The sequence below is a fragment of the Rhinatrema bivittatum genome, chromosome 1 (genome assembly GCF_901001135.1).
Source record: "Rhinatrema bivittatum chromosome 1, aRhiBiv1.1, whole genome shotgun sequence".
Lineage (NCBI taxonomy): Eukaryota > Metazoa > Chordata > Amphibia > Gymnophiona > Rhinatrematidae > Rhinatrema > Rhinatrema bivittatum.
Genome location: NC_042615.1, coordinates 481,841,797 through 481,985,975, shown reverse-complemented (window position 1 = coordinate 481,985,975; position 144,179 = coordinate 481,841,797). Strand labels below are relative to the sequence as shown.

Genomic DNA, 144,179 nt, shown 5'->3' with positions numbered 1-144,179 from the left:
CTCCTTCCCTCGACTAAATTGGACATCGAGGAAGTATATCTGGTAGGAACGGTTAAAAATGTGCAGGTTAAGTTTAAGCATGAGCAGACAGTCTTCTCTTACTGTTCAACCATACCAACCCTAGCCAAGTGTGAGAACAATGTTGATTACCCTCACAAGTCTTATGTAATGGAGTATCTGATGCCTCCAAATGACACTGAGGACAAGAATAATGAAGAGAACAATGAAATGCCCTGAGTGACTGAAGAACACCTCCGCAGCATTAATTCTGCAGATGCCTAGATAATTCCAACCCAAACCCTACCCAAAGGTCTCCCCAAGGGACGACCCTTATTTGGCTTGCCCCTTTAGCCAAGCTGCTGGTGATGAGATGCCCGCAGTTGTGGCAGGCTAGAAATAAAGGCTGGGTACCCCCGATGCTGTCAGGAGTTGCTGGCTCCATCCCCCTCCCCCTGAGAGTTGAGTGCACCTCCTAGAGAGCCCTGGCAGTGCACACGCATGCCGGTGTTTTGCTGCGGAGGAGCTAAAACAGACAGGCAGTGAACTGTTCCTCCCTCGTATGTGACATTGTCTGGAGTACATTTAGAGGTACTTTGCCTACCAGAGCAGACTGAACTGACCACGTAGCTTCCGGAAGAGATTAAACTGAAGAGTCAAAGTCCCTTAATGTGGGCGCACATCGCAGCTTAAGACTGTGTGAATTTCAGCCCCTAGTGATTTCGTAACTTCAGCCTGTTTGCTGTGATGGTTCTTTCCTATACAGACTCTGGAGAAAAGAAGCCTTCCCTGACTGTGGCGGAGGAGCAGCAGAAGCTCGGCACTTTACTGGACAGCATCACCTTAAGCATCCAGCATAACGATGTTGTCAAACCCATCAGCCTCCTCCTGCAGAAAGTGCACCTGCGCGAAAAACGCCAGAGGTGAGCTGTAGAGGAGGAGGGTAGATTTGGGTTCTCGCTGACACTTTGAGGGGTAAGGGGTATGCTGTGATTAGATTTCCTGGCAGATCTGAAGGTGTGAACATTTTAAGTGAAACTTGGACAGATTTACTTTTGTGTGTGCTCTCCGCACTTATTTTAGAGTCCCCTCATCTACAGTTTTGGGTTGCATAGCGGTGCCGTATGGCTACAGGCTCAGCTTGGCCAGCTTTTGGCCACTTGGTTCTGTTTACAGGGCAGCATTTCATGGCTTAGTTTTGTAGTCAGTATGTCTGGGATATTGTGCTATGCTTTGCACGAGAGAACCCCCCTACAGCAGTTTTATCCAGACCTTGAGCCGACCTTGCCCCTTGCTAGAGTGCACTTTCCCTAAAGGTGGCTGTGTTTGGGAGTTGACTCAAGAAACAACCCATCATGGCTTCTCAATGGTAAGGAGGACAATAGGAAGGAAGAAAAACTAAGCAGTGTGTATTGAAATCTCTTCCAGGAGCTTGTACAGAGAGATTTTGTTCCTTTCGTTGGTGTCCTTGGGAAGAGAGAACATTGATATTGGTAAGTTGAAATGATGTTGGGTGGGCAGGGGAGAAAATGTAAATAAGAGCAGAAACAATGTGTGTTGCTGTAAATCAGGAGTAGCCAACTCCAGTCCTTGAGCCACAAACCGGCCTGTTTTTCAGGATATTCATAATGAATGTGTATGGGAGAGATTTAAATGCACTGCCTCCATTGTATGCAGATCTATCTCATGCATATTCATTATGGATATTCTGAAAATCAGGCCTGTTTGTGGCTCTTGAGGACCAGAGCTGGCCATTCCTGTAGTTTTATTTATATTTCACTTTTCGGCATTTCAAAGCAGATTACATTCAGGTACTGTAGGTATTTCCCTGTCCCCCAGCAGGGCTCACAATCTGTTTGTACCTGAGGCAATGGCGGGTAAAGTGACTTGCCCAAGGTCACAAGGAGCAGCAGTGGGGATTTGAACCCTGGTTTCCCTGGTTCATAGCATGCTGCTCTGATCACTAGGTTATTCCATTAGACTGCCTATACCATGGTCTCTGTGCATCTTGAGTTACCAAACTACCGGTAACTGTTTTGAGTTACAGCCAAACCTGGTTAGTCAATACTTTACTTACACTGGTACCTGGATATGCAGTATAATCTGGGTTAAAACGTACTATTTTGTGTGACTTAACCAGGTCAGGTGCTGGATAACATTTGGTGAGCTTTGCCCTTGTTCTTCCTGTTCTTAGAGGCCTTTGACAACGAGTACCGGGTTGCATATAAACAGCTCTCCGAGGGGCTGCTGGAGAAGATGCAGAAGATAGATGCCCCACCCAGCTGCAATGTGGAGTGGTGCAGGAAGGTCTTCGGGGCACCTCTTATTTAAATTGCTCCGGGATGGGATGGGGGCAGCGAGACACGGGGGGACGTGACTTCCATGAGGTGAATGAAGGTGGGGAAATGTGGTGAACACCACTGGGCTATGACTCCAAAAAACAAGCCAGAGATGTCGCTCTGTGGACAGTGCGTACTATGTTGTCTTTTCCACACACCCCTCCCCCTAGTCCTCAGAAATATCAGACAGTATCATATAAAAACCTGTGGATGATGAAACCCAGCACCCTCTCGGTTCTGGCCTTGGAAATGTTTTCTCCTCTCTCCCCCTGCAGCCAGAAGACACACATTCAGCCTCAGCTGGTTCTCATTGGAGAGGGAGGTACAAAATCAAGGACATCTTTAGAAGCACCTCCACTCATGTTTCTCATGGATCAGCATTGTTTGAAGGTTTTGTAAGGTGCATAGACTTGCTGGCCACCTGAAGACCCTGATAGCACTAGGACAAACCAATGGTTGTTTGAAAAGCTGTCATTAGAAAGAGGTTATTTTGATGCATGAGCTTGTGTGCCTTCATAAATAACCACACAAGCACATGCATCTGAACTACATATGTAAGTATGTAGAGAGATGGCAGCATATAGCTGAAGGTGTGTTGGGTCTTTAAAACTGGTTTATAGTAGATGTGCATTTGATTTGAATCTTTGGGTGGCTCACCTGTACAGCGTACTTTTGTAAGTTACAAAGGCAGTGCTAACATAATGCCTTTCAGGCCACATTACACTAATTTATGCTCTGGGTTTCTGCATTTCAAGGTTTCCAACTGCTGAAAGTAAAGTATGACCACTAGGCAAGGTTGCATTAGTATGGCAAGCTGAACTGCCCCTATTCGTGCAAGTCCCTACCCCCATTCCCAGGTGAATCCAGCATGTAAACCTCACACATTGCTGATAGAATTAGTTCCAAGAACAGATGCTGGTGCATGTGCCTTAATCTGGTCAGCTGATCTTTGCACATTTTTGTGACAGAAAAGTAAATATTTTTGCATTGTAAACTTCATATAATGCCACTTGTTTTCCTTAACATGTAAAAATCTCAGCATGGCAATCTATATAATGAAAGTTAAATTCTGATCTCTGTGATAGAAATGCCCTGTGTGCCTTTTGGTGTCTGTAAGAACAGCAGTGGATGCTGTAAAGTCCCACCTGCACTAAGGAGGAGAGGAGTTTTTTTCCTACCCTTTTGATGTTTTCTAGCTGTAGCTGTAGTCCAGCTTGGTAAGCAAGAAAAGTGTCATGATCCGTAGGACCAGTTTGCAGCCATCAATCTAATTTACACCACCTCCCTCTCAGGCTGCAGTTTCTGGTTTGCCACGGCTTTCTGTAGCAAGGGGTTGCAAGACCCATGCTGTAGAAAGTCAGTAGAGTTTGTCATGTTGTGCATTCATTGGACGTCACAGTGCTTCTGCATACTGGATGCAAGAGTTGATAAATCATGCTCTCTTGTCTCGTCAGCACACCAGTACCTTAACTCTGTAGGGAGCCCAGGCTAGCTGTGAGAAATGACCGAATCTACAGTAGCGACACCCAAGAGCTTGACATTGCCGATCGGTTGCACAGAATAGCGCTATACTAAACAAAGTCTCTCTCTACTTCTGTCTCTTCCAGTTTGCAAAAAACATTGGTCATGATTGTCTTGGCAGAATTATGTTGGGCTCCTCCTTCCCTCGTTCCCCAATTTAGTACAGTCTTGAGGGGGGAGTTTTGGCACCAGGCACATTGTCAACCAATGAATACCAAGTGTCTGGTTCACCAGTGGGTTTCCCCCCCATAGGCAAGGAATATCAGGCAGCCTTTTGATAAAGGACCCTCGTTTCTTGTGCCGCATGCTTGCTTTCATCACTATGTTCATGACAGGTTATGTGTGTGAACCTTTGCACTGCGCTGTCTGCAAAGAACGCTGCAGAAAGACAGCATTAAAAAAAAACCCTGAAAAAAATGAAAATCTTTTCAGCTGCTGCTCAGCAGATGCCCTGTGCATATGGTTTTTTTTTCATTTAAGCTATTGTTCTCTTGCACATGATAGTACATTTTTGCCCCAGCTGAGAGTGTCGGCTGACTAAAGGTAGACTGCTCAGGTCCCTTTCAAGTACCACAGACCATATAAATGTTCATGCTGGACCAGAAGTGCCTTAGGTTTGAGATGAAACCAGTAGAATTTGCATGTGTCTTAATCCGCTGGAGCATGGTGCTGCTTGAAACCTCTGAATGCCAGCAGCATGCAGGGCTTCCTTCCTCTGGTACCTCAGTGCATCCCCTGCAGGATGTTGTAGGGGGGCTCCAATAGAGAGATTTTGTTTTGCATTAAAGATGGTAAAATGTCATTTAAAAATGTGAAATGTTCATTTGAATAATTTTCAACACACTTTTCTTTACTTTTCCAGTTAGTAAGATATCTGTCGGTCCTTTTGAATGACTTGGGGGGGGGGGGGGGGGGGTTTCGTACTGTGCAGATCCTGGTAGAAATATCTTAGTGATGAGGCCTGCCTTTCTTTGGATATGACCAGCACATGCTGTCAGGAGGGCTTCGGCCTGATTTGATTCTCCTGTCTCTTCACATTTTGGGGGAAGAGAACATTTGTACTGTATTTTTTTTTTTTCCAGTTTTTGTGTGTGTTTTTTGAAAAGAGGATTTTCCACACTGATGGTTTCCTTAGTTTATTCTGTGACTGTACTATTCAGAAGTGCCAGTACAGTATGGCACTGCACATGGTGGGGTGGGTAGAAAACCAAGGGTGGCATTTAACACAAGAGTCCAAACAAAAGCCAAGGAGGATTGTTGGTTTTGATGGGGAGCTATAAACCATTCAAAGCAGGTTTCCTGTCCGCGTAAATTAACAGGGAGTACTCTGGAGAGATGTCAAAAGGCCTGAACTAAAACGTTGGACGGCCGAAAGGAGACTGAAGTGTCTTTGGTTTAAAGAGAACTCAATCAGCTGGGTTAGAAAGCCACTGTTTACATTGCAATTCTTTTTTTTTTTTTTACTTGTGTTTTTTTCCCCAAAAAATTGATGTAATTTAAAAACTTAAGACGCAATGCAATACAAAATGAGGGATTTAAGTCAGCCTTTCGTGATTTAAGAATTTGTTGTGTGTAATGCATTTAAATTGTACATATATATGAGTGACGGAGTCCCTGCCTGTTTGTGTTGCGTGAGCTGTATTGTAATTATTGTACATGAGACAATTGCTGTCTGACAATTCCAGATCCCTTACTAGCCTTACTGTTTACCATTGTCAATAGATTTGCAGTACGGGATGATTATTTTTCTTTTTTTTTGCAAAATTAGACCATAGTAAAATTTATATTTTTATAGCAACTTTGTTTAAAAAAAAAAAAGAAAAATTTTTAAAAGTTACAACTGTCTTTCTTAACGTTGAACTGTTTTCTTCCCTTTTCTAGACACATTCATTCAGTAATCTCTAACAAAATCAATCACGTTTTTTAAAACTGCCATCAAATGTGTTTTGTTTTGTTTTGTTTTTTTTAATTTAACTATGAATAGCATTAATAGTTCTAAGAGACTTTTCATTGATGAAATTGTTGAGGTGCCTTCTGGGATATCCCTTTTGGAGTTTCTTCTTTTTGCGTGTGCAGACCTCTAACAAAATCCTGCTAGAAAAAACAAACCAACCTGTGCTTACCTGTATTTTGTAGCTCTGCTGGTGTGAGAAGAAAAATGAAAGCAGTTTTATATTCTGCATTGATCAGTGGGTGCAACTAAAAGGGATTATTACATTTCTTGTTACTGTCAAGCACAGGTTAACATAAATCAGTGGGGAATAAAACAAGGATGTAGTGTGAATTAACTTATCCAATTTGTTGGGGAGGGGAGAGACGGAGTTGGAGAATAGTTCTATTACTAAATGCAATAAATTTTGCACTGTATCAAAAATGTACATGAATTTTTCAGAAGAAAACCGTATCTGATTCCTATACTCTTCAGGCTAACGTTTCTTTTGGTGGGGGAGGGGCGGGGGGTTGTACATTCAAAAGATGGTTCTTGAGTTTAAAAAGGGCACTTTGTCATCTGAATTTTGTATAGGAATATTAGAATATAAGGAACTGCTCATTTAATGTATTTTTCAAAATAAAATTGGGGAAAATGTTCCTGGATGTCCCTGGTTGGAATTTCTTGCAGCTGTGCTCAGACCCACAATGGAAGAGAACATATGGGCCCTGTCAGCATGTTTAGGCAGTACATGGGCAACTAGCAGCCCAGTGAGAAGACCACTTTGTTATGAGAGAATTTGATGTTTTGCTTAACTCATCAACTAGCCAAAATGCAAAAAGGCTTAGGGGTTGCCAACTGGCAACACATTTATTTTTTCCCTTTCAAGAGAGCCTGGTCCAGTCCTGGTTTATCCCCATTAATTACATGGGCTGCTTGTCCTGCTTTCCTGGGAGAAATCAGAACTGTGGAGCCACTTAGCAGCCCTACAGACAAAAGCCATCCAGTCAGTAGCTGGGATGATGCTGCCATTAGAGCCTTACCTTGCTCCTAGCAGCAGGGGGAAAAAACACAGAAGCTACCCCTCTGTCAGACGCTGAATGCTGGGACCATAGCCGGTACTTTGCTGCTCTGCCTCACTATGTTTGGCGCATGTGTGAAATATTTTCAGGGCACAGGAAACCTGCTTGCAACTGACTGGGTTGCTTTTGGCCCCACTGCCTGCAGGATGATGGGCAGGGCTGAGGAGGAATGGGCTGCTGTAGCATGGTAAACACACAACTGCATGCCCTCTGAAAGCTCAGTAAACACTATACCCAAAATCAGAGGTTACAAGGCAATTATCCATGCCAAATTATCTTTTATTTTCAACAATTTACCTCCAGTTTTTTACAAATATTTTACTGCATACAGGGACCCTTCCCTAAATGTCCTGTATTCATCATATCCAATTACTAAAATCACCCAAACATGCTTTACCCCTCAGTTACTCCACTCATACCATACATATATCACACTCATTCCTCAATCGTCCTTCACATAAAATATGTAAATGCTAAAACTTGCTTTACACCACTACAAATACAATTATTTAAACATTTACAACACATTCAGTGCTATCTTCATATAATGTTCAAAGGAGAGAAAGATGTATTATTAATTTGTCTTTGATTAATTTACAAATTAGTGGTTGTAGAAAAGCATTCATCATACAGTTGGCCGAGATTGTCATCTCACAATTTTATTTCCAATTTCAAAGCAAGTCATGCACGGTTGGCTCATTAGCTTAAGGTTATTTAAAAGCACGTAGGATATGTGCATAAGATGCAAATGAGGGGCTGCGGCCCAGCTAAGAAGACGCCGGAAAAGACTGTGGAAAATCCAAAAGAATAATTTGCCGAAAAATCGCGGCTACGAGTGATGTTGAAGTGACGTTTCTGATGCAGTGATAGACACAGTAAGTTTTGGGTTGTGATGGTATTTAAATGGATAATGGATAGTGTTGGGTGACGGTTCTTAAAAATTAGGGTATAGGTAGTGGGGAATGGTGTGGCAGTTGATAGTCTTTTTGGTTGTGATAATGGTGAATTTAACAATCTATTTGCAGATGTTAGAAGACAGCTGAGTACACAGTTGAGATATCTGAGTACAAGATTCAAGAAACAAACTTGATTCACTGGAAGCATTAAGTATGAGATTAGATGAATACAGTAAAGCTGGTATGAAGTTATGTGAAAGAATGAGAGGTGTGTCTGTGAATGCAAACAGTATGATTAAACTCTGTATTTGCTTATCTAGATACTGTGTGGATTTACGTATGATGTATTCGTGAGAAATTTATAGTATATAAAAAAGAATTTGAGGCACTCAGATTAGTTGTTATGATGTTTATTGTATTATAGATACATGAAATGAGACAACGGCATGCAGTGGACCAATTACATATGAACACATGTGCTAGATTCTATGAGTAAAATAATAAAACAGGAAGTCTAAAAGAATGATGTCCCTGAAGAAGCCCTAAGTGTTAGGGTGAAACGAGGCTTTCGTTGGACCAAAGACCTCTGGAATATATATATGGACAATATAACATATATTTTCAGGAGTAAATGAAAATGATTGATATGAGATTTGTATTTTCATTGTAAAAACAAAAAAAAGTTAAAAAAAATCTTTTTCTCCTTTTGAACGTTATATGAAGATAGCACTGAATGTGTTGTAAATGTTTAAATAATTGTATTTGTAGTGGTGTAAAGCAAGTTTTAGCATTTACATATTTTATGTGAAGGATGATTGAGGAATGAGTGTGATATATGTATGGTATGAGTGGAGTAATTGAGGGGTAAAGCATGTTTCCCTGTACGTACCAGGATCAGTCCAGGACACCTGGGTTGTGACTCCGCACCAGTAGATGGAGACAGACTAAAACTTGTGGGCGGAGCCATATATGCCCCTGTGCCAGTCACAGCCCCTCAGTCTTACTCTGTCTCCAGTAGATGGTGCAGGTCCAGTCACAGCCCTGCCTGACCTGATTTTGGTGGTTAGTCAGTTTTGGTTTTTAGGGGCTAATTTTGTTAGGCCTGACTGTTTTTGCGAGGTATTCGTGGCAAATTGGGTTTTGTTTTTAATTTTAGTCCCGGGTGCCCTGCCTCCCGGGGGGGTTGAGAGGTCCTGAGGGGACTACCCTCCCCCGGTTGAGGCCGCTGCCAGGGTTGAGGACCCGGCTGAGCTAGTGGCAGCGTCAGGGGTGACACCGGGGAGCCCGGTTCACTCACCCCTGCAGGAAAAGGGCTCCAGAACCAAGGACAGCTGCAAGCTTTGTTAAAAAAAAAAAAAAAAAAAAAAAAGGGTTTTTGTTTCGTTGTGCGGCTCTCCGTTCCCTCGCGTCTTCGCTCTGTTTTGAGGGGGGGGGGGCGCCGGTAGCAGGAGGGAGGTCGCCGGTTTTGAATTCTTAATTTTACTTCACATTTCGCCGCGTTTCCCGCCCGTTTTTTCGTCGCGCTCGCCGGCAGGCCACGAGGGTCGGCCTGCCGGGCCTGCGGCTCGGCTCGCGCACGCTTTTCGTGGCAGGGCCTCTGCAGCTACAGAGAGGGAGTGTCCGGAGCGCCTCGGGGGGCCCAGTCCAGAACCGCGCAATCGCCGCTGCGCGGGGGGGCTCGTCTGTTCGGCCTCAAGATGTTGGTTTTTCTGCTGCACTGTGCGCGCGCGGCGGCCATTTTAGTTCCGGCCGCGAAATCGCTCGGTTCACAACAGGGGATACAGCCCTGCCCCCCGCGCTTTCCCCGCAGCGGGATCCGGCGGGGGGGGGGGGTCCCCACGGAGGGGCCTCGTTCCCCGTTGGCTCCCGCGGATGGTTCTTCAGATTTTTATCTGGTTTTTTTTTGCGCTTCTGTTGTGCAGGGTTTTTTTAAATATAAGCGTATTTAGCGCTGCCGGAGGGGCGTCGCGCGCGCGGGGCCACCCGCAGATCTGTTCCGAAGGCTAGAACACTATGGATGTTGCGGGGGGCTCTCGGGAGCCCTCGCGGGGGAAGCGTCCGCCGCGTGGCGTACCTCAGGAGTCTGAGACGGATTCTTCATCGGCAGTTCACTCAGAGTCTCCAGAGGAGTCCCTGATGGGGGCCGGGGAGGCGGCTGCGGACGGTCCTCGGCTGTGGACGGTCCTGCCCAGCCCAGTGCGGGCAAAGGAGCACTCGCCATGGAAGGGGATGACCCCCAGGTGGTACGACTATTTTCGCAGGGAGGAACTGTACCTACTAACTCCAGCAATGCTTCAGGAACTGGCAATGGAGGCTCCGCTGGGGGGGGCCCGTTGAGAGACAAACATGGATCTGCCAAGAGGCAATCCTGGATCCGATGCTCTCCAAGGAAGAGGAGCATAGGTCTCTCAGGGCCGACAGTAGGATTTTCCTTTTCAATTTTCATCGACAGTTTTCCTGTTCAATGAATGGGATACGCCTTTAAGGTCGGTACGGCCATAGACAAGATTTACCTGCTACCGGAGGATGTGCTGGCACTCCTTCGCCGGCCCAAGGTGGATTCCGCAGTCTCTGCGGTGACGAAGAGGTCGGCCATTCCGGTTACGGGAGCCACGGCTCTCCGGGATATACAGGATAGGAAGCTGGACGTGTAACTCAAGAAGATTTTGAGGTGACTGCCCTGGGTGTGCGGGCTGCTTTCTGTACCAACTTCGCTATGTGAGCGAGTCTGCGCTGGGCCCATATTCTTCAGGCGAATGCAGGTCTGTCGGCGGAAGAGGCATCACAGGCAGATAGGTTGGAGGCAGCAATAGCGTATGGGGCAGATACTCTTCACGATTTGCTGCGTACGTCCGCTAGGTCCGGGGTGGCGGCTGTTTCGGCGCGTTGCCTGCTGTGGCTGCGCAACCTGGCTGCAGATGGTTCGTTCACAGCAGCTGCCCAAGGACAGATTCAGGGCGCGCTCCGTCTGCTCGCCCAGATCCCGGTTCTGAGGGCCCAGGAAGTCGCGTCATCACAGGTCTACCGGTTCTTCTTATAGGTCGGCTTCTTCCCGTAACCATCAATGGCAGCAGTCTTTTCGGGGTACACGCTCCGATAGACAGGGTGGAGCCCCGTCAGCGAGGGGGCCTGGATACCATCGGGCCAGGGGGTCCGCAACGTGATGAAGCACGGCTACGCATTAGATTTTGTTCGTTCCCCAGCACACTAATTCCTGGTCTCGCCGTGCAAGGCTCCCGAAGCGAAGGCAGCAGTGCTAATCACCATCCGGCGCATGGAACATTTGGGAGCCATTTCCTCCGTTCCGATCAGTCCGCACGGCGAAGGACGTCACTCTATTTGCTTCATTGTTCCAAAGAACGACGGCACTTCAAGACCAATCCTGGATCTAACAGGGGTGAATAGATGCCTGCGGGTGCCTCACTTCCAAATGGAGACTATTCGGTCGGTGATCGCCTCGGTGCGTCCAGGAGGGTTCCTGGCCTCACTAGGTTCCACGGAGGCGTACCTTCACGTAGGCATTCCACCTTCTCTTCAGCGATGCCTAAGGATCAATTCACGGCTCTCCCGTTTGGGGCTCGCAACGGCGCCTCGTACTTTCACAAAGGTGATGGTCGTGGTGGTGGCGCAACTTCGCCGGGAGGATTTCTGGTTCATCCTTACCTGGACGATTGGTTGATTCGGGCGAAGTCCGAGGATCAGTGTCGACTGTCAGTGGCCAGGGGCCTACAACTCTTGCAGTCTCTAGGCTGGCTAGTCGAGTTCAACAAGAAGTCCATTGGTACCCACGCCGGTATCCACGCAGACCCTGCAATGCCTTGGAGCCGTATTCGATGAAACAGGGCAGGGCGTTCCTATCGCAGGAAGGAAGGTGCAAACTACAGGCTCAAGTGAGGCGCTTGCTGTCGCTCCGGCTACCGCGGGTCGGCGATTACTTCATGGTCCTGGGTACTATGGCCTCCACTCTCGTGTTGGTCCACTGGCCGTTTGCTCATCTACGGCCATTGCGGGCGTCCTTACCATCCCGCTGGCAGCCGGTTTCGGAAGCATTCTACCGTCCATTTCCACTCGTAGGCCGGGCGAGATCCGGCCAGTCCTGGTGGCTCGATTCCAGTCTTTGACCTCTCCAGGGTCACTCCTATTGCCCAACCGGACAGTGGTGCCCACGGATGCCAGTCTCTCCGGATGGGGAGCAGTCTGCCTAGGGACGTCAGTTCAAGGCCTACGGTCAGCGTCTCAAGCCCGATGGGCTACCAACCGACTGGAGACCAGAGCGGTCCGTCTGGCGCTGCAATCGTTCCTACCTCTGCTGAGGGGACGGGCAGTCTGTGTTTTGTCGGACGACGCAACCGCAGTGGCCTACATCACTCGCCAAGGAGGGACGAGAAGTCCACAGGTAGCAGACGAGGCGCGGCTCTTGATGGCTTGGTCGGAGCAAAATCTCACGTCCATTGCAGCTTCACATACATTGCAGCCTCTCACATCATCGGGGTCGACAACGTCCAGGCGGATTTTCTGCCATCATCATCTGGATCCCGGGGCATGGGAGCTGGCGGTCGAAGTTTCGCCTCATCTGCAAGATGTGGAGTATTCCCCACATGGACTGGAGGGCCACAGGCCACGTGGACTGGTTGGCCACAGGCCATAATGCGAAGGCTCCACGATTCTTCAGTCGGCGGCGAGGAAGAGGAGCAGAAGGAGTCGACGCCTTGGTGCTTCCCTGACCGACGGATGTCCGGCTGTACGTCTTTCCTCCGTGGCCGATGTTCGGCACGATTATGCGCCGCATAGATTTGCACCCGTTCAACGTGTTCAACGTGATCATGGGGGCTCCGGCATGGTCTCACCGTCCGTGGTTCGCGGACCTTGTTCAGTTTGTCGGTGGCGGCTCCCATGCGTCCCATCCGTCTCCAGGGATTCGCGGGGCTCCTCCGTCAGGGCCCCGTCTGTTGGGAGGATGAGAATCCCTTCTGTCTCGCGGCCTGGCGTTTTGAGAGGACTCGGCTAAACGGGGAAGGTTACTCTGCCGCGCTGGTGGCTATGCTGCTGAGGTTCCGGGCAGCAGTCTCCATCCTTGGCGTACGTCCGGGCCTGGGTAGTCTTTGCGGTAAGGTGCGTGTAGCGGGGTGTGGATTCCACTGCCGCTTCGGTATCTGATGTTCTGGTTTCTCCAGGCTGGTCTGGCCAAAGGCTTGGCATGCAGTTCCCGGGGGGTCCGCGCTTGGTTGCTTGCGGGTCCGGATGTTTTCCCGTTTTCTCTGGGGGCTAAGCTTCTCCGTCCGCCATTGCGTTTTCCAATTCGGTTCTTTCCACCTGGTGCTCGGCACCGTTTGAACCCTTGAAGCGCACAACTCTTCCGGATCTCTCTTTGACGACGGTATTTTGGTGACGCTTGCCTCGGCGCGGCGCTTTTCTGAGTTGCAGGCTCTCTCCTGTAGAGTACCGTTTTGTGTCTTTCTGATTCGGGGGTATTCTTGTGTCCGATCCCTACCTTTCTCCTTCAGGTCGTTTCGTCTTTTCATCGGCATCAGTCAGTGGGGCTGCCCGCTTTGCGGACGGGAGCTCCTCTGATCCTCCAGCGAGGGACTTCAAGGGACTTGTTGTGCGGAGTTCCCTTCCACGCTACCGATGACAGATCTTTTGTTTTCCTTTTCGGGTCCAAAGAAAGGGGCCGCGGCATCCCGCAAGACGATTGTCTGTTGGCAAACAAGGAACCATTGGTTCGGCATACCTTGTGCGGGAGGAAAACCTATTCCTGGGGGCCTCAGGGCTCACTCGACACGGTCTCAAGCGGCGTCTTGGGCGGAATTTTCACAGGTGTCGCCTCAAGCGATTTGCAGGGCTGCTACCTGGAAGTCGTTACATACCTTCATTACACATTGCCGATCGGATGTTCGGGCTACTGATTGCGGGGGTTTTGGAGAGAGGGTACTCCAAGCGGGACTCTCTGCTTTCCACCCTCGGTAATTTAGCTCTGGTACATCCCAGGTGTCCTGGACTGATCCTGGTACGTACAGGGAAAGGAAAATTAGTTTCTTACCTGATAATTTTCGTTCCTGTAGTACCAAGGATCAGTCCAGGATCCCGCCCGCAGTGCTGCGCTGTTGTAACGGAGAGTCCGCTCATTGTTGTCTTCAGTACACTGACCCCTTGTACTTCGCTCTCTCGGTTTGGAGAGTCTGGTTCCTGTGGGGGTGTTGGAGTTATTTTCGTTTACCTGACGAGTTTGTATGGTTAGCTATGTTGTATTATGGCTTTTCTACTTTGACATTCGTATGACTGAGGGGCTGTGACTGGCACAGGGGCATATATGGCTCCGCCCACAAGTTTTAGTCTGTCTCCATCTACTGGTGCGGAGTCACAACCCAGGTGTCCTGGACTGATCCTTGGTACTACAGGAACGAAAATTATCAGGTAAGAAACTAATTTTCCTTTGGGTGATTTTAGTAATTGGATATGATGAATATAGGAAATTTAGGGAAGGGTCCCTGTATGCAGTAAAAAACTGGAGATAACATATTGTTGAAAATAAAAGATAATTTGGCATGGATAATTGCCTTAGAACCTCTGATTTTGGGTATAGTGTCTGCTGTAGCATGGGGCAGTTTTTAGTAGAAACAGATGGAGCCTGCTCGCCTCCCCTGCTCTCCTTAAGCCGTGGCATGGGAATATCCCCCACTATTTACAAGGGTCTGAAAACAAACCTGCTAGGCTTTTAAAGGTTTCTATTTTTATACAGGCATGTTAATGAAGTACCTGCTAGCGACATGTTTCTTTTCTGTTTTACAAGTAGAAGCTTAAAACAGCCCTTTAAAAATTTTTTTTTTTTTTTTTAAGAGCGCGCTCGGGTCTTTCTTTCTGTTGTTGCGTGCGTGTTCCCTATGTTATGAAAAGGAATTCCAACTAGAGCAAAAAGTAAAACACTAACTTTTTTTTTTTTTTCTAGCGCTTCAGCGCATACCACACCCAGAAAAGCCCAGGCTTTGGGTCTCTGTGGTGGCAGCTGAAAGGAGAGTGCTGTACGGGGGCTGCCTTTCCAGTCCACTTATCTTCCATCCCTCGGTAGCCTTCTGGTTAGAGTGTAGGAGTTTAACTGATGGATGCACATTCCTGCTTCTAACCCAAATAGGCTTCAGGAAACAGTGCGGCACTGTGCTGGCATGAGTAGCTGGAATGCACAGCAAAAAATGTTTCCTTTAAAAGGAGGAGAGGGAGGAAGGAAGTACTGTCATATTTTTAAGTACCTTGTTGACTTAATTGGAATCTGCTTTTTTTTTTAAGGCTTTCTTCATAACAGAGGGAACATAGTTGTTAGTTTCACATACACATGTCCAGGCATGTGACCATGCCAAATTTTTGGTACATTGCAGTTCCCCCAACTTGTTTTTAGAATGTTTCAAAAATGTGGAAAGTACTACAGTATTAATGTGGATGTGGCTCTTGGTCACGGGAGCTGTCCAGAGTATGAGGCTGAGCAGCCGCGAAACTTATTTTAGTATTCACATTTATAAAACTACATCTCCAACAAGGGCTCTGGGCAAGTACATGACTGCAAAAATCCCATTCAAACACTAAAACAGTTTTTAAAAAGAGCACAAACAAAATGTAAAACAAATTAGCTGGAACACCGTTGGAAAGCAGAGCAACAGCAGGCTAAACTAAAATCTCTAATGGCAACAAATACTTATTAGGACAGTAAAAGGAAAAAGACTAGCATGGTTTTGAAAGAAAGTGACTAAAAAGAGGCAGCCAAAAATTAGCATTCAAAAGGCAAAAAGGATCTTGGGAAGTGGGGGACAGAAAAGAATAGTTGCCAACATGGAAAGCAGGTATGAGTAGAATGAGAGAGGCACAAGCAGAAGAGATACCGAAAGCAAGGTGGCACTTATCATTAAAAAAAAAACCAACAATAAAACAACTCAGTGGCAGAAGGAGTTGCAGAGATGCTATAACGGAGTAATGTAGATTACCGTACAGAAAGACCTACTGATCCAGATGGTCTGCCCAATTCTGTCTACATCGATACATTCCAGTTGCAAGCCACAGATTCTGCTTGCAAGCTCTCTCCCCATGAGGATACTTTGCATTTCTTATTTGTACCTCACTGTCATGAGTACACAGGATGCTGTCTCACTTCCCCTCCAGTACCCCACTTTTCCTATGTCTAACTACAAGCGCCATAATCTCAATAGTAAACAATATTAGCGTAGCCATTGCTCAAATATCTGAGCACCTAGGACTCCACCATAGCCAGACTCAGACCAGGCTACATGAGTGCCTGTTTCTGCTTCGTCTTCTGGTTATTTCTATATTTGCAGCCTGCCAGACAGACCCAGCTGCTAATTTGATTCTGTCATCACATTATGATCTAGATAAGCTACCATTAGGTTTGTGCTTATCCCATGCCCTCTTAAACTCTTACTGTTTTTAGATGATGGCACATAAAGACCAATTGGCTCATTCAGTTTTCCCAGTTCTTCTGGTCTATCCTGCTCTAAGGATAGACCAGAAGCTACCATCTTTAATAGTTTGACCACTTGATATTGCTCCTTACCTAAGTCAGGTTTTATTGTCTTTCTTTTTGATTCTCTATCTTTCTGGGTAGATAATATAAATTCAATACCCCCCTCCCCCCCCCCCCCCCCCCCCCACACTTCCCATGTCATAACACCAAGTTCCCTGTACGTACCCAGATCAGTCCAGACTCCTGGGTTTTGCCTTTCCTCCAGCAGAAGGAGACAGAGAAAATTGTACTGACACTGCTACTTAACATGAGGTGCCACCTGCAGTCCCTCGGTATTTCTATGTCTCCAGCAGATGATGGAGGTGTAAAGCCTGTAGTCTACGTTTAAAAAAAAATGGAATTAGACTACAGGATTTAGGAGTGCTTGCCTCCCAGGGGGTTGTTAGGTCCTAGAGGGGCTGTTCCCCCCCCCCCCCCCCCCCCTGGGTTTGAGGCAGACAAGCAGGGGGTCGGAGATCCTTTGTTGCTTGCTCCTTCATTGTCAGACAGGGCTGAAAACTGGGGGTCCCAGTTCCCTCACACTGAAGGACAAACTGAGCCTGCAGCCATTTTTCTTTGAGGGCAAGTATGTTTTATTGCCTATTAAAGTTTTTGTTTAAAAAAAATAAAAAGAGAAAATTAAACAAGGGACCGAATAGGGGTTGCCATGGGACGGCACATCTTTCCCCCGGTTCTGCTGCTTAAGCGATCGAACAGCTCAGTTGTTGTTCCCTGTTCCTCCGGCAGCTTCGCTGTCACTGCCCAGTGCTGGATTTCACGCTGCATGGTGCGGCTTGTGGAGACACGCGACGGCAAATATTCCCGGTGCCTCTCTGGTGGGGAGGGCACTTCGGGGAGTGTGACAGTAAATAAACTGGCCAGGCACCTTGAGCCTGGGAGGCTCTCACCAACGTGGCAGCCCACTGGCAAACCCTTCCTGCTAAGTGCGGGAACAGCGGCCATCTTGTCTAACTTCAGGGCTGCTGCACGGGCTGCAGAGGGGAATTGCGATTTCCCTTCTACATTATTTCTGGTGGTGGAGACCTTCAGAGGAGGTCCAGACATCGAGGGGCTCACTTTAGGAAGTGAGGAGGACCCCCAGGAGGACTTGGATGCCTCTTCCACTTTCTCCTCAGATTTTGTTCTTTTATTACACAAAACTTATAAGACCAGGAAAGCTGTGCGGCACAGGGCTGAAAAGGAGGGCTTTGATAAGGCCAGCAAAGAGACCCAGGCCCTCTGGGGCTGCGGGGGCCATGAGAGTCAGACAAGTTCTATGGACCTTAGCACAGATGCCTGCCACAGAGAGCTCGGACGAAGCTTCAGAAGCGGATGATCAGCAAATGCAAGACCCTCCAGGGTCGGATCTGGCTTTGGTGGATCAGGACCCAGATTAGGTGCTGTCAAAGAACCCTGCCATTGACAGTGATGATCCCAAGGTGGTACTATTGTTCCACAAGGCGGTGCTGGGTCCCCTGATACCTGCTGTTCTGAAGGAACTGGGTATAGAGGTCCCACGAGAGGAATCGGAATTGGGAGCAATGGACCCTGTCATGGTTGACCTCTGGGGTCCAACAAGGTCTTTTCCATTTCACAAGTCTGTCAGCAAGTTGCTGTTTAGGGAGTAGGATACTCCAGAAACAGGCCTGAAGGTCAACAGGGCCATGGATAAGTTGTATCCTTTGCCAGAAGATACGCTTAAGCTTCTGAAGGTCCCGAAGATGTATGCATCTGTTTTGGCTATTACTAAGAAGACCATTCTGGTTGCTGGCTATACAGCTCTGAAGGACCTTCAGGATAGGAAGCTGGAAGTGCGCCTCAAGAAGATTTTTGAGGTGTCTGCCCTTGGTGTTCGAGCTGCTGTGTGTAGCAGTTTTATGTTGAGGGCCGGCTTACGCTGGGTGCAGCGGTTACAGGCTGACAGGTCTTTGTCTTAATTTGAGATGAAACAGGCGGAGCGGCTGGAAGCCGTAGTGGCATATAGTGCAGATGCCTTGTAAGATCTTGTCAGGACCTCCTTCTAGGACTATGATGTCAGCAGTTTCGGCCCTGAGACTCCTCTGGTTGAGGAATTGGTCAGACGACGTTTCATCCAAATCTCAGTTGGGAGCTTTGCCCTTTAAAGGGAAATTGCTCTTTGTTAAGGACTTGGAGGAGATGATCAAGTTTCCCAGTGAGAATAAGATCCATAAATTGCCTGAAGATAAGTCGAAAGGAAAAAGTTCCTTTCCTCCTCATTCCCACTTCAGAGGGAGTCGGCGATTTCGGCCACTCAGAACATTGGGAAGTACACAGAGGCAGTCCTCGAGCAGACAGCCATCCTGGAATCAGTCCTTTTGAGGGCGTATGTCGAGTAGAGATGGCTCTTCCCAAGGTAAAGATGGAGCCAAATCTGCCCAGTGATGCAAGGCTGGTACACTCCTCAGTTCCAGTGATAGTGGGCTGGCGGGCTCTGTTCTACGACCTGTGGACCAAGATCATATCAGACCAGTGGGTCCTAAGCATGATAAAACAAGGTTAGGTTTTAGAATTTGCTCGGCCGCTAAGAGATCAGTTTATGGTCGCTCCCCATATACTTACCACGAAAAGAAGCTGGCAGTGTAAGAGACCGTTTATCGCCTGTGCAGGATGGGAGCCATTGATCTGTCCTCCTGGAGGAGCAGGGGACAAGCTGCTATTCCATTTATTTCATAGTTCCCAAGAAGAAGGGTGCGTTTCGTACAATCTTCGATTTAAAAAAGATGACTGTGGCTCTGAAGGTCCCTCTGTTCTGAATGAAAACCGTGCATTTAGCGATTGCCTCGGTGCACAAGGGGAGTACCTAGCATCCCTGGATTTGACCAAAGCATAAAAACACATAGGAATCCGACCCGATCATCAAAGACATGTGAGATTCATGATTATGACAGAACATTTTCAATTTTGTGCCCTGCCGTTCGGTCTGGCGACGGCACCCAGGACCTTTACCAAGGTAATAGTCATGGTGGCTGCAACTCTCTGGAGAGACGGGGTCCTGGTCCACTCCTATCTGGATGACTGGCTGATTTGGGCGAAGTCGGAAAATCCTTTGTCAGAAGGCAATAGACTTAGTCCTCTGGCACCTGAGATCGTTGGGGTGGATAGTCACTGTCCAAGAGTCAACTTTCCCTTCCCAGATTTTGGAATTTCTGGGGGCGTGTTTCAATATAAGGATGGGGAAAGTATTCCTTACCGAAGAGTGGAATTCCAAGTTGCAAGCTCAAGTTCACAGTTTGAAGAAGCGAATGCCAAAGGTCTGGGATTACTTTCAAGTTCTCGGGTCTATGGCTTCTGCCTTGGAGTTGGTTCCATGGATGTCTGCTCATATGAGACCTCTACAGTCTGCTTTACTATCCCACTGGGATCTGTTGTCAGAGCAATTTCAGCTTCCTCCCCCACTTATGGAGTTTGCTAAGTCCGGTCTCTCATGGTGGCTCCTTCAGGACAAGTTAAGTCGAGGTGTGGACTTGGAAATCCAAGTCTGGACGATTGTCACGACCAATGCCAGTCTCTTTGTGTGGGAAGCGGTGTGTCAGAACCAGTCTGTGCAAGGGCAGTGGTTGGCAGAGGAAGCCTCATCGCCCATCAATCGTCTAGAGATGAGAGCTGTGCGCTTGGCTTTACTGGCATTTCTACCCATGATGAGGGGGAGGCCAGTGATGGTCTTGTCAGATAATGTGACAATGGTGCCTTACATCAACTGACGGGGGGCACCAAAAGTAGAGCAGTGGCTCAAGAAGCCTGGGATTTAATTGGTTGGGTAGAACAACATCTGGAGCGATTAGCCTCCCACATAGCGGGTACGGACAAAGTGCAAGCAGATTTTCTGAGCCGGCAGCAGCTGGACCTCTGAGAGTGGGAGCTGTCAGAGGAAGCGATGTGCCTCATCAGTCACAGGTTGGGGCACACCAAGCATGGATTTAATGGCGACCTTCCGCAATGCCAAAGTCTCGTGTTTCTTCAGCCAGCAAAGAGAAAGAGAAGCAAAGGGGGTAGATATCATAGTTCTGTCTTGGCCGATGGACGTCCTTCTGTATGTGTTTCTGTCTTGGCCGTAAGTGGGCAAGATCTTGCGATGCATAGAGGTCCATTCAGGTGACGTGATTCTCGTTGCGCCAGAGTGGCCGAGGCGTCCGTGGTTTGTGGACTTAGTCAACCTAACAGTGGATGGCCTGTTACAGCTAGCTCATCTGCTGAACCTTCTGCACCAAGGTCCCATTTGTTTAAATCAGTCAGATCGCTTTTGTCTAGTGGCTTGGCTTTTGAGAGGGAGTGTTTGAGGAATAAGGGTTATTTGGAATGGGTCATCTCTACACTCCTGCAGTCTAGGAAGACTTCCACGTCCCTGGCCTATGCAAGAGTATGGAGAGTTTTTGAATCCTGTTGTATGGGACAGAGGATGGATCCTATGCAAGCCTCTGTGGTGTATATTTTGGCCTTTCTGCAGTAGGGTTTGGTCAAAGGTTTATCCTTTAATTCCCTCAGGATTTAGGTGGCAGCTTTGGGATGTCTTCGAAGTAAGGTTTGAGGAGTATCTCTGGCAGTACATCTGGACGTTGTGCATTTTCTTCAAGGAGCGAAACATTTGCATCCTCTGGTTCGGAAGCTTTGCCCTTTTCTGGAGCCTTAAAATAGTCCTTAGGAGCATGTGTGCACCTCTGTTCGAACCTCTGAAATGAGCTACTATGAAGGATCTCACTTTGCCACCAGGAAGATCACTTTCAATCTGTTCGGCTTGCTGAATCTCGAAGCTTCAGGCCTTATCATGTAGGGAGCCTTTTTTTGAGAATTTCAGATGCGGGATTGTACTTGAGAGCAGTTCTGTCCTTTCTGTTGAAGGTGGTGTCTTCATTTCACTTAAATCAGTCAGTGGAGCTTCCAACCTTCCCAAGTTTGGATTCTATGGTGCCTCAAGCTAAAGAGTTGCGACGGTTAGATGTAAAGTGTGCTTTGCTGTAGTACCTAAAGGTCATGAACAGCTTCTGCTTGTCAGATCATCTCTTTGTGCTGTGGAGTGGTGCCAAAAAGGGTCCTAAAGCATCAGGAGCCACAATTGTGCAGTGGTTGAAAGAGGCTATTAGCTCTGTTTATATCTGTCAAGCTTGCCCTGTTCTGGAGGGGCTACAGGCACATTCTACCCATTCTCAGGTGGCCTCCTGGGCCGAGTGTCAGCAAGTTTCACCACATGAGATCTTTAGAGCAGCTACTTGGAAATCGTTGCACATTTTCACCCAGCGTACCATTTAGATGTCCAGGCCCCCAGAAGCCATGGGCTTTGCTGAAAATGTGCTTCAAGCGGGACTCTCACAGTCCTACCCTGTTTAGGGGAGCTGTGGTACATCCCAGGAGTCTGGACTGATCTGGGTACGTACAGGGAAAGGAAAATTGGTTCTTACCTGCTAATTTTCGTTCCTGTAGTACCACAGATCAGTCCCACTCGCTGAAGGAAAGGGAGAATTGGAGAGTCTGCTCGATCTGTTTTTGTGATCACTCTGAAAAATGGCACAAGGTTTTGTATCGGCATGATATTCAGTTCCAGGTTTCCTCTTCCCACTGCTCTTTCACGAAAGGTCAGTTATTCAAAGGGTTGGTTTTGTTTGTTTCATTTCTGGCTTGGGCACAGTTCAATACAGAGGGACTGCAGGTGCTATCTCGTGTTAAGTGTCAGTAAAACTTTCTCTGTCTCCATCTTCTGGAGAGGAGGCAAAACCCAGAAATCTGGACTGATCTGTAGTACTACAGGAATGAAAATTAACAGGTTAGAACCAATTTTCCAGTTATAATCTAAATGGCTACCAAACTAGTGAGGCTGTTGCCCTAACATCTTCTGTGCTCTTAGTGGACAGTACCTAGCCACCACCAACCTACTGCCATTGATCCAGTTTCTGGGGAGTTGCCGCCTGCTGGTTCTCACCTGGCTACCCCATGTCCTGTGCTGTCACAAGCTCCTGATTTCTTCTTATTACCTTTCCTGTCTCCCATTACCTCTGTTCTTGAGGGAGTGAAGGGTGGGTTGTTTGCAATACTGAACCCTCCTAAACTTGTACCTACAACTGTCTTTTGTATGTGTCTTGGGTATATTTGAATTCTTTCATGGTTTTGGTGATCACTACCTCTGCTGATAAGCATCCTTCACCCTCTTCCATCCTCCTCACCCCCCTCACCGAGCCAGCCCTAGTACACTATAATCCCTCTCCCCAAACTGACGTAGCCCTCCTTTCCCCTCTTCTCTCACCAGTACAGCTCCAGCACCTTCTGTGCACCCCCTTGCCCCAGCTCGACCCCAGAATTCTGACACCCCCCACTCCTCAACTCATCCCCAGCACAGTGACCCCCAGATTGACCATAGCACACTCTGCTCCCTCTCCAGCTGTTGCCAGCACTCCCTCACCCCTTCACTGACCCAGCCCTTCAACCCTAGCCTTTCCCAGCTTGATCACTGATCCCCACTTCCCAACTGGACCTCAGCACACTCTGATTGACGTTCACCAATTTGGACCCAGTACTGGCTGTCCCTCTCCACAGCTTCACCCCCCTGCACCCTTTTTTTTTTCTTTAAAATTATTTCTATCCCACACCCTCCAAAGTTCTGGGCAGGTACCATAAAAACATTCACGGAGATTGCGTAAACACAACAAAAATAAAGAATACAACTATCTGGAGCCAGTGGGAGGCTGTGGTTCCATCTTATTATCAGAACCTTAAGCAGTTGGACTGGATATTATTAGTTCATTATATGCATTGTTAAATAGAAATGTTTTAAGTGCCTTCCAGAACATTTTTGAATCATTGATGCAACTGATTTGAGGAGGCACAGAGTTCCACAGTGCTGGCCCAGCTATTGAGAAGGTTTGCTTTTTTGGTAGAGCAGAGGTGAGCCAAGGGAGGGGAGGAGATTTCAAACAGCTGTTGGTTAGTGGAACATAAAGTGCTGCTGGGGCAGATTACTTGTGTTGCTTTTGTCCAGAGGGAGGTGAGATTAGATTAGGTTGTGAATAATTGAAGCCAATTTGTACTGAATTCAATAGTGTACTGGAAGCCAAGCCAATGTAGGGATAAAAGAGAACTGGGGTCATGTGGTTGTGAATGTTGGTGCTGCTGCATTTTGAGTTACCTGATGGGTGTGGAAACTGATGTGGGGGAGACCTGTCAATAAAGAATTGCAGTAAGCTATAGATGAAAAGAATGACTAAAGAGTGGTTCTAAAATCAGTGGGCTTGAGGGAAGGGTTTGACCCTCCTCCCATTAGTTAACCAAAATAATAATTAAAAAAACAAACAAACCTGAAAAACAAAAAGTACCCATTTCAACAAAGGGCCCCCTCCTGAACTCCAAGTCACTATTCTAAGCCTCCCTCCCCTTGCAAAGTTGCTTCAATAAAGGACCGCCCCGCCCCCATCTTACTTCGTCGCAGGTCTGGGTCATTTGGAGGCAGGAGCGATTCCCAGGTCATTCCTGCCTTGCAACTCCATTTCACAATGGCTGCCAGAGGCTGACCCAACAGGGCCGCCATACAGTATAATGGTGCCAGCTTTGGGTTGCCCGGTGGCCATTTCTGCAATGATGGAGTAGCGAGGCAGGAGTAACTCTGAATCATTCCTGCTCCCGAAAGACCACAACCTGCAAAGAGGTAAGGGTGTCCGTGGCTCCTGGGAAGTAGTGGGGCCCTTGACTCTACCAAATTTTTGTTTATAAAAAAAAAACCAAAACTCAGTGGCTGGCGAGGTGTGCATGCATACCTCACCAGCTGTACTGAGCCGAAGGCTGACTGGTAGCCAAGTCTGTCTTTCAGGGACTGGTGGGTTGTTAATACGCACTCCCTCAGCCAGTGACCGACAGGCACCACAGATTCTGGTGTGGCAAATGTATGAGTGATTTGAGATAGATAAAATGACTACTGACCACATAGGGGATTGGGGAACAATGTGCAGACCAGGACTCAAATTAGTGGCATCATAAAAATAAATGGAAAATGAGCTATTTCTTTAAATTGTAATTGAGGTTAATCAGGTAAACATAGGCATTGGACAAGCATAGGCAATTGCTGCAGTAGTAGATCAGAGCTGCAAACAGCAAAAATATCAAATTAATATGAGACAAACTTATATTACTGAAACAAATAAAAATACAGCCATCATTCTTGTAATGAGAGGGGGGAATCACTCAGTCTTTTGCATCAGCTCTTACAGTATATATTTCAATACCTGCCTGTTCATGATACAAAGAGTTCCTTGCTCTCGGAGAACTCTCTGGCTGCTAGCATGGTAAACCTAAAGAAGCTGAGCCAGGCTGAACAATAAGCAGCTCAGAGATGATGTGGAAGGAGGATAATCGATGGGATGCTGTGATACCAGGTTGTAAATTATATAAATGGGGAAAATGAGGGAGTGGCATTATATGTAAAGGATGGCATAGAGCAGGATAAAAGTCCTGCAAGCAACAAAATGCACTGGGGAGTTATAGATAGAAATGCCGTGTTTGAAGGGTAACAGTATAGCAGTCAATGTATACTGTGATTCCCCAACCTCTGCAGGAGCTTAGTGTAGCTCTGCCAATCCTCTGACCAGCTGCTACATGTTTAACCCCTCCTTGTGCTTGAATGAGAACTGTTGTGATCCAATTGAGCAAGATATGGTGGAAGAGATGGGGGAGAGGTGATTGCTGACCATGTTGTTCTGTAAGGCAAACATAGCAATTAGAGCCTTGAGGAAGAACCTGTAAAGGAAGATGTTCATGAGCAGTAGAAGAGGTTGTAGATAGAGCCACTGCTCATGCAGCAGCATCCACTAGGACGTTCCCTTGAGCTTCAACTGTTTTTGCAGAAGTCCACGCACTCTTTACAACCGCCATCTGTGAAAGAAAAAAAAGAGCACGCAACATTTCTTAAGGGGCGCACTCAAAGAAGTAAAAAATCCTGCGGTTTCAGCAGAGGGTGTCAAAATCATGCACAATTCCAAAGGCATAATGGGAGTCAGTGTAAATAGCAACAGGTTGGTCTTCCACTACAAGGCAGACACAACTGAGAGAAAAGAGGGCTGCCATGGAGTAGGGAACAAAAAGATTGATAGGATTACCCGGGACAAAGCATTGAGAAACCTTAAGAAGGAAGATAGTAGCAGTAGCAGCAGCAGCAGCAGCAGCTTTCAAGCAGGCTTATAAGGCCTGAGCCGCAGGATCAAGTTGAAAAGAGAAATATGCAATTGGTCACTATCTATCTCCATGAATCTGAGTCAGAACTCATCTATAATGACAGGCCTAATATCTTCCAGGGCCTGTGGATGCAAGGGGTATCATTTCACGTCTGGCAACTTGCAAGTAGGAAAGCCAGGGATTTTGATTAGGATAACAGCAAGGAGACCCACAACTGTGCTGGACCCAGCCCAGAGACTGTCAGGCATGGCTGAGAGGTTAAGTTCAGGGGGACAGAACAATACAGGAGTGGCTGGAGGTTCTGATTCCTTGCAAGCTTGTATTGTGTGTGTCAGTGCATCACTCACATGAAAGATGATGTAATTAAGATTTTAAATCAAAGGAATGCCAAGTATTTAACTGTCCTGAGGGAGTCCTTAATTGGGATCAGAATCAGGAAGTTGAAGATAGACCCCCATCTGCTGTATAGAAAATAGTGTAGTTGAGCTTGCAAAGCAAGTCAAGGCTTAAGAGTTTGAGAGGAGGAGGAAGAATGGGAGGTCTTAAGGTGGCCTAACATCACTGGGAGTGGTTCAGTAAAAGGGAGGGTCTCTGCAATGTTTGCAATGCCCACAATATGAAGGTTCTCCAAGGAAAACAGAAGTGAGGGGACAGATTTCCTTTCCCTTCTTCTCTTTGGCTGAATGCCCAGACTTGGGTCACTCTCATTTCAAGAGAGAGAGAAAATCCTCAGTGGAGTTCAAATTGGAATGTGAATATCTGATAACTCAATATAGTTGATTCAATCTACAGAACTCTTTGCTCCACTCTTGGAGTGTAAAGACTTTTAAAACATATAATTCTCTAGCAGGCAATACCTTACAGACAGGTTTAACATCCATGTGTAACAGTTCAAAAGGTTGCTTCTGTTCTGCAACGCACCCCTAGATCTTAGCCAGCAGTGAGCATAAGTGTCCTATTTATACTTCAAGAGTTAAAACAGCCTTGTGCAAGGCTTCATGTTAACATGCATCCTGACAATTAGTTAAGTGATTTCTCAACTCAATTATCAACTAAATGTGCCTGATTAAACAGCCATGTGACAGTGATGCACTGCCAAAACTAGCTTAAGATGCTTTGCAAATGGCATCAAAATCCATGGTTAGTTTTCCAGATAGCAGAGCATGAAATGAAACTAATTTCAAACACCATCTTAGAAATCAAATATTCCAATTACAAAAGTAATTTCCTACTTCACAAAAAAGAAAGACACTTCACTAGCCAAGCGAGCAACATGCTTTCAGAAAGATATATAGCTGTGGGAAACCTGGCTTTTTTCCCTCTTTGTTTGAAACTACTACAGGGAAAATTCAACCTTGAAGTTTTCTCCAAACAAATTGTCTAAAAGACATAATTCAGGCAGTTTATCTATGGACACGGTATAAATCATTTAACAAAGTTATAGCTTTTTTTTTTTAATTTATACTTAAGTGCTCAATAATTTCAAACAAATATACCCATCATGATTAAACAAACAGTTGAAATATCCACACCCCAATTCAACAAAGCCCCATAGGTTACTTACCCCTCTGTTCCAACACCATTAATAAACCCCATAATAATACAATAAAATAGCAATACTTCCACATCCCCCAGATAAACCACTTGACTCAGAAAAATTGCTATGGCACGAGCGGAAATTGCCAGATGTAATGTCAAACCCTAATATTCCTCTCCCCTATTCCTGCCCATTCCCTTTCCCCCAACAGTAAACTGAACATATAACTACTACCAATATTTGAGATTAATTTATATATTTCAACATAGTTTCCCACAAGTTTGTTTTCATTCTGGCTTCCATTTCATCTTATTGGTTAAAACTTCCATTACCATCATCCAACTCACACTGGCTAACCACTCCTAAAAGGTGGGAGCAGCAAGCTGTTTTCATTTACTCAATATCACCCTCCTCACCACAAATAACTTCTTACCCAAATGACTTATTCCCCTCATTAAGATGTTAAGCAGAGACATTAAAATATATACCGTATTCTTGAATCATCAGCTATAGAAAGACTGATGACCTCCATAATCATTTTTATTTCTCTGCAGAAGGGGGCAAGTAGCAGACAAGCATAAAGAATGTGGGTTAAACATCCAACCTGACCCCAGCCCCTCCACCACTACTGCGAGTGAGCAGAGCTCATTGCATGTAACTGCACTGGAGTGAAGTAAGAATTCGATATTGTTGCTCTACAACAGGGGTCAGGAACCTTTTTGGCTGAGAGAGCCATAAACGCCACATATTTTAAAATGTAATTCCATGAGAGCCATACAATATGTTTAAAACTAAATACAAGTAAATGTGTGCATTTTATGTAAGATCACACTTTTAAAGTACAATAAGTCTCTGAAAATATTACACCAGGCCTTAAGACACCAATACATCTCCTATTAGGAAAACGGACCAAGTCAGGCTGCTATAGAGTCCTACACAGAAACTACACGCCAGCAGAAAACCTCACCTGAATCACGTGCTGTCCCTCACCTAACATAGAATAAAGAGACCAAAACGCATAACAAGAAGCATGCAGACAAAAACTGAATTGGAAACTGCAACAAGCCAGAGTCTCTGTATGCAGTGTAAAAAGGAAAAAAGAAACATCACACATCCTTATAAAACAAATCAAGAAATATAAAATCATCAGCAGTAAAACTGTACTAACAAAAAGAACATATTTCGAAACAGCTGATGAGTGGAATATCCAATAATTAAAAACTCATATAAAACATTTCCAGATACCAACAAAATATTTCAAAATAGCAGACACAAAGATCCAGTAATGAAAAATAATAAGGATACAAAAATTTTTTTGCTCTGCATACCTGGGAACGTTTGATATCCAGGTGTCCTGAGATTGTTCTGAATTAGCAGGAGGTGGGGTGGTTTGCTTGGAACTTTCTCCTCTCTCAGTCACATACCAGCGCTCTCTCTCACACTGGCTCTCAATGACACACCTATACACACATGCTCTCAGTCACTCACATATACAAATGTTTTTTCTCTCTCACTTATATAGGCTCTTAATTACACATTTACACACATGCTGTCTATCTTTTCACGCTTACACACACACAGGCTTTCAATCACATAAAATACATGCTGTCTTTTTCTCTCACACACAGACTCTCATTCACATGCTTACAAACATGTCCTCTCTTTCTCTCATTTACACACAGGCTCTCAATCACATACTCACATGCTCCCTCACCTAAATCAGCTCTCAATCACACACATACACACATGGTCTCTCTCTCTCATTTAAACACAGGCTCTCAATCACATACTCACATGCTCCCTCACCTAAATCAGCTCTCAATCACACAGACACACATGGTCTCTCTCTCTCATTTAAACACAGGCTCTCAATCACATACTCACATGCTCCATCACCTAAACCAGCTGTCAATCAGACACAGACACACATGCTGTCTCTTTCTCTTACTTTCACACAGGTTCTTAATCATACATACACATGATCTCTCTCACACACAAAGGATCTCAATCATACACACATACTCTTTCAAACAAACAGGTTTTCAATTACAAACTTACACATACAGGTTCCCAATGGTAAACTTACATTCATGCTCTCTCTCTCACAGGCAGGATCTCAATCACAGACATACTCTCTTTCACATATACAGGCTCTCAATCATTCACATACATGCAATCTCTCACTCACACACACAGGATCTCAAACACACATGCTTGCTCGCTCATTCATTCACTCTCTCTCTCTCCCTTCCCCCCCCCCCCCCCCCCCCCGGGAACTCGCAGCAGCAGCAGCCACCTCCCAACGCTAACCTCCTTCATTTTCAGCCCTCGCGGAGGCGAAGGCGGAGTCCCATCGGCCGCGGTTGAAGATTTTCATTTTCCTCCGAGCCGCGCTGCAGTCTTCTTCCCGTCGGACACTAGCGTGCCTGCGCGGGTCTTCCCGCGCAGGCACCCGATGCTCTCCACTTCCTCTTCCGGGCCGCGGGAAGAAGAGAGCACCGGCGTGCTCTCTTCTTCCCGCGGCCCGGAAGAGGAAGTGGAGAGCATCGGGTGCCTGCGCGGGAAGACCCGCGCAGGCACGCGATGACTCCAGCGCTGGCACCCGGCTGACACCCAATGACTCCCGCGCAGGCACCCGGATGACTCCAGTCGGCGTGCTCTCTTCTTCCCGCGGCCCGGAAGAGGAAGTGGAGAGCATCGGGTGCCTGCGCGGGAAGACCCGCGCAGGCACGCGATGACTCCAGCGCTGGCACCCGGCTGACACCCGATGACTCCCGCGCAGGCACCCGGATGACTCCAGTCGGCGTGCTCTCTTCTCCTCCCCCCCGCGGCCCGGAAGAGGAAGTGGTGAGCATCGGGTGCCTGCGCGGAAGAAGAGACCACGCGGGGGGAGAAGAGAGCACGCCGGTGCCGCTGACTCCAGCTGTCCTGCCGCGTTCCGCCCGGGCTGACAGCATTTTAAGCCCGGGCGGCGGAGGACCGGGGAGCAGCTGGGTCAGCGGGGAACCGCGAAGTATGGCGACACTTGTCTGCGAGCCAGATGCAGCCCTCAAAAGAGCCATATCTGGCTCGCGAGCCATGGGTTCCCGACCCCTGCTCTACAATGTCAGCAGAGATTGAGCATTTCTAAACATTTAGTATAATCTGATCCCACGCCTCCCAGTTACTGCCAATTTCTTTTTCCCCACTTCCCGATATCTGGGATATTGAAAAATTGCTACTTCCCTGATAATTTCCTCTTCTTTAGGACAGTCAGATGAATCCAGAACAAGTGGGTTATGCATTCCTACCAGCAGCTGGAGATGGAGCAAAGCTGACATCACAGTACATATACTCCTGCAGTTACATCAGCCTGCCAGTATTCTCTTCAAAGAGAAAGACACTTCGGCTTCTTAGGTACAGGCCGATAATGCGCTGAGCGGCAGCCAGAGGTGTGCATCTAGCTTTTTTTTTTTTTTTGATAGGTGCTTAACGAGGTGCCTAGAAATTATGTATCTAGCAGTTAGGCACATACCTAGGTGGCCAAAAGTTAAGCGCACGAAAAACTTGTGCATATATGTAAGCACGCAGCCACTATGCATCGCTTAGTGTGGGCACACAGACTATAAGGCCCCACTGTGCACCCAAAAACTGGGTGCACAACCTGAACGCACAGTGAGACACACTCGCTAGACCGACAATCCTGTAGAGGGCAGCCTTAGAAAGCGCGCAAAAAGCAGTTGCGGCCTACCACATGGTGCACGGTGAAAAGCCTCAGTGCAGGGCCTAGCCTAAGGAGGCTGCTCAACACACCAGGCTGCCCATGTCCCTTCACCTCCCACGGACCTGAACGAACACCAGACTGGTGTGCCGAGAACAGAGACTGGGGGAGGAGGAAACCTTGTACAACCAACAAAAAAAAAATATATATCTCCTGCTAAGTCTCTGTATCTATCTCTCTTTTTTTTTTTTTTTTTTTACACTTACCAGAGCTCAGCCATACCTGGCTGAGCACAGAGATAGTCTCCAGTTGTGGGGGGAAAGGGCATGTGCTGTCACCACCACGCTCAGTTTCCTACATCCGCTGCCTTTCAGCTGCTCAAGCAGCTAAGTCCACGCCGGCAAAACCAGCTACCGGACCAAGGCGCACATCTGAGGGACCATGGAAATCACCTCAGAAATCCTCAACTGGGGGAGGGACAATTTGGTATCACCACAGGAGCGTGGGGCAAATTTTATCCTTAATTCTCCTTTATTTTAAAATGAAGCAATCCCCAGTAGGGACATGCATGTCTACTATCTGCTGGAGACGGAGAATACTGGTAGGCTGATGTCACTGCAGGGGTGTTATATACTGTGACATCAGTTTACTCTGTCTCCATCTGCTGCTAGGACTGCATAACCCACTTGTTCTGGATTCATCTGACTGGATGCTAAGAAATTCCAGTTTTCTCCCTCCAACCTACTATCCTATAAATTTGGCTTACCTTCCCCTTAGGTCGTCCCCTCTCAAAAATTGCTTTCTCCAGCAGAAATGGCAGTCTCAGGATCTGAAGTCTAATATCTTTATTTAAAACCAGGTTCTGCAACTGCAAAAATATAAAGAGGGAAATCACAATCTTCCTGTCATAAATAATTGGGAACAATTCCTAAGCATAGAGCAGAAGAGCATATTACATATCTTATTAGAACATACACTTAAAGCATCACAAGCTAAAATTGGCATACACTCCGCAAATCTGTTTACTGGATCTACTCCAAAAAAGACCACCACTTCTTTGTACCAATGATGGGACCATAGGGGTTTGCCTATCCCCAGTACTCCATGGATACCAGAGTCTGATATATCTATCATCTATAACCTCAAATTCAGTCCAATGTTGAGAGATACCAGAGGTGAATGAGCTCATAAATGAAAAACTAAGAACATAAGAAAATGCCATACTGGGTCAGACCAAGGGTCCATCAAGCCCAGCATCCTGTTTCCAACAGTGGCCAATCCAGGCCATAAGAACCTGGCAAGTACCCGAAAACTAAGTCTATTCCATGTTACCATTGCTAATGGCAGTAGCTATTCTCTAAGTGAACTTAATAGCAGGTAATGCACTTCTCCTCCAAGAACTTATCCAATCCTTTTTTAAACACAGCTACACTAACTGCACTAACCACATCCTCTGGCAACAAATTCCAGAGTTTAATTGTGCGTTGAGTAAAAAAGAACTTTCTCCGATTAGTTTTAAATGTGTCCCATGCTAACTTCATGGAGTGCCCCCTAGTCTTTCTACTATCCGAAAGAGTAAATAACCGATTCACATCTACCCGTTCTAGACCTCTCATGATTTTAAACTCATCAAACCTGTCCCCCCCATCCCCCTTCTCTGAAGAGTTCATAAACTAATTCTTGCCTTCCTATTTCTCTAAATGAAACCCACTACCCTGTCCAATGAAGAGAAAAAGGAAGATGGTATATCCAAGGGGAACACCATGAACAAACAAAACAAATGCAGCAACCAATTCATGCAGACTGTATTTATTCTACCTAACCAACTACTATATAAATATTTTCAATCTGCAAGCATCTTCTTTAAAGGCCAATATCCTAGGAAGGAATTTTAAGTAGAATCAACGTTGGAGTCATGCAATCGGCAAAGGTTTTATAAAAAAAAAAACAATACTGAAACCATTTCTAGACCACTCACTTTTCCAGGGTTGAGATTTTTATAGCCTCTATAATGTACAGTTCCATGATTGGTGCATCTAATTGCGCACTATCCTCTACTGCTAAAGATGAAGGAGCAAATTTATTATAGCTTGTTTTAATGATTGTCTGAGGCTGGACTTAATAGACTGTTCCTTACATTGTTCAGCTTTCTGAGGAATTCCTTTCCTAAATGTTTAACACTCTAAGTCCCAAAAATATCCAGTGTGTAGAATCCCTTTGAGCTTTGGGTCCCAATCCCAATTTGCTCAGAATCTGAACCATTCACTGATGGTTTCAAATGTGCTCAACCTTGAAACTTGTGCCACTGGTGAATAAATATTCATGGGCTAGTGGATTTACTTCTATACGCCACCAGAAGAAACTGCTCCTGTACACCACCAGGAGTTTTAAAAAATGACTAGGGGAAAGACTGCAAGGCAACTGAGATTGCCTCCAAATCCCACCTTGCACTGATGAAGTGCAGGCAGAGCAGAAGACCATGGGAAAAGAATGAACTAAATGAAAGAAGAGACAGGGGAAGGAAAGAACAGGAAGGGATGAAGACAGTCATGAGAAGTGCAGAAGGGCAGAATCAGAGGTTTACCTCCGAAAAAAAGCATACTGCAGAGGGACAGCGGAAGGTAGGACATGGGAGAGGTTGGTCAATCAGGTGGCCATAAAAAAAAAAAAGAAGCAAAAACACCTGATTTCTGTTCACTTCCCCATGTGGCCAAATGCACAAAAACCTGTGGGGAAAACTCCCCAAACCCTGGGGGAGCTCTGCACATGTTATCAGACAATAAAACCACACTTAGTGAATCTGGTAACTTTATTAGAATAACTTGCAGGTGAGGGGAAAGCAAGCTCAGCCAGCTAATTCCACTATTGTTAGCAAGCACACATCATATAACTTCAGGTTACACATTAGTAATCCATATCTCATTATTTAGTATTCAACTAATAATTGGAGTTTACCACATCTGGGTGGTCTTATGTGATGTATTTCCATATAAGGCAAAACTCTGATCCTGTTCAATAAAGGCTCTGTTAGTTATTTATATTTCTAGCAGATTCTGTACCATATGAATAATAATATGCCTATGTGCAATCCTTACTTCTCTAAGAGTTCTACCGTTAGCTGAAAAGAAGATTTGTTATAGTCATTGACACTAACTACTGACTACACAAGGTCTAAATAAATATCAGTTCATATCATGAAACATCTTTTGGCTAATTTTGTATATCCTGTGCACTTCTGTTAGCTAGATGGGGAAAATCACAATACACATGCCAAATACTAAATTTCTACAATACTACTGTTCACCTGGCCAAAATGAAGAAATAGATTGTGAAATGCTAATGGTAGAAAGGAATATGTATTTTGGAATACAATAATGGAAATTTCAATTGCCCCAGTATTAATTGGGTTAATGTTTCATCAGGATATGCTAGAAAGTGTGTTTTATTGTTTCATGCAGCAGCTAGTCATAGAACTAATGAGAGGAGGAGCTATTTTAAATCTGGTCTTCAGTGGAACGTGCAACCTGGTGCCAGGGGTTACGATCGTGGGGCCACTTAGCAATAGTGATCATATCGCAATCAAATTTGATATAATCAGGAGAGGTAGGACATGAAGTAAAACTGCAGTAGCATATACAGTAACTAGAAAAAGGGAGATTATGATAGAATGAAGAAATTAGTTAGAAAAACAATGAAAAGGAGTGGATATAAAGATTAAAAAATTGCATGAGCCATGTTCATTGCTTAAAAAGTACCATCTTGGAAGCCCAGAAAAAAAAATGTATTCCATGTATTAAAAAAGGTTAAAGGAAGATCAAATGACTGCCAGCATGGTTTAATAGTGAGGTAGAATAGGCAGTTAAAGCCAAAAGACCATCGTTCAGAAAATGGAAAGCATATCCAAATGAAGAAAATAGGCAAGAACATAAGTACTAACTAGTAAGACAGACCAAGAGAGAATTTTAGAAGAGTCTTGCGATAGAGATAAAAAACAATCAAGTACAATTGATACAAAAAGTCTGAGTTAGTGGTGCTGCAAGATGACTGAGGGGTAAAAGGTTTGCTCAGGAAGGGCATGGGCATGGTGGAAAGACTGAATTCTTTGCTTTTGTCTTTACTGAGGAGAATGTTGAGAACATGGCCCACACCTAAAACATTCTTTGCTGGTGGTGATTCTAAGCCACTAAAACAAATCTCTATGATAATGGACAAACTAAAGAGTAACAAATCACCAGGACCAGTTAGCATCCATCCCAGAGTCCGGAAGCAACTTAAACATAAAATTGAAAACCTATTACTAGTAATCTGTAATCTATTGCTGTAAAACAGCCACATTAGCTGAAGTCTGGAAGGTGGCCAGTGTAATGCTGATTTTTTTTCTTTAAAAGTGCTCCAGAGGTGATCTGGGAAACTACAGACCAATGAACCTGATGTTGAGGCTGGGCAAAATGGTAGAAACTATTCTTAGAAACAAAATTACTGATGATATAGATAGACATAGCTTAACAGGGAAGAGGCAAAATGGTTTTAGCATAGGGAAGTCTCCTACAAATCTAATAGGTTTTTTTTTTTGAAGAGGACCAAGCAAGGAGACTGATCAGGGCAGCAACCAATATGCCAATAGCAACTTTAGAAGAGCTACAGGCTTCTATAGCCAATATTGGTCAAAGTATGCATGCGACAACAATATCCCAAGCACTCCACAAATCTGGCCTGTATGGTATGGTGGCAAGAAGGGACGTTATTACTCAAGAAAGTCCACCTTTGAATCACATTTTAAATAGGCAAAGGAACACTCAGGATACTATAGCAATGTGGTATGGTTTTAGCAAAAGGAAGTCTTGTGCTACCAATCTATTAGATTTTTTTTAAGGTGTAAATAAGCATGTAGAAGAAGGCACTGTTGTAACTCATATGTGGGGCTGCCAAAGTCTCAGATACAAGTTCTGTAGCTAATTCAAAATGCTTCTGCACTGTTAATCATTTTCTCGATTTGACCATATTTCATCTATTCTGAAGTAGTTGCATTGGTTGCCAGCTCATTATAAGATTATTTTTAAGGGCAAACCACAATATTTAAAGGATGTTCTTTGTCCCTATGTCCTAGAGCACTTATTGTGCTCTCAGACTCAAGAACTGCTCTTGGTCCCCTCGGTAAAAAATGAAAGACTTTAGTCTACTCAAAGATGGGCCTTTTTCAGGGTTGGATCCATTTTATGGGATTAATTCCCCTGAGAAATTTGAGCCAAATAGACATGAAGCTCTACCACAAAAAAATTGAAAAACCATCTTTTTAAATTGGCATTTGCATAATTTTGTTTTATTATTTTACTGTTTTTGTGTCTTTTACTAATGTTGATGTTTGTTACCCACCTAGAATTGGCTGGTGGTTGTGATGCGCAGGCTATAAGAAGTTTGAAATAAATCAATGCTCCCTGTTCTACACTCAGGACCCCAGAGGAAGGCTGTGCTCCAGAGCCTCAATTCATGATTGAGAAAATGGTTCAAGGAATCGGTGTGTTAGATTTTTAGGCACATTTTGGGAAAGGGGAGCCTGTTTCAATGAGAGAGGCTCCACCATAAACGGGCTGCTGGCCGCTAACATTCAAAAAGGAGGGAGTGCAGCTTTTAAGCTAAATCATGGGAGTCACTCAAGAACTTATGGTTTGGAGTGAGATATCTACTGTCTAAATAGGAAAGTTAGAGTAGCCCAATAGAGAGGTTGTGGAAAGAGCAGAAGCCGTGGCAATACAGTGGGCCAATGCCAAGGGACCATTGTGCTTCTATTTATGACCTTGCCATCCCCACTCCAATCTTTCAAGGAAAAATACTTAGTCATGGCAAATCCTAATAATACAAACTCAAAAGGGAACTTTAAGAGTATTCCACTTCTGGTCTTTCGAGGGGGGGAAATTTGTTTATCTGAATTTTTCATTTTTTCCCCCCAGGCCTTCACATGTCACTGTGGCTTCATTTCAACTCACTGCCAACCCGTGCACGTAGAGGGGATATGTTGATGTGTAGGGGGTCGTGCAACCTTATAGCACGTCTACTGCATGGCAGTAAGAATGGCCACATTGACAGTGAGAACCATTCAGGGGTGTAAGGTCTTTTTTGGCTAGCTGCTGAAGGGGGTGAGTTTCTGCATGAAAGGAACTCAAGAAAGGTGCAAGTGGGAGTTGCAATGCCAAGGAAGGGCTCAGCTGGGAAGCATCATAGAGTCTAGTCCAGGTCATTCTTAAAGGAGCTGTGTGTATGTGTGAGTTAACCAAACAAGATGGTTCTGAACCAAATAAGATGAACCCTGGCTGGAATGCATGAGACCAAGAATTGCTATGGTTTCGAAAATAGGACATTATAAAATAACTGATATGGCTAGCTGGACACAAACTTGTTGAGGCTGCAATGGCCTTCACAGATGATATATCCAGTTAAGCAGGACATATGGATCAACAAGCTATGTTCCCTAGCATATCCATGAACCTGCTTCTAGGAAGAAATTAGCTTTTAATCACCCATCAATGATATACCTATGGATGGTGATATATCCAACCAATGCACTCCTTTGGGAGATAGTGGGTATTTACATCTGACCCGGGAGCCATGACAGGCTAGGGAGAAAGGAACTAAGGAGAAAGAATAGGGAACCTAAAGGAATTAATTTTATTTTCCTGGTGGACTTTTCTTTAACCAAAAGAATAATGCGCGGCAAATAATTATACTGAGCAATAACAGTTTAACAAACAAAACAACTTTTTTATTATTTTACTGAACGACCCCGACACGGCCGTGTTTCACATCAGGCTGTGTCAGGGGGTCCAGGAATTTCCAGAATTTATATGTTAACAGTGTGGACAGATGTCTGCAGATAACTTGGTGGTAAACAAGCAGCTCAAGGCGAGGGGGTCTCCAATTCCGTAGCTGAAAGATTTGAGGATTTTCTCATGTTGTTGTGCACAATCGAAGGGATGTGACCACAGGAGCCAATCTGGGAAGAATTTACAGTAGGGCGATTTTAAACTTGTTTACCGTGATATCCCAGCTGGGATATCCCTTTCTTTACAGCATCCTCTCTTACAGATTCAGAGACCTCCTGGTCCGTTTAAAATCGCCCTACTGTAAATTCTTCCCAGATTGGCTCCTGTGGTCACATCCCTTCGGTTGTGCACAACAACATGAGAAAATCCTCAAATCTTTCAGCTACGGAATTGGAGATCCCCTCGGTCCGGTTGAAGTTTCTTTTTTACACTTTCTTTCCGCGATGGTCCCAGCGGATGTACTCTTCCGGTGGTGCAGAATTATTTAATTATTCAAACATGAGAAAGTCCTTGCGGACTTCATATTTCCAAGATTTGTTGAACGCTCTTGTGTCATATTCACTGCTGCATTTCTATCTCCTTGATCCCCTGCCTTGAGTTGCTTGTTTACCACCAATTTATCTGCAGACATCTGTCCAGTCCACACTGTTAATATATAAATTCCTGGTCCCCCTGACGCAGCCTGACGCGAAACACGGCCGTGTCGGGGTCGTTCAGTAAAATAATTTAAAAATTGTTTTGTTTGTTAAACTGTTATAGCTCAGTATAATTATTTGCCGGGCATTATTCTTTTGGTTATCTACCTAAATGTGTGTGCTTTCTACTCCGCACCCCCTTTATGCTTGGACTTTTCTTTAAACCATGGTCTGTACTATTACTAGGCTCCTGAATAGCCACATGAGTGCACTCCCTGTGTTCCATGCCTGTCTGGCCTGTAAAGTCTTATTGTTAACTTCAAAGCTCTGTCTGCCAGTCATTCCATGCAGAAAGCCCTCCGCCTATGATTGATAAGAAATGTTTTCTGTCTTTATGGACATTGTGAGAATGTTTTCAGCTAAGCCTGCATGTTTTTCCATCCACAGAGAGTGGACCTTGAACTGGACAGCCAGACTACTGCTGAGAGATTGCCAGATGCTGCACACTACTTCCTGGATGCATATGTAAAACCTGTGCTAGGATTACTTCTATGTTGGTAGTTAACTTTAAAATGTGAGAGTGAAAAGTGTGGGTTGGTCTTGATTCTGATGACATAGGCATTTTCAAATCCAAAATGATTGATAGCTGCTGCCTAACAAGTCTAAACCATGTTTCATGTAACTGTCATTCATTGTCAATTATAGCATATCACAATAAAAATCCATACAAGAAATGAAAAAAGATGTAATATAATTCTGTCCCTAGTGATTTTGGATTGTTTTGTTGGCTGGGATGCAAGTAGTCTCAGCTAAATATTTGTGGTTATAACCTATAGCGCCATCAGTTCACACAGGTGCCACTAAGGAGGGCATGGAGGAGGGGGAACAGTGTCTCTTAGGAACACATAGATCCACGGCCTCTAACTCCCTCTCTCTCTCTCTCACACACACACACACACACACAAACAGATGTGACACACACACAAACAGGTGTGACACACACATCGTCTCTCTTTCCCCTCCAACACCCCCCCCCCCCCCCCCCCCCCCGTTCCCAGCGCTCTTCCCCTGGCTAGGCATGGGTATACACAGGGCTAGTGCAAACAATGTCGCTCAATAGAGAACAACTATCTTCTTTCTTCTCCAGCCTCTATCCTTCCAGGTGGCACGCCGGGAACTGGAAGGGAGATAGTGGACGAAGGTTGGAGCAGACTGAACAGACAAGAGAAAAACTACTTTGCTCCCTAATCCAGCCTATCTCTTCCTATTACTCTCCCCCCCCCCCCCCCACACACCTCCCCTCTTGTCTTGCAGCAGCCAGGACTGAAGAAGGTGTTTGGAGTAAACAGAGCAGAACTCTGCTTCTTAATCCACTCTCCCCTCCTATTGTTTCCTCTCTATCCCACACACAACAGCCTGCAGGGAGCAGGAGGGAAGAGATCAGATTCCGAAGGCATTGTTTTCCAGCCAGTGTACCGTGGCACCCTGGTGTGCCTTCAGACCTGATCAGATCCAGGCAAGCAACTGGGCTCTGCTCTCATCAACTTGCAGCAACAAGAGAGGCTAGTGATGGCTCCTAAATGTGTAGGATCTCCTTTCTGAGAACATGTACCATCATGCATGCCTCTTCTTCCTAGTTACAACATGAGCCCTGGAGTGTGTTGGTTAATGGGCAGCGTACAGGGTATGGATAGCTGGGCCCCGCATTGTGCAGCACATAACGTTTTACACAGCATCTCCCTATTTTCCCCTTCCTGAGCCTCTTTCTTTGAGTCCTTCTAGCCTCTGTCCTATCCCCAGGTTGAGTGAGACAGGGACAGCATGCACTGAGCACCGGATGTGACTCACACGGAGTGTTAGGTAAGCAATGGAGGAGCTTTGGCAGCCACTTTCAGTAGCCAAGGCAACTAACCAAACCAGCTACCTGTACCACACTGACTTTTCCCTTCTTTCTGTATTTGTATATGCGGGAGGGGGGCGACAATGTGACAAGTTCATGTGTGTCCCCACCTCATCTCACCCTTTGTTTTAAAAAAACAGACTTGTGGGGCTTTCAATGCTTCCATATTTGGGGTATATGGGCCTTCTTCATGTCTGCACTGCCCCATCCATGGAGGTTGGTGTGCCATACAATATTTTTGGGCTTGAAAAGGTTGGGAAATGCTTGGGCTTGAAAAGGTTGGGAAACACTGTTCTAAGGTTATATGTACACTGTTGCAGTTTGATGCTGCTGGAAAGGATAGTGGACCCTTGGGCCGACCTACCTAGGGAGACAGGGTAGGCCGGGAGGCGGAGCCACAAGCTAGAAGGGTTCACCCAGGAACCAGGCACCCCCCCGGGAGGAGCCCGTAGGGTCCCAGGTCCTTGGGACTGGGAGCTGTTTGCAGAATGTCCAGAAGGCTGTGGTGGGGCGTAGGCCGGGACCGGAGCAGGCAGAGTGAATGGGAAGTCCAAGGTACCCAGAAGGCTGGGGGCCGGCTGCGCAGAGCTGAGGACCGGCTGAAGGCAGGGCAATGGGCGGCTGCGGAGTCTGTAGCAAACCGGAGTCAGAGGCAGGCAGTGGGCTGAAGCGGGGTCAGAAGCAAACCGGAGTCTGAAGCAGGCTGCAGGCTGAAGTGGGGTCAGAAGCAAACCGGAGTCGGAGGCAGGCTGCAGGCTGAAGCGGAGTCAGAAGCAAACCGGAGTCAGAGGCAGGCTGCAGGCTGAAGCGGAGTCAGAAGCAAACCGGAGTCAGAGGCAGGCTGCAGGCTGAAGTGGAGTCAGAAGAAAACCGGAGTCGGAGGCAGGCTGTAGGCTGAAGCGGAGGCAGGCAGCGAGCTGAAGCGGAGTCAGAAGCAAAACTGAGTCAGAGGCAGACAGCGAGCTGAAGCGGAGTCAGAAGCAAACCGGAGTCAGAGGCAGGCAGCGGGCTGAAGCGGAGTCAGAAGCAAACCGGAGTCAGAAGCAGGCAGCTGGAGGTCAACAGGAACGCAACTGGAAGCAACTAAGAAGTTGGGAACCTCGTTGCAAGGCGTTGAGAGAGTCTGAACGCCGGTTATATCGGGAATCGGGCGTGACGTCAGCCGCGAGGGCGGGGCCGGGCTTCCGGGAGCTGGGCGCTCAAGATGGACATCCTCGTGTGCGCGAGACCGGAGGGAAGCAGGTCCGTAATGGCGGCCGCCACGTGGAGTGAGAGAAGCCCCCGGGGTCCGGAGCGGGCGGAATGCGGCGACTACTGAAGCGGAGGTAGGCGGGCCTGAGCCCTAACAGAAGGGAAGCGGTCGGGACCGCAACATATACACCCTTAGAAGCAGGGGCATTGACCATTGGTGGTGACACCCAGGCCGATTATCTTTCTCCACAGATTGATGCACTGGGGCATCAGGCTGTGGAGAATACCACCCCCATTGGCACACCACTACTAGGCAGAAGTAGCTCAGGTGAATTATTTTTTTTAATTTTATTTTTAATTGAACTTATAGTAAACACAAGATATCTTGAACCAGTAATAGGAACTTTACAGCAATACAATTATAGATCATTTACATATAAGGAACAAATAAGAAACAGCAATTAACGTTCCTACAGTTATTAAAGAAAATTTGGGGAGACCAAGAGAAAATAATGGAGTGATACTTCCAATGAATAATCATAATCGTAAAAAGAAAACTGAGAGCAAGCCTATGTTACATCTTTACTGCCAAGACTGCATGAGTGGCCCTTAGGAGTGAGAGCCCAGAAAAACCCTAAGCTGCGATGGTTCAAAGAATACACAATTGACATCTAAATATTTCACTAAACATTTACATGGATAGCGTAATAGGTATTGCCCTCAACAAAAGAGAACCTCTGCTCTCATAGACAGGAACTTCTTTCGACGTTCTTGTGTTGTTCTTGTTACATCTGGATAAATCCAGATTTGCTTCCCATGAAAAGTTAGGTTTCTGTTTCGTAGAAGAAAACCTTAGGACTGTATTCCTTTCACTCAGAAAGGCAAAAGAAATCAACAGTCCCCCTTTTCGTAATCTCTGTTTCTTAGCTAGGTGAATTTAATTACAAAGCAGACAAATAGAGGTTATTTGCAACCATCAAAACTCTACAAAATAAGATTGGAGAACTGGAATATATGCCAGTAAATGAAGATATAGACATATTAGGCATCTCAGAGACTTCTAGGAAAGAGATTAATTAATGGGACACTAATTCCAGAGTACAAATGTTATCGAAGTGATAGAGCAGGCCAAACTGGTGGAGAGGTGGCACTATATGTTAAGGATGGCAAAGAGTCAAGCAGGATAAAAGTTCTGCAGGAAACAAACTGCAGTCTGGAATCTTGATGAGTAGAAATTCAGTGTGTGATGGGTAAGAGTATAACAGTGGGGACATCCTACCGCTTGCCTGGCCAGAATGAAAAGACAGACTGAAATGCTAATGCAGATTAGACAGGCTAGTAAAATTATCCACACAATAATAATGGGAGATTTAAATTATCCCAATATTGATTGGGAAAATGTCTCATAAGGGCATGCAAAGGAGGTAAAGTTCCTAGATACCATTAATGACTGCTTCATGGATGGAAACAAAGACAGGAGAACTACTGTAGATCTAATTCTCAGTGGCACACAGTACCTGTTACAAGTAGTACAGCTCCTTAGCAACCATGAACATAATGCATTCAAATTTTTCCAAGTACAAATCAAAAACACACTATCAGACAAAGTTAAACTACAAACAGGAGTCCCACAGGGTTCAGCCCTGTCCGCAACACTAACATTTATCTCCTCCCAGTATGCTGCCTACTCGCTGGACTTGGAATAATATACTACATATACACAGATGACATACAACTACTGTTACCCATCATAAACACGATCGAAGAAACAAAGAAACTGACTATTATGTATCTTGAAATAATCAAACAACTCCTAAACCAAATGGAACTGGTAATAAACATTGATACAACTGAATTCTTACACCTAGAATGAAAAAATATACACTCTACACAACCTACAATCACAATCAAAAATAATCAAACCGTAGAGTTAGCAATAAAAGTACGGAATCTAGGGGTAATAATTGACCCTGAGCTTAACATGAAACAACACATTTCACAGAAATTAAAAGAAGGTTATGCCAAACTAATAGTCCTTAGAAGACTGAAACCCCTGCTAACACTGAATAATTTTCGCACAATCCTACAGGCAATGATATTTGTGAGCACGGACTACTGTAACTCTCTGCTATTAGGGCTACCTCAAGTTACTATTAGACCACTCCAAATATTGCAAAATTTCGCTGCTAGAATTTTGACAGGCAAAAAGAAAAGAGACCACATCACAGGTACACTTGCTGAACTACACTGGCTTCCAATTGAACAAAGAATACAATACAAAGCATTGTCTATAATTCATAAACTAATCCATGATGAAAAGGCCGACTGGCTTAACACAGCACTGCACATACATGTACCACACAGAAACCTTAGATCTGCCAATAAAGCACTACTAACTATTCCTTCTGTTAAATCAGCATGCCTCACTCACGTAAGGGAGAGAGCACTGTTGCTGGCTGGACCTATTCTATGGAACTCCATGCCACTCGAAATAAGACTGCAGAGAAATTTGAAACTATTTAAAACTAGTCTGAAAACCTGGTTTTTTAAACAAGCTTTTTATAAAGACAAAGAGAAGGAGGAAAACAGTTGAAAGATAATGATGCACCAAGTAATCAGTTTTTTTTCCTCTAATATCTCCAATTGCATATTAACGCTAGATTTGAACCGCTCGACAGTTTTTCAACCGACATTTAAGCCTTAATTAACACATAGTCTTTTCTTATTAAACTATGTTACCGTTCTATGTTGGCACATGTATAATTTGTAATCTATACCAATTATAGTTTTTCCTTATTGTGCCTTTCTGTAAACCGTTGTGATGGTGAATTAACTTAATGACGGTATAGAAGAGTTTTAAAATAAATAAATAATAAACAAATTTGATATAATCTTTGGAAGGAGGATGTCACTGGTATTTCACTTTAAAAAGGAGACTATGATAATATATGAAGAAATTAGAAAAAACCTGGGCTCTGTCGGGTACTTCCTGATGACCTGATTGGTTTGAACCAACATAGTTCATCTTAGGTTCTTAAAAGGACTGGGAGGCCCATCTAGTCTGCCTAGTTTCCCTTCCTATTGTAATGCTGGGTAAGAACTTTTTTGTGTTCATATATTTTATAGCATTCACAAGAATTTTTTATACCATTTCCATTTAGTGAATCTAATATATTATATTCTTTACCAGGCTCTAGCCATTTCCTCTTTATTACTGAGTTGTTTTTATACTATTTTTTCTGGAGTATTATGTACAATGGTGACTGTATTTTTACAAACAATGAACAATAACAGAACATACAATCCAAAGCCTAGAATATTCTCAGAGACTAAAGATCTCACTGTAACCAGACACACTTCACAGGCAGATGAATTATTTTTATTTATTGAAGGTCTGGCCATCATGGAGTTTGTTCTGACCCATTCCTGCTTTTTCCATTAATTTTAGTTAAAATTAACTGTCATTCCTTCAGGGTTCAGTGCCCTGGCTCCTACAGCAGAGAGAATGAAGAGTGAACAAAGAAAGCTCAAGGAGTGGTTGAATGCTTAGCTACTAAATTTCAGTGCAAAAACGTACAAAGTTATGCATTTGGGGTGCAGAAATCCAAGGGAACCGTAAGTTATTGGGTTGAAATACTGATATGCACCAAGAAGAAGAGATCTCAGGGTAATAATCATACCTGATGATCGCAAGGTAGCAAAATTGACAAGGAGGTGACAGAGCCAGTGGCATAATTCCAGTAGGATCTTTATTCTTAATACTAGGGTTTGTATAGATTCAGGTATAGCAAGTAGAAAAGAAGGAGGTGACAATACCTCTGTAAAGGTCATTAGTGAGACTTCTTCTGGAGTATTGTGCCAAATTCTGGAGGCTGTGCCTTCAAGAGGATATGGATAGAGTACAGGTAATCCAGAAAAGGGCTACTAAAATGGTAGACTATCTGCACCCAAAGCTCTATGAGATGAAACTTAAGGAGCTAAGTATGTATGTCCTAGAGCAGTGATGGCGAACTCCAGTCCTCGAGTGCCATAAATGGGACAGGTTTTCAGGATATCCACAAGGAATATGCATGAGATAGATTTGCAAACAATGGAGGCAGAGCATGCGAATCTTTCTCATGCATATTCATTGTAGATATCCTGAAAACCGGGCCTGTTTGTGCCACTCAGGGACTTGAGCAAGGGTCACCAAGCATTTCAAGGGAAAAGGCACATACAGTAGGATGTTTCCAGAGAGAGGGCTGGGCGGTCCGCCCTTGAGTTTGATGACGCCCTCCTTCCCCTGCCTGCACCCCCCTCTGCCTCCCCACTTCCCGCACCAGCATACCTCTGTCCTCTGTCTTTATTCCCTTCTGCCTTCTCCCCTTCCCTCACTAGTATACCTATTTTGCCTGATTATGTTGGGATTTTTTTGGCCACTCCCAGGTTCCACCTGCTTCTCCTCGGCGGCAGTATCGTGCTGCCAAGATTTATTTATTTGTTTGTTTGGGGGGTTTTTTGGCCGTCCCAGGCTGCACTGTGGTGGAGGTGAATGGTGGTAGTGGCAGAAGAGGCAGTGGGACAGATTTTCTTTTCTGCTGAAATGGGTGCCTGTGCAGTACTAGTCCACACTCCCCCACCTTCTCTCATGCATGTGAAATTTGGCACATTTGTGACCCTTGGCCTGTCATCGTCAGAGGGGGGGGAGGGGGAGGAGTCCTAGGAAGGACAACAGCCTTTCTCCTTTGCTACCCTCTAGGGTGCATTTTTTTTAAACTAAAGTGAAACTTGATCCGCAGACTGTAGTTTAGGGACTCCTGCCCTTGAGGAGAGATGAAAGAGGTGAGATATGATAGACCCCAAATATACAAATAATAACAAGAGGTCATGACATGAGCCTGAAAAGGTATAGGCTTAGTGAGACGCAGCACCACTTCAGGCAAGGAACAGCATCCCTGTTCCTGACACAGTTTCCGGAGTGGCCTTCAGAAAAAGATGGAACTGTGGCTTTTCAAGCCTGAGGAGCAACAAGGAACAGGGGGAAAGACCTACTCCCTTTCCCACAATCCCGATTCCCAGCCCTGCGCCAGGTAACTGGGGCAGGGACTAATCCTGCCTGGCCACAACTTAGTTGGAATAAGAGGCTGAGATGGATGAAAAACGAATACAATCTTTATTTGTAATTTCTTCACACAAAAAAACTAGTCAATTGCATTTATAAAATCTTTTATCACAAATAAAAGATTTCAGTATCAACTTTTATGTACTCTTATTACTGAAATAACAGAAGAAAGATTTCTCAGACAAGAAACTTATCTAAATACCTTTCAGACCAATAAGCTATGGCCAGTCTGTACCAATTCAATGTTGTGCTTTAACTTTTAACCCAAAAACACTTTTCAGAGTTCTGAGTCGTCTTAGAGATTTCTCTTATTGTACCCTTTCAGAAATATCTGGTCTACTCTTGGCAGTGTGTTACTGTTAAGCTACCCTTACTACAATAAACCAACAAAGTAGAATAAATTGGGTATCCCACTGTATGTCTGGGTGCCAATGGTGAGCTCATGAATAGGTGGGGCCCTTCTGAGGAGGTTGCTGCAGCAAACATTATTCCTGGTTCTTCTGAATACAGATATGGTGCCCTCGCTGAAGCCGGCTCAGGACCTGTCTCCCTGACTTAACACAACTCAAAAGGAACAAAACATCAACTGCTCTCGATTCCGAAGACTTTCTTTTTACTATGTGGAAGTATTCTCTCACTTCAACTGGAACCTTAGGGGCAGATGATAAAAACTGCACGCAGTTCCCGGTCCGCATATGGACGCACAGATTTTATAACATTGGCGCGCCAGCGCATACATGTTATAAAATCCGTGGGCCCTGCACACATGTACAGGCGGCGCACGCGGGGGGGGGGGGGGGTGAATTTCACTAAATTACGCGCGGCGACGCAATCAGCCCTTCCCCAATTCCCTCCCAAGCCACTCCAGTTAAGGAGTGGACTGGGAGGGAACTTCCCTATCCCCCTACCTAAACTCCCTCCCTCTTCCCCTTTCCTCCCCACCTCCTAAACCCATCCCAGGAACTTACGGGATTTTTGTTTTACTACTTACTGCTCCCCTGGAGCAGAAGTAGTTTGCGTGCACCGGCTGACTGCCGGTGCGAGCTTCCCCGGATCAGTGGTCATTAGCCGCTATCCCCGGCCGGCCTCTGTCCCGCCCCTACCCCTCTCCACCCAGACCATGCCCCCTGTCCCGTCCCTTTTTCAGGGCCTGGCAATTGTGCGTGTATCAGCACTTGGTGCGTGGCCGGGCCCTTTTGAAAATGCACGCAGTGCGCAGCCACGCACATAAGTGCCAATATTTGCGCATGTGGCCATTTTAAAATTCGGCTGTTAGTGAACTAGGGGAGGGTAGCGTTTAAGGAAATAAATAAATATTCATTGTCCCTATGTAAATGTAGCAAGCAAGAGAGATTTAAGCTCATAATCACTCTTATTTTCACACCGAGGCGGCTCAGGAGTCTTGCTATTTGGATTTTTTTTCCGCTCTATAGTCCTCTTGCAGCTTTCTCACAGGCATTCTCCTTGTGACTGGCTCTCAGGCTCTGGCTGGACTCAAACTCTCACAGGCCAATGCAATAAAGTATGCTCAACTGAACACACAGTTTTACCCACACTTAAATGCACATTTTTTGCAGATAAACATTACTCCTAATGCAGGAAGGAGTTTTACCTGCAAAAAATGTGCACTCAGCTCAGGGCCTTCACAAGGAAATTCCATGCAAATGCAGGTATTAAGTATTCCTTCCCAATGCAGAGATGTGCGCTCGCTGAGTGCACATTTCCTTAATGCCAGAAACTCTACTCCTAGTCAGAGGTGGGGTAACATTTGTAACACTGGATCGACTGCTGGGGCTCCCCCTACCTGTGAGGACAAGCTGCAGAGGCTCCACAGTGCATTTTTATTTTTTAAGTCTAACCATGGTCAGATAATCAGTTAGCAAGTTAGGCACACAACAAAATTAATACTCCTAAATTAGGAGCACAATAAAAGATAAGTTCCTGTACACTCTCTCCCATTCAGCCCCTCTCCCTCTTCAGAGTTAAAATGTGCACTCAGCCTGCTCTGACTGCACATTTTAACTCCCGATGCATTATGACATTGGGGGTTAAAAAAAATTTCAGCCTGTGCATTAAAACTGTGCATTGAAATTCAGCGCACAAGCTCTTAATGCATAGGTTATTGCATCGGCCTGTCATGCAGCAAGGCTGTCCCTCTCTTTGACACAAATATCTGGTCTGGTGTGTGGATCTCTCTTTGGAGCAGGACTGATACTCTTTCTCTCTGGAGCAGGACTCCTCTTACGAGATCTGGTCCTCTCAAATGGAGCTTGGCTTCCAGCTCCCTTCTCTGCCTTAGCAGCTTCAGGAGGCCTCTCCTAGACTAAGCCCACCTCTGCAGGGGGCTACAGTTCCTAACCCCTTCTTGCTGCCTGTTTTCTATGCCTGACTCAGGTGCTTTGGGGGATTATTTTAACTCCTCAGTTCTTACTGCTCCTTTCCTCAGAAAGCTTCCTCTGTCTAGGCACAAAGAATCCACGGGCTTTTTCCTTTCTTCTTTTTTCTATGGGTTTGCTCCAACAGATCCATCTTCACACCTTGTGGACCCTCTCTCTCATCAGTTCTCCTCTGAGTCAGCTCAGATAGGAACCTTCCTTTGCTCCAAGCAGTTCCTGTAGGGGGGCCCTTGAAGCTGCCGGACTCATTTCTCCTGGTCAGGCCTGGCTTGGCCTGGGGCTGTCCTGCAGCAGTTGTCCAAACTGACTTCTTCTGTGGTCCACCTCCAGCAGCTTCCAGTTCCTGGGGGGCCTGTAACTAAAAGTAGCTAGTTACAGTCTGATTATATCGCAGAGAATTATGCATTTAGGCACAAGCATAGGTTTGTCCACAGTTATTCACAATGGGGTAGATTTTCAAATATATGCCCTATTTTATAACATGTGCGCATATTATAAAACCGGGGCTCGGCGCGCGCAAGGGGGTGCACAATTGTGCATGCTGACGCTCGCGGGCTTCCCCGTTCCCCCTAAACTAACCTTCCCACCCCTTCCCTTAACCTTCCCCCAGCCCTACTCTAACTCCCCCCCCCCCAAATTGTTATTATACCTTTTGCGCCTGCCTGGAGGCCGGCGCCGGTTGCGCGCACCGGCAACCTGCCGGCACGTGATCCTTCGATACAGTGGCAAACGTCCATTGTGTCAGAGGCCTCTGGCCCCGCCCCGGACCAGCCCTTTAGTAAAACCCCGGGACTTACACGCGTCCCGAGGCTTTACGCGCATCGCCGGGCCTTTATAAAATAGGCCCGGCGCGTGTAACCCCCCTATGTGCATAAATCCTCTGAAAATCGGCCCAATATGCATAACTGCACTAATTTGCACAATTCTTCGGTACCTGAGAGTTCTATGGTAAGCAAGTAAAGGTGCACAGGCAGTCCAGGTGCCTATCAGGTGGTACTGCTTTCTAGCCAGTCTCTGTGAGGATTTTATAGCTGTGAACTCATGTTGTGAGGTTAGCAAAAGTTGGAAGAAAGATTGGGCAGTGCATGAGAGCTGGAGCTGCAGGTATGGATCTTTTGTTTATTTTAAATCTAAAGTGTTAGCAATGGCACCTAAATCTATGTATTCTGAATCATGTTGTTTGTCAGACAGATTAAACTGATATGTTCCTTTGCGTTGCTAACGCTCCTCTGTTCAAAGTTTGATGACTTTTCCTTCAGCCAATAAATGTTGATTACAAATTACTAGGCAACCAGCTTTCTCTTTGGCTATCCCAGCATTATGGAATTCACTTCCACAGTGTATCTGACAGCAACAAGATTATCTAAAATTCAGGAAGCAATTAGACTCTTTTATTTAAACAAGCATATACAGACTGAATATGCTCCTTTAAAACTGCTTATTTATCATGTGTTGAGTTTATATTTTTCTTTTAATGTTGTTTTATGTTTAATGTTTTATGTATTCTGTTCGTGTTTTATTATTGAATATTTATGAGTGTACAGATGTAATCTGCATTGAATTTTTGGAATTAACAAAATATAAAATGGAATAAATAAAATTAATAAATAAGTATGGCATGTCAAAATGCACCAGAGTGGCATGTGTAGGGGCCAGTGAAGGGAGAGTACAGGAGAGACGCACCACTGGCATCCATCTTTTCCCACTCCCACTGGTAAGGAGGAGACGATGGTCTCCATGCCCAGGTGCATGTGGCTGGGAGCACTCCACTGAAAGCAGCAGCGTTTGTCAGAAATGTGTCTGGAGGATGTGGTTAGTGCAGTTAGTGTAGCTATGTTTAAAAAAGGATTGGATAAGTTCTTGGAGGAGAAGTCCATTACCTGCTATTAATTAAGTTGACTTAGAAATTAGCCTCTGCTATTACTAGCAACGGTAACATGGAATAGACTTAGTTTTTGGGTACTTGCCAGGTACTTGTAGCCTGGATTGGCCACTGCTGGACACAGGATGCTGGGCTTGATGGACCCTTGGTCTGACCCAGTATGGCATGTTCTTATGACTGCTAGAGTTCTCTGTGAATGTCATGTGCAGCCTGCAGAGTTGCAGGGCCCCAGGAAGAGGCAAGATGAGGGACCCAGGTGCAGTCAGCAGCTTATGAAGGGAGGAGTTCCTCTGTAAAGCTTGGCCTGGCAATGGGAGATGGGAGATTGTTCCCTGACTGGTAGGTGCAGCATGGTCAGTCCACATGGTCTGAAACAATATGGGCCGGATTTTGAAAGCCCTGTGCACGTAAATCCGGCAGGATTTATGCGCGCAGGGCACTCGCGTGCCGGCGGCCTATTTTGCATAGGCTGCCGGCACGCGCATAGCCCCGGGACGCGCGTAAGTCCCGGGGCTTCGTAAAAGGGGCGGGAGGGTGTGTGTCCAGGGGCGTCAGGGGGCGGTTCGGGGCGGGTCTGGGGGCATGGTGCCGGCCCGGGGGTGTGGCCGAGGCCTCCGGACCAGCCCCCGGGTCGGGTGATGGCGCACCAGCAGCCCGCTGGCGGGCACAGATTTACACCTGCCTCAGGTAGGCGTAAATCTGCCGACAAAGGTAGGGGGGGGGTTTAGATAGGGGGGGGTGGGTTAGGTAGGGGAAGGGAGAGGAAGGAGAGGGGAGGCGGAAAGAAAGTTCCCTCCGAGGCCGCTCCGATTTCAGAGCGGCCTCGGAGGGAACAGGTGGAGCATGCCGGGCTCGGCGCACGTAGGTTGCACAAATGTGCACCCCCTTGCGCGCGCCGACCCCGGATTTTATATGATACGCGCGGCTATGCGCGTATCATATAAAATCCAGCGTACTCTTGTTTGCGCCTGGTGCGCGAACAAAAGTATTCGCGCGCGCTGTTTTTGAAAATGTACCCCTATGTTATACAAATGCATTGTTTTATCTGGCCTTACGTGGTTAGAAAGAAGTAATAATTTATAATAATTTATATGGCAGCAAACACTACAAAATGTTATCTATTTAAAATTTAGCTCATGCCTTTTCATTGGTAACTCTGAGTTATATTCAGGTACAATAAATACATTTGACAGTCCTCAGGTTTTACAGGCACTGGAGCAGGAAACAGCAATAGACTAGTTTGACCTAGTGGTTAGAGCCGTTTGGCTATAAACCAGGAGACCAGGGTTTGAGTCCCGCTGTTACTTCTTGTGACCTTGGGCAAGTCACTTTACCCTCCATTGCCTCAGGTACAAAAACTTAGGTTGTAAACCTCTGGGGATAGGGAAATACCTACAGTACCTGAATGTAAACCGATGTGATAAATAAGTGTTATCCCTGAACTCAGAAGGCTTACAATTAATATCAGCAGGATTTAAACACTGACTTCCCTGGTTCTCAGGCCATTGCCCTTACCATTAGGCTTTTGGGTGGGGAAAGATAGATTTTTGTGCAGGACAACAGTGATAGTGCCCATCCTGTTCTAAAATGGATAAAGAATTTTTCGGTAATTGGTCCCACATAAGTGCGTAGGGGATGCTATGAAGCATAGGCCAGACATTGTTTGAAGGTCAGTGTGCTAAAAGGCCATAAGAAAAAGAGCAGAGCCTGCTGCCAGACCCAAAATAAGGAAGGAAGCTGGTGTGTCAATTCTGAGAAATCACGTTCTCCAACGGGAAAAGGGTCAGCAGATTAAGAGAGGAAGCAGGAATCCAACTAACAAGCTGCAGAGGGAGGCGGAAAAAAAAATGATAAAAGGGATGGAACATCTCTCCTATAATGAGAGGTCTGCACAGGCTAGGGCTCTTCAGCTTGGAAAAGAGAAAGGCTGAGAAGCAGCATAATAGAAGTTTATAACAATCATGAACGGAGTGGAAGAGGTAAATACAGTATGATTATTTAGCCTTTCAAATAATACTAAAATGAGGGGGACACTCCAGGAAGCTAACAATCAGCAGATTCAAAACAAAGTACATTTTTCAGTCAGTGCACTATCAAGCTGTGGAATCTGTGGTCAGAGGACGGGATCAATAGGGTGGCCCTTATTTTTCAACTTTTGAAATTCTTTGCTCCCAACCCCTAATCTTGCTCCAATATATGAAAAAGTGCTCCTTGCCAAATTTCAGCTCAATTGAATTATTTTAAGGTGACCCCCCCCCCTCCAGGCCTTAAAGTTTCAAATTTCACCCAAAATTAGTATTTCTTATTTAAAACGTTGTTTGGGAAAATAGTAGTCAAGCGTAATCAAAAGACAATTTTATTTATAACTATTTTCTTCGTACAGTTATTTACATGAAATAAAAATTAGCAAAGATATTGAGCAAAAATTGAAACCAAAAGAAAAAGACATACTTCACAAAATAACATCTAAAATGGAAATAACAACAATAAAAATGTAGTAAGATACCAGATTTTATTGTTTCATTAGGCCAGTTTTGGTAGCATCTGGGTATTTTTTCTGTGTTTACTAGCAAACTGCACAATGTATTGCTTTTCTTTTTCGTTCTTGGTCAGAATGTTCTGATATTCTTGGATTCTTGTCTAGCTGAACCATGACATTTCGTTCCATTTCCTCGTAAGTTCTCTTTCTTCTCTGTTTCCTTTTCTATGCGTTCCTGTTATTTTTCTTCACTGGCTTTAAATTTGCGATCAATGCCAGCCATGGAACCTGGTCATCCTTTCTTGCATTGCAATAAATCAAACTGCTTATCCTCTTCATTCTTAATGATGTTTAACACATTCTCATGTGCATTGCGCAACATCGAATAAGTCATCTAACTTATCTAGGAGTTTTGTTCATTTTTTTCGCTTCCACATCTGAGTCTCTACCCAACTGTTTCTGTAAATCTTGCCATTCTTTATTTAGTGATGGAACTTTTTCAACGCAATGATCAGTTCATTTTGGGGGAATAGTATTCTAGTTATTAGAGCAGAGGGTTGAAAACCAGGGAAACCAGCATTTAAATTCCACTTCTTCCACTAATGCTTCTTGTGACCCTGAGCAAGTCATTTAACCCTCCATTACTTCGGGTACAATTTACTAACTGGCGGATTTTAAAAGCTCTACGCGTGCCAAAGCCAGGAGATATGCTCGGGACTTGGCCTGGCACGCATCGTGGATTTTAAAAACTGCGTGAGCATGCACATATCTCCTGGTATGCACACAAATCAAAAGGTTTAAAGAGCAGGCAGGGCACGAGCAGGGTCTGGGCGGGATGACTCTGTAACAAAGTCTGCGCATAAGTATTTACGCACAAAAGTACTTGCTGGGGTCCCCTACCACGTAACTTTACTTCTGATATGGACGGCATGCAAGTTGTAAAACAACAGAAGCTAGGCTAGCAGACAAGGTTTTAAGGGTCGTGGGCTAATAGGGTAAAAGGAAGGCGAGTTAGCTAGGGGGTTTAGGAAGTGCTCTCTTTTACTGAGGCGAACTGGGAACAAACTGGGGAAACAGGTAATTGTGTCGGCGTGCGTATCTACTAAAAATCCCCCCACTTACGAGATCGAGGCGGCATTTTGCGTATGCATCAATATAACTTTGTGCGCACAGAGCCGATTTTATAACAGGCGCACAAATACGTGCATATGTTATAAAACCGACGCGTAAAAGTGTGCGAGCTGGCAAGCGCTCGTGGGTCTTAAAATTCGCCTCTAAGGTTTTTTTTCTCACCGGCACAGAATGGACAAAACAAAGCCTTAGTAAATCCGGCCCTTAGATTGTAGGCCTTCTGAGGCAGGGAACCACCTACTGTAGCTGATTGTAACTCACTATCAACTTGGATTTGGAAAGGCAAGTAATTAAATATAAAATCCAAATCCAAATATTGAAAAAATAAAAAAGTCTACCCAGGGCCTCTGAAGTGGTCAAAGCTCTCCTGCCAGTAATTGAAAATTAAGGCCTGGATAGGCAGACCTAGATTTAAAGTTATGGTATCACTAACAAGACTCTGGGCCCTCACACAAAACTACTATGCCACCTGCTAATGGCAGCCAGAATGGCATTTATTGGAAAGTGGAAATTAAAAAAAACAAAACAAAAAAACCCTCTATCCAGAACTGGCTGACTAAAAGCTGGAACGTCCTCTGACTGGAAAACATCACGGCTTCATTAAGAAGCCAGCTTCAATCAAAGCAATAAATATGGCTCCCTTTTGTAAACAAAATCTTCAGTTGGGCACATTATCCAGCCCCCCATCCCCCCCCCCCCCCCAAGGACATCCAGCCTGCCATAACAGGAAAGGCACAAACACTTAACTACGAATACAGAAGAAGCAAAGAGGATAGAAAAGAATAATTCTCTGGGCTTCCCCCTCCAACTCCCAGCGTCTGGCTTCACTCTCCTGATCCCTTGCTCCATCTATCCTATCCACTGCTGCCCATTCACAGACACACACTTTTTATTTTACTTTTTAATACCTGTACCCAGGCAAGAGAAGATCACCCCTTACAGCCAAGATGCTCCATCAGCTATGCTCTAGTACTGAATTTATGCATTAACTTTTTTTTTTTTTAATTGAAATCCAATACACAGTATAAAACAATTGCCTGGTCCACATTTTCAATATGTACACCAAGCCATAAATAACAATGATATTTCAATGTTTAACAGTATTCTCCACTTTAAACTCCCCCTCCCTAAAAGCAACTACGATGAAGGATGACCCTACACCAACCTCTAATTCCCTCCTTCCCTTGCCTCTTTATCAGATTTAGAAATTAAGGGATTTTGTTTTAATATGATGAAAATATATATTCTTCGCTTGCAACATCACCAATAGACAAAGCAAGATCAGGATAGGCTGAGCAACAAACAAAATTAAAGCTGGCTATGAAAGTGAGCGTCTTCCTGACATGTTACACATAATTAAGAATTTCACTACAAGGTTTTCAGGGGATGTAATGGGTAGGAAAATTGGTGATTATTTTGTCATAGATTACACAATACACTTATTTATAAGCATAGAAGTTTTACTTCTAAGTCTGAGAATAAGCAATAAAAGCAAACAAGATTAGAGATTGCATTAAAGAATATGTACATACAAAAATACTTTCCTCACAATTCTCGATGTGAGATATTTTGGAAAATCTGGAAACACAACGCGTTGGGAAATCAGAACAGTTCATCGGTCACATCATTAGCCAATGGTAATGTTCGAACGCTTTTCCTCCAAGCTGTTTTCCTCTGATTTCAAACAGTTAGTTTGAAGTAGCTCTTTTTAAGTGAATTCTTCTGACCTTTGCTCTAGTTTATCCTCTGGGCCACTCCCCATGTGTTCTTTGAGGCCCCAACTGTTCGCTATCTCATCAGCAAACGGATAGTTGTGGCCAAGAGGCTAGTGTCCTGTTTTCCTCAAATATCTGCACAGTTAGCCTTTTTAAGTAACTGCTCTTTCACTGATCTCAATACTTGTTTTTTGATACAAGCAGGCTAAGAAAAATGGCATATTTATTGTCAGAACTTATAGGCCTTATAACAAATAATTAGACTAATAAATATGTGATTCTCTGCTTCATTCCTTTCTATCGCAGTGTGTCTAATGATCTGAAGTCGGCAAAATAATGTGACAAGGTGATAGCTAAAGCCAGAAGAATGCTGGGCTGCATAGAGAGAGGGATATCGAGTAAGAAAAGGGAAGTGATTATCCCCTTATACAGGTCCTTGGTGAGGCCTCACCTGGAGTACTGTGTTCAGTTCTGGAGACCTTATCTCCGAAGAGACAGAGACAAGATGGAGGCGGTCCAGAGAAGGGCGACCAAAAGGGTGAATGGTCTTCATCGAATGACTTATGAGGAGAGATTGAAGAATCTAAATATGTACACCCTGGAGGAAAGGAGGAGCAGAGGTGACATGATACAGACTTTCAGATACTTGAAAGGTTTTAATGATCCAAAGACAACGACAAACCTTTTCCGTCGGAAAAAAATCAGCAGAACCAGGGGTCACGATTTGAAGCTCCAGGGAGGAAGACTCAGAACCAATGTCAGGAAGTATTTCTTCATGGAGAGGGTGGTGGATGCCTAGAATGCCCTTCCGGAAGAAGTGGTGAAGACCAGATCTGTGAAGGACTTCAAAGGGGCGTGGGATAAACACTGTGGATCCATAAAGTCTAGAGGACTTGAATGAAGAGTGGGTGGCTCGCGGGAATGACGGCTACTGTCTGGAGATAATACCCTTATTCAATAAACATACACATGGTTAATGCGACTCCAACATTGCTCTAAGCTTCAACGGCAAGAGGAAACGTGGAAAAAGATTTGCATTCACAAAAAAAGCGGGGAGTAGCTTGCTCGTTACGGCGGCTACTACCCCAAACCAAATAAGCCTGGTACTTCACTTTCAATGCACATCCAGAATAGCTCTCTGCTTCAACGGCAGGGGAGAAAGACTGATACATCACGCATATCCAGCATAGCTCTCTGCTTCAACGGCAGGGGAGAAAGTCTCATAGTTAACTTTCAATGCATATCCAGCATAACTCTCTGCTTCTACAGCAGGGGAGAAAGACTGATACTTCACACATATCTAGCATAGCTCTCTGCTTCAACGGCAGGGGAGAAAGTCAGATACTTCACTTTCAATGCATATTCAGCATAACTCTTTGCTTCAACGGCAGGGGGAATGAAGAAAAGTAGATCTATATACAGACAACAACCAACAAGGTCTGAATTATTTAGCCTGGGTAAACAAATAAGCATGGGTATAGCTTGCTTATTGCGGCAGTTACTACCCCTAACTAATTAAGCTAGATATTTCACTTAGAGGCAGTTCCAACACTGCTCTCTACATTAATGGTAGGGGTGGAAGGGAAATAGAATCAAAAGGTTACTAAGAGCCAAGAGTAACAAATAAGTATGAGAAAAAAAAAAGTGCAAAACTTGCTGGGCAGACTGGATGGGCCGTTTGGTCTTCCTCTGCCATCATTTCTATGTTTCTACCTTTCTATAATACTCTTCCACAAACTAACTTCCTCCTTAAAATAATTTCCCCCAGGGGAGCTTCTGAATATACAATTTCCATGTTATAAAGAAATGTTGTCTGCACTTATAAGCAGTTCCACAAGCAAGGCTTTCTATCTGCATCATTTATTTATTTATTTATAACTTTTATATACCGAGGTTCAATTAACAGAATTAATTATCACTTCGGTTTACATTACAACCAGCAAACGACAACAATGACATAGTCTTGCCTTACATTGAACAAGGTGGAGAAACCTGGATAAACATAACTTGGGATAAAACAGTGAAAGTGTTTTGAATTACATTGAACAGAGTGGAGATAAAACTTGTAAAAACAACATATGGGAGAAGGTGAAGAGAAAGCGTGGTGAGATGTACTCGAAGGGTGAAAAAAACCGGTATGGTTTTTTTCATGCTGTGCAATAAATTCTGCCACTACCAAAAAGATGACGGACAGGTGTCTCACCAAAATATCAAAATAATCTTTTTCCCTACCAAAAAGCCCTTCCTGAAAACTATTCCCCCCCCCCCCTTTACGGTTACTGGTGAAACCAGATAACTCATCAAATAAGAATGCCGCTAATTGTGATGGTACCTACTGTTATGTTTTTGAGGTGTGGGCCCTTGGTCGCTGCAAGAGATGACACCTCCCACAGGGCGAGCCCTGCGGGGACTTGCAGTAATAGGCTAGCTCCAAGCAGAGATGGACACAGAGAAAGGTAGTTTTTATTATACTGCAACGTAGATGGTAACCTGAGGAATGGGCAATGATCCCAGCCAGAAGAGGAGATCTCTGATGGCAAAGTTCCATCTGAAAGCTGTAGAGTAGCAAGGCAGTCACACAGTCTCACCAGGTCCCGAGAGGGAGATGGGTCCGGTAGTGGTCCACGAAGCGGGGTAGGCCGAGAACCCAGGCCTAAATGGAAGGCCAATGAGAGTAGATTCGGTAGTGGTCTGCGGTGCGGGATAGGCCAAGGATATAGGTAGAGAGAGATGAGACAATGCAGAGACAGAACTGGAGCGGTAGTACTCTCGCTGATGCTGGCAGTTGAAGTAGGAGAACCCCCCCGAGGAGCGGAGGGTCGGGATGAAATAAGGCCCCCTCATTAACAACTACTGAAGTAGACCATCAAATAGAAGGAAATGACACTAATGACACCATTAAACAGAAATCAAAAGAAACCAGCTAAACAAAGAAATGTAATAAGAGCAGAAACATAAATGTGAAGCAGGATAGGGCCTTCTGACTGAATGAATGAATAAATGGTTCAATGCGTCCTATCTTCTTTTTGCGTATAGCTGATATAGCAACACAACACTAACTATAATTTTACACTGAGATGCTGAAACCAGCTAATGACAATACAAAACTGCAAAGTAATCATCCTAGACAGGCCGAGAATACCTTTTCTTCTTCTTATGGCGTTGGAATGTGTAGGAATGGGGCCAACAAGTCTGAACATGTCCAGGTTGAGTATGGGGACAAGGCAGAGGCACACCCACACAGCATGACAGGTGGCAGCAACCATATAAACAGAATTCCTGACAAATTTTTTAAAAAAAGGCTGTATCATAGCCCCTTTGAAAAACAATAGACCCGCTACAAAAAGAAGGGTGATAGAAAGAGGGGAATAAGCCATCATTCTCAAAGAGGGGCAAACCATCTGTGACATCTTAGGGACCTCATCCAACAAGTGGAATGGGAAGTGGAATCTCCAGAGAGCGATACCGGTGCCAAAGGAGAATGCGAAGAGGGACCAAAAGATGCATAGATAGATGAGATGCCATTGGCGCAAAAGTTGTTTAATTCCCAAGAGATGAGTGATAACAAAGATGTCAGAGAAAATGCAGATCCAGCAGCAGACACAGACAACGGTGACAGCATTATAGATTGTACGGACATGGAACTGTACTACGCAGTGGCAGATGCCAAGATGATGGATTACTTAAACTAGAAGAAGTAGATTGTTCAGCATGGTAGCAGAGGTAAAAGTGTGTTTTTTAATTTTTGTGGGTGTTATGACAGAAAGAGAACTGGTTTTTAGAGTGACTTTCTTAATCTTGTAAACATTATGGGCCGGATTTTAAAAAGGTTACGCGCATAACCGGTCTTACGTGCGCTGGGCCTATTTTAAAAAGGCCCGGCGACACGCGTAAAGCCCCGGGACGTGTGTAAGTCCCGGGGCTTTACTAAAGGGGGCGGTCTGGGAGTGGGGCCAGAGGCCTGCAACACAGTGGCTATTGCCACTGTGTCGAGAGATCGCGTGCCGGGTGATCAACCACCAGAGGCAGGCGCAAAAGGTAAAATACAAATTTGGTGGGGGGGGGGGCCTAGACTAGGGCTAGGAAAGGTTAGGGGAAGGGGTGGGAAGGTCAGGTTAGGGGGAAGGGAACGGGGGAAGGCAGCGCGGCTTGGCGCATGTAAGGTGCACAGTTGTGCACCCCCTTGCGCGCGCTGAACCTTGATTTTATAACTTGCGTGCGCCTGCAGGCGATAAGCCCCTCAGGTAGCCCCCAGTGTAGACCTCAGTGAGATTAGCCCCCCTCCAGGTCAGAGCCCCTGGGCAGAATGCCAGTGTGCATGGTCTGTTCTTATATGTTTTTGTAGAAATGGGAACTGTTGTAGATGTTTGAAGTGACCCAAGATTAATTTTGAAATAATGATACTATGTATAGAATTCAATATGTAGTTGTTGTTTTTTTGTAAACTATGTGTGTGTGTATATTTTTTAAACTATCCATAATAAAGAATGATATAAACACATTTAAGAAATAAGTGGGCAGCATGCTCCCTATTTTTGTTTTTTTGTAATAGATGTGAATAAATCAGACTTCTTTTGGTTGACCGTCTGTTACTAAAGAGACAAAACAATGCATGCTGATGGAAAAATAGACTAATATTCTCTGGGCGTTTCTTTATAAAGAAGGTATACTTTATGGGGAAGATTTTCAAAGGCGGTACGCGCATAACCCCCAAAAAGCTGCCCCTTCCACCCCCTGCGCGTGCCAAGCCTATGTTGCATAGGCGCAAGCCCCGGGACGCGTGTAAGTCCCGGGGCTTTCCTGGGGGGCATGTTGCGGCCGGCGCGTCATCTGGGGGTGTTTCGGGGCGGGGCCGCGGGCGTGGTTCCGGCCCGAGGGTGTTTTGGGGGCGTGGCCGAGGCCTCCAAAACTGCTTCCAGGCCGGACGTAACTTTTATAATAAAGGCTGGGGGGTGGGTTAGGTAGGGGAAGGGAGGGGAAGGTGGGGGGAGGCAGAAGGAAAGTTCCCTCAGAGGCCGCTCCAATTTCAGAGCGGCCTCGGAGGGAACGGAGGCAGGCTGCGCAGCTCGGTGCTCGCCGACCCCGGATTTTAAAAGATACGCGCAGCTACGCGTGTATCTATTAAAATCCGGCATACTCTTGTTTGCGCCGGGTGCGCGTACTTTTTAAAAATCTGCCCCTATGTGATAAGCAATAAACATAATAATTTAATTCTCATATTTCATTACAAAATATTATAATTTGACTCTGTATCTTACACACTTCAGTTTGTTGCAAAAGATGTGAATAGAAAAGGAATCACAGCTTCTAATTCTCTTTTTCCAAGGATAGAAGTTCTTGCATCTTTTTTTCTCAGAAATGAAATGTATTTGAAATAACAAAGCTACCATGTAATCTGTTTTGTAATTTGAGTACTTTAGAAACTAACTGTAATAAAGTATGATATAAACATATTTATAATAAAGATACTACGGTTTCAACTATACGTTGTGTCCTAATCAGTTTGTGTAGGTGCTGCGGTGCCAGGGAATTTGGGGGCAGGAAACAACATCACGGCCAAGCATGTTTACTGCACATGCAAAGATAGTCATGTTTAATGATTTTACAGGAAATGACATCACAGTTAGACAAGCACAGTACAGACCACCTGACTATAAAAGAAAAAATGTTGACAATCAAATTATCGTTAGGTTTATTATCATCATCATCATTAATGTTATTTTTTGGTTTTGTCATAGTAAAACATTTTGCTTACTGTGCTTCTGTAAAACATTTTGCTCACAGTTTTTCAGGTTTTATGCCCCCTCTGCCCTGTACATGCTTCGAGACACTTTCAGTGCTGCGGTGCCAGGGAATTTGGGGGCAGGAAACAACATCACGGCCAAGCATGTTTACTGCACATGCAAAGATAGTCATGTTTAATGATTTTACAGGAAATGACATCACAGTTAGACAAGCACAGTACAGACCACCTGACTATAAAAGAAAAAATGTTGACAATCAAATTATCGTTAGGTTTATTATCATCATCATCATTAATGTTATTTTTTGGTTTTGTCATAGTAAAACATTTTGCTTACTGTGCTTCTGTAAAACATTTTGCTCACAGTTTTTCAGGTTTTATGCCCCCTCTGCCCTGTACATGCTTCGAGACACTTTCAGTGGGGAGAATGCACCCACATGGACAAATTTTAAATGAGAGATGAAATTAGAAACAAGAAGCAACTTGTCCTCAACAAAATAAAACAAAAGTTTTAAATGTGCGATATTAGACACACAAAGTACCGTATTTGCCAGTGTATAGAAGGCACCTTTTTCCCCTCAAAATAGGGGAAAAATATGGAGTGCGTCCTATGCACCAGTAATCAAAATTAACAGCGTCTGTGTGTGTGTGTGTGTGGGGGGGGGGGAGTGACGCGGTGGCGTCGGGGAGCTGTTGATTTTGATTGGGGAAGCCACGTTTTGGCAAGCCCCTTTTGCCCAGCACCGGCCAATCGGGCGGCACACCCTAGCTCCCCGACGCCACCGCGTCACTCCCCCCCCCCCCCCCCCCACCGGACGCTGTTAATTTTGATTACCGGCGCATAGGACCTGAAGAATACTAGAGCATTCCCTGCCTTGTGCATCGTTCTCCCAACAGTTAAAGCATGCAAACCAATCTATCAACCAAAGAGGCTTCTGCGACACTTGGCAGCTTTAATCCTCCTACTCTGGCAATGCCTGTCATATCATGCTCCCAATGCGGCTGGGTGGCAGCCATACTGTCCGTCTAACTCAGGGTTCAGAGCCGGAAAAACTCTCCAGCCATAGCAAGCTCAGAAATGTGGCAGGAGCATCGGAAACAGTAAGTTTGAACTCAAGAAGCCCCATGGATACAACACCTGCTTAAAACAAGCATGGCAAGCTGACGCATTTGAACCTATCTTACAACCCACATAGGGTAACTCACTTAACTCAAGGGCAAATAACTATTTCCTTAACTAGATTTGACTATGGAAAATAAAATACATGTACATTCTATCAAAGTTCAGCAGAGAGGAAAAATGAACTAAATAGTGACAGAAACGCAGCTTAACAGCGTGGAAGCTAAAATGATAAGCCAGCAACCTGCCGCAAACTTTGGCATCCTGACAATGATTCAAGAGTTTAAACCAGAAGGGGGCCGAGGGAAACTGGAGGCTGCATCCGGGGGAAACCTCAGGTGGGCCACAAACACATGGCCACCATGCAAAGAAGAAGGGGGTGGTTCATGGCCTTGACCACCACCAGCAGCAAAGCCTTTCTTTCTTTCTCCTGGTGCTAGGCATAACGGCCTAGCACCGGCGACAGAAGTCAGCGAGTAGGGCTCCTTACCAGCTGCCTCCTACTCCTCTGTTGGCTTCCCACTGAAGCTTGAACCACACAAAACCCCAAAGTCTTGCGAGGCCAATGGCTCCTCATAGATCAATTCGGACCCTTCTCAGATTATTTTGGGTGGTTGTTAAAGTCAAGGTTTACCCTCTACGAGGGCTCTTTTATCCAGGCATTACTGTTCAGAGCTCGCGGAAAGCATATGTTCTTTCTGTGTCATACATGCTTTGAGACCCTTCAGCGGGGAAAAGTGCAACTGACTATATCTAATAACCTAATAAAGATTTCTATCTATATATATATAAAATACAATTCTAAATCTGCTGCCCTGAGATTGTTCCATGAACCTCAGCAGTATAGCAGCCAGTCACTCTAAAACACAGCACACTGGAACATGGGCATGTCATTGAATGTCTTGCATTTCCACAAATAGTAAGGTATTGGTCTTTGTCTGACTTTCCTGCCAATACCCAGCCATCAATCATGCTATGCATGCATTCCCATGCATTCCAGCCCTAAGGCAGAGGGGCCCTGCCAGGTATTGGCTCAAAAAGGTCAGCAGAATGTGACATAGTTAGCTTAATAATGCAGATTTTGTGACGGCCTCAGGGACTCACCACTAGCACACAAAATTCAGTGGTTTAGATTTTCAGAGAAGACAGAGAGCTTAACAGAAAAGGAAGCCAAAAAGCTTAACAAATCCTAAATATATATATTCACAATGTATACAGCTCAGTCAGTGGTTCAGTTCTTCAGAGGTTAACTGTTCCTGGCCCTATAACACTGAAATTTGTTCACATTTACAGTCCCTGTCTAATACAAGTAGTGCTTTTCAGACTTATCCTGCTACACACTACTACTTAGTCAGATAGATCAGAACTGGATAAGTGCTGCTACTTTTCCAGATAAGTCCAAACTTTTGTGACTCATGATTTTTACTTACACAAGCAATTGTGCATGCATATGTACTTGTAGTTTTTAATTTGTGTATATCATATCCACGCAGGTTATAAAATACAGTAGCAACTTTGCATGTGCCCAGATACACGCGTAAATGGGCACATGCGAGCAGTTTTGAAAGTTGTCCTTCCCGTGTTTAGAGTTTCTACAGAAGTGCAAAGGAGTGGACACTTATCCAACCAAGCGATTCCATGTTTTCATTTCTACTTCATTTTCTAAGGAATTCTGGAATTTATTTTTCAATTGGCATTTGCGAGGTAGGTTGTGTGGATACATGAGAAAAACACAATTTTAATGCATTTTACTTCCAGGCTATAAGGCACCAAAAAGTTAACATTTCAGAAGGGAGCATAAACTTTCTAAAGCAACTGTATATATTAATGTGTTGAATCAAATATTTAATTTTTTAAGCTGCTAAATCAAGAGTTCATGTTGCTTATATCTTCCGTGGTCTGTGTCACCTTTATGCAGCTTTGGCAATTTTTGATCTAATACAGCTTTGCTTTATCATAGGTATAAAATATATTTTAAACTACCATGAATTACACACAATTTTGAGGAATAAAAAACAGATGCTTCATCTTCACAAAATCTTCTCAAATAGTGTGACATCTTTAAATGTCTGAGCCATGTAACTTTAGGTAATTCTTGAAACACACATTCTACAATTATGATATACCAACACTTTTTTCCTGTTTTATTTTGTGTTTTGAAGCTGTAAGCAGCTTTGGGTTGTCCTTTTGGACTAGAAAGGCAGGATAGAAGTGTAAAGAATAGAGTCAATTTCCTAAGGTAGCTTTAATCAGACTTGATCAAATCGTCAATATTGACCCAGTATTCAAATTTCATTTTTACAGGCAGTTGTTTCTCTACATTTTGAAAGACATGATCAGCTACAACAGGAGACCATGTTTTAAATTATTTCTAAAGCTTGGAACATTATAGTGTAGAGACACTCTTAGGTCTCTACTAGATGTCCCTAGCTCAGGCTTTGGGTACAGAGTGAGAAAGTAGCCTACCATTCCTATCCAGCACCTCCTCCATGAATGCCGAAAAATGGTGTCTCCTAACTGCATATTTGAAGGAGGATGCCTAGAGTCAGTGCAAGGGTATTAGGCACTCTAAGTAAATCTTACAGCTTTGTGCCCAACCTTCCCCTCCCCACGGCCCTCCCCACATGCAATTTCAAATTATGCATTTATAATAAAAGATTTTATATGAAAAAGGCCATTCAAAGTACAGTCTTCTGAAATTAAAATATCAAAGCAGCATGTAAATTATATTTACGTGCACAGCTGTGTTGTCAACCAAAAAACCCTGCATAAAAGCCAAAAAGACCCTTGGAACCCATAAGCAAACTAAGGGCAGAGAGAGAGAGAGACTTACTATAGTGCCTATGCCCTACATAGGTATTTCAATCCCTATGGGAGGGCTACCTACTAACTCGGGGTGGGGATTAGGTATGAGCGTCGGGGGTTGGGGGCCACTTTCGCATTCCACATGAGACCTACAGACAGAACAGTGGTCTCTAGTGCAAATTTGCTGGCCGTCGGAGTGAGGACGCTCACTCCAAGCGGAGATTTGGCCAACATTCTCTCCACCTAGCATGTTGTTGCCCAGGTAGAGTGTCCATCAAGCTAGGTAGAGAGAACGTTGCCCAAACCACTTCTTGGAGTGAGCGTCCTCACTCCGACGGCCAGCAAATCTGCACTAGAGAGCACTGTTCTGTCCGTAGGTCTCATGTGGAATGCGAAAGTGGCCCCCAACCCCCGACGCTCATACCTAATCCCCACCCCGAGTTAGTAGGTAGCCCTCCCATAGGGATTGAAATACCTATGTAGGGCATAGGCACTATAGTAAGTCTGTCTGTCTGTCTGTCTGTCTGTCTGTGTCTCTCTCTCTCTCTCTCCTGAAACAGGCTGTCTGGGACTATCGTGGCAAATATCGTGCACTGCGATAAAAGACTGAAAGAATCATCGTGCAGTGGGAAAACATCATGTGCGGCACTAATGTTTTCGCGAATGGCGAAAACATCGCCGCACACGATGTTTCCCCACTGCACGAAAAAAGCCTCATTTGCATTGGTAACGCCCCCTAATGCGATATTGGAAAATAAGGCCCTAAATTATAATTACAATAAACCTCCCATTCCAAAACAGCACTAACTGCCTGCACGCAAACAAGTTACAATCCTATGAAAAGGTGACCCTGCAAATAGACCCTAAAACACCCATAAACCTCCTATTGGGAAAACAGAACAAACCAAGCTTCTATAGATCCCTACGTACAAACGACACGTTAGCAGAATACGTAACCCCAATCACACATGCAGAACAAAGACAGACCTCACCAAATACAGAATAAAGTAACCATAAAGTATAAATGGAAAAGTGCAGACATAAAGGGGTAGATTTTAAAAAAGAGCGCGATCGCGTACTATTGTTCGCGCAGCAGGCGCAAACAAAAGTACGCTGGATTTTATAAGATATGCGCATAGCCGCGCGTATCTTATAAAATCCTGGATCGGCGCGCGCAAGGCTGCCGATTTTGGGCAGCCTGCGCGCCGAGCCGCGCAGCCTGCCTCCGTTCCCTCCGAGGCCGCTCTGAAATCGGAGCGGCCTCGGAGGGAACTTTCTTTCACCTTCCCCTACCTAACCCACCCCCCTGGCCCTATCTAACCCCCCCCCTTACCTTTGTCCCTCGATTTACATCTGCTAGAAGCAGACGTAAATCTACGCGTGCCAGCGGACTGCTGGCGCGCCATCATCCGACCTGGGAGCTGGTCCCGAGGCCTCGACCACGCCCCCGGTCCCGCCCCCAAAATGTTGCGTCATTCGGCCCCGCCCCCGACACGCCCCCTTAAAAAAACCCGGGACTTACGTGCGTCCTGGGGCTCTGCGCGCGCCAGCGGCCTATGCAAAATAGGCACGCCGGCGCACGAGGGCCCTGCTCGCGTAAATCCACGTGGATTTACGCGAGCAGGGCATTTAAAATCCGCCCGAAAGTGAACTGGAAACCGCAACAAGTCTGACTCCGTATGTAGTGCACCAATAGAAAAACAGTAACATCAACATTTCTCAGAAAAATCAAACAATAAAATCAAGAAATGTAAATCAAATAAAAATAATTAATATTTCAAAACAGCAGATGAGCAGAATAAAATCCAATAATTAAAAACTTCTGTTTTGCAATTCTTCAAAAAAATATTATGATAAAAAAAACCTCATATATTTTTTAAATTTCCTATACACCAATACAATATTTCAAAACAGCACACACATCAAATATCACCGGAATGATTAAAATCAATAAGGGTAAAAAAATCACTCTCTCTCCATTCCTGGGAACTTTTGACTTCCTTTCACTCTGAAATTGTGGAGTAGTGAGAGGGAAAGGGAGGTGCACAAACATTCTCATCTCTCAGATACCTCATGTTTATCCTCATGCTCACACAGACACACACACACTGTTTCAAAACTCACACATGCTCACACACATGCTGGCTAGCTTCCTCTCTATCAGACACACACACCACTGTCTTCCTCTCTCTCAGGCACACACACAAATACACTAGCTCCCTCTCTTTCAGGCTCACACATACACACACACACTTGCTCATGCTCTCTCTCACATACACACACACGTCTCTCTCTCTTTCAGGCCCATGCAAGCTGGCTCCACTCCCTCTCCTCCACACACACACATGCTGACTCCACTCTCTCTCCTCCACACACACACACGCTGGCTCAAATACATCTCCTCCACACACACACAGGCTGGTTGCAATCCCTCTCCAACACACACACACACAGGCTGGTTGCAACACCTCTCCTACACACATACACACCCCACACACACACACACAGGCTGGTTCCACTCTCTTCCCCCCCCCACACACATGCTGACTCCATACTATCTCTTCCACACACACACACACTGGCTCCATTCCCTCTCTTCTACACACACACACACACACACACACACACACACACACACACACATAAAAGCTAACTTCAGTCCCTCTTCTCCACACATACAGGCTTACTCCACTCCCTCTTCCCCACACATGCACACACACACACTACACACATACACACACACATATAAACACTCACAGGCTGGTTCCACTCCCTCTCCTCCACACATACACATTGGCTCAGTCCATGGCCAGTGCTATCTTTTTGTTGCCCTGTGCATACAATTACCATGCTGCCCTCCCCACGATTCATTCAGTCTCTGTCCTGGCCTCATCAAATAAAGCCCTGCTCCCTAAAGCAAACTATATTTTTAAAAACTGACAAACACCCACCCCACCCCATGGAACCCATGGTCAAGGGAAGTGTATTAGGTGTCCTAGGAAAATCTTACAGCCTTAGACACACACCTCCCCCCCCACACACACACACATACCCTCTACAGTCACATACAATTAACATGCATTTATAACAAATTGTACATGAAAAAGAACTTTCAAAAGTACAGTCTTCTGAGGCAAAAATATCACTTACAACATTCATACTATATTTACGTGCACTGCTGTGGTGCCAGCTGGAATACTCTACAAAAATACACTTGGAACTGCTATGGAATTAGACTTTTTGTAATGAATGTTGGGTGTGGGCTTGGCTGTCAGAAAGCCATGAATAACTAGAATTACCATAAGAAGTTATTTATTTATTTTATTTAAAAGTATTTATTTCCCATGCCCTCCAACATTTGGGGCAGGTGTATTCATGGCTTTCTGACGGCCAAGCCCACACCCAACATTTTTAAAATCTGTTGCAGTAAAGTTTATTGTTGGAACACCCCACTCTAGTGTCCAGTGTGTTATTGGTGCTGAACAGGAGACGTTTAACAACTGTGAAGAGAGAGAGAGAGAGATGTTTCTCGTTCCCCTTCTCCCCCCATTCTGAGAATCTTGGCTCGAGGACCGAAAAGATTTCTGAGTCGTGAGAGGTTACAGGGACAGAATTTGACCCCTGAACAATTCAGTATAAACCCTGAAGTAGGGGCAATAGATTTTTTTATCCACTTTCAAAAAATTAAATTTCTAAGCTAAAAGTTTAGCTAACAATAGTCACTATTTATTTGCTAGATCATGTGGTAAACGAATAAACAATGCTTATTTGTCAGTTTTCTAAATCAGGTTTCCTGCCGCCCCTGCAAACTTCTATTTTAATTTATCCAAAAGTATTTGTTTCCCGTAATTTCTTGTTTTTGTTTCAACTGGTCTCGACCCCTCCTAAACCGTTTGCCTGGTCGGGTGTTGTTACTCAGTAACTGTAACCCCTCCTCCTCCATGCAGGTGACCCTCCCTCCCCTCCTCGTTTCACGCCCCAGGGGTGGCTGAGCGCTCGCTGTAGCGGCGCGAGGAAGGGATAGGTCCCGGTCGGGTGACAGGGTAGAGCGCACACACACACACGCGCGCGAGCAGCAAGCCCGGGACGTTCTGAACCCGGACGCCACCAGAGCGAAGACAAAGACGCGCACGCGCTCCGCCCCCTCCTGCTCGCGCCACACGGAGCCAGAGTGACGGCGTCCGGCGGTCGGTGCGCACGAGAGGGGAGGGAATAAGTACAGCTGGGCCGGCGTGTCGGCTCCTACCCTGACCGTGCCGGCGGAGCGCGCCCCGTAGTATTCAGCCGCGCTTGCTTCCAAGTTTTCGCTTCCTTTCTCCAGCGATGAGCGCGCTGCGGTTTTGGGAGCAGCTGCGGGCCGGCAGCTCGGAGGTGGACTGGTGCGAGGGCAACTACCGCATCGTGGGCAGCATCGCCGAGTTCTACAACACGGTGCGTGTCCTGGAGCCATCTCTACGGGATGGAAGGAAAACGTAGAGGCTGAGCTGCGATCAAGCCCCCCCCCCCCCCCAGCTGTTCTTCTCTCCTTTTAATCATGTCCTTGACCCCCCCGACACGTAAGAGCCAACTCCAACGGAGTGGGGCTGGCGAGAGTCCCTTAATTGGAAGTTGGCAGCAGCCCGCCTGGCACGGATCCCTCCTGACAGCTTTCCCAATATAGGGGTTGCCCCGCTTGCACTCTGTGCACAGTGAACTGCCGCTGGACGGGGCCGGTAATGAGACAGGATGCCGCAGGCACGCACCCAAGTTTGGCCAAACGATCTCTGGAAAGATGAACAAACTTTCAGGAAGGATCTGCGGGGCAAAAACTTTGGTAGCAGTAAAGCAGCTAAAATGAACTTGGTTTTAAAAAAATTTGTTAGCTTTGAATTTTGTTATCAAGACAAAAAAAAAAAGTAGTTACTCCGGGCTTTTACTGTAGCATATGTAATTCGGTGTTGGTTCTTTAGTTGTGGGTCTAGTTCCGAGCATTGACAAAGATGTGCATCGCTTCTGTGATAAAAGACGGGGGAGGGTTTGCAGGCTGTTTTTCTTTACAAGCAGCATGTGCAGCTGTCAGCTCTGGTTTGCAGATACTCCAGCTGGCTTTTTGCTGGCTGATCGTAGTCTGGCCTCCTGCTACTGCCCCAGGTGGCTTCCTCTTTGTTAAATTCCTGCCGTCTCTCTTGGATTGGATTAATCTACCACTGACACTCCAACCCGGTCTTTCTCTGTTAGGACAGCTTTTATTTTCTTAGTTGAAAGCTATAATAATGCCATGTGCGTGCCTTGCTTTGGATTTTTAGTTATGCGCCTTAAAAACAAAATTATTTTTGTAATCCCCCCCCAGACACGCACAACCCCCCCCCCCCAAAAAAAAAAAACCCAGGACCTGGTTTTCAAACGTGACCGCTATATTTTGAATGTTATTTGGGTGGTGGTATGCTCTCATCAGATTGCCACACACTCAGATTTAAAGCTATCCCGGGAGAAACTAGACAGCAATTGATATGATCGTACTGCGGCGGGGGGGGGGGGGGGGGGGGGCAGTAGAAAAGTTGCTCCCCCACTGATTTGTACTTGATGGAGCCTGTGTCACAAAAGTAAAAACAAACAAACAAAAAACGTAATTTAAAAGAATCCCGACAGAGTAGTTGGGTAGCTAGAAGTGTTTTGAGGAGATTTTGATACTAACAACAATCACTTGGTTAGTCTTTAAGGTCCTACCCGCCTCTTGTCATTTTTGACACTTTGAAACTCCAGCCCTCTCTCCTTGCATGCGGCATCTTTCTGCAACTTTGTAATTAATGTTGTGGGAAACTGATTTCTAGATGTGGATGAAAAGACTGAAAAAAAAATCCATTTCCAGTTCTTATTTTTTAAATCCTTTTTCTTTTCTTTTCTTGCAGATCAGCAACTTTTTGTTCTTTGTTTTGCCACCTATATGCATGTACTTGTTTCGCCAGTATGCCACCTATTTCAACAGTGGCATCTATTTGATCTGGGCTCTGCTGGTTGTGGTGGGTAAGTGAGAATTAAAAAAAAAGTATAATAATAAAAAAGTATCTGAAGTCTGATCCCTGGGCCCGTTGGAGCAAAGTGGATCCCCCGAGAAAGTGATGTCACTGTGTCAGCAGAGGCAGACAAGAGTTTCTGGGGCATGTTTCTCACTATCATTTCCCTTTCAAGCCGTGCTTCCAGCTGTGACTGGGGGGGGGGGGGGGAGGAGAGATGAGTAGTGGATGCTGTCTGTTGAGGGTTTGAATGGGAGAAAGTCTCTCAGTAAACAAGGTCCGGTGTCTTCACATGAATTCCATTACCAGTCCTTGTCGAATGACAGGATTTGGCACTCACTACATTTTTAAAATAAGTGATTACTACTCCAGTTTTAGTTAAATGCATTGAGAAAGCCATAGAAGTTGCAGCAATGTGTTTTGAATTTACAATCCAAGAAGAGCATATTTTAAGCACAGTTTCGAGATGTCATGTTTAGTTAGATTTTTTTTTTAAAGCATTTGTCTTTTTATGTAGGGAAAGAGCAGTGCTCTTCATCTTTCTATATTATGTGCTAGTTTCATTACATGACAGCTTGTAAAACCCTTTGCTTGTCATTTTAGTTACAAACTTAAGGAGTGGTTAAAAAGATGGGCTGAGAAATGGGGAAACCAAGGGTCAAATTCCACATCCTCTATCAATATGCCTTGTGACCTTGGGAAAGTTATTTTATCTCCTCTTGCCTCAGATACAGACTGACAGGCTAATGCAGAAAGGCTTATTCTGGCCAGTACACAGCTTTGCCTGCATTTGAACGCTCATTTTGTGAGCTAAACTTTATTACTGCTGATGTAGCAAAGAGTTTTACACTCACAAAATAAACATTCTAAAATGGGAGCATTACTTAGCGCCCTCGTATGGAAATCCTATGCAAATCAGGGCACTAAGCAACATTATCCCCGTGCAGAGAGGTGTGTTGCCCCAGGCAGTATTTGCTTAGCGCTAGAAACTTAACTCCAGGATCAGAGATGACGTTAAGTTTCTAATGCTGCGTATGTCTTGTAGTGCTATTGAAAAGTTAAGTAGTAGTAAACCCAGTAAGAAAAAAAAAACTGTGAAAAATACTCTGTGAATAAGTTCTGACTTATCAACAAAGTGTCAAACCTCGCTAGACACTTAGCCAGATAATTGGCAGCGCTGACACTGCACGATCTGCCTGTCAGGCCTGGCTGCCCTCCACTCCCTTCCAGAGTTAAAATGTGTGTTCAGTCCAGGCTTTTTTTTCCTTTTTTTTTTTTAAACTCACAATGCATAAGCTTTCTGCATTGGGTGTTAAAAATGTGTGCTGATTACTGCATCGGCCTGTGAGGTTTTAAGCTCTTTGGTGCCTGGAATTGTATTTGACTTCTAATGATGCTGTAAGCTGCCTTGAGTATCTGGAAAGTTAGGATAAAAATTCAAATATTTTATTATTAAATATTTTAACGAACTGTCTGTTGGTGAGAGGCAGGAGCATCTTTTGAATGCAGTGTCAAGCAAGGTGCACACTGCCCGTACTTGCCTTTGCCTCTGATCTACCAGGATCATGGCAGGGTATAATGGGGGACCTAATTAAAATATTTCTAACTCGCACCATCGATAATTGACAAAAGTATATCAAATATTTTGTAAAGAATAAAGGAAATGCCTTCTTTGGAATTCATAGCTGTTTTTGTTTACCAGCATGACTTCCCCTGGTGAACGTTTCTGCATGCTGTTGCATTTTTAAAATTATTTTTCTTCTTTTTTTTACCTTCCCATTTCCTCCTGCTTCTTTGGGCTTTTGCCTCATTTAGAACTGGCCTTGATTCACAGCCACCTATGGTTTTCCTCATTTTTTTTTTTTTTTTTATTCCCTCACATCTGTGGGCCCAGGCACTGCGACGATGGCCCTCTTCAGGAGTCCAGAGGCTAAGGCTCCCTTAAGGAACCTGGTTATGCGTGCACCCTGAACACCACTGTTAGGTGTTGCTGTTGTGTGGTGATTGGGACTCCTTTCCCCATGTGTGGGGGCAGGGGGGGGGGGAGAGGAAGAGGAGTCCTGTGAAGGCTGTTTCTGCAGCATCCCCAGCCCCTGCCAACATGAGCATGTTCCAGGCTGAAGGAATCCATCCTGGGTCTCGTGCATGGCAGCACTGCCAGGGCCTATCAGCAAGCTGGCAAGTCTGGAGGACTATGGCTGAACGACAGACATTTTCAGGCCTGAATATCGTTGCACAGCCTCTGAGCCCTGATGCTTTCTGCTTCTTGCTGCCTGAAAATTTTTATGCAGGCTTTTATTTTGTATTTGGAATGGAGAGTCTGGCAACCCCATGTTCAGGACCCTGAAAATATCTGAACAAGAAAGGTATCCGACTACTCTGGAAAACTTTTTTTTTTAAAGTGAGGTAGTCATTTCTCTGTCCTTATTTGCTTGCACCAAGCATGTTCGCCTAGTCAGATTCCTGAATCCTGCTGTTCCTTTCCCGCCTGGAGCCATGCCCCTCTTACATGTAACGTAGAACCTCTCTTAAGTGGTGGATTATGAATTCTTACCACCAGGGTCTAAACGTTTTTGGGAATACCACATTCGTGTAAAGTATTCTTACCGTAAAGGTCATGAAAACCATGAATGTGAGAATGTTCGCAGGAAATCGCACACAGTTTGGTTTCTTAATATTGCATTGAAATGTCCGTTTCAGAGTTATCCAGTTCTGATGTCTCACGAGAACGTGAGACCTGCAGTCCAGGCTGTTAATGTTCTGTATTTAAGAACCAGGCTGGAGATTTTTTAATAAAATCTGGACTGGCTTAGGGTGGTCCGGCATCAGGTGGCAACAGTAATGCTCAGGAAAGCATTCTCCGAAGGGCTGGGACCCCTATCAAGAGGGCTTCTCTTACAGTGCTGATTGGTGCCTTTTTTTGGTTCGGTGACATCCCATCCTGTGATTTTGGTTCATTTCAGGCATTGGCTCGGTTTACTTCCACGCCACCCTGAGTTTCATTGGCCAGATGCTGGATGAGCTGGCCATTCTTTGGGTCCTTATGTCTGCCTTTGCCATGTGGTTTCCCAGAAGATACTTGCCAAGGATTTTTCGGAATGCCAGGTAATGTCTGCCGTCGCGACGTGTCACGGGTGGGGTGTGTGTGTGTGTGTGTGTGGAGATGAGAACTGGTCAGAATAAACGCTTGCAATTGTGTGACGTCTTTCGCTCCCTGAAAAGCTCCACTGAGGTTTGTTTGCGGTTGGAGCTCAGCAGCAGCCATCATCGATTTTATAAAATATGGTGCATGCGGCGTCCTAGCCACCACACCTTGGGACAGATTGGACTAAGGATGTTGATGCTTGGGCTTACATTGGTCAAACAAGACTTCAGAAGTCCGTGTTGAGTGCTCGCCAGCGGAATCTGAATGTAACTTTTTTACAAGAAAGAAAAATAGCACCGTATGTTGCTTTGATGCTAGTTGGCCACAGTGAGTGACTGTGCCTTTTGCTTTTGACTATCCCCTCCTCTTCCATCCCCTTTCAGCTTTCTCTGCCAGCCATGGCTGATGCTCCCCGGTGTACCTGCTCACTGCATCATGACACTTAACCCTTGTCCCCGGGTGCTTGGTGCCTCTCATGGTGCGTAGAGTTCCTTTGGGGTGACTGCTCTCAGTTTTCACTGTCCTGTCTAAGGCTGACAGTTCTAGGCGACCACCAGATTTCATGCTTCATATTAGTGAAGTTTAGGAGTGGGACAGTTCTTTCTATTTCTTCTTTAAAAAATAATGAGGTTTTTAATTGTTGTTCTATTAACACAGCACCAACCGGACCTACTGTGCCTGACTTTGTGATGAGAGTAGGAATTCTATGGGTTAAATTCTTTGTGAGAAATTAGCAGATTTCCTTTAAACTGAGGTCAGATATGTCTACTTTCCCCCCCCCCCCCCACAGCTGTTATGAAGCACAGAGTAGTCAGCACAAAGGTTAGTGGCTGCCTGTCGCCAGAGCAGCTTCCGGACTCTTGTGTTCTCATGACTCTGTGGCACTTCTGCATCATCTCCCGTCGGGCTCACGGGACTCCAGGGGTGTCCTGGAGCAGGGATGACCGTGACATTTCTGCAGAAGAATGCCTTCTGTTATTTAATGTGAGATGGATAGATTGCATGTTACATGGTGCCCTGCGAGTGCAGTGTTAAAATGCTGCGCCTGTTCATGGTCGGTTGCGCAGGGCGTACAAACGTGAAAGAGTCTATGGCTTTGGGCTGGGAGCTCTGGAAGCATTCGCTGCTGTTGGTAAAGTGAAACCCAAGCGATTTCTTTCTTTAAAACCATCATAATAGGCTGCTATGCCTGTCTGCTCAGGTACTACACATGGTGTGCTGGCTAGGACTTATTGCTGGAAATTGTGTGTGTGTTCGGGGGGGGGGGGGGGGGGGGAGAGAGAGACCAATACCAACCAGAATAGACTGTTTTAGAGCCCTCATATACAACTCTTACTGTTTTTGCCTTTTGTTGTCCACCAGCCTCTCTTCTCCCAACCCCTTCCTTTATATAAATACCAGAAAACGCAGGAAGGTGCACTGACCAAGATGAGCATAAAGCAATAACCCCTCCCCTTTCCTCATGCTTCCCCCCCCCCCCCCCCACACACAGCTAATTTTGTTCCACAATCACATCCAGTCCTGGGAACAGCCTTGGCTACACTCCTCAGCAGTGTCAGGCACAGGGCTGCTCTCAGAACACTGCTGACAGCTGGACTAGTGCCCTGCTTAATGCTCTCATCCATGACCTGTGCATGTATACTTAACCACAATAAGCGGCATGCCATTATTTAGCCAAATAATCCACTTCAACCAACTGTGGATAGTGAAGATTTAAAGAATAAACTCCATCCTTATACCCTTGGTGTTGGGGAGGGAAGGCAGGCTGATGCTTGGGTAGGGGCAGATGAAGATTTTATGAGGAAAATCCTTGCAGAAGCCAGCATGAGCTGGCATATAGACTTCAGTAGAAGTTATTCCTTTAATTTTAATTTGATGATCTTGCGCACTTAGGGATACATTTTAAAAACAGCGCACGTGCGTTCTTTTGTTTGCGTACCAGGCGCAAACAAAAGTACGCCGGATTTTATAAGATACGCGCGACTACGCGTATAAAATCTGGGGTTGGCGCACGCAAAGGGGTGTACATTTGTGCAACTTGCGTGCGCCAAGCCCTGCGTGCGCTGCCCGTTCCCTCCACCCCCCAGCCCTATCTAAACCCCCCCACCTTTATCGCACAAGTTACGCCTGCTCGAAGCAGGCGTAACTTGCGCGCGCTGGTGGCCCGCTGCCGCGCCATCACCCGACCCGGGGGCTGGTCCGGAGGCCTCGGTCACGCCCCCCAGAATGCCCCCGGGCTGGCACCACGCCCCCCCTGGAATGCCCCGAACGTCGTGCCGCCCCCAACACGCCCCCCGACATACCCCTCCTAGCAAAGCCCCGGGACTTACGCGTGTCCCGGGGCGCGCGCAGGGTTATTTTTTAAGGGTTATGCGCTTAACTTAAGCACGTAACCCTTTTAAAATCCGACCCTTATTGCTGCATGTTTGCATAGGCACACTGAAGTGACACTCAAGGATCACCTCTGTCAAATTATTGCAGGACGTCTTTTCACCTGCTGTTTTTCTCCTGATCCTTTAGGTTTTCAGTTCAGCTTGAATCTGCTCAGATTAGGCTACAGCACCATGACCCTTCAGTCTCCACTATGCTGGGTTTGTTTGTTTTTTTGTTTGTTTTTATTTATTTGTTTGTTTGTTTGTTTTTAACATCTTGTCCTGTATAGCCCAAGAATTGCAGCAAAGACCTTTGCCTGGCTGCAAGCACGGTCTCTCTTTAGAACCTACTATACAGGCTCCCAGAGTCTGGCCACTAGGTGACACTGTTACGCAATGGCTTATAATCCTACCCCCAGGGGTTGTGAATGCCACTTCTGCAGCATCCCCAGGCATGGCTGTCCCCTGCATCAGAGGTGAGCCCAGGACTGAAAGCTAGGTCTCCCGCATGGTAGTTAATCTTGACTGACCAATCACATTCATAACCAAGAGTACATAGCAGACGGTGAGTTGTGACAGCAGTATGCAGAGGAAATGCTGGTGTCCTATAATGGGCCACATACAGGAGAACTGTTTTTGGGGTGGTTGTGGGGTTTTTTTCCCCCTACAGCTTTAGCTCATTCTGCACATCCCCATGGTAAACATAATCATTGAAGGGGGATATTCCTTTACATTCTTCTGTATTCTCATGGCAGAACATATTTCCATTTTTAAACCTTAGGTGGCGATTTAAAGCTGCGGTCGGTATCCTTTCCGGAATTACCACATGTCTTGCTTTTATCAAACCGGCCCTCAACAACGTCTCGCTAATGACTCTGGGCGTCCCCTGCACGGTTCTCTTCATAGCAGAGCTGAAAAGGTATGTTCCAGGGCCATATCAACAAAAAGAAAAAGCGTTGTGGGAAAGAACCCTGTGTATATTTATATCCCTTCAAAAAAATGTCATTGTGAGGTTAAGAGATTCTTCCTGTGTTTAGATTGCCATGAAGTGGCAACATGATGCATGGGAAGCGGGTATGCATGCAGCATACTCTATTCATACCAGCACAGCCTAATTAAAGGATTTCAACCGTTGCCCTTGTGGGCCCTAGAATTTAACAGGGTTATTAAAATGCTGCATGCAGATAAGTCTGAACTGATATCGTCGATACTAGCATATGGCCCTCTGACAGCGGTTGAGATCTACTGAATTATAAGACTACTAAATTTACCATGTGCATTTCTGTTTTCTTTTAAGTATGAAAAAAAAAATAGAAATTCTTTCAAAATTGTCTGCAATTGTTTTACTACCTTGTAAAAAAATTAAGTGCTTGGCAGGTTAAAGTAACCCTCTTCAAATTTATATGACAGTTTGTGTAGGTGCTTTGTGAACACAACATACAAACGTGACCCAAATAGGTTGAACTTCTCTGGATTACTCTAGCAGCAATAATCTTTCTGGCTGCCGGAATATTTATAACTACCACGGAGGGGGTGAGGGATGAGCTGTGTAGAAATCCTCATATGCTAACAATGTCAGGGGATGTCCCATTGGTGCATCCTGCACAGAGCAGATTATCCACTTCTAAACTGAGCATAAAATCTAGAGGGGGGGGGGGGGGGGGAGATGCAAAATCCAGGTAATTACACAGTCCTGAATAAGAGAAGCATTTGCTGTAAAGAAATGTCAAATCAGAAACTTTAAGACATAAGCTAATATCTATCAAAGGAGGAAGAGCACAGGTGGAAAATTCTTTTGTGGCCTATTATGGCAAATCTTTGGGGGTTGTGCTTGTATGGAAACAAGCAGTGATTAAATACATCCTTTCAGTGAAGTTGAATAACGTTTTCACACCACTTACACATAGAAATGGAGGACTGATATTTCCCGTCGATAAGCAAGCTGAATTAGCCATGCTGTCTGGGGACGTCCTCTGGTGGCCCGGGGTGGAGCTTCAGCTCCATGCGACTATGCACATCTTCCCACACAATCACCAACTCACCTCATTCTTTTTTCTTGCATGCTGCACGCAGGACACACTCTCCTCATTTTGTTTTTCTTCCTCTCTGAGTTCAACAAAAAGCACTTTTCAGTGGAATGTGACATTAACTAGGTCATCTTCCCTGTCTGTCTAACTCCAACCATTCTGCCTACGAAGGCAGAATCGTCCTGATTCCTCCCACCCCCTTCACACGTGCTACATGCGCACTATGCAGGATGCTACTGTGTCCTCATGCTCAGTACATTTTTTTTTTTGGATGCTTTTTATTCTCATTGGTCCCTTCAAAGATGTTACAGCTTGCAAAGAATCCGTTTTCTCAAAGACAAGCTCGTCTCCTCAAACTTTCCACTGTGACCTTTTGTGTGCCTTGCCAGACGTTTTGTATCCGCAAGTCTCAATCCTGTTCTGAGGGAGTGGCACCATTTCAGCAAAGCTACGGACACAGAGGCTCAGTTTTGTAAAGGCTGCAAGGCAAAGTGTGATGCCAAATTGCTGGCTTACAATGAGCTTTTCTCTGATCTGAACCATGGCAGAGAGAGGAAAGACCAAATATAACCTTTATATTTACTCTTGCTTGCTTGTCTCCAAAAATTGTTTTTCTTTGGGCAGTTGGGGGGTAATGGAGTGTGCAGGTAGGGGCTCAAAGGTGTGTCAGCATTCAAAATGTGATTCATTATTAAAAACAATGCTGTGTTTTCCGTTTCTTATCTAATTTTGTGGTTGTGGGGGACAGGGTTGGGATATCAGGGGAGTATCTATATGACATACAATGATTCAGTACCTCCATGGTGGATGTCCTCTGGATTTTGCTGTTCTGTGTGGGGTGGTTGGTTTTATCTTAGTTCTTGCTGAGTCATGCCTTCCGCGAGCTTTTTCTTGGAATTTAAGTTAAGGGGAATACAACGTGCTTTTTTTTTTTTTTTCCTTCTATTTCATCTGACCTGCCTTCTATGGATGATATGGTAATGTTGCTGAGGAAGAGAAGAAATATTTAATCCTGTGTAGAACTGGAGTAGCAGGATATTATGAATATCTCGTGAGTTGCAGAGCCAGAAGTTGGTTATAGAGGGCTATCTCTTAACATTTTTTTTTAAGACTATGATAATGGGGCAAAATATTGTTTCCCCAGAATTAGAAAAGGTACAGAGAAGGGCAACTAAAAAGATAAAGGGGATGGAACAATTCCCCTGTGAAGAAAGGCTAAAGAGGTTAGGACTCTTCAGCTTGGAAAAGAGATGGCTGAGGGGAGAAATAATAGAGGTCTATAAAATAATGAGTGGAATGGAGTGAGTAAACGATAATCAGTTGCTTACTCTTTCAAAAAGTACAAAGACCAGGGGGGACACAATGAAGTTACTGGGTAATACATTTAAAACTAATAAGAGAAAATATTTTTTTACTCCATGCATAATTAAGCTCTGGAATCCATTGCCAGAGGAAATGGTGAAAGCTATTGGTGTAGCTGCATTTATAAAAGGTTTGGACGAGTTCCTGGAGGAAAAGTCCATTAACCATTAAGGTAGAGTTACAGAAATCCACTGCTTATTCTTGGGATAAGCAGCTTGGGATCTATCTATCCCTTGGGATCCCACCAGGTACTTCTGATTTGCCTTGGCCACTGTTGGAAATAGAATACTGGGCTTGATGGATCTTGGTCTGATCCAGTCTGGCAAGTCATATGTTTATATTCTTATGCCACAAAGCGATAAAGATATGGGAATGGGCATGCAGACATCAAACTGTCCTACAAGCAGTCTACTTTCCAGGGACCTCAAACATGTTAGCAGGTCGACTCAGCAGAGTTTTTGATCACATGAATGGTCTTTACAGCAGTCAACAGGCTACTCACTCTATGGGACTTCAGCAATCGACCTATTTGTTTCAGAGCAAAACAGAAAACTGGAAACGTTTTGCCCCATTCTTCACATTGAGTTCAGATCAGGACACTTTTTTCTGCTCAATTGGAATGCAGATCTCATGTATGCTTTTCTACTAGTTCTAATGATAACCTGAACGGAGCAAAAAGTGCTCAAAGACCAGGCCTATTTGATCTTCCTAGCTGTAGCACTGCCCAGATAAGTTTGGTTCATGTATCTAGTACAATCGTCCAGCAGTCCTTCAATCCCTCTTAGGTCAAATCCATACTTTACTCAAGAAGAAGAAAGCCTATTTCATCCGACCCTTCCCTTCCTCAGCTTGATGGCTTGGATGTTGAGTACTCAATGATCACCGCATTATCCTTTTCCCAAGTAGGTTGAAAACAATAGTGTCTGCCAGGTAACCATCAACTAGAAGACCTTATGGTTTTAAATGGGGAAAGATTCTCCTCATAGTATCAGTGCAGTGCCTCAGATCCGTTCACATGCAAATCCAAAGAATTACTGAGCTATTTGCTTTCTTTCTGCTTCAGGACTTAGCACCTCTCAGTACCATAGCAGCTTACCATACTCACATCAAAGATATGCCTATCTTCACTCCATTCATTGCCTTCCAAGTTCATGAAAGGCTTATGGCATACTTAATCTCCAGTTGTGAAACCACTTGTTCCATGGGACTTGAACTAGATCTTGGCACAATTGATGAAGTTGTCATTTTGACCCATTGGAGTCTCCTCCTCTCAAGTTTCTAACATGGAAATTAATTTCTTGTGGCAATAACATCAGCCAGAAGAGTTGGCGCAAGTCAGGCTTTAGTTAATTATCTTCCTTCTATCCAATTCTTCCACAATAGGGTGGTGTTCTGCCCCCACCCTAAACTTCTGCCAAAAGTAATTTCAGAATTCCATATTAATCAAGCCATCGTGTAACCTACATTCTTCATGAAGCCACATGCACACATGAAGGTGAAAATACCCTTCATACTTTAGACTGCAAAAGAGCCTTGGCTTGTTACAAAAGAACTCTGCCACATAGTTAGGCTTTGTAGCTATTGGGCATAGCAGGGGCCAAATGTACATTGTCCATCTGGCTAGCAGACTACATTGTGCTCTGCAGTATGCTAGCAAGTCTCCAAATTAGACAAAGACATGGCTCATCAGGTTAAATCAATGGGTGCATCAGTGGCTCATCTGTGTTGCATCTGCAAAGATGCAACTTGGTTGTCACTTTTGTATCTGTCTGGACAAGCTCTCAAAGAGTGACAGTAAGTTGGGACAAGCACCTTTTGCATAGACTGTTCACCCAATATTGTACTCTCCACCGTGGAGTCCAGGTTGCTTTTTCAGTAAACACTCTGCTGCAACCCTCAGCTTGGGATTCCCCACATGTAATAGTTAATTCAGCCCTGCTTTTCAACATAAAAAGCAAGTTTGCTTACCATAGATAGCAGGATAAATTAGTTATGCTAAATACCTGCCTGCCTCCCTGGAGTCATCTACCTAGTTGGAATTAGCTGTAAAATCAACAGAGGGCTCAGAAGGAAATGCCAGCGTGGGAATACCCGCACATGTAAAAGCTGTACTAGCTAGGAGAGAGGGCCTTTCGGTGCCTTTCAGTGCCACCAGATGATGTCACCCATATGTAATGACTAAATCATCCTGCTATCTACAGAAAACACTGTGTACAGTAAGAAAACTTGCTTTATTTTCACTAATTTTTCTCCTATTTTTGTTATATAAATTTCTGGGAAAAATAAAATTAAATCTGAAAATGAAGGTCCCTATATATTACAAATGTACTTTCAATGACATCAAGTTAGTAGCTTTTATTTGTGTTTATAAATGAGGTGGAAACTTAAGAGGAAAAGTAGCATTGAATCCACCAAATAAAGTCCACATTGATCAATCTTTTTTTAGCTGGAGCAACGCATGGAAACTTTACAGAGTTTGCGAGAGAATAACTATTGGAGCAAAAGTATTTGTCACTCTAGAAATGAGAAGTTAGTGTCAAAGGAGTTTGTGACCTGGAGTTTTATAGGTAGTAATTTGGGCTCTTTCTATGCTGGCAAAACAACATGTAACAGACAATATGACAGAGCATAAAAGTATCATATGTGGCCAGCCCATTTACTGAGTGGCAGTGCTGTGCAGAGGGATTTAGTTTAATTTCCGAGTAAGGACTTCTGGTTCCCTGGGTTGGCTGGGGCTAGGAATGGTGGGGAGGAAGTCTGTCATTGTACAATGGCGACATCTAGTGGCCAGATCTGGGGCACATGATTACAAGATTCTGGAAGATGCTCTGGTGCCTGACACCTGGCTAAGGACTGTTGCTCTAGTAACTGGACTAAAGCAAGATGGGAGGGGATATATAATTTGTGTGTGTGCCTTGCCCAGCCTTCATTCCGACTAAGGTGGAGGACTAAAGGAACAGAAGAAAACAGCCAGGTGAAAAAAAAAATCCTGTGCGCTGATGGGCCAATTTCATGTGTCTAGCACTTTGTGGAAAAGAAATGTCCTATGTGCTGCTGAGGTTTGAGTGTGCATAGAAACAACCAAGAAGTAGACATGGAGAAACATGAGTACTATGCACTGCAGAGTGCTTTCCTGGATTTCAAAACTGTTTTTCCAAGTGGGCCCAACCCAGAACTTGATTTATTGAAAATGTAACGTAATAAAATCATGCTTTCTGAAATAATGGACTGGTTTATGGGCAAAGTCTGACATGCTGATATTTAGGTGGTGGCCTGGTTTTCTGACTTGGTTTTTGTTTTTTTTTGTCTAAAGTATTTTTTCCTTAGAAGATGGAGATGTTGTGGGCACCAGCGACATAAGAAAATGTGGGAGGGAGGTTCTGGAAGCCAAATTTAGGCTCTTAGGTAGAAAGCTTAAATCCAGAACCTCCAGGGTAGCATTCTCTGAAATGATCCCTGTTCCACGCGCAGGTCACCAGAGGCAGGCAGAGTTCCGGAGTCTCAATGCGTGGATGAGACGATGGTGCAAGGAAGAGGGATTCAGTTTTGTTAGGAACTGGGGAACCTTTTGGGGAAGGGGGAGACTTTTCTGAAAGGACAGAGTGGAGCCAGGCTGCTGGCACTAACCATTAAAAAGGAGAGAGAGTAACTTTTAAACTAGAATTGTGTTTATTATCTTGACAAAGAGACTGCTGGCTATCATGGATGAGACTTGATGGTTTATTACAATTTTTAATGAAAAGATAAAAATATACAAAAAAATTCTTTTGAAGTAAATAAAAACTTTTTGAAAATAATGGTGATTGTTTGAAAAGACCATTTGGGTTTTCTTTGCTGTAAACTACAACGACAGGCTTGCTATCACTGTCATTTAGGCTTTTTCTTATACGTATATTTTTGGTTCCCTTTTTTTGTTCAGCTTACTATTTGGGTTACCATATTGACTCTCTTCAGTAATAATTTTGAGATTTCAATTGCCCCAATATTGACTGGGTAAATGTAACATCAGGACTTGTTAGAGAGTTAAAGTTCCTGGATGGAATAAATGACTGCTTCATGAAACAATTGGTTCAGTAACCGACAAGAGAGGGAGCTATTTTTTTTTTCTCCTGCACATCCCTAGCTGTAGTTACACGATGTCACTTACCATATTAGGAGGTACCACCCAGGAAAGAGATCTGGGCATCATAGTGGATAACACATTGAAATCGTTGGCTCAGTGTGCTGCAGTGATCAAAACAAGCAAACAATGTTAGGAATTAGGAAGGGAATGGAGAATGTCATAATGCCTCTTTATCGCTCCATGAGTACTGTGGGCATTTCTGGTCACCGCATCTCAAAAAAGATATAGTTGCAATAGAGAAGGTACAGAGAAGGGCAACCAAAATGATAAAGGGGAATGGAACAGCTCCCCTATGAGGAAAGACTAAAGAGGTTAGGACTTTTCAGCTTGGAGAAGAGACGGCTGAGGGGGGATATGGTAGAGGTTTATAAAACTGTGAGAGAACTAGATCACGTGAAAAAGTGAATTGGTTATTTACTCTTTTAGATAATAGGACTAGGGGGCACTCCGTGAAGTTAGCAAGTTGCATATTTAAAACAAATATGAGAAAATTATTTTTCATTAAGCTCTGGAATTCCTTGCCGGGGGATGTGGTTAGTGCAGTTAGTGTAGCTGGGTTCAAAAAAAAGGTTTAGATAAGTTCCTGGAGCAGAAGTCCATAAACTGCTATTAATCAAGTTCATTTAGGGATTACTGGCACCAGTAGCATGGGATGCATTTAATGTTTAGGTACTTGTTAAATGATTGTAGCCTGGATTGGCCACTGTAACAGGATACTGGGTTTAATGGACACTTGGTCTGACCCAGTATGGCAACTTCTTATAATCTTCTGATGGAAATAGATTTTTTCTTGTTTGGCTCTCCTTTCTGAGGCAGGAAGTTGGGATTAAGAGTTTACTTGTTCTGTAGGGAATGAATGTACACTCTTAGTTAAGATCCAATTAGTGCAACGTGTTTGTTTCTGTGCTTGTCTTTATAAGATGGAGGTGCCACTTGTTCCATGGGGAATATTTTGGAAATCTTGGTGAATAAGATACTCTGTTGTAAAGGAGGGCCAGGCTCTGGAAGGCATTCTGTCTGCCTACTATGCTTCTGATGCCCTAGTGCTCTAATTATTCAGAAGTGGAAGACCAATTAATTTGCTTAATATGAAAGGCTTGCTGATAGAGGCCCTCTGTGCTTTGCCTTTCAGGGAGAACTTATAATTGGGTGACACACTGGTACGTCACCTCCTTCTGTTGCTTCTATCTTTTTATAATTCTGTTTGTCACTTCTTAATAGAGTTGAGTGGGTGTTGTGTGTGTGTGTGTAATTATATCCATTAATTCATTCGTAACCGCAGTCATTGAGGTTGAAATTATTTTAAAGAATGGCACACCAGTTACTATACAATAGCTTGTATTCTTTGTCCCTTTCCTATGTGCTGTGGGGGCATTTTCCAAACTGCCAGCGTTGCGAGAAAGTCCTGGTTTTCTTTTTTTGTTCTCATAGGGAAAGTGCGCACCTATTTTTCTGCCTTGAAACCGTTGCGGACACTTGCAGCTGCTTTCTGTTGTGGGTCATTTTTCATGGAAAATAACATGCGTGAATTTGACAGTGCAATCTATGCGCATTATTTCCCTCCCCTGACCTAAACGCATCCCCTGTGAATACCCCTTCGTAACGTGGCTAAAAAGTACCCTCTGCGACAAGGGAGCGTGATTTTCAGATGCCAATTTTACCTGGCTGAAGTGGGTTTTACTCACATAAAAGGCTGTGAAAATTGTCCTTTGTTACTAAGCAACATCTAGAGGAGGGCAGAGGATGACTAACTAGCCCACCCAATCTACCCTATTTTTTTTTTTTTTATAACTCTTTCTGTGCTTTTTTCCGGCATACAATCTGAGTTAATTGAATGGATACAAAACTACAAGGCATGGTGACAAAGTAAAGGTCAAAAGTCCAAAAAAGGGGGGGAAAAAAAGAGAAGCAGGTACATCCAACATGTATCCAATAAAGCAAGAAAACAATCATTCTCCACACGAAGGGATCAAACAAAGGTCTGGCAGACCCATAAAATGTATGTGGTCCCCTATAGGGATGCTAATATTTCCACAGAGCAGGACTGGACACTTGAGGTCCAGTGTCCCTCATTTCCATACATTTTAGATCCTGCCAGTGAACTGCATCTCTGTAGGCAGGGAGGAAAGACTGGGTTCAGGGCAGGGGATGCTAGGCAGAGGGATCAGTGGACCTGGGGGAGTGGGCTATGGGCAGAGAGCAGAAAGGGGTCACTGCAGTACATTATATGTTTTTGTTTAACAGGTAAGTTCCAAGTTGCTAAGGGACAAGGCATGACTGCAGTTAGACCTGAGGGGAGAAGCCACAGCTTATAGAGAAATTTCCCAGACAGCTGCAGCTGTGGGCTGGACTGAGCAGGAGACCCTGTGACTCATTCCCTCCATGCCCCCCTCTGTATCTCAACCCTACCATGCTCCCCATGTGTCTATCTCTCCTTTCCTCCCCTTTTGTCTCTGTCCCCTCTGTATTTCCCCGCTCCTCACCCTGTACCTCCATCTGTCTGTTTCTCCACCATCTTCTCTGTGCCTGTATCTTTCTCAGCTGGCTCACTTCAGCCCCTCTCTCAGTCCTGACCCTGCATGCTGTGAGTGGGGGTAGGGGGTGGGTCCAAGAGGGTTATTTCTACAGAAATCTGTGGAGCTGCTGGTTACTGAGAGCTCTGCTGTGCCCAATCTCCTCTTCCTATACTCTCCAATCACAGCATAAGAAAAGAGGTGGGGGGCAGGAATACAACACAGCTCTTCTCTTGAGAGGCTCCCACCCTGACTCTCTCTCTGTAAGCAGGAGACTGTGCGGGAGAGGAGGATCCACCTGCAAAACCGGACTTTTATTGTACGGTTGGTACTTCTGACTGGACATTGGACAGCATGCCTGAAAACCTGGCTGTCCAGTCCAAAACCAGGCAATTGACAACCTTATCCCACACCCATTCATATTTAAAAAGTTCTCCCTTTAAATCATAATGTAATTTTGCAATATCTGCTATATCACATACTTGGCCATGCCAATAATCTATGCTAGAATTGGATTTCCAAAAGTGGCGATAGTAAATCGGACTGCTAAAAGCTGATTTACTAACTGTCTGTGTTTTTAAGAGAGCCAGCGAGCCCTCTCATCTATCCAGAAGACCTAAAAGTGGCATAATATGTACAGGAAGATTTAATATATCAGTAGTTTCCTGTGTTATTTGAGACCAAAACTATCTGACACCTAGACTTGTTTGTAACAAGTGCCAACTTCACCACATCCCCACCAACAGAGAATACTTAATGCGAAGGAAATCCTTGAATAGAAGGTTGGGGATGCTGTATGTCCTGTGTAACAACCATACCATTAATTCAATCCATCTGGTACATATAGAAATATGGTATGCAGCAGACCAGATGATTTTCCAAGCCTTTGTCTACCCCATTCTGGTCTACACTGCTTTAGTTAAGGATACCAATTTCAAAGCCATGTATGTGAGTAGAACCCACTTTAGCCATGCAAATCGGCTATCTGAAAATCACCTTCCCTCAATGCAACTAAAAATATGCAGTGAGTGCAACAATATGTGGCTCCTAGCTAATTGCCATACAAGCTTGGTGTCTGAAGGATTTCCTCAAAAAAGCTGGTTGTGTTGGACTTCTTCTTTGGTTCTTTACCCTTCTGGGTAGATGAGCGTGCAAGTTACCATGCTTAACCCAACACACTTCTCCCCCCACCCAGTGTCCCTTGACCAACCTGTTAACCCTGTTCTTACCACTACCCTTACCAATGTTCTTATCATTGGCCCAAGCATTGACTAAATTCTGTCACTGTATTAGTTAGTTGATGGGTCCAGTTACACCATTGTATGTTTGAAGATAGGAAAATTGGTTCTTATCTGATAATTTTCTTTCCTGTAGTAGCACGGATCAGTCCAGACTCCTGGGTTTTGCCTCCCCTCCAGCAGATGGAGACAGAAGTTTTGATAGAGACCTCCTATATCCTAAGGTGCCACCTACAGTCCGTCAGTATTACTTAGTATCAAAGCAGAATGGCTCAAAACCAAACTAACTATATGCAACTAACACATTACCTGAACTGGCTCACTAATCCCAAATGAGAACAGAACCTGTTGAACACTGTGAACAAAGTTGATCTGCAGACCCAAAATAAAACAAATGCTGAACGAGTGGACTCTCCGTTACCTCTATGCATAAAGTGGGTGGGATTCTGGACTGATCCGTGGTACTACAGGAACGAAAATTATCAGGTAAGAAGTAATTTTTCTTTCCCTGTTCGTACCCGGATCAGTCCAGACTCCTGGAATGTTCCAGAGCTTTCTTACCTGGGGAGGGACCCGGAGAGGCCTGCTTGGAGCACACCTTCGCCAAATCTCCCAGAACCTGGGGCCTGGACATCCAGTCTGTAATGCCTCGCAAAGGTGTGTAAAGACTTCCATGTAATCACCCTGCAAATCTCTTGTGGTGAGATTTGTTGGCATTCTGTCCAAGATGCCCATTCTACCCATTTTCCTATCTTCAACGGGTAGAATGGGCCCAAAGCCCAACCGGTAGGGGGTCTAATACACAGCAAATACGCTGAACTTATAGCCTCTTTCAGCCAGCAGGCTATCGTAGTCTTAGATGCCATATTGCCTCTTTTTGGACCACTCTGCAGCACAAAAAGATGATCGGACATACGAAAAGTGTTTGTAACTTCCAGATAATGCAGCAAAGCCCTGCGAATATCCAGCTTCCTTAAATCTCTAAAAAGGGGATCTGACCGGTCCAGATCTGGAAAGGACGGGAGCTCCACTGATTGATTCAAATGAAAAGAGGAAACTACCTTTGGAAGAAAGGAAGGAACCGTCCGTAGGGAGACTCCAGAATCAGAAATTCTCAAGAAAAGTTCTCTGCAGGATAAAGCCTAAAGCTCCGACACCCTATGAGCAGATGTGATAGCTCATGTTAAAGGTGATTTTTCTGGTAGCTCTTTCAGTGTTGCCCTTTTTAGAGGCTCAAAGGGTGCAGCACACAGAGCTGTGAGAACTAAATTTAGGTTCCAGGAAGGACAAGGGTGTCTGACCGGGGGACGAAAGTGCTTTGCACCCCGAAGGAAATGAGCCATATCCAGATGCGCAGCTAACGCTACCACCTGTATTGTACCGCGTAAACAACCGAGAGCTGCCGCCTACACTCTCAGGGAGCTACACGATAAGCCCTTGGATAGTCTGGCTTGTAGGAAACACAAAATATCTGACACTGACGCCTGGGTAGGAACAACCTTACGTTCTACGCACCAAGATTCAAAGACTTTCCACACCCGGACATAAGCGAGGGAGGTGGACATTTTACGAGATCTCAAAAGTGTAGCCACTACTGTGTCAGAATAACCTTTGCCTTTCAGGCGCTGCCTCTCAAAAGCCATGCCGCTAGACAAAACTGATTGGCCTCTTCTAAACAGACTGGCCCTTGATGCAGAAGGTCTGGGAGATCCTGAAACTGCAGGGGCCTGCCACTGTTAGATTGACCAGATCCGCAAGCCAGGGATGCCTCAGCCACTCTGGAGCTATGAGTATTACCTCTGCCGGGTGGAGTTCCATTCGCCTGAGCATTTTGCCGATCAGAGGCCAAGGCGGGAACAGTACAGCAGGATGTATGTTTGGCCAGGGAAGAACCAGTGCATCTACCCCTTCCGCTCCTGTCTCCCTGCAGCGACCGAAAAAGCGCGGGGCTTTGGCATTCCTGAACGTCACCATCAGAACCATGCTGAGTATGCCCCACGTGTCGCATAGGAGCTGAAAGCCTCGTCGGCCAACTCCCACTCCCCGGGATTGAGATGGTGATGACTGAGAGTCTGGGTGTATGTTGTCGACGCCGGGTATGTGAGACGCCGCAATGCTGACCAGATGCTCCAGCTTATCAGCTGTTGAGCTTCCACTGCCACTGGTTGGCTTTTGATCCATCCTTGGCGATTGATATAAGCCACCATGGTTGCATTGTCGGACAGTACCCTGACTGACTTCCCCTGGATGAGTGGAAGGAAAGCTTGTAACGCTAAACACACGGCTCTGGTCTCCAGATGATTGATCGACCATTGCCCCTGCATGGATTTCCCCAGACAAACTGCTCCCCAGCTAGAGAGGCTGGCGTCCGTGGTAACCACTGTCCACTCGGGCACTACCAAGGGAACTCCACGGGTTAAGTTGTCTGAGAGGAGCCACCAATCGAGACTGGACCTTGCAAAATCTGTAAGAGGAAAGGGCAGATGAAATTGCTCAGAGACTGGGTTCCATCGTGAAAGCAAAGCTGACTGTAAAGGACGCATATGAGCAAAGGCCCATGGCACTAACTCCAGAGTGGAAGTCATTGATCCTAGGTCCCGCAAGTAATCCCATACTCTGGGGGGGATGCTTGGACAATAAGTCTCGAACCTGTCCCTGCAGCTTGCAAATGTGGTCCGTAGTAAGGAAAACTCTCCCCTGTTGCGTGTCGAACAGGGCTGCCAAGAATTCCAAGGACTGGGAGGGTACCAGATGACTCTTGGCAAGGTTGACCCCCAACCGAGTGATCTCAGTAGCTGAAGCACTCTGTGGACCACCAAATGGCAAAGCAACTCCGATTTCGCTCGAATCAGCCAGTCGTCCAGGTATGGGTGCACCCAGAATCCTTCCCTCTGGGGCTGTGCTGCTACTACAACCATTATCTTGGTAAAGGTCATGGGCGCAGTGGGAAGCCCGAAAGGCAGAGCTCGAAACTGAAAATGATGTCCCAGGATGGAGAACCTTAGGAACTTCTAGTGGGCGGTCCAGATGCCGATGTGTAAATATGCCTCCGTTAGATCCAGCAATGCCAGAAACTCTCCCTTTCGCACTGAGGCAATGACGGACCGTAGAGTCTCCATGCGGAAGCAGGGCACCTGAAGGCATCTGTTGACCCACTATAAACTAGAATGGGTCGAAAGGCCCCCTCTTTCTTGGGTACCACGAAGTAAATGGAATAGCGGCCTCTTCTCCGTTCTGGAGGAGGAACTGGCGTAATGGTGCCGAGCTCGAGAAGGCGCCGCAATGTGTCTTGTATCGACTTTTTTTCTCCTCGTAAGCACATGGGGAGACCAGAAACTGGTCCCAAAGGCGATGTGCAAAGTCTAAAGCGTAACCTTGTCTTATCACGATGAGGACCCATTGGTCCGACGTCAATTTGGCCCATTCCTTGTAAAATAGAGACAGTCTGCCCCCCTATGACCAGCACTGAGGAATGGACCGGCATCCCCTCATTGTGGAGACTTAACCCCAGGCACAGACTGGGGGTTACCGGTTCTACCAAAGCGTCGGCCTCGAAAGGACTGGGACCAGGACTGCTGTCTGCTCGAATTTTGCCTGAAGGAGGAACTGGTAGACCGGGGCATTCGAAATCTTCGATTCCCACGGAAGCGAGACTGAGTAGATAAGGAGCCCCTTGACTTGGGTCTATCCTCTGGCAATTGATTAACTTTATTCTCTCCCAGGGATTGAATCATGTCCTCCAGGTCCTTTCCAAAAAGCAACTTGCCCTTGAAAGGCAGAGAGACCAGCTGAGCTTTGGAAGAAACATCCGCAGACCAGTTCCGTAACCACAGAAGTCTGCGTGCCGAGACAGCCGAAACCACGGACCTGGCCAAAGTCCGCAATAGGTTGTACAGAGCATCCGCACTATAAGCGACTGCAGCTTCCAGGTGCCCCGCCTGGAGATCTTCCCCCTCTGAAAGAGAGGCGTTGGCCTGCAGTTGTTGCACCCAGCGAAGAAAAACTGCTGCACATGGCAGCTCGCACTCCCAGTGGTGAGACTTCAAATATTTTCTTGAGCTGAAGCTCCAACTTTCGATCCTGTAGATCCTTGAGGGCTATCGCTCCTGTGATCGGGATGGTGGTCTTTTTGGTGACTGCTGACACTGCCACATCCACCTTGGGAATTCGAAGAAGGTCTAAAGCTTTCTCCGGCAGAGGATATAGCTATCTATTGCTTTACTAACCTTCAACCCTAGGTCAGGGGTGTCCCATTCTCTGAACAGCAAGTCAGTAATCGAGAAATGAAAAGGAAAGGAAGTGTCGGACACCGCAGGCCCAACAACACCGGATCAATAGCCCCCATCTGGGATTCCTCTGGCGGCACTTCGATGCCTAACTCCCCTAGAATCGTGGGGATAAGTGGACCCAGCTCATCCTTTCTAAAAAGGCGAACCACCTTCGGATCGTCTCCTTCAACAATATGGGAGCTGTGGACTGAATCCTGTTGTTGATCTGCATCCCCGTTCACCCCCAGCAGAGGCTTGGATGGCAGGGTCTGGTCATCTGGGTCAGAAACCTGCGAGGAAGAATCTGTGTCTGTATGGGGCGCCAAGGACTGTAAGGGGTGTTTCACTTTTGAGGACCCAGTGCTCCCCCTAGGTTTGGACCGCTTTCGTGAATTTGAAATTGGCATCATAAAAGCAGCTTTCTCTCCAGCCTGTTTTTTCATGGACTTCCTGGCCTTAAAGGCCTTATGAAGCAGTAAAATAAGCTCCGAGGAGAAGGAGGAGGAAGAGGAGGAGTCTGAAGCTCCCTCGGGGCTCTCCTCTGTCGCAGGCGAGCCATGCCCCATTGGTTCGCCCCCCCCCCCTGGGGGCCATTTGCTGCAGGGATAAAGAAGGCAGAAGAATCCTCTCCCCCACCGCGGCTTGCGTTGCTGCTCTGATAGAGCTTAAAATGGTTTCTGTTCCTGCGCTCAGCGGGAACGAATCAGGTGAAGGGGGTCGTGGCCTACTAACCCCCCTAGGAGCTTTGCGAGCGCTCTGCACATTGCCCCCGGCCACTGCGGAGGTTCCTTCCCCCCCCCCCCCAGGGAGACATGAGGAGCAGAGATAGGCGTGCGCGTGCCGAGCTGCACACCCGACATGCTGTTCTCCGTGGCATCGCTAAAGGAAGAAAAAAATGACCCAGAGCGGCGAAAATGGCGGCAAAAAGACCGGCAGTTAGGGAAGGGAGAGTCTGAGCACCGAAAATAAAGACTTTTTTTTTGTGTTTTTTTTTTTTAAACTTGCCCGGCAGTCTTCTACGGGTCCTGGTTCTTCTGGGGTGAGTGAACCGGGCTCCCCGGTATCACACCCAGCACTGCTTGTAAGTGGCAATAGGGCCTTCGACTCTTAGCCACAGCTGCCTCAATCACCAGGGGGACGGTCCCCTCAGGACCTGGCAACCCCCTGGGCGGCTGAAGAAAATCCTCCTTGTGTGTTTTTTCTGTTTTTGTTTTAAGTTAACGAACAAAACGCCCTGCTTACTTTGTTTACTTTTTTTTTTTTTTACACTAAGTAACAAATCCAGACTGTAGGTTTTGCACCTCCACCATCTGCTGGAGACAGAGAAATACTGACGGACTTTAGGTGGCACCTTAGCATACAGGGCAGAGTCCGTCAAAACGTCTCTGTCTCCATCTGCTGGAGGGGAGGCAAAACCCAGGAGTCTGGACTGATCCGGGTACATACAGGGAATATATGCTACAAATGTTATTGTTTCACATATCCATAGTGTATTTGGCCAACAATATGAAAATAAATTGGTTTTTATGCCTCTGGCACTTAGTATCCTATATATCAAGGGGTTGTCATTTTCTAGTCTAACATTTAAAAGTCAGCTGATTATATTACCATTTTGCCTCTTTGGATTATCTCTTAGCTCACCTGCACAGGAGGTGAGCCTTTTTCAATGCAAAGGAGGCTCTAGAACAAGGGGTCATGAGATAAGGTTGAAAGTGGGTAGAATCTGGAGTAATCTTGGAAAATATTTCTTTACAAAGAGGATGATGGATGTGTGGAACAGCCTCCTAGTGGAGTTGGTGGGGACAAAAACAGAATCTGAATTCAAGAAAGCATGGGATAAATACAGGGGATCTTTAAGGAAGAGATGAGAATTATAAGATAAATTAATTGGGTGGATGGACAGACTGGATGGGCCATATGGTCTTTTTCTGCCACCATGTTTCTACGTTTCTTTCATTTGATCTTTTGTTTGCTGATGGAGGAACACATACATATTCTTATGCCTGCATCTATTTAGATCTACCAAACATAATTTCATTAGAAGTGGCTCTGTAGCCATAAAAGAACAGTAACACCTAAGAGCGGTACATAGCTTCCAGCTTGGAGGATTGTCAGTATGGTAATTGTGCTCCATAGGAAGAGGTCAAAATCAGCTCCTGGCACCATTGCATTCAGAGGCCACAATGTTCCCTATAAGGATTGGGTTGCTATGTGCAAAAATGTTTAGTTTCATTACCCTGTGAGCACTACTTTCTTTGATGCAAAAAGCTTATCAATTTTATGCTCATAGCAACCCAATCCTTAAAGAGAACACTGACTGTTCGCCCTATTTTTGGAGCCTTTCACTAACAGGGTAAGGGGGGTGGACTCCATTATAGGCCTTCGGGCGGGACCACACCACTTTAAAATTTCTTTGTTTGCTAATGATGTCATGTTTACTCTTACTAATCCTACTGTATCCCTACCAGGGGTTATGCATGAGCTTCTTCATTTCACAGCTGTCGGGACTTAAGGTAAACTATGACAAGTCGGAAATTTTAAACCTCACCTTGTCCACTGCTGAAGAACAATCTCTTAAGCAAAAGTATCCCTTTAAATGGGCATCGGTGGCGCTAAAATATTTGGGAGTCAGACTAGGGGCTAACCCTGATAAGCTATTCAAATTGAATTACGATCCTCTTATCCAATCAATTAAGGGAGACCTAGAAAAATGGTCTCACAATTCTCATTCGTGGTTGGGTTGCCTAGCCATCATAAAAATGAATGTTCTACCTCGCGTGTTATACTTTTTTATTACAATTCCCATTATTTTATCTTCTACGATATTAAAAAAAAATGGCAACAGATGATTTTTGGATTTATATGGCGTAAAAGACCACCACAGGTAGCGCGAGCTGTTTTATACTTGACTAAAAATAGGGGAGGTCTTAGTGTCCGTAATCTATGTAGATATTTCTGTGCTGCCCAATTACGGCTTTGGTGGTGCCTCATAGTCGGACTATTGTCCCACAATGGGTTTTGCTGGAACAAGCTTTGATTGGGGACATGCCGATCTCTGCGTTGCCTTGGCAGCAGTGGTCTACATGGGGACTGTTCTGCTATTTCCCAGGAGCTTTATATTCCACTCTCAGAGTATGGTCCCATTGGAAATCACTTTTGGTGGGGAAAGAACAGTTTATGTTATTGACTCATCTGTTTACCAACGTTGTGTTGCCATGTGCCTCCCAGACGACAGCTTCTCAGCTGTGGCTTAGTGCTGGCATCTCTCGTCTGGAACATGTACTGAGGCAGGGTTCTCTTATGTCAAGGGAAGAGTTTAGCTCTCAGCACCACTTGGTTGAAGTGGACTTTTTGCTTTACGCTAGGGTTTACCACTTTGTGAAACGTGCATTACGTGCTGGCACTATTCGGCTCACTGGTTCTTTATTTGAGAATTACTGTACTAATGCCCATAATATGAGCGGAGTAATTTCCAAAATATGTGTTTGTTAAATGGAAAACTATAGGGTCCTTTCCGTCAACAGACGGCATGGGCTGCTGATTTTGGCCGTGATATCGATCCCACGGAGTGGGACGTCATATTCCTGGATGCTCATAAGTGTTCCATCTCTTCTAGTTAACAGGAAAATTGCTACAAAATGATATACAGATGGCAGTATCCTCCCGCCTTGTTACATCATTTCACTTCCTCTATACCGGATAAATGCTGGCAGAGATGTGGTATCATGTTTGGTGGCAGTGTTCACAACTTACCCGCTATTGGCCAGTGATCGTAACGTGGGTGTCCACTGTTCTTCAGGTGCCCCTACATGCGAACCCATGGCATGTTTTACTTAATTTACAAACAGAGGGCATAAATAAAGAGAAGCAGTTTGCACAACAAGTTTTTATTGCTGCTCATACTGAGCTTGCTGCCCACTGGAAGCAGAGTCGCATTCCTAGTTTAGCACAAGTAGAGTCCCGACTTTACAATTATTACCAGCTGGGCCGCCTCACGGCTGAACACCACAATCGATGAAATGCTTTTCATAAAATATGGGGGCTGTATAGTCAATGGCTGGATTCTCAATAACATCATGGGGACTTGGCCATCATAGTCGTGCTGTTTGGGCAATTGTCTTCACTTTTATGTTTTCCATATTCCTCCTTATTACATAATGATTTTTGTGGGAATTCCCATTTTAGAACTGGGCCTTTGGAATCTGTAGTAGTTACCAAATATGCCATTGTTGACGTCTTAGGATCACAGTATATGTCACACTCCTTACCTATATTACTCCTGCCTCTTATTCTCTTACATTTCACTTTGACACATTATTTTGATTCATCTGTATAAGCACCGTTGTGGGGCGGAGGGTGGGAAAGGGATGAATAAGTGTTTTCAAGAAAATAGGACAGACATCTGTATTATTGTATCTTTCACATGTCATGTTATATATTATATGTTTGCTATGTTCACATGTTAAATGTTATACTTTTTATATCTATTCCAATAAAAATCTTTAAACACACACAAAAAAAGAGAACATTGACTAAGTCCAGCCCTTAAAATATTCGCCTAATCTACTCACAGCAGTTACAATAATAAAAATATGTGAATGAAAAAATATTTTCTGCAAGAACATTGAAAACCATTTTCTGCATGCAAGTGAAATTAATAAAGAGCAAACTTCTGTTTAAAATAGAAATGAGGAAGAGATGACCAATATGCTGTTAAAGCCAGTGGTGATAAGTACCATCATTTTCACAGCAAGAATTAGTTACACAAGAATGGGACCTTTAAAATACAGTCGGACCCTCACCAAATACAGAATAACAAGCCTGACTGTATTATGCAGTCCAACAATAGAAAAACAGAAACTTCATTCCTCACAAAACATCAAGCAATAAAATCAAGAGATCTAAAACATCATTCATAACATTAAAACCATACAAATAAAAAGAATAAATGTCAAAACAGTTGAACATCCAATAATTTAAAGAACTTGCATAAATTTATATTAACGTGTATGGTGGGACACGGTGCATCTTCCCCTCTTCCCCCATCCCACAAGAAAACACGCTACACAGCATTATGGATTTATAAAAGGCCACAGTTTTTTTTTTTTTTTTTTTAAATTAACAATTAAAGACATAATCCGAGCCCAACAAACAAGATGGCCTTCTTCCTCTTCATCTATCCTGCCCCCTTCAGCATGCCACCGCAAACCCAACGGCACACCGATATGATCTTCCTTTGCGAAAGACCTCCGCCCCACCCGCCTATTGGAAGTCACCCCCGTCACATCCCAGCAAGGGAGAACCTGAAGCCTGAGCAGCAACCCCCAGTGCTCTTCAGCTTCCTCCTGCAGCAGCCCCCTCCCCCCCCCCCGGTAAATCCACCGATCAGCTTACGCAATGGACAATTATAAAAAACGTTGGCTCGGGTTTTCCGCCTCCTCCCATAAACGATAATTATAGCATAACGGGGAGGAGGGAGGGAGGGAAACTGTGTCCCGCTCCAACCACCAGCAACAGACTGAAGCAAGGGGGTGGGGAAAGCCCGCCACACTGAGATAGCCAATCAGCTGGCACCATTTCAAACTTTTGCTGCAAAACAGCAACGTACCGCCACTCCCAGCCGAACAACCCTAGAAAGAGGTGCCCCATGCCCTGACCGCCATCATGTTAATGGCGGCAAGGGGTACCGAGCCCTCTGGCCTTTAACGTCTCAAATACCAATTAAATAAAGCACCCAGTAATTTAAAAATGTTCTAATATTTCCCAAATACACTAAAATATTTCAAAACAGAAATATCAAATTAAAAGAAAGGGTTAAAAAAATCTCCTGCTCTCCATACCTGGGATCCTTTGATTTCCAGCCACCCTGAGATTATCATGGAATGGGGGAGGTAGGGCCATGCAAATTTATCTTCTCTCTCTCTCTCTCTCTCTCTCACACTCTCACTCTCACTCTCTCACTCTCACTCTCTCAGACATGGACAGACACACACACACTAACACATTCATTATCTTACACTCCCTCTCTCATAATCATGTCTCATTCCCTCTCTTACATACTACTACTACTTACTACTACTACACATTTCTATAGTCTCTTTCCCTCACACATATGTGCAGATTGAAAGCTGTTTCTTAACTGCTTGCTGTAAACTGGCGCGATTGAAAATAACAGAATGGTATATAAATGAAATAAATGTGTTTGAGCACATGCCTGTGAGAGCCTGTATGTGACACACATGCATACAAGCTCTCTCTCACACGCACACAAGCTTTAACACACTGTTATACACATACATGCATTTCTCACAGGTATATACATGCACCCAGGCTCTCACAGAGACATAGAGTACATGCACACAGACTTAGATAGAAGCCATTACTGAATAATGAATTGTGACTTGAAATTTTACTTTTAGCATATAATGTCTGGAACAGTCTGTGTATTGTTATGTAATCCACAAAAATCTGCTGACATTTTAGGGGGTTGAAATACTCTTGCAAGCCACTGTAGTTCCTCCATTAAACTCACAAAATTATTTTTTTAAAGAGTGTTTGTATATACTAACAAAAGTAGATTTAATCTCACGTGTTTTGGGCTTGTTTATTCGGCAGATAGCACGTGTTCTTTCATGATTACCTGGCAGCCTTGAACCGAAGGGTCGGCCACACTAACATGCCGATACAATAAAGCCTCGTGGAAAACTGGCCCTCAGTGTTGAGCACCCACTTTCCTAACGCGTGCCCAGCCTCTTCTGGGCGCGCAATGCAATATTTAAATGAAGGGTCACGCTAAAAAGAAGGCGTTAGGGACAATTTCATGCACCTATTGCCTCCTTGGCAGTGGATGCCCAGGAGAGGTGGCTGGCAGCGAGTTAGGAAAACGGACGCTCAATTTTACGTGCATCCGTTTCTTAACCTGTGCACGGCCATGGCTAAGGAAAATGAATGCTCGTTAACTGAGTGTCCCTTTTCCTAACCTGACCACGGCACACTTTTTTTTTTTTTAACCTTTTGGTTGCTCTGACTTAATATCACCGTGATATTAAGTTGGAGGATGTACAGAAAAGCAATATTTTCTAGGGATGTGCAATCGCTTTTCCCGAATTAGGCAATGTCAACGACATTGCCTAATTCGGAATGGTTCGGGAGAACCGAAAAACGATTAAATTTTTTCCGAAATCTCGGAAAAAATTCACATTTGAGTTAGCGCGTGCTAACCTGAAAATCAGGGCCCCCGAAAACCAAAATTCTTGCGGGGAGGGAGGGAGGGGGGCCCCCGAAACGAAGCCCGGCACGACATTTTTCCCGAAGCACATCTCTAGTATTTTCTGCTTTTCTGTTTACTTGTTTGGGCTGCTCAGAAATTAACGCCTGCTCTGGGCTGGCGTTAACTTCTGAGCATTAAAATATGCGCATCGCTTGCACATTTTTTTTTTCCTGTTAACTGGGGTGCATTTGCATGTGATGAGCGCTGTTAGTTTTGTGGGGAGGGGGTTGGACGTGCATTTTGGATGCGCTAAATCCCTTATGGTATAACAGGCTATGGACGCGCATCCAAACACGGGTCAAACAGTGGCGCTCAGCTGAGTGCACTGCATTATATCACAGTGCTGTGGGCCACGATGCAGGAGACTCCAGATTGAGGCTCCTATCCGAAGTCTGGGAGGGTGTTTCAGAGGTCATGTGCTTAAGTTTTGGGCGAGCGTTGACTGCAGCGGTAAAGTGTCCCCTGTTTGCACGTAGGTGGTATCGAGGTCTCACAGGAGACTGCCACACCTGACCTGTCTCAGTCAGCAAAGGAACCACCATCATGTTGGGACCATATCTGGGATGGATAAAGGTTAAAAAGAGCAAAAAAAACCAAACCTAAAACTTAGCTATCAAGAAGCCCATGATTATAACTGGTGTGTTCTTTCAGGTGTGAGAATGTTCGTGTATACAAGTTGGGCCTGCTGGCTGGACTTTGGTGGACCCTGGCATTATTGTGCTGGATCAGCGACCAAGCTTTCTGTGAAATATGGTCCTCGTTTAACTTCCCCTATCTGCACTGTGTATGGTAAGTAGCCCTTGCTTTAGCTTCACAGGCTATTTCCACAGGACTCTGTAGAGAGCTGGTGCGCAGTCTCCCTGTCGCTACTAGCGCTGACAGCTGAGCATCGAAGAGAGAGGTCAGAGATGCAGCAGGACTGCCAGTGGTTCTGTACCTGGCGCTTTCACGGATGTCTGTTTTGGGTCTTATGCGGCAACACCAACTAACCTATAGCAGAAGGAGGAAACGGCCTTAACGTAATCCTTCTTTCAAGATCCCGTCTGGATAAGGGGGGCACTAGGCGTTCTTTCTTCCTAAGCAGGGGGAAATGTGCTTTAAGGCCCTTCGGGGGCAATTTTTGGGGCCCACAAGACACTGTTCAGGCAGGGCTGTGTTCCAAATGAATTCTTTATTGCAAATAAACGTCTGTGATGGTAACAATTTGGCATATACTGCATTTTCTTTGTCAACAAGTGGGCATGAATTGGCCCTTAGGCATGGGTGATGTCACCTGACAGCACTGACTCGCTCTGTTCCATTAATGGGCAAGGTAGAAGGTCTGTGCGTGCACTCGCTGCTTCTTGATTCCCCTCGGTCTTTCTCTGTCTAAGCTACTGCACAGACATATTCCTAGTCTCTCTCTCTCTCTCTCTCAAATGTTTTGGCCTTCTTTGCCTCAAGTTCATGTTTTTTGCAAATCTTTTTCCCTTAACAGAACTTTTATGTTCTATCTTAAAAAAAAAAAAAATGGAGAAGCCCAAGGCTAAAAAGCCTGCAGATTGCAGCTTGAGAAGTTTCCAGAAGTAAAGGTTACACAAATTCCCCAATATGAAAGAGAGGAGAGAAATTTTGTCTGATGAAATGGTTTCCATCGAGGTGAAATAGCTGAGTCAGAAATGTCATTCTATAAGTGACTAATTATAAAACCCTTGAATTACCAAGTGGCTAGAGCAGCCAAGTGAGCCCACAGTGAGGGGGAGGAACACTGCGAACCAATAAAGATTTATTGTGTGAAGACAGTTGGCAAAGGAGGATAACGCTGCCGAATGGGAGATAAGAGGGTACTGCCCAAGTTGGGCCAAAGACACTTCATAACCCAATTCTTCTGTATCTTGCTACACCAGTCTAGACATGTGGGGCCATCGCTGCCTATACTAACAGAGGGAGACAGAGGACACGCCTGGTGTATACAGGCTGGAGCAGTGGCAATAGCTGTGCTCCGTCAGCTGGACGGGTGCAGGATTCTTTGCCTCGTAGTTTCCTGACCTCCGATGCGGCGGAACAGCTTGTATTCAGTTGAACACCAGTGGATCTTGGTTCTAGGGAAACAACTTTGGTGATTGTTCTCCCAGTGGAGCGGGATCTGGCTCGTGGCTCCTGGGTTCCCTTTGAAGCCTGGTTGAGCAAGGCCTGGTAAATGGCTCAGGACCGTGTGGGAGGTGCCCAGTGCGGCCTGCTTTAGACTTGAGAGGTCTGGTAGGCATGAGAGGGTCCCCCTTTGCCGGAGGCTTGTGAATGTGGACTCTTCAACCCTCTCCCTCCCCGCACATGATGGGGAGGGAGGGGGTTGGGTTTCATTCACTTACGTCTGGTGTAGGCTGCAGTAAAACTGTGTTATCAGAAAAAGTAGTCCTTCAACAGCTGCTGCAGTAGACTGTTTACTGTGAGCAGTAGGGAAGGGCCTTCTCATTTCTGAAGACCCTCTGAGTAGGCACATGAATCTAGTAGATCTCAGCCTTTTGCTTAAGGGTCATAGGCTCTGAAGGCATGTCGTACTCTTTCTGCAAGGGCTCGGGCTTCCTTTAGAGCAGAGTCTTCAGCACCTGCTCCAGAGGACTTCTTTAAGGTCTTCCTTGGATTCACTGGTAGGTGCTTCAGGTTAGACTTGCAAAACCAAGGGAGATATACTGCCTTGGGGAAGGCATTCCTGGAGCAGCCCTTTCTTCCTACCTGCATTGGAATGAGTTTTGGTATGTCTCACATCTGGGCTGGTGTAGTAGGAGAAGGGTAGACTTACCTGTTAATTTCTTTTCCTCCAAGTCCTGCTATACCAGACAGGACCCTCTGGGAAGTCAGGGCCGCCAATGTTATCCTTGGCGGTGGATCTTGAGTGGCAGAAAATTCAAATTTCATCTTCTAGGTGCGCTCGAAGCTGCCTTTACCGCCACCTCCTGTGCTATTTGTCTCTCAGCATGCAGTGTCATACGGAGATACATGTGACAGCTCCTGCTCAGCAGAGTTTGCTTTCTAAGCAGGGCAAACATACAGAAGAGTTTCTTTTCTTCCTGTTTATGATGTCAGTTTATTGCTCTAAAAGTTAATTGTGGTTTTAGGGGCGGTTGGTATTTTCCATTGCTTTTGACATAAAAATACTGGCTCTTGCTGGTGCAGTGCCAGCCTGTATACCGGGTATTGATATCACTGAAAGAGCTTGTCTTCCAGCTCCATCTGCTGGTAAGTGGTGATAATCCTCGATTGGTGCAGCAGGATTTGAGAAAAGGAAATGTATCAGGTAAGATGAAATCTTTACATAGAACTGAGTAAAGTCCCAAATTAACAGTGTGAAAAGGGTGAGGATCAAAACTGTGTGGAGGAATTGTGAAGTGAAGCCGAATCATCTGCTGGAAGATCATTTGAAATTTCACTGCAGTTACGTATCTTGGAGTGCTCAACAGGGAATTGTATTAAAATGTGAGCTATAGTTCAGGAGTGGCCACCTCCAGTCCTAGAGAGCCATATATAAGCTAGGTTTGCAGAATATCCACAATGAATATGTATGAGAGATTTGCATACAATGGAGGCAGTGCATGCAAATCTATCTCATGCATTGTCATTGGGGATATCCTGAAAAACAGGCCTGATAGGCCTCTAGGAACAGAGTTGACCACCCCTGCTATAGTTTTTTGGTTTTTTTTTTTAAATCTGAGTCTCACAGCAGGACACTGCAGGGTTAACTGGAAAGAATAAGTTGAAGCTGTGTTCTGAAAGATTTTGTCTCACCTCAGGAATGTTACCAGGGGTTCTATTTCTTGTACTTTCTCATTCCCCAAGAAGTCATGGTGGTTTAGGCCTATCCTGGATTTACAGAGGGTGAACAGATCGATGAATTTTCCAAGAGAGGTTCAGGATGAACTCTAGATGATTATGGCCTTCACTGAATTGAGCGATTGGATAAGATTCTTTCAGATAGAGTGTGCATGTCCATATTCCCATTCACCCCACTCATCAGATGTTCCTCAGGTTCATAAAGAAGGACATACACTGTCAATATAAAGTGCTTCCATTTGGCCTCTTGGTGGATCCAGGAGTGATTGTAAAATACCTCACAGTCACAGCTGTATAGATTTGTCTGTAGGGTGTCTGCAGGTTCCCATAACTAGATAATTGGTGAGCCTGTCTCTGGCTGGTGGGCGTTTGAGTACTTCAGTATGACCATTGGGCTTCTCTAGTCCCTGACGTTCGTGGTCAGTTTCTCAAGATCCAACTTAGTTCCTTTCCAAAGGATATAGTTCATAGGAGCTTGAATAGACCTGCTTCCAGAGAAGGTGTGTTTTCCTGTTGAAAGAGCTGGAGTTTTGGTACACCTAGTGAGATCCTATTCCCAGTGGGACTGGATGCTGGCTAGGTTGATCCTTGTTCTTCTGGACAAGGATCCTTGTTCTTCTGAACATGGTTCCTCTGACTCCTTTGCACATGCAAGGTCTTCAGTTGGTTCCACGAGGTCAATGTGATCAATTTTTTTGTCCCAGCCATTATGCCATCAAATTTCTAACTCACAAGATGATAGCGGTGATGGTTCATTCTCAGGCAAGGCTCCTAGACTTCAGGGAAAACTTAACTTTATTAAAATAGGGGAGCAGGGGCAGCTCAAAGCAATCTGCTTCCTGAGGCGAGGGATTAAATGGCGCCTGCCTCCCCTCTCCCCCATAGGTTCCCACTCTCTGGTACCCACATTCAAGCACCCTTGCACATGCTCTCCTCACCCCCTCCAAGCACCCTCGTACGTGTTCTCTCTCACACCCCCCTGGCTCGCAATCTCTCGCACACAAAACGTACACCCACTCACTCTCACTGGGCCTTGATCTTCACCGCATGGCATGCCGGGACCTCGATCTTCGCTGCAAGTGTGTGTGGGGGTGTCTCCTCCATTGCTGCCATTTTCTGCGCAGAATTCTGCGATGGAGGAGACCCCGGTTGCACCGGGGGGGGGGGGGGGGGTTCAGAATTATGCACCGGTTCTTTGTTTTGGTGGCCGCTAGAGGAATTTGGGGGAGGGGGCAGTTTTTGCCGCTTCCAAAGCTTGCCACCTGAAGCGGCTGCCTCCCCCTGCCTCATTATAGAACCGCCCCTGTGGGGGAGGACCTCAAGGAGTCATTAGCAGAAGAGAAAATCTAAGGGGAATTAGCAGTGGGCAAAATTAAAAGCAGATACCGTCAGGGCAGTTACCTTTTTGTTAGAAAAGTAAATAAAGAGGAAAAAGAGGCCACTGTGGTTTGCAAAAGAAGTAGCTGAAAAGATGACAAAGAATGGGTAAGTGTTCATAAACGACAAGAGATCGCAGAAAGAGGAAGATGGGCGACAAAATCTGGAAGAGCTAAGAGATGGGAAAGTAGAGCAAAGATGCAAATGGAAGAAAAAGTAGCAAATATGGTGGGGGGGGGGGGGCAGTGTTCAAGGCATTTTTTTTTTTAAAGATATATTAGCAATGGGAGGACATGTGTCATTGAGACTCAGAGATGAAAGGGAGAAGATGAGGAAAAAGCAGAATTGCTTAACACGTTTTTCTGTTTGGTGTTCAATGAGGAAGGGCCAGGAGTGAGACCCTATAAAACTGACCCAAGTAAGATTGCAAGTGAGGTAAACCTCAAACAATGGAACTAGCTAAACTGAAAGAGGATACATCCAAGGGTTTTAAGAGATGTTCTGGTCGCTCCACTGGCTAATGTTTTTCCTGCTGCTTTAGTCTGGTGTAGTTCCAGTCTATGTTCCCTCTAAGGATTGGGTTGCTTGTGAACAAATATTTTTGGTTTTCATTACCCTGTGAGCACTACTTTCTTTGATGCAAAAATTTGCCTATCGGTTTCATGCTCACAGCAGCCCATCCTTAGAGAGAACATTGAAGCAGCATGCACACAAAGTTTCTCATATGCACACACACACACTAACACTTGCAAATTGACTCTCATACTCTTTCACACGCATATATGCTTATTCTCACAAACGCACTCACATACATTTTCTCATGCACATGCACGCTCACTCAATTCTCCTCCGCTTCCACACACACACACACGCACACGCACACTCATCTCACTAACTGCAAACCCTTCACTGCCAAACACTTTGAGAAGTAACACACACCCCTCAGGACTCAAACAGCAGCAGCTTTATCTATGACACGGCAGCAATGCAAATATTGTACCGTGCCCTAGAACACTAATACACCACCATCTGGGGTTAACAGAACAAAGCCCTACAGAAAAACTATATGTCAGCAGAAATACTGCACCTGCAGATCAGAGAGTCCCTTACCTAATACAGAATAAGGGACTACAAATTAGAAACAGAAACATGCAGGCTAAAATAAAATGGAAAGCCTGAGAAACCAGACTCTGAACAGTGGAATACTGAAAAGAGAACAAAATACAAATATGTAACGCACATGCTCGGAGACAACATATGCCAATCACTAAAAATGCAAAATATATATATTTTTTACCTTTGCTGTCTGATCTTATTTTTCTAATCAGTTGCTCCCAGGCTTTTTTTTTTCCCCATGTTCCCTTTCTTGGTCTTTTCTCAATTCCTTTTACAGGGTCTCTTTTTTTTTTTTCTGTTTTTTTTTTCTTTCTCCACCTGTCTTCTTCCCTTCCTCCTTCCTTCCATACACTCACAGTCACATATATAAGCTCTGTCCCAGCCACCCACTCACACACACACACACACACACACACACACAGGCTGTCAAACCTCACCTACACATAGTCTGTCACCCACTCATACATAGACCCCACCTAAGGATCGTGCCCTGCCACTCACACACTCAGGCTTTCACCCAGCCCCCCCCCCCCCTCACAAGCACAGGTTCTTAACCCCCACATACATACAGCCTCTCACGACACCTACACATACACAGGATCTCACCCACCCAAGTAGTTATCCACACACAGCCTGGCTCTCACCCCTACACATCCACACAAACACAAGCAGAAACCACGCTGCCACCCAGATTCACACCCACAGCCTGGGCCTCATCTTCAGGCACTAGCAGGATGGGGTCCACTGGCGGCCATCGCATCCTCCTTCTCCTTTCTTCAGCCACCAGTGGGATGGGGTCTGCTGGTGACTATGGTATCCTCTTCCTCTTTTCAGCCACTAGCAGCATAGGGTCTGCTGCTAGCCATCGGATCCTCCTCTCTTTGGCCCGCTGGTGGCCAGGAGCGGCTTGTCCTATTGGGGCTTCAGGCATGCCCCGATGGGCCTGTTAGGCCAGTCACGTGACTGGTGTTTATCACAGCAGCCCCATGCTTACAGAGCTGCTACGATCAATATCAGGTCCCGCAGCAGTTCATTTTGTAGAATGGGAGCCTCCCCTGAGGCTCACCGCTCAGTTCTTTACTTTAAGTTTTTGTATGGCTGGAGCCGCCTCTGCATGAGTCTGCACCTCTGTTTTCGGTCTGCCATTTTAGAATCCCATGGCATTACTGTATTATGCAACTGATCCCCCTCATCACCGCGGCAGCAGGAAACGCTCCTGCTACCTCCCTTCACATCAGCCTCTCCTTGATCTCTGCCGTTGACTGGGCCAACCCCCTTATACTGGGGCCTTGGCAAAACATAACATTTCCTGAACTCCTGCCCTATTTCGGGGAATTCCTGTCCACCTCTTCCTGTACCAGGACCATTAGCAGGTATCCCTGCCTAGATTTTCCCTGACCACCAATGTAGGTAAAAATGTTTTGTTATATATTTTGGGGCAGTGGGGGGAGAGAATGATTGAGAGTGTGTGTGTATGTGCATGTGTGAGTGAGAGCCATGTGTGCATGGGAGCATGTGGGTCAGCATCAGTGAGTGAGGGAGCATGTGTGGGTGTGCATGCACTAGCATGCGTGAGGGAGTGTGTGTATATCAGTGTGTGCAAGGAATAAGTGTGTCAGTATGTGCGATGGGAGAGTGTGCTTCAGCTAGCAGCATGTGTGAAGGAAGCATGTGTGTCAGCATGTGTGTGTGTGTTTCAGATGGGTTTGTGTGTCAGCATGTGCGAAGGAGCATGTATGTATCAGAGACCCTGAGGGAGCATGCGAATAACAGAGACTGTGAGGATGAAGAAAAGTTGTGCACCCACCTACCTCCACTAATCCACGACAATCTGAGAATGGCTGGAAATTAAAAGTTCCCAAGTATATAAAGCAGGGGAGTTTGAATTGTTGTTGGCTTTAATTATTGGGAGTTTATTTAATGTCTGCTGTTGTTTTAAAATATTTTATTAGTGTTTGGTGAAATTAAAAAAAAATTATACTTGTTTTTAATTATAGGATGTTCGTCAGCTGTTTTGAAATATTTATTTTTATTATTATGGTTTCACTATTACTGATAATTTATATTTCTTGATTTCATTGTTTGATGTTTTATAAGGAATGGTGATGTTTTTGTTTTTTCCATTGTTGCACTGCATAAAAGGTCTGACCTGAGGTTTCCAGTTCAGCTTTTGTCTGCACATTTCTGTTTGTTATGGTCTCTTTATTCTGTATTTAGTAAGGGTCTATCTGTGTTTTGCATGTGGGATTAAAGTGAAGTATTCTGCTTAGCATGGCATTTCTATATAGGGATTTATAATAGCCTGGCTTGTTCTCTTTTCCAAATAGGAGGTGTATTAGTGTTTTAGGGCCTAGTGTAATATTTGCAGTGTTGCCTTTACAAAAATAGGATTTCAGTGTTTGAATTCTGGCGTTCAGTGCTGTTTTGGTATAGGAGGTTTACTATATTTTAACTGTAATTCAGGTTACCCAAAAGTGTGTGAGAGCCAAGCTCACATTTGTGTTACGATAGGTGTAATGCAAGTTTTTATTTTCTGGTTGGCACTATAGCAGTACATGTAAATGTATATATTATAAGTGATAAGTGATATTGTTACCTCATAAGACTGTACTTTGAAAGTTCTTTGTGAGGTAAAATCTGTTGTCATAAATGCTGGGAGGTACAAGGCTGTAAGATTCACCTATGGCACCTAATACCCTTGCACCAGCCCTGGCTGCACTGGCTCCATGCGGGAAAGCAGGGTTCTGGAGCTGTGCTGCTTTGGGCTCTGTGGCTATTCCCAGTGCTGGCCCAGGTCTTATTTTTTTTGCCCTGGAGGAACAGCATGAATCAGTTCTGGTTCCCCCTCCCCAAGAGTAGGTGGGCAGTGCAGAGCCTAGGGAACCATAAAAGCAGCAGCCTGTGTGCCACGCAGTCAATGAGAATATGATAAAGTGGAGGCAAGCTACAGTCACAGAAAGGTATGGGGGTGAGCTTCTGGAGAGCAGAGTTGCAAGAAGGGATGGGAATTGGAAAGGGAGATGCTTGTTACAGGCTGGGGAAGAGCTGGCAGCAAGCAAAAAAAACAAAACAAAACTACATAATGATGTGGTAAGCAGTACTGGAGTGGGGGCACTCACTGTGTGAGCCCTGAGCATGAGCAGCCGACGCACACAATGACGGAATGTATGTCTCTGTGAGAGAATGTGTGGGTGGGTGGGTGTCTTTCTAACACAGACACCCTGTATTCTTAGCGTGTAGATGTGCCTTTCCAGTTTCACAGAGAGAGTGGGGTAGATTTTAAAAATGTGCGCACACTACCCGGCGCACTCACATGTTCACTCGATTTTATAACTTGCGCTCGCAATTTATAAAATCAGGGGTCGGCGCGCGCAAGGGGGTGCACAATTGTGTACCTTGCGCGTGCCGAGCCGCACTGCCTTCCCCGTTCCCTCCCAGGCCGCTCAGAAATCGGAGCGATGAGGGAACTTCCCTTCCCCCTAGCCTGACCTTCCCACCCCCCCCCACCCCCGTCCTTTGTCTTACCTTTTGCGCCTGCCAGCAGGCTGCCAGCAAGCAATCCTCCGACAGCGGCAATGGCCGCTCTGTCAGAGGCCTCTGGCCCCGCCCCCGGACCGTCCCTTTTGTAAAGGCCCGGGACTTACACGCGTCCTGGGGCTTTTTTGCACGTTGCCGGGCCTTTTTAAAATAGGCCCGGCGTACGTAACCTTTTTAAAATCCGGCCCAGTGTTTGCATGTGGGTTTCTGAAAGAGTATGTGTGTGAGTGTATCTGATGCTGACTGGCTGTATGGTTGTCTCATTATTTGGCAACTGGTTCAAGAGCTGATTGGTTGGCAAAACACTTTAATACTAGACCAGGAATCCAGGATATATATATAAATATATCTACCTTATAAATGGCCTGTGACCGACGGCCCGCAAATGCGCAGTAGAGACCAGCTCTACCGCGCATGTGCGGGCGAGCACGTCGCTCTGAGGCAGCTTCAGAAAGAAAAAAAAATGGCGGCGTCCAGTGGCAGCAGCGGCGGTACCGGCAGCGGGCGGCGACGGCGGTAGCGGCGACGGCGGTAGCGAGCGGCGGCGGTGGCGACGGCGGTAGCGGGCGGCGACGGCGGTAGCGGGCGGTAGCGAGGGAGGGAGAAGAGAGAGAGAGGGAGGGAGGGACTGAGTGGGAGGGAGGGACGGAGAGAGAGAGTGGGAGGGAGTGACTGAGTGAGAGGGAGGGATTGAGTGAGGGGGAGGGACTGAGTGAGAGGGAGAGGGGGGACTGAGGGAGGGAGTGGGACTGGGAGAGAGAGGGAGGGAGTGGGACTGAGGGAGAGTGAGTGGGACTGAGTGAGTGAGAGGGAGGGGGGAGGGAGTGACTGAGTGGGAGGGAGGGATTGAGTGAGGGGGAGGGACTGAGGGAGGGAGTGGGACTGAGGGAGAGGACGGAGGGAGTGGGGACTGAGTGAGAGGGAGGGAGTGAGTGAGACTGAGTGGGAGGGAGGGACTGAGTGATAGGAGAGGGAGGGTGGGGAGGAGTGGGTGAGGGAGGGGGTGGTGAAGAGTGAGGGGAGAGAGAAAGAGGGGGAGGTGAGAGACAGAGGGATGTAGCCCGTTTTAACGGGCTTAACGGCTTGTATATATATAAATGCTGGTTGTTTAACCAAGCATTCACTTAATCTTAAATTCAATATCTCAGCTTTGATCTCCATGACGGTCCACTACTTTGTATATAATTACTCTCCTTCCCCTTTTTAAGTTATTATTATTTATGTTTTCCAAGTTCCATTTCCATGTTCATTGTAAGACATTATTCTATATACTTTTGTTGTAATGTAAACCGAAGTGATTAGTAACTTTGTTACCAGAACTTCGGTATATAAAACTGTTAAATAAATAAATAAAATAGATTATAATATGAGCGATATAACCAAACTGGAGGGAGGAACGGCAGCAGTTGATTGCTTGGAAGGAAGGGGGACCTGCAGCTGTGTTTGCTCATGCCTGGTCTGGGGCATGTACTTCTTAGTTATTTAGAAAAATATGAAATTTATGTTGGAGATTTTTTGGCTGAGTTCTGCCAGGTGCCAGATCACATGATATACCTCTAAAGGATCTGTTTGGCATGCTTTTGGGAACTGTTGAAGCACATGCCGCAGGGAACACAAGGGAGTCAGATACCACATGGGTTGCTTTTGACAAAAAAGATCCCCCGGGCTAATATTTTCCTGCAATCCGCCCCTGTTGGTGACCAATGCATCCTCTCTCTTCAGCTGCCATGGGATAGGCTCCGCAGAGGTCTGCCGAGTTGTGGGGTGGGCAGCAGCAGGATTAGCATTTTATACAAATGTCATCTGCTGCCGCAAGACTCATCTTGTGGTAAGAGCTGTGAGATTGGCTCCACAGCACCTGGAATTAATGATGGGATAAATGCGACTCCTGCTTGGGAGAAGAGATTTATTTATTTATTTATTTAAATATTTTTTGTATACCGAAAGTCGTTGTGAACATCTCATCGGTTTACATAAAACAGAATGCAGCAACAGGCTTTACAATAAACTAGGAACTGGCGAATATAAACTAATCGCTATGAGGGGGAATGGGTGAACCTTGTACAGAGAACCTACATTTAAGAGGCAGGCGAATGACCTGAGAAATAATTTACAAAAGAAGTAGCTTATGTACATTGGAGGCTACAAATCACATTCAACGTGTATCACTTATGGCGTGACAGGATGGCTGAGGGGGGATATGATAGAGGTCTACAAAATCATGAAAGGGCTTGAATGAGTAAATGTGAAGCAATTATTTACTCCTTTGCATAATGCAAAGACTAAGGAGCACTCCATGAAGTTAGCAAGTAACATATTTAAAACAAATCATAGAAAATTCTTTTTAACTCCATGCACAGTTATCCTCTGGAATTTGTTGCCAGAGGATGTGGTTAAGGCAGCTAGTGTAGCTGGGTTTAAAAAAATGTTTGGATACGTTTCTGGAAGAGAAGTCCGTAAACTGCTATTAATCAATAGGGAATAGAGATGTGTATCGTACCAGTAATCATTTTCGAAGAACCGTGGGAAATTTTGTTTCCTGTGGTTCTGACCGGTTTGTTTTTTTTTGGCTGTCCCGATCCGAAAACACCCCCCCCCCCAAAACCCCCCGATCCTTCAGATTTAATTATTTACAATCCCCCCCAAAACTTGCCTAAAGTCCCTGGTGGTCCAGCAGGGATCCCGGGAGCAATCTCCCGCTCTCAGGCCGTCTGCTGCCAGTAAACAAAATGGTGCCGGTGGCCCTTTGCCCTTACCATGTGATGGGCTATTGATGACATTGGCCGGCCCCTGTCACATGGTAGGAGCAATGGATGGCCAGGGACTTTAGGCAAGTTTTGGGGGGGTCGGGAGGGTGGGGATTGTAAATAATTAGATCTGAAGGGTTAGGGTGGGTTTGGGGGTTTTTTTCTGTGTGCCCTTTCTCCACCCCCCCAAACAATAAGAAAACTACACAAAATTCCGTGGGGTTTTCCTATCATTTTCGGCGACCCCCGAACTGCGACGAAATAGGAAATATCGTCTAAAACGAATGCACATCCCTAATAGGGAATAGCCATTGCTTGTTGCCAGCATTAGTAGCATGGGATCTGTTAATGTTTAGGTACCTACCAGGCACTTGTAACTTGGATTGGCCACTGTTGGAAACAGGAAGCTGGGCTTGATGGACCCAGTATGGCATATCCTATGTTCTTATAGGATAGGGTGTAGGGAGGTGCAATGCCACTGTTATGATCGGGCAGGAGTTTGGTTTACCCCACCCGCTCCGATCCCTGTGCGGGGGGGCTAAAAGCTCTCTATGTGTGTGGCTGCAAAAAAGTTGTGCATGACATGCACATGCATGCACCTTAGAGGGATGGTCCAAGAAAGCAAACTGGAAGCCGATCCAAGATGGCTGTCAGCAATGAAAACAAGTAGATGGATCGGTGTAAACAGGATTTTATTGAAGCTTCAATAAAACCCTGTTTACACCGATCCATCTACTTGTTTTCATTGCACACTTAGACAAGTAGATGGATCGGTGTAAACAGGATTTTATTGAAGCTTCAATAAAACCCTGTTTACACCGATCCATCTACTTGTTTTCATTGCACCTTAGAGGGAACAGTGGTTCCAGAGGACTGGAGTTACAAGTGGAAGTGAGGAGGAGACTAGGAACTACAGTCTGATGTCTGAGTAAAATAATGGAGTTGCTGCTAAAACAGAGGATAGTGCAGTTTCAGGATTGCAAAATCCAAGGCAGCATGGTTTTACCAGAGATGGGTCTTGTCAGACAAATTAGATCAAGTTCTTTGACTGGGTGGCCAGAGAGTTGAATCAGAGTAGAGCACTAGCTGTAGTGTACTTGAATTTTCAGTAAGGCCTTTGGCATGGTTTTATGTGAGAAGCTTATAAATAAACTGAGTGTCCTTAGTGTGATCCTTAAAGTGACTGACTGGGTTAGAAACTGGTTGAGTGGGAGGCAACAGTAGGATTGTTTTCAATATATATATAAATGATCTGGAAAGGAATACAATGAGTGAGGTTATGAAATTTGCGGATGATACAAAATTATTCAGAGTAGTTAAATCACAAGCAGATTGCAGGAGGACCTTGCGAGACTGGAAGTTTGGGCTTCCAAATGGCAGATGAAATTTAATGTGGACAAGTGCAAGGTGTTGCATATAGGGAAAAATAACCCTTGCTGTAGTTACACGATGTTAGGTTCCATATTAGGAGCTACCACCCAGGAAAAAGATCTAGGCATCATAGTGGATAATACTTTGAAATCATCGGTTCAGTGTGTTGCAGCAGTCAAAAAAGCAAACAGAATGTTAGGAATTATTAGGAAGGGAATGGTTAATAAAACGGAAAATATCATAATGCCTCTGTATCGCTCCATGGTGAGACCGCACCTTGAATACTTTGTACAATTCTGGTCGCAACATCTCAAAAAAGATATAGTTGCGATGGAGAAGGTACAGAGAAGGGCAACCAAAATGATAAAGAGGCTGGAACAGCTCCCCTATGAGGAAAGGCTGAAGAGGTTAGGGCTGTTCAGCTTGGAGAAGAGACGGCTGAGGGGGGATATGATAGAGGTCTTTAAGATCATGAGAGGTCTTGAATGAGTAGATGTGACTCGGATATTTATACTTTCGTATAATAGAAGGACTAGGGGGCATTCCATGAAGTTAGCAAGTAGCACATTTAAGACTAATCAGAGAAAATTCTTTTTCACTCAATGCACAATAAAGCTCTGGAATTTGTTGCCAGAGGATTTGGTTAGTGCAGTTAGTGTAGCTGGGTTCAAAAAAGGTTTGGATAAGTTCTTGGAGGAGAAGTCCATTAATGGCTATTAATCAATTATACTTAGGGAATAGCCACTGCTATTAATTGCATCAGTAGCATGGGATCTTCTTAGTGTTTGGGTACTTGCCAGGTTCTTATGGCCTGGATTGGCCACTGTTGGAAACAGGATTCTGGGCTTGATGAACCCTTGGTCTGACCCAGCATGGCAATTTCTTATGTTTTTATTGTGATAAATGGAATTCATTCAGAGGAAAGAGGCATTACTAGCGGCGTGCCACATGGATTGGTCCTTGGACTGGTTGCTTTCAACATTTTGGCAAGTGATATTGTAGAAGAACTATTGGAAAAAGTTTCTTTTTTGCAGATGACACCAAAATCTGCAACAGGATAGATGACGCAGAAGGTGTGGAAAAGAAGAGGATGGACCTGACAAAGCTTGAGGAATGGTCTAGGGTGGTAGCTAAGGTTTAATGGTAAAAAAAAATAAAATGCAGTCATGCATTTGGGCTGTTAAAAAAAAAAAAAAAATCCAAGGGAGCAGAATAGTCTAGGGGGTGAAATTCTTTTATTCACAGAACAAGAGCGGGATCTGGGAGTGATGGTATCTTTTCTCAAGGTAGCAAACAGGTGGCTAAGGTGTCGGCAAAAGCCAGAAGGATGCCTGGATATGTAGGGAGCGGAATGGTCAGCAGAAAAGGAAGATGATATTACCCTTTGTAGAAGTCCCTGGTGAGACCTCATTTGAAATACTGTGTACCCTTCTGCAGATCATACCTGCAAATGGATATAAACAGGATGGAGTCAGTCCAGAGAATGGCTACTGAAATGCTGGTGATCTTTGTTGTAAAGGATATGGGGACAGACTTAAAGATCTAAACATGTGTATCCTAGAGGGAAGACGAAGTAGGGGAGATGTTAGACATTTAAAATTCCTTAGCAGTATCACTGCAGAGGAGGGGTGAGTCTCTTTCAACGGAAAGGAGATTCTGGAGTGAGGGGTTATGTTATGAGGGTGAAAGGAGGTGGATTGAGGAGGTGTTTCTTTACAGAAGCATGGAACAGTCTCCCAGTGTAGCTAGCGGAGACCAGAACAGTGTCTGACTTCAGAAGGCATGGGACAAGCAGAGGGCATCTCTGAGGGAGTTGTAGGGATCATAGAGAGGAGCAGTAGTGTGGATGGGCAGACTAGGTAGGCTGTATGGTCTTTCTGCTGTCTTATTTCTATATTTGTTAGCATTTCTGCAGGAGTGGATGTATCTAGGGGTTCTGGCAGCGGGGGTCTCACTCCATGTCCTGGCAAAGCAAGTGACCCATTCACTCACACTTGTACCAGAGGGTGGGGAGTGCATATGGCTGCTGCTTAGACCCAGGGATGTGGTTCTTAGTGGAAAGCCATTTGAAAATCAACCTTTGGAGCTGTGAGCCATCCATTATGCACTAAGGGCTTTCTCCCATCTGCTGTCGACTAAGAAAATCTTGATCGAAGTGGCCAAGTTTTATGTAAACAAGGAGACACAGGCTCTTACACCCTCCACGAGAAGGCTCTCCGAATCTGATCCTGGGCCAGTCTTCACTACACATGTCTTGGGCATCCGACTGAGGGTGCTGAATACACCGGTAGACATCTCAGCAGAGTCTGCAGCTGCATCAGGAGAGCGTGAGCAACCTGTTTCATTGTTGGCAAATTCCAGTAATTGATCTGTTTTGCCTCAGAGGTCAACAAGAAGGTCTAAATTCTGCTCCATGTGTAGCCCTGCTGTGTCCCTCTGTGGTGGTAATCAGAGTGTCTCCATAGATAGGGACTGGCACAACCCTCTCTATCCCTGAGGATGTGTTGGGTGGGAGGAAGACCATCTTCAAGGCTCTACAACTGTGGATTTCTTGTGTCCTTCCAATCTCCAGTGCACTGTCAGCAAACACATCCAACCCTCAAATAAGCAAATGTCCAGACCAGGGTTTGGCTACAAGTAAATGTAAATTTACTGTAAATTGCAGGATCAATCCACAAAAAAAATAAAATACCAAAAAATAGTAGCAGGTCACAGATTTTCTTCTTGAAAGATCCTCTTGGCCTTCTGGGACCCCTCAAACTTTTTCTCTCTGGATTGGGGCTTCTTTGGAGACCACGAAAAGGAAGTTTCCTTTTTCTTTTTCTCAAAGGGTTGCTGCTCTTCTGGTCAAGTATCAGTTCCTTTGTCAGCTTCTTCTCACACACTTTTATTTCACAGGTTCACTGAAACTGTAGTGATGACACTCTCTCAACAGCACAAACAACGCTACACAGACCTCGGGCCTATTTGGCACTAGGGATCCAGCACCCTGAAGCCTGAGTGCTCCTAGACTTGGAGCCCTAGCACTGCCAAGGATTGCTGGCAGGAAATAGGATTCCCAGTATCCAGGGATTTATATTCTGAGCATAAAAACATCTCCTACTATTAAGATGTCACTTTGCCTCCATAATGCTAGAGTGCACTACCTTGCTAAGAGAACCTCAGAGATTTGCAATCAGTCTAAGCAGTAAAATGTGGCTCTCTCCCTCCCCCTTTACCCATGCTTCCAAGCCACTGCAGATTAACTCCGGATACTTTTATGCAAGACTGGAGCGTTGTTCTATTCTGCATATCCGGCATGATGTGTTTGCAACATGAATGCCGGTATATAAAAATTTTAAATAAATAAATAAAATAAATATCTACCACTTCCTCTCATTTCCAGGAGTGTCCACAAGGTCCTAATGGTTGAGGCAAGAGCGATCCTCACAGCATCAGCCTGGCCATGACAAATATGGTATCTATCTCATCCATCTGTCCACTCAGTCTCCGATTCACTTTGATGTCTCCAACTCTCGTCACACTGGAAGATGGCAGAGTCTATCATCATTGGCCCACATGGTATGGGTATTGAATGCGCAGTCATCTCTTCCCTACTCCTTCCTAAGGAGCCAAAGGATGTGATGATTTCAGTCAAGAAATTCTACAGTTTTTTCAAATGGAAGATGTTCTCAACTTGGTGTGGGACCAGCCAGCTGGATGCCTTCTCCTTTAGCCCCAGAGACTTATTTCAATAACTTCTTCCTCTCATGCTCAGGCCTCAGGGTTCATCTCCGAGCCATTGCGGTGTACCACGCGCAGGTAGAAGGAATTTAAATCTTTCTTTATTAGGCTACAAGTTCATAGAAACATACATAGAAATGACGGCACATCCAGTCTGCCCAGCAAGTTTCACACTCTCTTTTTTCTCATACTTATCTGTTTCTCTTGGCTCTTAGTAACCTTTTGGTTCTATTACCCTTCCACCCCCACCATTAATGTAGAGAGCAGTGTTGGAGCTGCATCTAAATGAAATATCTAGCTTAATTAGTTAGGGGTAGTAACCGCCATAAAAGGTCTGAGGAATTTGAATCCTCTGGACAGTAAGAGGGTCTCACAGTCAAGCTTCATCCCAATAAGCTGGGAAGGGCATTTGCCAAACTAATGCTATCTAATTGGCTAGCGGACTGTATAGCTGACATGTGCTGGCTGACTTACAGATTACTCTGTCAAAGCTCATCGTGTAAGAGCCATGGCAACTGGCTCTGCAAAGCTGCTTCTTTTGTCATCAGTTCACACCTTCATGTTCACTGCTCTCTGGATGGTACGCACCGAGGAGACAGTGCCTTTTGGGCAAGATGTCCTGCACAGCTTGCTCCCCCAGTAGTCCACTCTCCACTTGGTGGGGCTGAGTTGTCTTTTGTGTAATTGCTGTGCAATGCAAACCTTAACCTGGGGGCAACCCACATGTTATGGCTGATTCACGCCTGCTTGTTGACCGAGAAAGTATGTTTGCTTACCTGTAAACCGGGTTCTCCATAGGCGGCTGGGTGAATCAGCCATGCTTAATACCAGTCACCCTCTCTGGAGTGTCTACTACTTTTCAAATCGCACAAGCTTGGTCAATAAGACTTTTACTGAGCTTTGAGAGCTGGCTCTGTCTTGCTGCTGTTGGATGATATCACCCTCCCGTTATTGCTGATTCATCCTGTCTGTGGAGAACCCTGTTTACAGGTAAGCAAACTCGATGTGGTGAAGAATCTGTACATATCTACAGCATTCGATTAGTCGGGATTTATTAAGCTGGCTCTGGCGGTGACTCCCGACTGTGGTTTTACCCTGGCACTGGGAAGTCCTGTTTCTGCACTGCTATCATGCTGTGCACGACTCTCTCCTTTTCTTGGCACATCTCCTCTGCTCTCACTACGTGGCGCTGTGCTAGCACCGGGCTATGCTGACTGGCCAGTTTACGCTTCACTCTTAGGAGCACAACAGAGCCCTGTTTGTCTGGCCTCAGATTTCTTTGGATACCCAAATTGGAGCCCTGAACTCCCGTGCTGCATTTAAGGTGGCGTCACAGAGCCCAGAGCTGCAGGAGACAAATGATTAAGCAGGGCCAGATTTAAAGGTTAACCCCACCCATAAAGCAGAGGAACAATGGTGAGGGGAATGGTCCCCCAGAGAGTAGGGGGCAAAGGGTCCATGCCTTCAGAATTTGGCACCTGCCTAGGTTGCCTAAATCCAGCCCTGACTGTCTGACAGAAGGAGAAAGAAAACTACTAGTGCTGCTGCTGCTGCTGCTAACTGTACAGTAATTTTAGGTTGAAAAGGCTGAAATTCTGAAATGGACGACAGGAGTTTCCTGTTGAGAAAGGAAATATGCACAGCTGAGAAATAACTGTGCAACCATGCCGGACATCGTGAACCATGAAGAGTGCCTGCCCCGTGACTTCAAAATGAGCCCATTATCCCTGAAACGGGGGCCAACGAGACGTTTAGGAGATGATGAAAACAGGTCAAAATAAAGCAGCAAAATGGGGGAAATTCTAGGAAAAAAAAAAAAAGATAGTGATCCACTTTAAATGTTGCATAAAGATATGTAACAAAATAACTTTCTCTGCGTATGCCACAGCAAGAAGTGATTCTTCTAGCGCTTCCATTTTAAGTGCAGGACCTCTCACATTTCCTACTAATACAGGTGGCCTTAGTTTAAAGACCCATCCAGAATAAGAAGTGACTTTTTATGTGGCATCCTCCCCCCCCCCCCCTTCTGAGAGTGCCACAGTGGAATGTTCCGTGTGAGGAGACCTTTTGGGAACTGCACTAAATGGCCTTAGTAACAGAACAGATCTAGGGTAGAGCAAGCCACTTGCTTTAGCAGCCCTGGGGTGGTAGGTTCCAGCCTGCTCGAGGCCAGGCTGCATCGCCTCTGCCCCTCGGTTTCCCTATCCCTGGGTGGACCAGGCCTTATATCCCCAAGCTAGGAAGAGAAGAGACCTGCTGTTCTATTTCACATTCAGTGGGTAGATAATGAGTGTTTTGGAGAGAGCCTGGTTTTTTTTTTGTAAGTTTTGCCTTTTAGTTCAGGAGAATATTTGCCATCACCCTTCCTGCCCAGCAGCGGGAATGGAGGTTCTCCCTGCTATTCTATGAGGAACTCTCCATCCATAGGTCCTGAACATCTGGAAAGGAGAACTGTAAGAGTTGTGTTTCATCTGGAGAACCTCACCACCACCTCATTAAAAGAGAAGCTGAGAGTTGGACTGTATGAACCACCACCTACCTCAGGCAATTTTTGGTAAGGGAATTCTGCCCACCTGGGAGTCTTATTTTTCCACACTGGGGAGGATGAGATATCCCAGCGACCCCAAATACCAAATGACACTCGCACAGACCAAGAAGCTTTGGAAATCCGAGTCTGGGCATGGATGTATGGAAATAAATGTATATAGTGACAGTTAATTACAGTGGAAGCTATGTAGCAGTAAAGTTTAATTTTGGAACACCCATCCAGAGTGTCCGGCCTCTTTATTCTGGGTGCTTACACCCATAGTTAGAGCACTCAGAACAAGATTTCTCCCCTACACTTTGTATTGTGGTGGTGAGCCACCCCCACCGACTGGAGAACCCACTCCCCAACACTATTGGGACTCCTTGATGACTTTGCCTTCCCAGAGAAATACCAGAATAAAGGCTACACCTGTAGGGGGTGGGGGGGGTAGAGAAACTCCTAGTGAAGGGAAGGATAGAAGGAGCAGGCCTCTCCCATGGAAGGGGGACTATTCCGGCTCAGGGAGTCCTAGAAAGGTCTCTTCCATAAAGCATTTTGGAGTAAGGGAAGAACTGTATTCTGCTCTAAGTAGTACCCAAGGAGAGGTAATGGTCCTTTCTTGGGCAGAAGCACACCTAGCACAGCTAGCCAGTCAGATTTTCAGGATTGCCGCAGTGAATATGCATGAGACAGATTTACATATATTGAAGACCCAGTGTATGCAAATCTGTCTCATGCATATTCATTACATATATCCTGAAAACCAGACTGGTTAGGTGTACCTCCAGGAGAGGGTTGGGAAACATTGCTTTAGGAAGCTAAGCTGAGATGGTTGCCCTCTTGACTCCCTTTCATGCACTTTTAGTGTTTCTTGAAATGAGGCATCCAGAAAATAATCAAAGTACATGATGTAACTAATACAAAACAAGAATGCATATTTTGTATTCTACCACTTCCTGGGTCCTGTTTGAAAACAAAGCTTTCGTTTAGATTGATTCCTTCCAGTTTATAAGCTTCTGCCAACATAAATGATTGTGTTATTAATTATTACAGTAATAAACTTGTATCCTCTGTATCTCTGTTTTGGCTTCACCAGAATAGAACAGGTGGGAATCATTGGCATATCTTAGGCCCAAACAATTTCACAGTTTGAGCACACTGAGAAAATCTTCACAGGTAATAGCAGAAATGCAGACAGTAATACATAACAATTGTGACAGGCTGGGGTGAGAGTGGAGAGGTGAAGTGTCCTGGCATGCAGATGATCACTTATCTTGTATCTCTTTTTCATTCCTCCCCTCTCCAGGCACATCCTCATCTGTCTCGCCGCTTACCTGGGTTGCGTCTGTTTTGCCTACTTTGATGCGGCCTCAGAAATCCCTGAACAAGGTCCCGTCATCAGGTTCTGGCCAAGTGAAAAGTGGGCCTTCATCGGAGTGCCATACGTCAGCCTCCTCTGTGCGCAGAAATCACCTATTAAAATTACATGAACATTCCCACTCCCAGCTGTGCCACATCTGTCCTGAATAATTCTGTCTTTCAGTGTGAGCTGTGCTGAGCCTAGCACGCTAATGTGATGTTTTGTTTTTTTTTTCTGGCTATTAACAAATGGTTAAAAAGTATTTGGTGTCATGCCTTCTGACAATGTATGCACTATATCTCGAGGGACTGGAATATGCTATTTTTTTTTTTTAATATAATAGGACAGAATTGATTTTGCTGGCAGTGTGCCTTCAGAATAGGAACTGAAATTGCTGACCTGGATATGGAGCTGTGTTCGTGACTTCAGTGTCTTCGATGGCAGTCTGACACCAAATTGAAATTGGCAAAGACTTAATTTTGCTAATTTTTAGTAAACCGAAGGAACGGTTCCATTGTCTGTTTTTTTTTAAGCTGGCAGGGCTTGCTGAGGGCTGGGCCCTGCAGCTCATCAGCTTCTCGCAGTGTATTGTGTGCAGAGAATCTTTGGACCTGCAGAAGAGGATCCGCACTGGCTCATAGTTTAACCTTCAGAGCAAATAATATGTAAAAGTCTTTTATATAATAAGAAATGTGCTCCCTTGTGCCTTCCTATTGCTTGGGGGGGTCTTCCTTTTTTGGCTGCTTCTCTTGATCATGCTTTTTTTTTTTTTTTTTTTTACCTCTCCCTGTTGGTTTTTCTTTATCTGGGGTTAGGCCAGAAGAGTCATAAAAATTAACAATTGGGGATTAAAAAAAAAATAAAAAAATGTTTCCTCATCCTTTTAGCCAGGCTCCCTATTCCCCATACTCCTTTCTGATCTAGTGCCACCTCCCCCCTTCCCAAACCTGATGCTGGCTGAAATGGTTACTCTTAAAGTGAATGCCCAAAACCATTGCAGATGCAAGGGACAAAAAGCTATTGCAATATGCAGGTAACATTTAGTCCACCTTGGTGGGTATAAAGCAGCTGTATAGCCACTCTTTATTTGCTTCCGATTTACTACAGGAACATCACGTTTAGGAACACTAGTAAGGAATACCTTTAATTTTAATGCAGTGCTGAATTAGAGGAAATGTGATTCCCAATATTCCCTGGCTTCAGAAGCCTAATGTATTCCACCTTCAGTGTTCATGGAAACCTGTCAAAATGGACGGGCACGTCTGATAAGAGGCGCTGTGGATTTTGCTTATGTAGCCTCCCAATGCTCATGGCTTTAGCTTCTAGAATACATACTTGACTGTGTGTATGACTTATAGTTTGAGTGCTACCTCAGAATATTTGAGGTGTTAACAGAAAAGGTGCAGCTGCATCTAGCAGAGCCCTTCATGCTGTGCAGGGATCTCTTCTGGCCCAGTGCACGTTCTCTCGTGTTTAGTCTTCACTGCACTGTTGACCTCCGAGGTTGCATCATTTATCAGATGGCAGAAAGCCTTTGTTGGGGAAAGGAGATAGTTGCACTGGATCAGAGTGGAAGGCAAATCGCAGACTTTCAAGCTTCTTCTTGAAGGAGGCTTACAGTGCCTTGCAAGCAGTTTGAGGGTGCTGGTTATTAACTGGCCTGCACATGAATGCAGCTGCAAATGCTTTTCTGTCCTTCACAAAATGTTGCTGTCGTGTTGGCATGGTGGAACCGCGCTGGCCTGCCCTGCAACGCGCTGCTTCATCGGGATTTCCTGGCTCTGTGGCACAGCCTCGATTGCTGAGCTCTTCAGCCCAGGTGAAAGTGAGTCTTACCCTGAAGTGATCTAAGAAGCTAACGTGAGCTGTCTGCTTTATGTACCAGCATGATCACAGTTATGTTTGAAGATCTTAAAATATAAGGTATGAAGGCATTGCATGGAACTTTGTTTTTTAACAGAGGAAAGAGACCTACAATGCTGTGCCTGGTAAAGGCTTTGCTGTGTGCATTGGACAGGCAGACTTCGGTCTTGTGCTGCTCACACCCTTCGACTGCACCAGATGATAACCCCTGACTTGCTGATGTACCCTCCTCTCATGTACGTTGGTGTGGGATTGTAGAACTTTTCCGATAGCAAAGCCAGGACAAGAAAGGAGGAGGAAGGAATGGGGTGTGTTCTGCTATAAAGGCATTGCAGCCTTTTCCAATCAGGTTGAGATGTTCCCTGAAGGTAGATGGTGCTCAAACACACTTAACTTAAAATGGCTGAAATACCTCCCCAGAATTAAAATGTATGTTTCTTGTGGTTTGGACCCTCCTATCATGGCCAGCAGTGCGTGGCTTCCTGATGCTGGGTGTAGGGGCTTGGAGCATGCTGGGCAGGGTCCCTTACCCTAGATGTCTGCCCAAGCTCCGAATGATGAAGAAAATGACCATTGACCCGAAAGAGGTCTTTTCCTTTTGAAGGCGTATAGTAGTGCATTTTAGTGTTGGGAGCATTCCCCGTGTGTGATAATTTGCTGAAACTGCTTTCTAAGTATTTAGAGCAGTGATGCTTTCTGCACCTCTAATTGTCTTTTGCTGTGAGACAGTCGCTGCAGGACGGATGCTGTACAATTTTTATATTACAATTTACTCTTAGGGAATTGGTACCAAATTTTAGTAATTGCACTTTGCTTTGCTTTCCTTACCAATGCATTTATAATAGCACAGTATATGTCAGATTTGAAGCAATATCAGGATTTTAAAGATTATTTTTCTCGGGGATGGTATGGGGTGTGATGATGGGGGAGAGAGAATGCCTATTGAACACTGTTTACAAAGTGATTTTGTATGTAATTTGTGGGAATTGGTACTTGGCTACTTAATAATTTTTTTATGTAAACGTTTTAATGTTTTCTATCGATTTGTTTAAATATTCTCTTAGACTAGAGCACTGCTTTGTGCTAATGTCCATAAACATTTCTGCTTTCTGTATTTATTAAAAACTCCCCTCCCCTGGTTCATATTTATTAGAAAAGTAAATATCTCAGGTGTAGAAATATTCCCTCACCACCTCTTCCCTGGGTAGTGCTCATGTCACTGATGTTTGTCTCCTGTCCTGCAGAGTCACCAAACCCACCGAGCCCAGTGTCTTTTCCTAGACTGTCCTCATTCCCCTGGGGAGGAAGGTGTGATCTTGAAGTTATAGACTCTTGCAGGCCGATCCAATAAATCTGCGTGGGAAAACGGGCACTCGGTCTTGAGCGTCCGCCTTCCTAATGCGCGGCCAGCCACCTTTCCTGGGCATGCGATCGAACATTTAAATGAGGGTCACGCCAACAAGGAGGCTCTAGGGATGAATATGCTCCCCCTAGCGCCTCCTCGGCAGCAGGCGCCCAGGAGAGGTGGCTGTTAGCGGGTTAGGAAAACGGACGGGCAATTTTACCAGCGTCCATTCTCCTAACCTGTGCACAGACACGGCTTAGGAAAAGGGACGCTCGTTAACTGAGTGTCCCTTTCCCTAACCTGACCGCCGGCACACTTTTTAAAAAAAAAATTTTTTCTGGGGACATTTCTAACTTTTTAGTTCCTTTGACTTAATATCGCCATGATATTAAGTTGGAGGAAGTACAGCAAGCAGTATTTTCTGCTTTTCTGAACACTTTTTGGGTTGCTCAGAAATGAACGCCTGCTCTAGTTAGAGTGCGCTCGGCTGTATTGCATCAGCCTGCTGATGAGGAAGAAGAGGGAGGGGAAAGTGACTGGGTTTCATTTCTCATCTCTTTTGCTGGTGTTCTGCGACTTCGAATGAAAGTCACGTTATCTGCTTGTGGTTTGGTTCATACGGTGGTGAATTAGTAATAACACAACAGTGATGAGGTTGCAGACCTCAGCAAACTCCGTTTGCAGTTAAAGTGCTATAGACGTATCAGGTCACCGTTTTCCCTGCTTCGGTTGTAGACACTGTAAGTAAGCAAATCTCCTAGCTTTTGTTTTTTAAGCAAAACCTTGTGGATCTTGAGTTTTGGGAAGCACCTGTACATACTTACCAGTGTCTAACTTTAGTTATTGAACAAACAGCCTGTTGTGGCACCTGTTAGTTGCTGAATATGAAATTGCTGCTGTTTTGAGAGGCTAGGGATGGATAAAATCTCACCTTGGGCCTATGCAAACTGTATTCAGCCATGGAAATGAATGATATACAGTGTGGCTGTAAACTCCTATGAAATGAGTTTTTTTGGAGGGAGAGGGATCCTTTGCAGGGACATTGAGATGCAAGTCTCAAGTTTTTGTAAGGATGGCTCATGGTACTGATCAACACCTAGGGATGGGAAACGAACTTTGACAGCTGGTGGTGACATTTCTTTTTTTTGTTTTAGTTTATAAGTGAGGCTGGCCTATCAGGGGGATAGCGGGATCACATATGCATGAGCTGCCCATCCCCTGGGAAAACTGCAGCACCCTGCAATTCCCACTGCCGGCATGGGATTAACAGAATGCAGGAAGAGACGGAGCTCTTAATTACAGTGCTAATCTGTTTAATCTAGCTGTTGAACTTTTTGCTTTCTTACAAAAAGTAAAACAGAAAATCATCTCTGCCTGATGGTTACACTTTTTGTTATGGCCACAGCAGTTGAGGGCTGCTCTGTTGGGGGAGAGCATTGGAAAGAAACCATACAACAACTTCTTGTGATCTTTTGTTTCTGTTTCTTTAACCTGAGAAAACACAAAGTTCTATATTTTTATAAATAGAACTGATATATTTATATAGAACTAAATATTTTTAGTGTAAAATGTGTGTATATAAATAAAATACATATTCTACCACTGTTGAACCTGTATTTAATTTTTATTTGAAGTGATGTTTTCATTCCAGTCTAGTTCAGGGCTTCTCCAACCTGTCCTGGGCTTTCAGCAGCCATTTGGGTTCTCAGGATCTCCACAATGACTATGCATGAGATAAGTCTGCATACATTTGTAGGCCCACTATTTGCATGTTTCTCAGGCATAGACGTCGAGGATATCCAGAGAATCTGCTGGAGGCTCCCAAACGGGTTTGGGAAGCCCCGGGGTCTGTGGTCTCAGTGACCAGTTCCCATTCTTTGCCCACTCCTGTAATTAAAACCTCTCTCATATTATTTTATTAATTCGGTATCGGTGCTCTTTTAACTTGTTCTTGTACAGACTATGAATATGCCACTCTAATGAAGGATTAGACTTTTCAGAGTAAACAGTATGAATCGTGTGAAACTTTAAATAAAATAATCTTTTCCATAAGAGTGAGAGGGTTTTTCTTAGCTGTTGGTAAAACATGACATAGCCACCAGGATAGCCCTGACTAGGAGCTGCTGTTGCCTACATAAGCCTGCTGGGGGGGGGGGGGGGGGGGGGGGGAATGGGGGGCAGTAACTCCTCCTCTGTTTAGAGAAGGCCTTTGTCAACCACTGACCTGCAATGCCTTTCTAACCCAGGCAGGGCAGAAATGCCCAATAAATGCCCTCTCGAGAGAATAATTTTGCTCTTGTAATTTTAAATTTTCATATTTTGAGCTTTGTACAAGTAATCTGGGTCGATCAGAAAGGCGATACAGTTTGAAATCTGCTCTCACGTTCAGATTTAAAAGGCTGGACATTAACTAATGCCTCAGGCTGCTTCTCAGACCTGGTGGTGCGCTCGGGAATGGGTGGAGGTGCAGCAGCAATGTCTAGATTAAAAAGTTTTAAACCAAAATCCCAGTTGTTTTTGTAACTGTAGGAATAAGAGATGGCACATTGGCCTCCAAAATCCTGAGAGCAGCAGAAACTGTAGCGTGGAAAGCACTGCAGAAGCGGTGAAGTCTAAGGATTAATGGCTCGCTCTGCAGCCAATCGGGGGCACTCAAAACATTCCATTTAACTTAAGCTTTCTGCTAAAACCGTTTAAATAATTACTGTTCCTAACCTAAATGAATAATGACGGGCTGCTTATATCTGATGATCTCAAGGTAGCCCAACAAGATTGTGGCAGCCAAAGCTGCAGGCATACCAAGATGTAGAGGGGGAAAAGTGTAACCAGTAGAAAAAGGGAGATGGTGATGCCTCTGTACATATCCTTAGTTTAATTTCAGCTGGAATATTATATCCAGTCGTGGAGACTGTTCCTGCAGAAGGAAACAGAGGGAGTGGAGCTGGTGCAGAATCATCATAAAAAAACCCCCCCAAGAGATGAGCTCAGAGGACTGCCCTAAAAATTTCCCTAGGAGGTGGGATAAATGATGCAGGTGGCTGGGATGGGTAGTTGTCCCCTCCCCTGATCCACCCCAGCCCCTGCTTTAACAAAGGTTCTAGCACCCTTGGTATGTAATATACGGTCATGCAATTGTAACACCCCCTGTATGCTGGGGGTCACCTTTGTAGTTACTGTTCTGAGGTGGGGGAATAAATCTCCGGGGCCATGAGCTGCAGGGCCAGTACCAGGCTGAGAACACTCCACAAAAATAAACCACTCTCCAGTCTCAAGTTGTGCTCCAAATAATAGTTTACCTCACAATCTTCAGGATCAAACATAATGACAGACAGTTCAAGTATATGCAAAAGTCAAACAGAATCACAGTTCCAGAAATCTTAACTCCTCTCCTTAAAAAACAGCTCCTCCTTACAGCAGCACAGTACTCCTTGTTACTTTTTCTCTTCTCCTTAGTCTTTTTGCACATGCACAAGCTAGCTTGGTCGTCCCTTTAGTTAGCAGAATCGATACTCACAAAATGTCCTGCTCAGCTCAAGGAAACAAATCTTTCTGGTACAGCCTCAAGATCTTCTGAGCCCCAAAACAAGTTTTCCCTGGCCCAGTTTGGCTTCCTGGCTCAGGTGAGTTCCTGCTTGAGTTAAGGCAGTTTTTTATCTTTTACCCTTTTAACTTCCAAGTGGTATTGCACTCTTTTCTTCTTCTCCTCCTTGGCTCTCAAACCTCTGGAGATTTTTAGAGGAAACTCCCTGTACTCCTGGCTGCTCCACTCTGAGATCCTGGGTGAGGATCAGCGCCCCATTCCACTCTCTCTCCTTGCAATCTGGATCAGCCCTAGACTGCAGAATCAGGGGTTTATCACTTCTGCTCCATAACTCAGCCTCTCGGGATGTTACCCCACTTGGCTGTCAAGAAGGCAGGTTACACCTCCTGACACACAGTTGAGCCCAGGGCTCTGGAGTATTCCTGTACTGCTTCCGGATTAACGTTTTGCCCCGTGCACATCCTGTGCATTTCCGGCAGCTGTTTACCCACTATTCAGCACCAGTCAGGGCTCCCATACAGAGGAAACCTGCATTTTACCATTCAACCTCTCAGCTCGTTTTAAACTCCATGCACATTCTGTGGCATAGGTGCCACATAATCCTGCACATTTATGGTTCTTAAAAAGAGCATATGTGACTTAAAGATGACACTAAGAGAGTAGCTTTGTCATACAAAAGCCTCTCAAGGTGGGGAGGAGAAAAAAAAAATCCCCTACGGATTCCCATCCTTATGCCAGCCTTCCTAGGAAGCACGGTTGCAGTTTCTATACTGAAACTATAAACAAGGGAGCATCCCTAACCGCAAAGAAAAAGGGGCAAGCAGCATCCTGTATCCCTCTCAGGCCTGAAGGAAGTGGGCTCCCCTCCCACGCTGAGCAGAACACCTGCCGCTTAGCTTGCAGAAATCTCGGGGGGCCTGACACAGCTTAATTCCAAACTACCAGAGGGGGGAAACACTAAGGGGCGGATTTTCAGAGCCCTGCTTGCGTAAATCCGCCCAAAACCGGGCGGATTTACGCGAGCAGGGCCCTGCGCGCCGGGAAGCCTATTTTACATAGGCCTCCCGGCGCGCGCAGAGCCCCGGGACTTGCGTAAGTCCCGGGGTTCTCCGAGGGGGGCGTGTCGGGGGCGGGCCCGGTCGTCGCGGCGTTTCGGGGGCGTGTCGGCAGCGTTTTGGGGGCGGGTATGGGGGTGTGGCTATGGCCCGGGGCGGTCCGGGGGCGTGGCTGCGCCCTCCGTACCCGCCCCCAGGTCGCGGCCCGGCGCGCAGGAGGCCCGCTGGCGCGCGGGGATTTACGCCTCCCTCTGGGAGGCGTAAATCCCCCGACAAAGGTAAGGGGGGGTTTAGACAGGGCCGGGCGGGTGGGTTAGGTAGGGGAAGGGAGGGGAAGGTGAGGGGAAGGCAAAGGAAAGTTCCCTCCGAGGCCGCTCCGAGGGAACGGGGGTAGGCTGCGCGGCTCGGCGCGCGCCGGCTATACAAAATCCATAGCCTTGCGCGCGCCGATCCAGGTTTTTAGCAGATACGCGCGGCTCCGCGCGTATCTACTAAAATCCAGCGTACTTTTGTTTGCGCCTGGAGCGCAAACAAAAGTAGGCTATTTGCGCGCCTTTTAAAATCCGCCCCTAAGAGAACAATCAATGGCATTTTTCTGTGGCATCTAGAATAGATGATGGAAGTCTTTATTCTGTCAGGACAGAGAGGTGGGGGTTCCTGCACGGGGTGGGGGAGGAGCCATGCTTCAAAGCCCTGCTGCCAAAACGCAGGCTAAAGGCACTGCAGATGGCTGCAACATGGGTCACAGGTATGCAGTGGAAGTGTATTCCCAAACAAGATCTCTTTACTAGAACACGATTAGCCGAAATTCTTCATAAAAGGCAAAGATTTTACAGAAGGTCCAAAAAAAAACAAACCGGAAATTGATCCAATATTGCAGTAGCAACCAAAAGGAAAAGGATCAATAAACACCAGGAATTCTTATTAAGCTCTTTATTTAGCACAGAGTGTGAAAAAAGCCCGACTCAGGCCGAGTTTCGCTCGTTGAGCTGCTTCAGGGGCTAAAAAAATAAATAAAACATATATAGAAACATACAAATATGAATAAAAACATATACACCATACACAAATAATAAAATCATATAAAAATAAAATAAATTAAAATTGATCCATGTCATGTTTCTATATATAAGTTTAAAGATTTTACAGAGCCATCCATTGAGTTATTATATGACTTTGAGTTCCTCTCTAGCCCATGCATTACACAAAGAAAGAACTGCTGAAGACATTGCCTGCACCATGTCACAGTAATCATATAAAACTCTCTTAGTTGAACCAAGTTTTTGTTTTTTTTCATATATCCCTTACCCATTCTGACAAGTCTAATATATGGCTGTCTGTAAATTATTTTAGGATTAGTGTCTTCTCACCTACAAAAGTATGAGTGGTGGATGCTGTGCAAATGACTCTGCTAAAGAATAAATGGGGCATTCTGGACCCCGTGGTTCTTCTCCCATCCCGGACACATAGCAAAACTTACACACACAAGGAAAACATGACAAAATAACTTTGGATGAAATGGCTGCAGCCGCTTATTAGAGAACCCTAACAGGAGAGCCTAAGGAGCCGAATCCTGTCACCTTTGTCTGCTCTTAACATCCAAGTAGGTGCAGATAACCCAATTCTCCTCTGCCCAAGTGGAAATGGAGAGGTCTCGCTCCTGCGAGCCCCAACGGGTGTTGTATCCGCTCTGGGAAGTGTCCTGGACAAGCCACCACGCAGCAGGCCCCCACGAAAGCCCCTCCCAGACATATCCATCTGTCATCCATCAAGGCTCAATCCCTGGGCCTGACATTCACCATCTTGGCCAACTGCTGTGAGGTGAGGACCAAGCCCCCTCTCTTCTCTACCAGCAGCTCCCTGATCCCTTTATTTCCTCACATTGTTTTCTAATTGCTTCTCCTGGACTAGGTCGTCACCGCCACAGGGATCTCATCATGCGTGGGGCCAGAGTATACCCTGCCTGCCCCCGCAAGACGAGCTCCCCCCATACTAAACGGCTATGGCACATGCATCGACACTAATAATCAATCTCCGAATAGCCTGAAGAAACAGGTTGTTGCTCATGTCAGATAAGTGCACACCGTCCTTAGCATACAGATCAGTGCAGTGTACTTCCACCCATTCATGCCTCAAGTGATACCCACCAATGAGTTGAATAGACTTAGCAACCTGCCGATTGAAATTAGCATGACATCTTTCCCACCATACCAAGCCCAACAAATGCCGATGAGGTATGATTCGGACCAACAGATTTTGGAGGACGGCCATGCTGAAGCTATGTGGCTCATCATCCCTGATTGTGTTCAGCAAAGTGAGACCCATGCTGTTCCCCAAATCATTGCCTCCAAGGTGAATGATATGGAGGTCTGGTGGCACTGGCCCCACTCTCGCTGACTGCATGCCTCCTTGACCAATCCACTTGACGACCCAGACTTTTTCAGATAGCCAAGGTCTTGCTGAAATTTTCCGTTCATGGCTTCTTTAAGGGCATGCGTGATGAATGAGTTGTCGATGATCCACATGCAACAACTACGGGCAGCGGCTGCAAGGGAGCGAGAAAAGTTAAGTTTTGGAAAGCACCCTACCCAGCACCAGTGCCAGGGAACCGTCGTCATGCCTAATATATGACGTGAAAGCTCTGGACTTCCATCGTCCCCTCTGCTGTATGACAGCTTGCGGGAGACCGACAGTAGTGGCACAGGAAGCAGCTCCAATGTGGAAGGAGTGAGTGCCAAGGCACTTGCTCTGCAACCCGGCCTTTGCCAAGGTCTTCTTGAGAACTGCTGTGAACTGGTATCTGCTTAACAGGGATCTGTCATGATGCAGCAAGAACAGACTCTCCTCCCCCCCCCCCCCCACCTTTAGGGAGAATTCCTGAGTATAACGTCATGGCCATAACCGGATATGTCACTAAACCTCTAATGGCTGTCAGTTTGATATAACCTGACTGCGGGCCCCCTGATCAATCTTAGATTGCCTCAGCCTCAGACGTCCGACCACAGCAAGCCCCTCAGCTATATTGCATTCTGTGATGGCACCATAAATTCACTAACCCTCAAGGCCCCACAGAATGCCAGTGCGAAGGCCATTTAAAAAAGTGTTGTCTCAAACTGGTCTGTGGTTACCATGGACAATTCGCGCTAGAGCAACAGCAAAAGATCATGAGTTAGTGGTCTCCATGCTTCAGGTCAAGGTAATGACTCCCTGGCCCAGCCCAGCATAACTCTTTTTACAATACTGAACACAGCGTCCCATTTCCAGCTTAATGAAGAATGCTAGTGCCTCTAGGTGTGAGCAAACCATGTTCCTGCCTAATCCCCGCTGCTTGGCAAATGGTTGGTGCCCAGACCAACCATTTGCAACCAGGAACGCCTGTACTTTGTCATAATTGTGGATATAGGCATTCCAAGTGGATGGAACGAGTGATCTTCATAGCATTTCGCACGCTGTCAGTTTCTGAAAGACCATAGCTGCTCAGGGACCTCTCTTCCAACTAATTCTGCTTACGGTGCCAGCTTCCTGAACAGGGACTACTTGCAGTGAGAAAGAGAATCCACTGCCTCATTGCATATCCTAGGAATGTGCTTCACTCGCACCAAAATATTCATGTGCAAGCAACACAAAACAAATGCCCTTAGCAACTCTGAAACCAGGAAGTACTTGGATGTTTGCTTATTTATTGAATGAACTACCGCTGCATTGCCAAACCACAGTACCATTTGCTGACAACTCAACATCTCACCCCTTATGTGCAGAGCGACAACGATGGGAAAAGGTTTGAGAAATGTGATGTTGGTTAGGCCACTCATTTCTCATTGAGCTGACCAACATGCAGTACACCAAGAACCACCAAAATAAAAGCCAAAACCAATGCCTCCTGAAGCGTTACAGTAAAGCTGCAGTTCATTGATGCTGACCAGCCTGGAAGCCATGCTGAGACACCATTAAACCCCTTGAGAAACTTCAGCCACAGTGTTAAGTCTTGCTTGCAGACCAAGCCAACCATGGACCGAATTAGTCTGTGCAGGACTGCCCTCCCCATAGGAATGCTCGCCCAGCAAAGGCCAGGCTATCTACAAGGTACCTCATGTGTCTCAACATGACTTTCCTGCTGCATATGGTGAATGACACTAGATTGGCTAATTTCACTAGTTTATTGTGCGGGAGTCTGGATTCCATTTGCATGGAATCAAGCTCGATCCCCAAGAAAGTAAGGGTGGTTGCCAGACTCTGTGACTTATCATCTGCCAAAGGGATGCCAAACCTGCTTGTCAACTCCTGAAAAGTGACAAACAGCTTGATGCATTCAGAGGTTGCACCCTTTCCTATGAATAAGAAATCAGATAAGTAATGGGCTAATGATTTTAGACCTAAGGCCTCTCCCGTAGCCCAGTGTAGGAAAGTGCTGAATGCCTCAAAGTAGGCACATGAGATTGAGCATCCTATTGGCAGACATTTGTCATAGTGGTAAGCCCCTTGAAAATGGAATCCGAGGAGAAAAAAACTACTCGGGTGCACCAGCAGTAGCCGGAAAGCAGACTCTAGATCCATCTTTACCATGTGTGCATCCTGGCCACAGGACCTGAGCCATTCCAATGCACTGTTGAAGGACGTATACCGTACTGAGCAGTACGCTGAGGGGATATGGTCATTTACCGAAAACCCCATCGAGTAAGACAGGTTATGTGTCAGCCTGTATTTCCCAGGCTCCCTTTTAGGGACAGCCGCCAGTGGCAGCAAAATGAGAAAAACGGGTGTACATTTGTGCACGCCGGGTAGCGTGCACAAATGTACCCCGCGCACGTAATATTTAAAGTCAGCCCCTAAGTATTTACTTGATAAACATCTGAAAACACCACTTCCCCTAATATGCTCTTGCCCCTTCCCTTGTCTGCCTTTTGCACACTGGCCTCAGCCACTGAAATGCATGCATTTGATGCAGCTGGAAAAGGTACCCAACAATAGTACCTATGCTGCAAATATACCAGTAAACACTGATCTCTTTTTGTGCTCTCAGCTGGAAAATAAACACCTAAATGTACAATTTATAAATACCTACGAACAAAGCCCTAATTTTGGCTGTAGTCTTGTGTCTCACACACACATATTGCTCAGCAATGTTAGAATTGTTAAACATTTTTTTTAAATAATCCTTTATTTAAAGGTTTTCACATACAAAAACCTTCTTTTAAACAGTGGATCCAAGTGGTCTGCTGCTAATGGTAAAAAAAAAAAAAAAAGTCTCCGTTTCAATTGCTTTCTGACAAGAATCATGTTTTAAATGTGCAAAATTTAATCAGCACACTTAGTATCTGCTTATGTGATGCACTTTCTGTATGAGCTTTACATTATCAAGACCCATGTGCCTAGTAAAAATATCTGTGCAACAATATACATAAAAGTCACTTCCCTTGTGAGACTGGGATATTCAGTAGACTAGATAGCAATATTTTCTTTTTGGTATCTTGCTAGGCTTGTCATTAATCAGCTTACTTAAAGCAAGGCATTCTTATCTGCTCTTACAGGCCGATACAGTAAAGCGCGGCCACAGTTACCCCATTTCTAACCCGCTGTGTACTCACAATTTGGCCGCGAAAGTCTAACCCGCGATTCACTATCTGTTTTTACCGATCCTTACCGCTTCTTTTACTCGACGCGTATCCCTTTCCGCCCCCGGCATGTATATGTATGTAAACGATCCGATTAGCTATTCCCTCCCATACATTAAAGTGCACCCCGACTATCGCCTTTTTAACCTATCTTGCCGCATCTTTAACCTACTAATTTACCGCCTACCCTGACACTGGCGCTAGTGTGGTGAACTTAGCCGCCCAGTCCCAAACCAACCCAAGCCACAGAAAAAAATGCTTCCTGCACTTGGCCGCCCAGTCTCAAACCAAACCAACTGAATCCAAGCCCCAGCAGAGAGAGACGAAATTTCACAGTCCCAAACTTTCCCCCAGCCCCCGCTCACCTGCCCTGGCCGCAGCCATGCAAACCCCCAGCAGCAGCAGTAGAAGTAGAAGGGCGGCGAGACAGAGCGGCTTCAGCAGCCCCGCCGGCGAAGGTGAATACGTGCACGCCTGTAGGTCCAATATGGGCGCTCAAGGCAACGAAGGCGCATGCGCACACGCCGTGACCTCCGACGTCCAGCCGGTCACGGCGTGTGCACATGCGCCTTTGCTGCCTTGAGCGCCCATATTGGACCTACAGGGGTGCACGTATTCATCCTTTGCCGGCGGGACTGCTGAAGCCGCTCTCTCTCGCCGCCCTTCTGCTGCTGCTGCTGGGGGCTTGCTGGCTGCGGCCAGGGCAGGTGAGCGGGGGCTGGGGGAAAGTTTGGGACTGTGAAATTTTGTCTCTCTCTGCTGGGGCTTGGCTTGGATTGGATTGGATTGGGTTGGTTTGGTTTGGGACTGTGAAATTTCATCTCTCTTGTCCATCCGAAGGAGGGTGCTTTCTTGCGCTCCCTGCCTCCGATCGCTGGCTGCTGGGGCTGGCTGGCGCTCAAGGCAGCGGGGTCTGTAGGAGAACCATCCACTTCCTGGTACCTGTCATTTCAAACGTCATTTGACGTTTGAAATGACAGGTACCAGCGCACCCAGGATACTGTATAGGCACTGTATAGCGCCTATACAGTAAAATGGATTGTGCTTCATGGATGCACTTTGGACGCGGCTTGCATTTGCATGCCATTTAAATACAGTATCGAGCGGTAGGTGATCCGAACTGTGCGTGCAGCAAACGCGGGTGCGCTGGGCACTAACGCACCTCTTTCTACTGCACTTACTGTATCGGCCCGTTAGTTATTACTGGCAAACTGAATGGAGTGACAGTGCTGATTCCCCTGGTGGCCTGGCTTACTGGAACGTGAAAAACCAATATAACATACAATGTCACAACAAGATGACAATGAAACAATACAGGACAATTTTAATTATTTTTCAATAAACGTTTATTAGTTGGTCGGTTAATGATTAGAAAAATATAAGGTGATGGAATATTACCAATTGGTGAATATATGGAATATGGAACCACAACCCTTTCCATAAAAATTTTTTTTCTTATCAACAATTTTTTCAAATGAAATAACTTTTCCAAAAGTATTGTTGTTGAGAATACATCATGTAGAGTTAATTATAGTTTTATTTGATTGAAGCAAGTTAATTTGGACACATGACAATCACTGGAACATTAACCATCCATCTGGCCATAAAAGTCCTTGGTTGGACATTCCTGTATAAGAGCTGTGAGATGAAGTTCCAGACAGTCCCTTGCTGGAATAGTTTCCCCTGTAACAAACAGAAGGCTCTCTGATGGGCAGAGTGAAGAGAAACCATTGCCAATGGCTCTACGAGACTGTGCTTTCCAGCTACTGCAAACGTGTGGCCAGAGAATGCACTCCAGACGTGGCTCTTCATGGCTGTCTTCTCCTTTTCCCATTCTTGCTGCAGATCTTTGCCTCCTCCCCCCTCCTGTTGCAGATCTCCACTCATCTCCTTTCTTCTGCATTCATCCCCCCCAAATCATTTCCTTTTCTCACTCCTTTGATCCCCCTAGGGGTTGCATGGTCTTTAGGAAGGGAGGAAAAATGAAAATTATTTACTCATGGTCCATTGCTGACTTCTGGACTGCTGGTTGTACATCGCTTTCTCTCTACAGCCTCTGCTTCCAGTTCAAGACCATGCTGAAGTGGAGCAGGTTCTGCCAGAGCCTTGGGCATGGACGAAAGCAGGCACAAGGGACTCTGAAGACCGGAACAGGATTCAAGAGATTCAAGACTCAGGATTCTCAGAAGCAAGACATTAAAAACAGGAGTCTTCTTCTCGTCTGCAGTGCAAGCCTCCAGAAGGCCTTGTACCACAAGGCGCTCTACACATCCCCCCCATGGGCTGCTCATGGACCACAATGGTGGCACGCCAGGAAAGGTGGACACAAGGAAACTGGGAACTGGTTGCAGAGGCAAAGACAAAGGCATCAGGACCAAGACATCAGGAACACAGAACATTAGGACACCTGGAACATCAGGACATGGAACAGGTGACAAAGGAGTTCCGACGAAGAACAAGACCAGGAACATCAGGACAAAGAGACCAGGAACACAGAATGAAGAGCCATCTTGGACAAATGAAGACCACGGAGCACCTTGATCTGGTGAAGAGGAGCATGGACGACCATGGGACCTGGATCCGAAGGCCCCGAGGAACAGGAACTGAGCCCTTTTATAGGGCTGAAGCAGGAAATGAAGCTGATGAGGACTTCTGGTGGGGCCGCGGGCTTTTCACTCCACTGGCCCTTTAAATCAGAAGAAGAGGCATGCGCCGGCACCTAGAGGAGGGCCCAGGGAGTGGAGCAAGACCGAGGACAGCAGCGGCCTCCAGGCTGCGAAGAACGAAGAAACAGCAGCCTCCCTGCCGTTCAGGGAGGAGTAGCCGGGCGGCTTCCTGCCGTGAAGGAAGAAGGCAGCTGCGGCGGCACACTGGGCCGCAAAGGAGGTAGCAGGGTCCGGCGGCGGCTCAGGGCCGCAAGGAGCAATGTTTCGGTGGCACCAGCCGCAAAGAGGTGATGGCACCTTGGCCTCCCCGCCGCTCGGAGATGACATTGGCGGCGGCTCGGGGCTGCAAGAAGTGGCGCTTTAGCAGCAGCACAGGTTGCGAAGAGTGAAGGAGCAGGCAGGTGTCAGGGGTGGCCTCCAGCTGCAGAGGTAGAGTGGAGAGGCCTGCTCACGGGATGGGCTCTGCGAGCAGGCTCGTAACATCTACTGAGCCCTGAAGATTGTCCACCAACTACAATGCCCCAAGTTTCATCATTAAAGCTGGGTGAGAAGTGCTTGAGTTAGGTTTGGAAACCCCAGGGAGTGTATTGGGGACTTCACCAACTGGAGACCAAGCAATATCTGTCCTACGATAGAACTCCACCAGAAGTCTAAGAAGTAAGATGGGAGAGTTAGAGTGTATAGCAGTGAATGATGAGATAGATATAATTGCATCTCAGAGACCTGGTGAAAGGAAGATAACCAATGGGACAGTGCTATATCGGAATTCAAATTATTTCACAATCGGGCCGATACAGTAAAATGCGAGGGAGAGCCAGTGCTCCAAGGCAAGCGCCCGCTCTCCCGATGCGCGCCCAGGCCACTCTCCTGGGCGCGTGATTTAGTATTCAAATGAGGGCCCACGGTAATAAGGAGGCACTAGGGACACTAGCGCGTCCCTAGCACCTCCTTATTGGCAGAAGCAACAGCTGTCAGCTGGTTTGACAGCCGACGCTTAATTTTACCGGCGTCTGTTGTTGAACCCGCTGACAGCCATGGGTTCGGAAAATGGACACTGGCAAAATTGAGTGTCCGTCTTCCAACCCACGGGATGTTTTGTTTTTTTTTTTTAACGATTTTTAATTTTTTTTATTTTTGGGGCCTCTGACTTAATATCGCTATGATATTAAGTCGGAGGGTGTACAGAAAAGCATTTTTTTCTGCTTTTCTGTACACTTTCCTGGTGCCGGCTGAAATTTACTCCTGCCTTTGGCAGGAGTTAATTTCTGAGAGTAAAATGTGCAGCTTGGCTGCACATTTTACTTTCTGGATTGCGCGGGACTAACTAATAGGCTCATCAACATACATTTGCATGCTGTGGGCGCTATTAATTTCGGGAGGGTTGGCCGCGCGTTGTCCACGTGCGCAGGCAAATGGGGGATAATGGTGCGCTTTGTCGAGCGCACCATACTGCATTGGCCCGAGTGATAGGGAGGATCAACTTGATGGGGGTGTGGTACTTTATGTCCAGGAGAGCATAGAGTCCAAAAGGATAAAGATTATACAAGAGACTACATGCTCAGTAGATTCTATATGGGTAGAAATCCCATGTATGTTTGGTAAGAGTATAGTGAAAGGAGTATACTACCGTCCACCTGGCCAAAATGATCAGACAGATGATGAAATGCTAAGAGAAATCAGGAAAGCTAACCAATTTGGCAGAGCATTAATAATAGGAGATTTCAATATTGACTGGGTAAATGTAACAGAAGGACATGCTAGAGACATAAAGTTCCTGGATGGAATAAATGATTGCTTCATGGAACAATTTGTTCAGGAACTAAAGAGAGAGGGAGCTATTTTAGATTTAATTCTTAGTGAAACGCAAGATTTGGTGAGAGAGGTAACGGTAGTGGGGCCACTTTTCAATACTGATCACAATATGATCAAATTTGAACTAATGACTGGAAGGGGGACAATAAGTAAATCTACAGCTCTAACACTAAACTTTCAAAAAGGAAACTTTGATAAAATGAGGAAAATAGAAAAACAAATGAAAGGTTCAGCTGCAAAAGGTTAAAAGTGTACAACAGATGTGGACATTGTTTAAAAATACAATCTTAGAAGCACAGTCCAGATGTATTTCATGAATTAAAAAAGGTGGAAGTAAGGCAAAACAATTACTGTCATGGTTAAAAGGTGAGGTGAAAGAGGCTATTTTAACCAATAAAATCATCCTTCAAAAACTGGAAGAAGGATACATCTGAAGAAAATAGGAAAAAGCATAAGCATTGTCAAGTTCAGTGTAAAACATTGATAAGACAGGCGAAGAGAGAATTTGAAATGAAGTTGGCCATAGAGGCAAAAACTCATAATAAAAACATTTTAAAATATATCCAAAGCAAGAAACCTGTGAGGGAGTTGGTTTGACCGTTAGATGACGAGGGGTTAAAGGAGTTCTTAGGGAAGATAAGGCCATTGCAGAAAGACTAAATGAATTCTTTGCTTCTGTGTTTACTAATGAAGATGTTGGGGAGATACCGGTTCTGGAGATGGGTTTCAAGGGTGAGGAGTCAGATGACCTGAACCAAATCACTGTGAACCTGGAAGATGTAGTAGGCCAGATTGACAAACTAAAGAGTAGCAAATACCTGGATCAGATCGTATGCACCCCAGGGTTCTGAAGGAACTCAAAACTGAAATTTCAGATCTATTAGTTAAAATTTGTAACCTATCATTAAAATCATCCATTTACCTGAAGACTTGAGGGTGGCCAGTGTAACCCCAATATTTAAAAAGGGCTCCAACTATGATCCAGGAAACTATAGACCAGTGAGGCTGACTTCAGTACCTGGAAAAATAGTGGAAACTATTCTAAAGATCAAAATCACAGAGCATATAGAAAGACATTGTTAAATGCACCACAGTTAAGCATGGATTTACCCAAGGGAAGTTTTGCCTCACAAAGGTGCTTCATTTTTTTGAAGGGGTTAATAAACATGTGGATAAAGGTGAACTGGTAGATATAGTGTTTTGGGATTCTCAGAAGGCGGACAAAGTCCCTCATGTGAGGCTTCTAAGAAAACTAAAAAGTAATGGGATAGAAGGTGATGCCCTTTCGTGGATTACAAACTGGTTAAAAGACAGGAAACAGAAAATAGGATTAAATGGTCAATTTTTTCAGTGGAAAAGGGTAAACAGTGGAGTGCCTCAGGGATCTGTACTTGGACCAGTGCTTTTCAATATATTTATAATTGATCTAGAAAGGAATACGACAAGTGAGTTAATCAAATTTGCAGATGATACAAAATTATTCAGAGTAGTTAAATCACAAGTGGATTGTGATAAATTGCAGGAGGGTCTTGTGAGATGGGAAGATTGGGCATCCAAATGTAGACAAGTGCAAGGTGTTGAATATAGGAAAAAATAACCCTTGCTATAGTTACACGATGTTAGTTTTCATATTAGGAGCTACCACCCAGGAAAAAGATCTAGGCATCATAGTGGATAATACCTTGAAATCATCGGCTCAGTATGCTGCAGCAGTTAAAAAAGCAAACAGAATGTTGGGAATTATTAGAAAAGGAATGGTGAATAAAACAGAAAATGTCATTATGCCTTTGTATCGCTCCATTGTGAGGTCGCACCTTGAGGCAAAGGCTCCTCGGAGGGCCTTTGCCTTGGACTAATGCTTGCCCTATTTCCTGGGGCTTCTCCAGCTACTGTGAGTACCTCCACTCTTCTACTATACCATCTCTTGTGTGGGACCCTCATCGGTGTCCCCCACGCTGCGGGCCACTACCATACCAACTCTAGTGAGGAACCCTCGTCCGCGCTGCGGACCACTACCGTGCCATCTCAAGTGAGGACCTCTCATCGGTATACCCTGAGCTCCGGATCACTACTGTATCATCTGTTCTGAAGAACCCTCGCTGGTGTGCCCTGCTGCGGACCATTGCGGTATCTTCACTACAGAGGGTATTCCTGTGACTTTCTCCTGCACTCCTCGCTCCACGGGCAGTGCCAATCTATTCTCTAATAAAGACTCTGTTCCACAGCTGTGTCTGATGTCCTCTGAGACCTCGCCTCCCGACGGTGAGGGTCACAGGGCTCCTCCCTGTGGGTGGTACCATATCTCACCTCGGCCCAGGGACCACATACCTACAAATCCTAACAGATTGCCAAGTCCATGGACCCGGCACAGGTCTCAGTGATTCAGGCCATCCCTGGCCTGGCCCAGCGAATTACAGAACAGCAAAAGGTAACAGAGACTTTGGCTAATGCCATAAATCAATTGAGTAATCGGCTGGACTCTGTCCCAATGCCTGCCAAGCCTAGCCTTGCTTCACATGCGTCACCGATCCAGCCTCCAGTGCCCTTGCCGGCACCTCCTCGTTTTGCAGGTGACCACTTGATGTGTAGGGGCTTCTTGAACCAGTGCAACATGCACTTTTCTCTACAACCTGCATATTTCCCCAACATCGTTTCCAAAACTACTTACACCTTGTCCCTCCTGGACAGAAAAGCCTTGGCCTGGGTGTCACCCCTTTGGGAGCGAACGGACCCAATCCTCAATGACTTGCTGGGCTTCCTTGCTCTATTTCGCTCCGTATTTGACGACCCCTGTCGCAAGACCATCGCTGGATCTATGCTCCTGCATCTACAACAAGGTGCCAGATCGGTGACCGATTATGTCATCGAGTTTAGGACTCTCTCCTCAGAATTACACTGGGATCTGGGCTGCCTGCATGCCATATTCCTAGAAGGTCTAAGCTCATGCATCAAGGATAAATTAGCAGCACGAGAACTCCCTGAGCATTGGATTCTCTCATCAACCTTGCCGGTCGCATTGATCGCCGTCTGTATGAGCGATCACACGAGGCTAGAGGATCCAAGAGGATGTCTTCGGGTGTTCCACGCATTCGCCCAACACCTTCCACCCAGACTGCTCCTACACCTAGCACCGAGGAAGAGGAACTGATGCAAATAGGTCACAGCCATCTATCTGCAAAGGAGAAGCGTCGTCGGCAAAGATCAGGTCTTTGCATGTATTGTGGCCAACTGGGTCATGTGGTACCCTCCTGTCCACTCTGTCCGGGAAACTCCCAGACATAGGATCTGCCGGAGGACTCCTCCTAGGCCTGACCGCACCCTCTCTTCTGCTGACACTGCCTGTCTCAATTAACTCGGATGCTCTGGAATTTCACACCCTGGCACTGATGGACTCAGGGGCCGGTGGGAATTTTATACTCAGACAACTCATGGAACACCTTCGAATCCCCGTCTGGACACCTATGCCGCTGCTACTTTCCTCTATTCATGGCAAACCATTACCAGGTGAAGTTACCTTCTCCACGGTCCCCATTCATCTTTGCACCAGGTCATTGCACAGAGAGACCTGTGGTTCTTGGACTTCCATGGTTAAAACTGCACACACCACAATTCGATTGGAGCACTTTAAAATTGTCCCACTGGGGTGACTCCTGCCAAGGGAAGTGCTTGGAGGTCGTGTCCCCGATGCCTTACCTAGCTACAACAACATCCATTCCGGGTCTTCCACTGCAGTACTCCTTTAAAGACGTGTTCTCCAAGAAAGCGACGGACACTTTACCACCTCACCGCTCATTTGATTGCACTATAAACTTGTTACCCAACACAGAGCCTCCCCGAGGAAGGGTCTACCCACTTTCTTTGACTGAGGCAAATGCCATGTCTGAATATATACAAGAGAATTTTTGAGAAAGGCTTCATTTGGCCTTTGAAGTCTCCCATTGGAGCCGGGCTCTTTTTTTGGGGAAAAAAGGACGTCTTCCTCCAGCCGTGCATAGATTACCGCGGCTTAAATGAGATTACCCAGAAGGATCACTATTCTCTAATAAAGACTCTGTTCCACAGCTGTGTCTGACGTCCACTGAGACCTCGCCTCCCGACGGTGAGGGTCACAGGGCTCCTCCCTGTGGGTGGTACCATCTCTTACCTCGGCCCAGGGCCCACATACCTACAAATCCTAACACTTATGACTTCTACCTATGAACAAAGTGGATTTCTGTGATCCTGCTGCTGCCCTGGAAGGAACTTCCAGGGAACAAAAAGTTGCTATTACACAGCCGGTTCTCTTGACTCACTCATTTATTGATTAGCTCCCCCTGAAGATATCTCAGAGCCAAACCAAATTTCTTTCAGATATATTTGGAGCAGATGTTTCATATGGAACTTTCATTGTCTCAGCCAATGCTACAAATTTCTCAATTCTCAGTAGCAACCACCACTTTAAAAATAACTGAGATAGATCAAAGGGTAGAAAGCATGGAGTCTTCTATTAAATCTCATGATTCTGCTATTTCCGAATTGCGGGCTACTATAATGGTGGCAATTAAGGATAATTTAAATCTTCACTATAAAATTGAATTGATAGAGAATAAATCTAGGTTGAAAAACCTAACTTTCCTAAAACTCGCTGACTGTCTGGAAGAGAGGTATTTAAAAGATATGCTGTAGAAATATTTCAATTCTCGTGGATAAAGTTTTCTTGATATTTAATTGCTACTATATACCTGAGGTCAAGAAAGCTCCCAGTAATGTAGAATCTTCTTCTCACATATCTCCTCCTTCAGACAATCTTGATCTTTCTCAATTTTTGCAAACTTTCAAGA

The 144,179-nt window shown here is 45.3% G+C and overlaps 2 protein-coding genes across 6 annotated transcripts in view; both read left to right on the top strand.

The window, feature by feature from the left end:
• The window catches only part of DENND4C (DENN domain containing 4C), a 233,808-nt gene extending 227,362 nt beyond the window's left edge, over positions 1–6,446 (top strand). For all 3 annotated transcript variants that reach the window (XM_029607079.1, XM_029607072.1, XM_029607087.1), the window contains 3 exons: positions 764–920; positions 1,426–1,490; positions 2,192–6,446. In XM_029607079.1, coding sequence (XP_029462939.1) covers positions 764–920; positions 1,426–1,490; positions 2,192–2,328 — 359 coding nt within the window. In that variant the 3' untranslated portion in view covers positions 2,329–6,446. The remainder of the gene's footprint in view (positions 1–763; positions 921–1,425; positions 1,491–2,191) is intronic.
• A 56,076-nt stretch (positions 6,447–62,522) lies between these two features.
• ACER2 (alkaline ceramidase 2) lies at positions 62,523–121,601 on the top strand. 3 transcript variants are annotated; one of them, XM_029607042.1, is made up of 6 exons: positions 62,523–62,765; positions 71,478–71,592; positions 74,546–74,687; positions 77,881–78,018; positions 100,552–100,689; positions 121,412–121,601. In XM_029607042.1, exons 1-6 carry the CDS (start codon positions 62,652–62,654, stop codon positions 121,593–121,595), a joined length of 831 nt encoding a protein of 276 aa, XP_029462902.1. In that variant the 5' UTR covers positions 62,523–62,651; the 3' UTR covers positions 121,596–121,601. The 3 variants fall into 3 exon arrangements, with proteins under 3 accessions (XP_029462902.1, XP_029462911.1, XP_029462920.1); XM_029607051.1 differs by lacking the exon at positions 62,523–62,765 and adding an exon at positions 69,586–70,020; XM_029607060.1 differs by lacking the exon at positions 62,523–62,765 and adding an exon at positions 70,151–70,402.
• Positions 121,602–144,179: the final 22,578 nt, after the last annotated feature.

What these genes read in the sequence shown, in the direction of transcription:
- ACER2 (XM_029607042.1), top strand. Translation starts at nt 62,652, where the DNA reads ATGCTCCCAATGCGGCTGGGTGGCAGCCATACTGTCCGTCTAACTCAG. An exon ending in TGGCAGGAGCATCGGAAACA is followed by an intron (nt 62,766 to 71,477) that starts GTAAGTTTGAAC and finishes CTTTTCTTGCAG; the next exon opens with ATCAGCAACTTTTTGTTCTT. An exon ending in GGCTCTGCTGGTTGTGGTGG is followed by an intron (nt 71,593 to 74,545) that starts GTAAGTGAGAAT and finishes GGTTCATTTCAG; the next exon opens with GCATTGGCTCGGTTTACTTC.